Here is a 119,169-nt window from a genome sequence, read left to right on the forward strand (position 1 = left end):
TTAGGTGCTGCTGATATGTCGCGATACTGGTATAAACTACCATGACCAGCCCATGGGCATGAGCAACCAGCCAACCACCACAGTGTGAGCAGCCGCTCCGTGCATCCCACATGCAGCATTTCTTTGAGACAGGAGGACGCCTGGGGCACCTGTTTTGTTTGCGGCACTGCAGCAAGCCGCGCTGCTGCACGAATCCTCACCAGCGAAGCGCATGAAAGGCTGCTCGTCCTCCCGGGCAGACGTGAGAGCAGAGGGAGGAGTGCTTTCAGCACTCTGGCAATTTAATCTGTGTCCCCGTTGCAAAGTAGAGCATTGTCAGCCCAAATGTAAGCAAAACAAAGAATCACAGAATGGTTTGGGTTGGAAGGGACCTTTGAAGATCACCTAGTCCAATCCTCCTGCCACGGGCAGGGACTTCTTTCACTAGATCAGGTTGCTCCAAGCCCCATCCAGCCTGACCTTGAACACTTCCAGTGATGGGGCATCCACAACTTCTCTGGGCAACCTGTTTCAGTGTCTCACCACCCTCATCGTAAAACATTTCCTCCTTATGTGCGATCTAAACCTACCCTCTGTCAGTTTAAAACCATTGCCCCTTGTCCTGTCACTACAGGACATCTGCAGATGCATTCTAGTTGCTGACCAGCAAAATCTGAACTGGAGTCTAAAGTCTGCAGGAAGATGAGGGAATTCTGGCACTTTGCTTAAAACAACTCTACGATGGAGAGATGCGTCTCCAAATACCCCTGCAAGACCAAGAAGGTGTCATTCCTTTAGTTCTGCAGACAGAGGCCTGGCTGGAGAAGTCCTCTGGTGGGGGCAAGATGGCCTTGCAATAAGTCGTCCAGCTTGCACAAACCAAAACATTTCTTTAAAGGAGTTGCACTTTTATTCCTAGACCAAATCATTGGGAAACAGATGGGGACAGCTTGAAAGAAGCACCTCTCCTGGGTCTGACTAACAGGTTTTTCTTCAGAACTTCTGGTTTCGGGGATGCATCTTTGGGGCACCAGAAAGGAGAAAGCGGGCACGTATTTTGTAAAGGCTGGGGGTTGGTTATCTTCCATGGGAAGGGGCGTGCAGCCACCTACACTGACTCTGGCCTTCTGGGGGCAAAAGACCTAAGGACCCCCCACCATCTCCCTGCACAGCAAAGACCAAACCAGCCAGAGTCTCCTGCGGGTGGAAAACCAAACGTGCAGATGTTTTCCTGTCCTGGGTGCCGCCTGAGAGCGAACGAGGAGGCAGGAGCAGTCTGAAGGAACCAGGCAGAGTGCCCACGCTCTGCCCCAACCCGATGGACACGTGCTTGTAGGGAAGTACCCCAGGTCCACCCTGCAGCACTCAGACACAAAGTAAACCTAGCAACAAGGAGTTTCCCCACTTCTAATTTTGGCAGCTAGCACTGCCAGGCACAGAATACCAAACAGATGAGTTTTGCCTGCTTTCTGGTTATTACACAGCTGAGTTAACCTCACATTTCTGTTTGCCTCAACGCCAATGCCTGGGTTGCAAGTTTCAAGGTTGCACTGATGCCCTTGCAAAGCTAGCACTGGAACGGGCATAAAGCTGTCGTTTTATTTACTGCGTGGAGCAACGGAAGGGAGAACTGCCTGACACATCGCAGCTTGGCCCATGTGCTCCTTGTGGTCCCTGTGGCTGGGCTTAAGTCAGAGCCTGGCCCCGGCCCCGCCTTTCTCCTCTTTTTAAAGGTTTTACAAAGCAGCTGCTGTCAGTTTGCTGCTCCGCTGCTTCCTCTTTTGACTCTTTGCAAAAAGAGAAAGCACTTCATGTCTTGGCGTGAACTCCTTCCCCCCTGGCTGGTGATCATAGCGGGACTGACGGGCATCGTGCTCCTTTGCGTCTCCACCAAAGATGTGCCCATCACCCCTCTCAGGACGAAGGTAAGGGTGTCCGCCTGCCCAAGGGGTGGCCAAGCCGGGGGTCAAGCAGGGCAGTAAGCAGAGGACCTTCTCCTTGTCTGTGGGGCTGCTTCTTAAGGAGAACCCATCTGTTTCCTTGTGCAAGCCAGGCATTTAAACTAAAACCTGGTGTGTTTTGTTGCTTTTTACATTCATTGTACTACTGACTTAGTTACTAGCCCAAAACAACAAACTGAGGAGGGGACTAGAACAAGACTGCGAAGATGGGTTTGCATCCTTCAAAATGCTGTAACTTTTCAAATCAAAAACAAGCCAACTCCTTTGGCTGGTCAAGGAAATACAGGCTGGATACTGTCCAGCAGAGATGCTCACCACAGGCTGAGGAGAGACAGCCCATGTCAGGAGCTACCCCAGAGTGGCAAGGGACCAGTGGTGTCAGTGGAGGGAAAGACCTAGGTCCCTCTTGAAAATCGGTAGGAATTTGGCCCTAAATGGCTGCTTCTGGCTTCAAACAAACAAAAAGTCTTCCATGCCTTTTCCTCTTCTGTCCTCTCTTGATTTTAACCAAAGAGCCAACCCGCTCTATGCAGCAGGGTCAGATCTGCCCAGTGACCAGGGGGTTAATGCCCACCCACTCTGCCTCTTGATGCACCTCTGCTGAGGTGAGATCAGTGCACACTACGGTTTACTCAAACAGAAGTAGGTTAACCTGCGCGTTTAGACATACTACCCATCCTCCACGCTCCTCTCAGAAACAAAATTGGATTAAAAAACCCCTTATTTCCCCATGCTCTGCCCAGCGAGTGCTCTGCCCTTCCCTGGTGTTGAGCTGAGGCAGAAACATGGTGATCCCTTCTCCGCCCTTGCGCTGCCAGCGGCTGCCTCTCATTTTGTGAGGGAAGAAAAAAAATCCAGGTTTCTCCACCAATACCATTTGTTTCTTCCTCTTCTGTGGCAGCCAACGTGTCCCTGCGAGAAATACGAGCTGTCACTCATGTGGGAGGATGCCAGCAGGCTCAGGCAGGGAGCTCCATCCTCCTTCTACATTTCTGCTCCAGCTCCAGTCCCACCAGCTCCTGGCCTGGGTACTGCATCTGGTGCAGCTGGGAGCTCCCAGGAAGGCAGCAGGCAGCCACCTTCGCTCGGAGGCTGCAGCCAGGCTCTGTGTTGTGCTGAAACCCTTCTGATGGTGTTAACATCAACCTCTCAGGAGGTTTTTCCTCCCACTCAGTCACAGCTACGACTATTTCTGTGCAAGATACAGCTTAGACCATGCACTACCACGTACCTCCCAGATCTCACAAGTTTCTTTCCCGTCTGTGTAGGAGATGTCCCAGTTTGGGGTCATGTAACAGGGAGGAGAGGAGGAGACCCTAGGCTAGCACCAGGGCTATTTTGAGTGTGGGGACACCCACAAGAGCCACAGAGCTGTGCTGCAGGGTACCCCAGTAGCTTCTCCTCACATTTCCTAACCTCACATATGAGGTGCAGCTCATCAAGGCTCAGTCAGCAGCAAATAGACCAGACACTGGGCTGCAAAGAGACTAAGAAAGCCCTCAGCCTCCCTGCTAGGCAATAGGAGAACTGTCAGTGGACAAGGTGTTGAGAAATCCCACGTTCGCTGCTGCTGTTTCTGCCAAGACGTTATCTCGGTCTCCTCAGGGCTGCTGCGTTGGTCAGTGTATGTGCTGGTTGGTCCCAGCATGCTGCAGCTCCCACAGGTCTGGCACACATCGGGGCAAACCCAGCCCATGTCACACCATCTCTGCAGCGGGGCATCAAACAGCTGTGGGAATCTCGGGTTCCTCAGAAGCAGGAACAAGCCACAGCCTTCCGATTTCTGCATGAAACCCTTATCTCTTTAGCAAACCAATCCAGCAGCAGTTTGAGCCCCAGAATCAGTCAAGGGCCTGTATAGTGCCATTTCCCACTGCTTTAGGACCTGTTTGTCCTGAGCTCCAGGTGGCTCAGCTCTTGGTGGAAGCCCTCTACCTGATTGCAGGAACAGCTACAGGGCATGCCACTGTAGGTCTAACGTATTTCTGGGTGTTTCTCTGCTCCTGCTGCTCCTCATGTATATTCAGAAATGCAGATGGTTCCCTGCAAATCCACATCATCTTCTGGCTTCACCCTTTCTTTGAATGTAAAAAGCTAACTCAAATACTACAGTGCAGGCCCATGGGTTACCCAGAATACCTATATAATGCTGAGCAACCCTACAATAACAAAGCAGCATGTATTCAGTGGCATTTATCTAGAACGTTTTGGGGGTTTTCCAGTATGGCATTGTTCTGGATGCTGGCCCATCCCGCACCATCCTGCTCATCTACCAGTGGACCACCACCAAGGCAAACAAGACCGGGGTGATCAGGGAATGTAGCTCCTGTCCCGTACAAGGTAAGGTGCTCAGTGCTCTGTGGGACTGGCATAGGATGGATGGAAACCTAGAGATCTGTGCATGGACCATTGCTGCAATTTCCTCAGCTCCTTATCATCTAGCTGTACGCTGAAATAGTGGTGACAGTTAAGCACAGGCTGCTTATTTTCAGCATGGGTCTTCTTGACATGGGCAGATTTAGCCATAAACAGCTGGACATCAGAGCACTCAGCAGTAGCAGGTGACAGGTTTTTTGGCCTGCTGCAGGCAGGGAAGCACACAGAGGGGCTGTCCATGTGGATCAGTGGCAGAGCCAAGGTTGCTGAGCTTCTCACTCAGGTGAGACAGTGAACAGCAACAGAGACAAGTGGCTGCAGGGTGACTCCTGGTATCTTCTGCCTCCCCCTGACTGTACTCCAGGCAGTAAGTGGTGTAGCTCCAGGACAACAGAGGTGTGAGGACTCCAACGCCCTATGCAAGGTTTGACAGCACAAGCATGAGTTCAGCTTGGTTTTAGGTGTCATGTTTTGGAGAATATTGAGGTCTTCCTCACTAGTTTGAATCAGTTTGGCCCTGCCAAAGCCAGCTGAAAGGGTTTAATGCATGAATGCTTGGGGTTTTCCTTCCCTATCTCTCAATCTTGCTTTGATGTTGAAGCCCGATTATAGCAGGATGCTGGGAAACCGTGAACTCTCAGTAGCAGTGTGCTGTAGGAGGGCAGCTGCACAACAAACAGGGAAGAAGGTTTGTGCCCTTGCAGACTGTAAGCAATACAAACCACATACTGAAGATGCAATAATGCACTGAATATGCAAACCACATACTGAAGATGCACTCCCTGAAACTTTGTACATGTCCCTTGACTGCTGCCATGTTCACTGGCTGGGTTAAAAATAGCAACTGTAGCTCAGAGCTTGAAGACTTATTTGAACCTGCTGCCGCAACAGTGTGTCAGCACCAGCAAGAGGTCCAGGCAGGTCCCTCTCCCAGAGGAGAGTAGCCGTCCTTGCTCTGCATGGCAGCCTGGTCACAGCCTTTGGGTGGCTGTAGGCAAGCTGCAGGTCAGCCCTATACAGGGCCCAGGAGAGCAAAGCACATGGTGAGGGAGTCACACAGCCAGGAAGACAAGTGGGCCAGAGGATGGGGCAGTGAGGCTCCTTCTGGGTAGTAGTTCAAAACCAGCATTTAAGACCCCATTGAATCTTGCTGGAAAGATGAGTCAAGGCTTCCACGCAGCTTCTCTCCACGCAGCACCAGCTTCCTCTAGAGCAAGCATTTCTTGCTTGCAGGCACAGGACTCAGAAGCCACCTCCGCCAACACTAGAGGAAGTGGCTGGAGGAAAGAGCTGACACATCAGCCTCAGCTCTGTCTGCATGGCAGCATGTCCTTTTGCTTATCTTTTATAGCAGCTAAAGACACATTTCTTCTTCTTGTGGGCTGAGACAACCTCAGTTGTTGCAGTAGTCTTATGGCTGATACATGGTAATTTATGGGATTGCCTCAGCAGCAGAGCTAGGGTTCTTTTTGTGCGATTTGTGGTTTACATGCATGCGCTGTTTTGCTCCCTGTACCATATTTTAACAGGATGGCTACCTGGAAGAACTCCTTCATTCCGCCTGTGACAGGTTCCATCTTTAACCATGCCTTAGGACAGTGACCTCTTGGGTAACAGCTCTCACACTTCTCCCATATCTTTCTTTAGAAAATTTCATTCTGTCCCCTGGTCCTCAGGTCTAGGAGTCTCCAGCTACTCAGATTCTCCACAGAAGGTAGGGGAGAGCTTGGAGCCATGTTTGAACTGGGCCCAGAAAGAGATCCCGGAAGAGCAGCACAGCCAAACCCGCCTCTACTTGGGAGCAACCACCAGCATGAGGCACCTGAAGTGAGTGAATGTTGCAAACCCACACCCAGAGATCAGCACACGTCATGCGGATCATTCTGTAAATGCATCTCACCTTGTCTGCTCTGCAGTGTGTTTCATCCCTAATCTGCTAGTCAGGTAAACCTTCTTCAGGTCCCCACGCACTCAAGGGGAATACAGCATGGCTGTGTCTCCATACTGTCCCCCCAAGCAGCCACAAGGATGACACTCTTGCTACCACTACCAGTCTGTGTAAAGTCTCCTTCACAATTAGGGCTTCACAGTTAGTGCTTGGAAAAATATCTGTCAGTCTGGAAGCTGAAGTGTTTTCAGTTTATGTGACAACCCACATGGGCTTGCAGGGGTGCTTCTTGTCAGCAGGCTGGGAGCGGTGGTGGGAAGATCCACCTTATCATACACACTTTTGTGGACCCTGTTCTCAGGGTCCTTTTAGACACTGGGGAAAAGTAAGGTCTGGAGGGGGCCAGGTCAGTGGGGCAAGGCCACAAGATCCCTCAGTGGCAGAGGGTACTGAACTCCTAAACTCTTGAATGGTGGCACAACTGTTCAAATCATCCCTCTGCTGTTCTTGCCCGCAGTGCCATGTGAGGGGAGAGGGAAGTAGCAGCAGGCATGGGATTGTCATTGTGTCTCTGTGCTACTACCCAAAGTGGGGAGCACAGCAGAAGCCCTGCAGCTGTGCCCCCACTGCAGGCTGCTCCTGGCAGGGTCCTGTAACAACAAATGTGCCTTTTTTTCTTTTCTGTTTAGCCCCACCAATGCCACCCTCTCCGACGGTCTCCTTGCAGCCCTGACTGTGGCCCTGAAGTCATCCCCATTTGACTTTCAGGGGGCACAAATTCTGTCCAGTCCATACAAGGAAGCATTCAATTGGGTTGCTGTTAATTATGTCCTGGAGAACTTCTTCAAGGTAAAGGACAATCCTGCCTGGGGAGTGCAGAACTGAGCTGAGCAACTCCCATTAGCAAACAGCCAGAGACATGTGGAGGGGTCATTAAAGCCCTGTACTTTAAACAATGCTTAAGCACAACTTCCACTGTCTTTTAGAGAAGGCAGGTTATATCCAACGCCAGCTGGCTGGGGGACAGAATGCAAGATGGTTAAAACTAGGCTGCAGGACCAAACCTCTAATATAGCCTTTAATGGACACGTTCATGCAGTTGGCCTAACAGATGTGAGGCTTTCTGGACAGCACAGCCAGGGTGCTCACATAGATAACCTCACACAGGCTGGCCCTGGGGTGTCAACAAGAACCCACTGCCCTGAGTCCCTGCAGCTGTAGCTCAGCACCACTGTCAAACAGGCATTGCTGCTATGTCTGTGGGGTGCTGTGGGATTGCCGCTGGAGTCCAGCTGTCCCACGAGACATCCTGTGGATGGTGGACAGAGAAGCAGAGTCTTTTGCTGCCAAAGCAAAAGCCCATCAAATTTCGTCTCATTGAGATGCTAGCAAGAGTATAGCTGGGCGTTCCCAGCATAGGGGCCAGGTCTGTATTCAGACAGCACTCGCTAAACAAAAAGAATACATTTAAGTTTCTTTGCTCTACCCATGGCTTCTGAAGCCAAAGGGTCTCAAGAAGAACTCAAAGGGCAAGAGAAAGGTGGGTTAGACTGAGTTATTCCACTTCAGGGAAGTGAAAGGCAGTTCTGATAACCCGCAGCAAGCATGCACTGGTTAGGGAATTGCTAGCCCTGCTGGCAGCAACACAGCCTCCCCCAGCCAGGGAGAGAGCGCTTACACCCACATAAACTTTCCTGCCTGTACTGCTAACTTCAGCATTGCCAAAATCAGTTCTGCAAAACTGCAGGAGCTGAAACCACAGGGTTCTTCTGACAGGAGGATCACTTTAGCATCAAGGCAGCACTTGAAGCCCTTATCTGCCCACCTGGAAACCTCCCTCCCATTCCCCACCACCACCATCCTCTCCTCTCTCCCCTGCTCCTACCTGCTGAGACCAGTGCCTTGAACAGCCACCCAGGGTGGTGAGCCGTTTGCTCTTGTTGGCTGTGGGGAGCTCTCTGCACAGATGGCAGTGCTTGTACAATGGCTCCTCTGTTCCCACCAAAGCCACCAGTCCAGCATCCTTATGTCCTGTGGGGAAAAGAAAAAAAGTTGAGCTGCACTGCGCCAGAAAGCTGCTTTCTCTCTGTGCAATAATGCTTGTATCTGACCGTGACCCAGGTGTAGAAGTCTTAAGAACTGACTTCTGTGGTTCTTTTTGGGTCAGTATGATTGGCGAGGACAGTTGGTCCCCTCCCAGAAGGGGATGGCAGGAGTCCTGTCCATGGGAGGAACCTCAGCACAGCTCACTTCCAAGGTGGAAGAAGAGAACCAGGCACCAAAGGAGGGAGTGAGGCTGCAGCTGTATGGGCAGACGCACAACGTGTACACTTGTCACTGCCCCTGCCACGGCACAGACCAGCTCCGCAGCAGGCTGCTCTCTATGCTCATTCAAGTGAGTATCTGCCAGAAGGGCATTTGCAAGGTTCCTGGATACAATATCAACCCTCTGCACTGAATGATAGTCGCATAAGGCGTAGCTGCTAATGGGGAAAGTGTCAATCACTGTGTTTAATAGAAGGCATTTGCATATATCTAAAAAAAGCCCAGTGCTTTTGTCAAACAATCTCTATGCCCAAATCGATGCCCTCCAAGCAGACACATAAGCACCCATTCCAGAGTTTCCTACTTGCAGGCTCTATTTGGCTCCTTACTACATATGAGCACAAATTGCTCTCCAGAGGTGCTAAGACAACCTTCAGGGTAGAGAGAGGCAAAGGCTTCCCTTGTCTCCTCCAAACTACTCCTCCATCCTAGAAGGGGAGCCTAAACAACAGCACCCAGGAACCAACTGGGATCTTCCATTTGGGGTATTTCTGTCTTTTGCTGACTTTAATCCTGAAGCAGTCTTTAAAAGAGCAATATTTCATTTTGAAAACATGCAGGTGTTTTGGGTCTTCCAACCTTTGTTTCACTTGAGGGGGAGGTGGCAGGATCTGATGCAAACTCAGGAATCATTTTAGTCTCCACCAAAACTGATTTTTTCAGAAATAAACTACTCACTGCTCATCCACTTGCCTCCCTATAGACAACACCTCCCCTTATTTGAGGCCTGAATGAGCCACATGGAGACCCACTTCACCCCAGTTATATTGGGGAATTCCTAGAGATAAGAAACACTGATTCTTGAGGGGTCAAGCCATTTGGAAGGCAGACCAGAACAGCCTCTTTCTTGCAACTAGAAAGAGTACAAGATTCATTCAAATTGTATTTCTGGTCTAAGAGAGAGGAGGTAGGGCTGGGACTCCCCAGCCTCCCACAGCAGGTCCAGTCATTGCAGCTTGCCCCTGAACCCTGCAGGAGCTGGGAGCCTGCTGCACCAGTCTGTGCCTTGCAGTTGACTAGCTGAGATAAGGTTTAGCAAACCTTTTGCAGTCTGCCTGCTCGATTACAACATCGTGGTGCCAGAGGACAACTGTTCTTCACTATGTTACATTTTGTCTTCCTTTGTGAAGCCCTGGGATGCCAGCCTCCTCCCTTGCTGCCTCTGTCCTTGTTTTATTCTGCCCCTAGGACCAGAGAAGTGCTAAAACTGTGTCTAACCCCTGCTGGCCCCTCACCTACTCCCGGGAAGTGCAGTGGCAATCCGTGCATGCTGGGCCTTGTGCTGCCAGTGATGATACATCGGACATCCCCGGCCCTGAGGAGGTCTTCAACATCACTGGCTCCAGCAATCCCACCGCCTGCATGAGACTTGTGCAAAGCCTGCTCAACTCTTCCTCTTCCTGCAGCTTCTTCGAGCGTTCCCTCAGCGGTGTTTTCAAGCCCCTCCAGACCAGGTTTCTGGTAGGTTCTCATTTACACTGGGGTAGGCAACTGGTATGGAGAACGCATGAAATGGGACCAGTTTGGTCACTAATAAATACAGTGGGAACAGCCACACTGTGCCCTCTTCTAGCCAAGAGAGCTAGTGCTCTGGCTAATGCTGCATACACAGTGCTAATAATGTACATGTGCACTCCTGAGCCCCCTCATTTGCACACAGCTGTTCAAAAATGGTTGGACTCGATCTTAAAGGTCTTTTCCAACCTATACGATTCTGTGATTCTGTGAAATACAGACCCCAGGCTTCCCACCAATGTCTGTGGTAGGGCTTTCTTCATCCCTGTCTCAGCAATGTCTGCTTGTGAAACAAACTTTGGGGCTCCACAGAGCCATAAAGGACCTCACATGAGCCAGCAAGGATCGGGCAGTCAGGAGTTGTGTGCTGAGCAGGTACCACACCAAGTATGTGGTAAAGCTGAAGATCTTCTGCCACTCCCTCAGCAAACATCTGGGCATGCTCCACCACAAGCATGCTTATAACTGAGACCCTGAATCTAGTGTCCAAAGTCATTGGGTTGTTAAGCCAGGACCACCTCAAGATCCTAGGACAAACTGAGTGCATTTCAGAGGGAGGAATTACAGAAATCTCCTCAGCTCCCTGCTCCTGAGAGCCTCCCATGGACATGGTGCCAAGGAGCATAAGGCCCTGCCTACTTATTCAGGCAGGGCCAGAAAGGCTGCTGCATGCAAGCTAGAAGCAGTCCTATTTCCATCTCCAGACAGTAACAGATCCTGCTTGTCTTCCTTGCACCCATCGGAGGCCCTGTAACCACCAGCACAAGCACACAGAACGGGCACCCTGGCAATGCGCCCCACAGCTACTGCCACTTCCTTTCCCACAGGCACTGTATGCAGGGATGCAGAGTGCAGTCCAACCCAATGATTATTTCTGCTGCTGTTGCAGGTGATTTCTGAGGCCATGGACTTCATGAGAGAACCTGTATCCTCTCCTGACTTGGGTCAGGCAGTCAACAGGCTTTGTGGGATGTCCGTCAAAGAGGTAACTGTGGAACAACTTAGGGTGCAGGGAGAGTGGGAGTAAGGAACAGTCTGTTGTAAAAGCCCATGTGCCTCAGACTGACAGAGCCGTAAGTTACTGTCTCCCTCAGGGAAAAACTTGGATTTGCCTGGATTTTTTTGGTGGGTGTTTTTTTTTTTTACTTTGAGGAAACAAGCTCCACATATTTTTCTTCCTCTCAAATCCCAGCTGCTGCTGGTAACACCTGGACTTAATTAAATGAAAAGACACAAGTTCCTTTTACTGCATATTAAGGAGTAAACAGGAAGGAGTAAACAGGAAGGCTCCTGTACATCACCTTGGTCTTCCTGTTATCCTCCTCTCCTTAAGCACAAGGAACACATCCGCTCAGACTCCAGGGACTTTCCCATTTCACTGGGGCCCATGGAGACCAAGCCGGGGGGGGGGATTTGTACATTCCTTCCCTCAGTTGGTGGCTTTTTTGCACCTCATTTGCACCTACACTGACCAAGCACCCACAGTAACATTCAAACGGGACAATTTCTACAGGGTTTGCTAATGGGGTAGCAAAGCCCATAAGCAGTTCCCTAAAGTTTTCTCTTTGGATAGAAGAGAAAGATCTTATTAGTGCTCCTATTGAGAGAAAGGCTGCAGCATTAGCTCAACCTAATTAGAGAGCAGAGAATCATACCAAGCAGTTCACCTGCAAGGCAACTGTAGGAGACCTGGCTGCCAGTCCTGCTGCTCTTGGAACTGCCTGGTCTTTAATAAGATGGGAACAAAGGCACTAAGAGATGACACTGGTTCCCAGACCACAGCCCAGTGGGTGCAGGAAGCATGGTTTCAGTCTGCACAGGACACAAACCCCTCCTCCAGACCCACAGTCAGACCCAGAGCAGGAAAGGAGAGGTTATAGCAGGCCTGAAATTGAGCTACTGAGTATTTACTGCTTTTATTTTTTCCCCATCTTCTTTTGGAAATGACACCAGCTGGTCCACAAGTCCCAAACAAGCCTGGATACACTTGTTGATTACTGTGTTGTGTCTGCCTTCATCTTTCATCTCAGTACAAAGGGATACACGTTTGACTTTGACAGGTCTGTTTGGACTGCATTCCAGAAGAAGGTCAGTTACCTACAGCATGGTATTTCCAATTATAAGGGACGGTTGGTTTCAGTAAAGCTAGCCTGTCCCCACTCCTACAAGCCCTAACCAGCTAGGTTTCTCCAGCAAGATGTTTTTGCAAATTCACAATTGTGATAAGCAAGAAAACCAGCATCGGAGAGCTAGAGATTACACTTGTCCCCACTGAAAAACACATGGGTCAAAACCTCATCTGGACCAATACCATCGTTAAGAGTCTATGCCCAACAGGGAAGGAAGTACGGCTTGATCACCACTTAATGCTAAGGACAAACTGCTAGTATTATTTCCTGAGCCAAAAGATGCTGCCCTACCTCTATGCAATCACCTTTATGCTACTGAGGGTTTATAACTAGCTTATAATGTCTGAAATTGCTTCAGCATCTGGAACCCCTAAGGAAAGGATCTGATTCAGGTCCTCCCCTTCACAAAACAAAAGAAAGCCTATTCCCAGACCTCTTCTCAACTTACCAGCAAAGGCACGGCCCCACTGAGCAGGGCCACGTCAGTGATAGCGGTTCAGTCAGCCACGTGGTGATCATCAGACTAAGGCAAGGTAATGAGATAGGTCCAAGGTCCATCCAGGGAGCCCAGCCTGGAAAACCAGAGACAAGCTCCCTACAACACAGGTCAGGGGTTCAACCACGCAACAGGGCCAGAGACAGAACTACCCACAAGGCATGCCTGAGGTTCATCTGGGAAAACCAGTCAGTAAACAGAAGGAACAGCACACACCTACAGCATAGCTCAGGAAAGAGGTAGCTGCCTGGGCCAGAGCTTAAATGGAGCTCCCAGGCCCATGGGCAGAGGGGTGGGTGGAAGCCCCAGGTGAGGCTGGTCAGGGCAATTAAGGCCTATTTGTACTCAGGCCACTGAGGGTGGGAGAGCTCCTCATTTCAAGCCTAATCCTTGGATCAGTCTCAAATAAAGTATATGAAGCCTTGGGCCTGGGTGCAGAAACACAGCTGCGGTCCAGACTGTCTCCTTCTCTTCTGACCTCCCCTTTTTATTTCAATAGATGGGTGATATATCATCTGGCTGGACTCTTGGGTACCTGCTGAGTCGGACCAACACCATCCCACAGGACAGCCCAGCCTTCCTCAAGGGGATTGAACGAAGGGTCTGGTCTTTGCTCCTTATCCTCTTTGTCGTGCTGCTCACTGGCTCTTTCATGCGCATCTCATACCGAGTGATGGTCAAGGAAAACAGCTTCAGTAACAGGAACAGCAGTGTTTTTGATGACAACTGATGGTTATTCTGGGACTCGATACTCTTGCCAGAGGACAGTTAACAGGGTACATACAGAAATCACCCAGGTGTAAGTCACTGGAGGATGTGATTTTCCTGCAGGACTCCCAGAGCCTCAGTGCCTTATTTCAACTCGCTAGCACTTGCACTACTGTACAGTGAGACAACGGATCCTGCTCTGCAGGAAGCCCGTGATTCCCGGTGGATGGCAAGCTATTCGTTCTCCAAACGAGAGCAGCCTGCACAGATCTTGCTTGCTGAGATTACTAGTGTCAGCCTAATGAAACGATACCTCTGAGGAGGCAGGCCCTGAGCTATTGTAAAGTTAATATTGAAAAATCCTGTCTAATCAGGAGAGGTGGTGTCTGAAAAGGTGCTCTGTCCTCTTCTGTGCCCACAAGAGAGATGATGCCTGCAGTATCACCACTAGTGAAGACTAGAACAGCATTAAAATATAATCAGAATATAACAGCCAACTTGCTTCCATGTTCCAGGGAAAAAGCAGGTATTTTCTGCCTGCTACTACTGATCTGTCTGTTCTTCCACCTCAGTGACATTATCCGTGCATCCCAGCGAATGCTCCTGCTGACCGAGAATCCTTCAAAAGCAATGGGTTTTGGTCTTGGTCTCTACAAAATGTGCAGAGCATCAAAGGAGAAACAAAGGGCACAGACACGCAGCTGAGTTCCTATCTCTCAGCTGAGTCATGGCAACGCAGAGTTAACAGTGCCACTTTAAACTCTTTAACCAGGACTTAAATTAACACATTTAATTTCACATCTACTAAAATCGGGTGCATGCTATGCTGAAGTTCACCAGTTCATTCATTCACAGTGAACTGCTTGACTCACTGACTCTGAAAATGAAGTATCTCATCTAATATTGTCCTTTAGATAAGAGCAGACCCCCGAACAGAAGCTTTCCTAATAGTCAGTCCAATGACCTTCATATTAGACTGTGACCAGAGTTACTTTATAATCCAGTCCTCAGGATTCCTCTGGGCCTTGGCAGTCCTTCCAGCTCCTCTGGTCTGGTCTGTTCTGCTTGTCTAAAAGATGAGATGCTGTACAAATTCCTCATGTTATTGTAAAGAAAAGGGATGGATTCAGACTAACACTGTCCTTTGACATTTAGAGTTCACTTCTCGGATTGCTTTAGAGACTTAAACACACAGGCTGTTAAAAGCCTAAGGGATGAGTGTCTCCTACTCATTTCAGACCATTTTAAACAGAAATGTAAATGCTCAGAGATGCAGTGATGTGCCTTGCAGGATTTTTTAAAAAATGGCACCCAAATCCTTTCAAATCTGATGAATCCCTTGTGCTCCCAACTCATATATAGGACACCCCCCTCATATATAGGACAACCCCCTCCCCCATTACATTGGGTTATTCATAAATTTTCAGGCCAATTAATGAAGGTTTGAAACCTGTCAGTCAAGTTTGGAGGGGTGTGGAAACAGTTCTAAACAAGCTTCATATTCATTTCTTTGAGTTGCACCTTAGATTTTTTTAATTATATCATGTTATTAAAGATGTTTTAATAGACTGTCTGTGTCATTCTTGGCAAGAGATCAAAGCGGGGGTTTTGTTGTGAATACAAAGTGTTTCAGTGAGGAGGATGGGGGATGTGGATTTTGCCTCTGTTTACTCAAGAGCTGTGATGCTGTGTCCTTTCAGGGTACACAACGAGAACCCCTGAAGGCACTTTCTTCCCAGTGGCAGGCAGGCAGAAAATTACTTCAGATAACCTGGCTGCTGGTGTTTAGTTGATGAGAGACGTGTCTACATCTTTGATGTGTTCTTTGGTCAAACCATCTGAAGAAGGTAGGAGGGATTCAGGCAAGCCTGCATAAGAAAAAAAAAAAAAAGAGGTTATCAGGGAGTCAGTGATATCAGGGAAACTCCTGAGACTTCGTTCCTCCCACATCTGGAAATGCAATCATTAAACAGAGCTCTGGCTCTGTGACCTGTCAGCACACAGGAGAACTGTGGAATTCTGGCTGAGATTTGCAACCCGCCCAAGAAGAATCCTACCACTGTCAGAAATGGAAATAAGCCAGTGAGATGCCAGGAACCCCAGGACTCCAGGTGTTCTGGCCTGCGTTACACCTCGAGAAGGTCATTACACCTTCTCGATTTTGAATACTAGATCACAGGGTCCAAGAGAACAGGACACTGGCTGGAACTTCCCCAGGCTCTTGTTTAGAAGCTTCAGGACTTCCATGCAGACAATAAGCGAGCAATTAGGCAAGAAGCTCAGCATGTCCTCCTGACACTTCACTTTTGCCTCGCACATGCCACTGAGCTGTACTGAGTGATGGCACGTACAGATGGCCTAACTTGCCCCATTAAATCCATGACACTTGAGCCACCATTTGACATTGAGCCACAGCTCTGCAATGCGAAGACAACCCACAACCACTTCATTTAGAGCAGATCCTGAACTCTTGAGCTAAAAGCTGCTGTTCTCATCACAGGCACAGTGAGACATTTTGATGGCTGAAGTTCTTCCCCTGGTGGTCCATACACTGCGGGTGGCAGCTCCACTCCATCCTTTCCCATCACTCCTTCCAAATACTGCCACTGCTGTCTTCTGCAGGCAGGTCCTGGGGGCAGGCAGGGGCAGGCAGATGTGTTCTCATATAATGATTGTGCTGCCCACCCCACGCTGCAGCCCCCAGCAGCCAGGGTTACCAGGTGAACTGGAACAGGCAGTATTGATGGCGCCTATCGGTCTCTTTCCGTCTGGCAGAAAAAAACCCACTTAGAGATGTATTTACTAGATGATGAGCTAGATTGGTATTTTAAAAGCCCTGAAGTGTGTTTTTAGTCATAAAAAGGGCAAAAAAACCCCCCAAAATTGGGAACCTATAAGAAGAATGGAAACTAATAAAAGTACCACATTCCTTTCTCCCAGCTGTCTATAGAAGCAGCTCCTTCATGTCAGCACTACGTAAATTTGCAGAATTAATTCCCAGATTACCTGGACAGGAGAAATCTGCTTAAAAGGAGATTCTAGATTAACTCACTTACTTTGAAATGAAGATGCTTGCAGCCTGTTGGTTACAATGCAATTGTGGAAATTATTAATAACGAGGATCTTCTAATTGTCCATAAATTCTTTATGTTTGTGCATAGCTCCCTCACTTCTCACTCAGGCTGAACCACAGGAGAGCTCTTCTGGCAGATAATGTCTGCTCACATGTAATTGCAGTTCTGCTGCTGTCAGCAAGTATCAATAAGAAGGAAATCAAAAGTGTTAGATATAAAAATTGACACCAGAAAGCACTTTCTCTCTTTTAGCTCCAGAAACACAATAGGTTAGCTGCCCTGGAGTGGCCTAAATTTCATTTCAGCATGTTTGTAGGAGTATATTGGCTCCTGTCGTTCTTCCAGTTTATACCATTTCCAAAGCATCATGGATTCCCAAACAGTACATCCCATCTGGGTTGTACCAATGAATTCCCATGAAAATTGAGAGAAATAACAGTTTATTGCCTGCAGTCCTGTTCTGCAGTACGATGTTCACCAGCACAGGACCAGAGTTGTTTCTTTCTTCCCATTCTGACGCACCCAAGCTTCCTGCGGTTGTAGGAGAGAGACCTAAGCTGAGTCCTAGCCTCCCTCCAGTACGTGGCTGTTCCCGATGCAGGGCTGTAGATAAGTGCTGCTTTTTGAGACACAGGTATGTCACAGGATGCTTATGGATGAATTAGTTCACTGGGATTTCACAGAGCTGGACTCTCTACCAGGTGCTGTCACAAACTTCCTAGCTTATCTTGGTAAGTTGCAAGAAGGTCATGCATGCTTCAAGGACTTTGCAAAACTTGTCATAATGGCTGAGCTCCAGCTTCCCATTAGTAATGCAGTGACTGTAACTCCTCCTCTCCTTGAGATACTGTCCTGCCTGTGAAGATATCCAGTTCAGTGGTTAAGGGAAGGTCTCCAGAATAGCAAGTGCAGAAACAATGTACAGCACCAGGCACTGCAGTACTTGCACTCATTGCAGTTGTTTGGGGCTGTTATAATAAACAATAGTGAAATGACTTGAAATCCACAGCCATGAGTGGAGCAAATCCAGCAGAACAGGAGAGGAATGCCTTTTAGGATGGCTGGATTTAGAGATCGATCAGTACATTTTTATTTTGTTCTTATACCATGCATATGAGCATGTATCTGAACATCTTCCAGAGAAGTAGGAAGCCATATGATGTTTATATCCTACTTCATGGACTGTCACTCCTACTTCAAGAGCTAATTCAGAACACACTGAAGTAGATGGAAATGCTATCAGAAGAATGAGCCCAAATGAACACTGGGATCAGTAAAATGCCAATTTTTGCCACAGCTCTCTTAATATAAAAGTCCTTTCATAATGCCATCAAACCCCAGCAAGCCGAAGTGTTTTGATGTTTTGCAAGTAAACATCACTGTGTACTTGTACACAGTGGAGACCAGGCAGAAAAGGTGTCTTTGACCTGACTTCCACCATGCCCTCGATATGAGATATTCAGAGCCTTCTTGCAGTAGGGTGCTTTTAGGCCGCCTGTTCAAGGCAGATAAACAGAGAAGGTAAGCTGCTGGTCCCCTGAGTGTGTAATGACAGGGATTAGTCACAAGAGGGAGGCTGGCAGAACAGCGCTTTAAGCCTTAGGAAATCTCCAACACAGCTAGTAGCTGGTCCCACCACAAATCAAATAAATTAGCGAGCAGGCTTGCCTGGAAGCTTGTCAAGGAGACTCCTGATGCGGACACAGATGAAAAACACACTGCAGCATGGAAGCTCTTTACGTGTGGGATGTGAAAGCAGCTCTCATCAGTGATTTAAGAAGCCGTGGTGTTAGTCGGGGAAGAAGGCCTCTATGCAGGGAGATGGGCACTAGCATGGAATATGGATGAAGGCTTTTTTGGAAACAAGAGAGAGAAAGAACAATCCCTAATAGGAAGAGGACTGCACTGGGAATGAAGAAAAGGAGGTCTGAGAGAGACACAGGAATGACAAAATCAAGTTGTGTGTGAAGGAAAGCTTATTTTTGTTCATAGCAGGGGGTGTCACCATATGTGCACCTCATGATCGTATTAGTCACCACTTTTTGGTGGAAATTCTCCAGAGAAACAGATCTCCCAAGTGAAAGAAGGCGATACCTATAGGGCTTATCGCTGGATAAGGTACAGCAGTGGAGCTGTGGAACCGAATGAGGGAAACTTTATGGGAACAGTGTTCAAAGTTCACTGGTTTTAAACATGAAGGAGATGCAAACTGCCAATTAATGCTGAACCTTACATCAAGTAAAAGCTGGTTTAGCATTACCTTCCATTTCATGGTAATCACCGACAATGTTTAAGACTCTCAAGTGCAAGCTTTGAAGTGACAGGCTCACGGCCGCCTTCTGAACTGAGGAGTTCAGTGGAAATCATCAAACCAAATGGAAGGAGCTCTTCTTCCACACAGCTTGCGGTTAAACTGTGGGACTCATCATGACAGGAGGCTGTTTATGCCAAAAGTTTACATGGCTGCAAAAGGTGATTAGATAAATTATTAATAATCCATTGGGGCTATTAAACAAAAAGTTACTTGCTTGTGGCTAAAGAATTGCCTGAACCACCTGCCACATCCGTATATGTTTGCCCTGTTTTTCTTTGGCAACTGCTGCTGATCATTAGAGACAAGATACTGGTCTGGATGGACCTGTGGCTTGATCCCATTCAGCTGTTCCTATTTCTCTCAAGCAGGAATCCCACAACTGCACCTCTCACTCACCAGTCTCTGGAAGCAGCCCCTCACCTTCCAAATTTTCCATCTCTCAAGAACAGTAATTTCTAGAAAACAAAGTATTGTTTACCCTTAGAAGTAACAATCAGAAAGATGAGAATGACAAAAGGTCTGCACATACCCATGTCATACTTCAGTGTTACCATAAACCTGGAACGACCCCAAAAGCGAATGCTTTTCAGCTCCAGAGGCAGGCTTCCACCCACATTCGTTCTGCAGTGTCCCTCTCTTGAACTCAGGGCTTCAGATTTTTACCTATATAAACAGAATTATTTCTGCGATTTCTGTTTGGGCTCCTGCCAGCTCCAACATCATCCCAGCCCCAAGTACTAGGCTCAGTTTAGACTAGGATGCTATTGCAGACACACAGACTGCTTTCTTGTTGTTAAGCATCAAGAGAATTACAGCTGTTGTCTGCCTGCCTGCCAAGGGCAGGGATTGTCTCTATATACCCCATAGCACCCAAAGAACCCTGGCTCAGTAAAAGGGGAATGCAATACTCAAAAGTTAAAGAAAGCATCTCCCCACTCTGCTCAAACCAATTGTATTCACAGTAAAATGTTTCATGCCAAAAGCAGTACAGTTAAAAAAACCCCAAACCAATTACAATAAAAAGTTAAAAAATAACTAATATATAGTTCAACAAAACAGAAATGCAATTTCCAACTTAGTTTTAACTTCACTACCATGTCTTTCTTTGGATTATGCCCAGGGACTTTGGCCTGCTAATAGCAGTCCCAACTGTTTTCTGGTATCCCTGTTACAGCCATTAATTGATACAGCAAACTTACAGGGGGGAAATTTAGAAGCACCCAGATGAGGCAAAACCTCGCTTGTCACTTGCAGCAGGGTTTGAGGAGAGCTTTCAAAGAAATCAAGTACCAGATAAAACAGAAGTCTTCAATGAAAAGATGATGTGGGAGCCACGTACCTCCCCACCTTGGTCGAGCTGTTCCCTCCTCTGCTATCCCAATTGCTTTCCAACTGCCCCCTGCTCCCCTGCCCCGGGAATCTGCAGCAGTGTCTCTGTGCAGGCTGTCCACTAAACCAACAACAATTAGAAACACATTTAAGCATTTTGCTCAGGCAGGACCATGGAATGTGCAATTTTTTTCTCCCAGAATTTGCCCAGTTGTCAGTGTTTCCTACAGATGGTTTGTCTTCGAAGGAATGCTTCGTGTGAGACAAGGTTCTGGCAGAAACCTGCCTCGTTACTTGCCAGCTCACCTTCTGGTACGTGCTAATTAGGTTGCTGGGCTGCCACAGCGTTAGAAATTGCAGGGCTAAGATGGTCAGCAGCTCCAGCAGCTCTCCATAGAGATTCCTGGCAGCTTGGCTGTGTTCCTCCTCACAGAGAGCTTAGAAATACTGGCAATTTTACTTTAATTTAAAAAATGCAAAAATATTTAAAATAGAATTGTCATTTCCTGTGGATCTGCACGTAGCTAAGAACAGAAGTACTGGCTGACTGGGATAGAATTAGCAAAAATAAATGTTGCATGAATAATTTGAAATGCCTCCTAACCCGTAGATCTTCAGGTGGCTGAATCTCCCAGGGAAACCTCTGGAGGCTCAATCACAGGAGCAAAGTTTTGACTACCCCATAGGGTACCATCCCCTGCTCTGCTGGGTGCGATCCTGCTCACATTTTGGAGCTAGATATCGGAAGTCTTAACTGAGCAGAGTGTTTCCACTTTTTTGCTGCCACTGGGAACGCTGGGGGTGGCAACCATTTCTCACTCTACACATCACAGAACAGCTTCCCAAACATTAAAGGCAATGCGGGCTGAAGCAGAAGCTGTGAGAAGCACTGGCTACAAAGGCTCATGATTTCTAACAAAGTAAGGAAATCGATCTTCATCACTGATGCGCAGCCCTTCGCTTTCTGGCCCTGGCTGGAAAAAAAACCTGTATCTGCATTAAATACAGCAGCACTTGTACCAGGAAACCTCCTACTAGCCCTGCAGTGGCTCCCCCTGCTCCATTTTAGGTATGGTTTTCTAGGGCTTCATGAGCGCAGAAGCTTGCTAACGCTGTTCCGAGCACGCCTCGATGAGAATTTATGCTGAATGTACTTTCCTAGACAGCAGAACACAGGCAAGACATTCTGCATTCTCTCTTTTTAATCAGGAAGAAGACAGCATTCATTTTTTATGTTACTCTGATGAGATGGCATCACATCCTGGAAAAAAGGCTGTCTTTACTGATTATTACAGCCTTGTATGAAATCTTGAGCAAGTCTGATCTGGATTCATCCTGGCTGCCTTTGATACTTAAATGATACTGAGATTTTGGATTTGGTCACCTCAAGCACCTTTACAGAGATCAGAAAGGTGTCATCAGAGGGCTATTCAGAGCTGGAGTGGGCCGAGCCTCCCTTTCCACTGACTCTGGTGTGAACACAGCCCAGAGTTAGCTATTCAAATCAATGTCTATAATTAGGTGGGATAAATCCAGACCCTAATGCCTTTGCATTACTCAGCTGTCTCGAAGTAAACTGCATAAACCTCCTGCATTCTGGCTTCGAATGTGGGGGATAAGCCATATGTGTGTCTTCCTAGTCCTGTCTGGGCACCTCTGGGACTGATGAAGGTCTCTCCCAGGGCCTCCTGAAGCTCCCCAGGATCCTCTCAGGTCACTCCAGATGCTCTGGGGCTGCTCCCAGGGTCTCTGGGGCTGCTCCCAGTGCTCCTGGGCTCCTTCCAGCATCTCTGGGGGAATATGTTGTTTACGTGCCAGAAATATCAATCACCATAACCTTTGTATTAAGCCAACTACCAGAGGCTAGTCTATCTCCAGCCAAAGTCTTTACAGGGTTATTCTTCTCCTGCTCACCTCCTCACCTGACCCAGTCACAGAAACAGCGGGTTGTTGTTATCCAAGCATAAGATCATGATATGTATACAAGCCGTAACGTACCTCTGCCTTATACGAGTGCCTGCGTGACACAGCACCGGCCCAATGTGCTCTGTTTGTGTAGAAAGAATTGAGGTCACCTGCTGCTTTTGCCTCAGTCCACTGCCACATCAAGGCAACAGTCTGAGACTAGCTAGGTTTGGAGAACCCAATTAAGAGCCTCTTTCAAGTTTTAGCTGCATTATGAAACAAGAAGAGATGCTAGGACTTGTAGGCCTTGCTGGCATCCTAATGAATATGTACAATCATAAAAAGGCTCTGCTAAAACAACAATCAAAGTATGCTCAGTAAAAGCCATGACCAATAGATGAACTGTCTATGCAAGAGCGTGCTAAAAAAGTTGGATGGTAGAAGGGAACAGTACAGCAGAATAAGAGACAGAGAAAAGGTAAGCAAGGGAGACATTTATCCAGCTTGGGATGCTTGGCGGCCTCATGATAGGGCTGCAACGTGTACATCCAGTCCAGGACAGAGGCATCACCCAGTATAGTGCTGCTCTGCTCGCCCTAGGAAAGACTCGGTGAGCCAGCTGCCCACCTCGAGGCCTGTCAGAGGACGCCACCTCACACAGGCTCCCTCCCAGGCAGACACCACCTCACACAACCACTCCCCTCGCAGCACAGGCCCTTCCCGCAAAACAACCGCCGCCAAAGGGCTCTCCCCGGCCGCCAGCCGCCCCCAGAGCCCACGCAGGCTCCCCGCAGCCCGGAGCAGAGAGCGGGCCACCCGGTGCCGCTGCCGCAGGCCGTGCCCCGGCCTCACCCCTTCCCGCCGCGGAGCGCGGTTGCCATAGCAACGGCCGCCCGGCCCCCGCTGCCTCAGGCGGCTGCGCGCCAGAAAGTGCTAGAAAGGCGCCGCAGCCCGCGCCTGCGCAGACGGGCGCCCTGCTCCGGCGGTGCCGCTGCAGCGCCCCGGGGCCAACGGAGGGCGGGGGAAGGGGGTGGCGGCGGGGACGGGCGAGGGAGGCCCTCCCGGAGGAGCGGAGGCGAGAGGCAGGGGGGTGCTCGGGACCCGCGGGGGAAACGGCCCGGCCAGGTTTCCCCGGAAACCGCCCTCCCCCTCTCCCGCAGTAAGGAGGAGCTGCCGCCTACGCTGCGCAAAGTGCGCACACGGCTTCGAGAATAGGCGGCTGCGCGAGCCACCGCCCAGGGCCTGCTGCGGAGTCCTTGCGACGGTTACTAGGACACTTTGTTTTCATCCAATCAAATGACGTTAGCTCATCCCTGAGGCCGACAGCCAATCATGCTCGACATCAATCATTCAATTACGCCAATCGGAAGCGTTCTGAGCGAGTAGGGCGGGCATTCGTGGGCCCCGGTTGCCTAACAGTAAGATCAACAGACAAGACGGGCGGAGCAAATAGGAGCCAATGATTTGAATGACAGCGTTCCGTCCAACCAGATTTCCTCATTTGTAGAGCCTCGCTATGAGTAGCCAATAGCTGCTGTGAATGGCCACCTGGGCGGGGAAAAGAAGGCTGCGCGCGCATTCCGCTGCTATATAAGGCTTGGCGGTTGCCTCACGCAGTCAGAGTCGGTTGGGCGAAGAGTGGCTTGGGTTTAGAGTGAGCTGTGCCGCCGCCATCATGAGGGAGATCGTGCACCTGCAGGCCGGGCAGTGCGGAAACCAGATCGGGGCCAAGGTCCGGGCGGTGGGCAGGGGGCGGTGGGGGGGAGATGGGAGGGGTGGGGGCACGCCCGGCCCAGCCGCCCCTGACGCGATTTTCTCCGGCAGTTCTGGGAGGTGATCAGCGACGAACATGGCATCGACCCAACCGGTACCTACCATGGAGACAGCGACCTGCAGCTGGAGCGCATTAACGTCTACTACAACGAGGCCACAGGTAGGGCCCGGCGCACCGCCCGCCCCCTCCCCGGGCCGCCCCCGGCGCCGCAGTCACGGCTTCTCCCTGTTTTGCAGGTGGCAAGTACGTGCCCCGCGCCGTGCTGGTGGACCTGGAGCCCGGCACCATGGACTCGGTGCGCTCCGGGCCCTTCGGCCAGATATTCAGGCCAGACAACTTCGTGTTCGGTGAGTGCGCCGGGAGCGGGGGAGGGACCTGTCGTGTAACCGGCTCGGGGTGGGGTGGGCAGGGCAGGGACGCTGCACTGCGGGCTTCACCGCCGCACATGCTCCTGAGGCAAGCGCGGCCCCGGGAGGGGGGTTAATCCTGGCGCTTCATGACGGGCATGAAATACTGGGGATCTGCGGATGGTGCATGATGGCAGCTGCTGGGAGAGCAGGTCCGAGAAGGCGCAAGAGGTCGTTGCTATTCCAGTTCTCGTTACCTCCTCCATAACACCAGGAGAAATTAAATGGCTGCTGTGTCATTGATAATGAATGTTTTCCGTGTATCTACCGAGTCATTTCAAAGGTGCTTGTGTGAAAGCACAGCTCTACGCTCGATGAAGTGAAAGCTTTTGTGGGGTTTCTCTGTAGCCTGATGCTCCCAAGCTTTGCTTGCAAGCAATAAGCAGGAAGCAGTGACCGTAATCTAATATGAACATGGCTCTCTTCCAGGTCAGAGCGGAGCAGGAAACAACTGGGCAAAGGGCCATTATACGGAAGGTGCTGAATTAGTTGATTCCGTGTTAGATGTTGTGAGGAAGGAGGCAGAAAGCTGTGATTGTCTCCAGGGCTTTCAGCTTACTCACTCTCTCGGTGGTGGTACAGGCTCTGGCATGGGTACCCTCCTTATCAGCAAAATTCGTGAAGAGTACCCAGACCGAATTATGAATACTTTCAGTGTTGTACCCTCCCCTAAAGTATCAGATACTGTAGTAGAGCCCTATAATGCCACGCTCTCGGTCCACCAGCTTGTGGAGAACACAGATGAAACATACTGTATTGATAATGAAGCCCTCTACGACATATGCTTCAGAACACTGAAGTTAACTACTCCGACATACGGTGATCTGAACCATTTAGTGTCGGCAACCATGAGCGGTGTTACCACCTGCCTGCGATTCCCAGGCCAGCTTAATGCTGACCTGCGGAAGCTGGCAGTGAACATGGTTCCTTTCCCCCGTTTGCACTTTTTCATGCCTGGTTTTGCCCCGCTCACGAGCCGTGGGAGCCAGCAGTATCGTGCTTTAACTGTGCCAGAGCTAACGCAGCAGATGTTTGATGCAAAGAATATGATGGCTGCCTGTGACCCACGTCATGGCCGCTATCTGACTGTAGCTGCTGTTTTTAGAGGCCGTATGTCAATGAAAGAGGTTGATGAGCAAATGCTGAACGTTCAGAACAAAAATAGCAGCTATTTTGTTGAATGGATTCCTAATAATGTTAAAACAGCGGTCTGTGACATTCCACCTCGTGGCCTGAAAATGTCTGCCACCTTCATTGGTAACAGCACAGCCATCCAGGAGCTGTTCAAACGCATTTCTGAGCAGTTCACTGCCATGTTCCGCCGAAAGGCTTTCCTGCACTGGTACACTGGCGAGGGCATGGACGAGATGGAGTTCACAGAGGCTGAGAGCAACATGAACGACCTGGTGTCTGAGTATCAGCAGTACCAGGATGCTACAGCTGAGGAGGAGGGGGAGTTTGAGGAGGAGGCTGAGGAAGAGGCAGAGTAAAAGCTATGCAGATGAACACCTGTAAATTTTGTTTAAAGCTGTATGAACTCTTTCATTCAAAACTTCTCTGTCTGTGTTGTGTTCCTCTTCCTGTCTCAAAGTCACTTCAAATGCTGTACAGGCACCATTAAAGCATTTTTCACAGTGCACAAGCTCGTCTCCTTTGTTCCTTTTGGTAAGCTTTTCGGGTGCTGTTTCCAAAAGTAAGTGCGTAGGTGTGTCGGAGGTCTGGAAAAGAAAAATAATGGAGTTGGCGTGAGCCCTGCCACCTTGCCCATGGCAACCACGCTTCTCTCCCTGCCTCCTAAGGAGGTGGATGCCTGTTGCTTCTGTCACTGGATGTGGTGGCAGTCCTGGTGGTGTGGGAATTGGAATTCTGTGGTATTCCTTTATAATCTGTGCTGGTGGTGGAGGGGGATACATTTCACATGGAGCATGGAATTCAGCTCCAAGCTGTGTCTAAATTTAGGTACCTGCATGTGGACTCCTGTTACAGGCTTTGCTCTCGGCAGAAGCTGAGCAGCTCTTCTGACCATAATGGAAGTGTAGGTTCAGCTGTAGGTGTCCGTAAGCTGTAGCTCCCCCTGGCTGCCTGGGCAACCAAGTGGTGCAGGCAAGTTGCCTTTCTGATACAGGTGGGTGTTTCTGGCAGAAGATGAGCTGCCCTCACCCTGGCTGATCCACTGCAGCTGCCCAGCAGTGTAACCCCAGGAGGTGGCCGTGGCCTGTCACAAGAGCACTGGGGACAGCTGCTGAGGACAAATGACACTGAAGAGCTCCCATGCATGAGCCTTGCTGGAGTCACTTCTTTTAATCAGTATGTAGAGGTTTTAAAACTAAATCAGGTGTTACTGCAGCCTCCGCTTTTGAAGCGGGCTGAACACCTGATGCCAAGTTACACTGTTTTGTCTCATGAAAACCCTACAGTCGCAAAGCATGTTTTTACTGTGGAAACAGTTAATATGTTCAGTGTTACTTAAAGTGGCAAACCTGTCACTCGGAATAGGTAGACAGGAGATAGCAGTCTGCTTTCCTGCTGAAGAAATTCTGTTCAGCGTTCTTAATTGTAACTGGCTTTGTGTTAAGCTTTTCTGCCTTAAAAATAAGTTTCTCCTTCCAGAGTTGAACTGGTTGGAGTAGTTAAAGTTGCACTGACTGTGGTGGCTCTTGGGGCAGTGGAAATCAGTTTGTCCACAGAAACAGGTGGCTGGTTTCAAACCTCCACAGGAGAATACTTCTGTAGGTGAGGAGATGGCATCAGATTTTTAAAGCATGCAGTTGAGTTTTGTCCTTGATTTTAGGGTGGGTTTTTTCTTTTTTGTTACACTGAAGCTGCTGTGTTCCCTGGCCTGCCAGTTACCGAGGGCAGGACAGTGTTGTCTCCCCAACACCCTTTTGGGCAGAGCTCCATTAGTCACCCTCCCCTGAAGAGCTCCGGGTGCTCTCCCCGCTTTCTGCAGGCTTGTGGAGAGAGGACGAAACACGTGGGTAGGTATTAACACCGGAGTCCAGTTTACCCTTTGGTTCGTAACAGCCTTTTTCCAGGGGGCTTTAGCTTGCAGACTACGGCCATCTGGAGCGTGACCACAGCCCTCCCTGAGCAATCCAGCACCGAGGAATCGGGCACCCGGAACAGTCAGGGCTTTGCCGTGAGACAGCCCAGAGCTGCCGCACGAAGGAAGGGGACAGGCGAGTGTAATGCACCGGGGATGGCAGCTGCCGTGCTTGCCGTCTCCCCCAGAGCAGCCATGTGGTGACAGAGGCCAAAATGAACATATTTCTCTTCACCTTTGATCAGAAGGCCTGTCCAGCCTCACCTCTTGCCATCGGTGTGTAAGATGCTTCTGTCCCTTCCCTTAGACCATCCCTCAAGCTCCCGATGACTGGCCATGTGTTACACTTCGCCTTTTCTGCATGGCTTTCCCATGCCCCTGATAGAAGTCTTGCTAGAGCCACTTTCACTGCCTCAAGTCTCCTCTCTGGGCTCAACCTTGATATCAGCTACAGTCCAGCCCTGCCAGGATAGTTGTTTTCCCACTCTTTGCTTTCATTTCTAACACATTTTGTGTCTTTTACCATTTTCCTCCTCTGCATTGCATTAAGTACAAGCTATGAGTTTGGTTCTTTCTAGCTTATCTCCATGATTTCCCATCCCACATTATTGAGCTGTGGGCTTTTGACTTTGCTGTGGCCAAAGATAGCAATATTAGTTGCCAATTTGTTGAAATTTTAGCCTGATACTTTAATGCTTTCAGGTGCATGGGCAGACCTTCCCCTTAACACACAAAATGATGTTCTTCAGACCTCTCCTTTTAGGCAACACCAATAACTGACAAGGATCAGGCAGACGGTTCGGGGTAGCCACCACCTGTCTTGATGGCTAATACCATTTCACTGTGCTTTTTTTTGTGCTTTCTCATCCCCTTTATATCATCTGCCTTTTGCTTTTTATCAGACTGGAAGCTCTTTAGAACAGAATCACCTTCCTGACAAACTGTAACACACCCATGTAACGGGTGGGGTGTTACTGAGCCTCCTCTGCTTTAGCAGGGAGTTGGTGGCTGGAAACCAGAGGAACGTTCTGCACGCGTCCAGGCTGGCAGCAAGGACGATGGGCTCTCCTGTGGAAAGGCAGGGGATGGCACAGCCCCAGCACCTTGGCATTGGAAAAAAAATCTACTGGAAAAAATATCTACTACCCACATGGAACATTTCAGTAATTGTTCACTACTATGACACTCCAGCTAATAACAGCGCTACTTAATGACAGTAATTAGTATTGGTGACTTTCATTTTCATTGTCACTCAGCTGATACACTTACCTGGTACGAAGCCCGTGTAGGAAGGTATCAGTCCAGCACTGGTGTAAATTCTGTTGTTAGGCCAGTATGTTTGGGGAAATCTCTTGCCAAAGCTGCAAGCTGGGTTTCTCTGCAAAAACTGGAAAACAAACAAACAAACCCCCAACACCACAGTACAGTTCATTTGAAATCATATTGTTGGTACCCAAGTCACGTGCTTTGACTCCATACTAGAGAAAATATTTAAGCCAATGTACAGCAATCCTCTTTCCAGTTCTGTTTTCTTCTAATTAGGAGCTACATTGCACCTTCTCCTTTCTCCCCTTCATGAGTTTTTCTCCTGCAGCTGTGGGCAGCAGCCCTGCCAGGGCTGCCTCGGTACCTCCTGCCCCCAGGTGCACAGAGCAGCTCCTGGCCCAGGCGTAGGCATCAGTGTCAGGGTCCTACAGACAGGACTGCATTCATCACCTTGGGCTTTGTCCCAAACACCTTGTGCTCATACATTCGATACGCTGTGAGCCAGCAGTATCTGCTGGAGTTGGGTCCCTGCCTTGTCTGCTCCTGTGCTATGACTCTGCACATCTGTGTTTTGGTTTGAACCCTTCAGCTGGTTTTGTTTTTCCATGAGTCCCACCGACAGTGATTAGCCAGTAATTCCCAAGCTAGGAGGAAAAGGAAGGCTTAGGGAGTGTTAACCGCAGGGAGAGTGTAAATCATCTCCTGGATCTGTCCCTGCCCTCCGAGGTCAGACGCAGATAAGGGGCTGCGCTGGAGAATGGATATTGCAGCTCTGCACGTCTCTGCAGCGGCAAAACCCCTAAAGATGTTACTAAAGCTGCGCTGCCCTCCTCGGCACGCACCCTGCTCGGGGGTGAAGGGACCGGGTTCATGGAGCCAAGCAAACCGTGGGGCCATCGAACCATTTTGTGACTGATGATGGAGCGATTGCTGCAATTCCTCAAGCGCAGCACTGAAGCGAGAGGATTGCATTATTTTGCCTGATGCAGACAGTAACCAATGATCCATGGCACATCCCAGTATGTAACCTAGGGCAACAGAGATTTAGGGCAGAAGATTAGTGGCTTGAAGTCAGAAGCCATCTTAGATAGAAATGTGGTACAATGGGTTTTTTCTGGCATGCTTATATTCCTTCAGCGCCTGATGTGCTGCAGCTAGCCGCTGCGAGCCTGCATTCTGCTGAATCCTGCAATGGAGAAACACCTCCCTCACTGATTTACTACACAGCAGACGTTTCTTAAGAAATCAGGGGCAGAAGGGCTTTGCAAACAGCACATTTAGTTTTGATACAGCCTGTTTTTTTGTTCCGTTCGCTTCATTTCAATTCCTGTTAATGGCAGAAGGAAAGGATAAGGAAGCCAGCACAGGGAAAGCGTGAGGCTGCCATGAGCGCTGTCAGCCCTGCTGCTCTCCCTGCTGAGTCATTTCTTCCCAGCTGAGTTTCTCTGAGCTGGGGATCCTCAGTCTTGGACTTTTTTCTACATCGGACCCATGCGCTCTGGGATGAAGGCACTGCAGTGAATCCCGGTGAGCAGAAAGGGCTGGAAATGTTGTAACCTGCTTTTAATGAGCTGATTCACTGAGCTCATCAGCCCGCACTGGCGCTGGACCAGCAAGACGGCTGCATCCCGGGGATCTCATTCCATCCTGATAGCAGGACGAAATGTGTAGCTTTGAATGCAAACTATTAACTACTGTGGGAGGGCTCTCAATTTTCCTGTGTAGGAGGATTGTGTGGCATTATATGGGAGATCTTACAGCAAGGGGACAAAACAGTTTTTCAGTAGGGATATTTCTGCATCCTTCCCAAAAGGAGGAGAAAGATCTAGATCCCTTTAAGACAAATGATGGTAGTAAAGGGAAAAGCCTTACAGCCAACAAAAAGGGAGAAATCCAAGCAGCCCAGGAAGCCATCCAGCACTGCCATCCAGGTAGAGAAGATATATTGCGTAAGGGAAGCGCAGATAGTTGCATCCTGTGTTTCTGCACTCAGAGCAACGTTTTTAATAGCCACCCTTGACCCAACCCTCAATAGATTTGCTTAATCCTTTTATGAACTCATTTATCCTCCCTTAATGTCCCAAGGAAACAAGCTACAGAATTCAATTGCTCATGATTTTTTCAACATTACCTAAAAGCATTTTATTTTGCTTGTACTTATAACGCCAGTTCTAATACTACTACTGTAAATGAAACCACTTTTGGTGTTGCAGATGAATCAACACCAACATTATATTCTTGAAATAAGATTTGTGCATAGAATCTACCTGATGTCGGTCAAATTCGTTCATTGCTTCCTTCACACCCCGGATGTAGTTCACGCCATTAATCCAGGTGAGGTGGGGGATGAATCCAGTGTACCCTTCGGATGAAGACAAGAGAGAACGTTTTCTGCTTGAGAACATACATCTATAAGGATCAACCAGTCTGGAAGTGAAAGAGGCTGGGATAAATATAAAACCTTGGCAGAGTATAGGAAGGAAAAATTCATCTATTTAAATTGTAAAATGAAAATTGAAAATGTGAAGTATCTTTTCCAAAAGAGTATTTTTTTTATGGTTCCCAAGGAAAACTCAATGGGCTGAACTGATGTTTGTTGGTCTCCGTGAGGTATGGAAGAAACATTTCATTTTCTTACAGTCTTTTCTTTACACCAACAGCTCTGTCATGTTCTCTCCCAGTTTAATACACATTCAGGGACTAACAACCAGGTGTCCAACCTTTCTTCCTCATTTGCCCTGCCTATCCAACAAATTTTCACTTATTATAAGACAGAAGCTATATAAAGTCTAAAACTACATAAAACAGAGAGAGAGGTGCAACCTAAAAGCAGCCAGGACTCCCTCTTCCCAAAGGGATGCTTTGGAGAGAGCAAAATTTGTCTTCTGCATCTTGTAACATTGACGCTCTTTCACAGAGTCTGAAATATTTTGACATGCAACCCCTGTCTTCTCTGTGGTCCACGCAGAGCGAAGTATCCCTCTCACCGGTGTCGTATCCTTTAGCGGGGAGTCCAGTGCATTGCCCTTCGTAGTTCTCCTCCATGCAGAGGAACGCTCTTTCAGTGCAAGTGGAGAAGTTACAGAGTATAACTCCTTGTAAGACAGAGTTTTATACATTTATGGTGGTGCAATACACCACTGTTTGTTGATTTGATGATTCAGAAAAACATCTTATTTCTAGGAGAGAAATAACTACCTCAACAGTAACAGATACTCATCAAGCTGCTGGAGTTGGTGCAGAGCCCACGACTGATCGCTCCTTGCTTTCTGGAGCATTTTCTAGCCTGGCCCCACCGCTGAGGGGAACCGAGGTGGCTCCTGCCTCCCTTCCACCTGCCCCTGGGCACGCGTCCCTCAGCACAAGATCCACGGGGGTGACAGCGTCCCAAAGAAACACCCTTGCATGGAGAGGAGCAGGGGCATTTTCCATCCCAGTGTTCAAACGAGCTGGTGTGACTGGCCGATGTCTCTGAGATTTCCCCGGGGGAGAAGGGTGACACGATTTCTTCTGAGGTGGACTCGTGCTGCGCATGACCTCCCTCTTTTTTACCTGGAATGACTTTCTGTTGGATCGCATTCGGTACATCCAGTTTTGGTAACCAGTTATCTTGCTCCACATCTGCGGTTTCAGCCACTCCTGGCAGAGTCACACCTTCAATCTTTACAGGCTCAAAATAAAAGCAGAAATAAAATAAACACCAGTAAAACCCGCTTCCTCGTTTGGCTCCATTGCTTAAATCACTGCCAGAACCTGTGAGTGGCAAGTGCCATTTCTGTTTCTTCCCGGCTTTACACTGAGAGCTACCCCAAGAATTTCTGGTAAAGTCGAATTACTAGACGAGCTCTCTGTGCAGAGGTTTTGCAAAATCCCTAGGGAGAACAAGGGGAGCTTTGGGCCCTGAGCTCCTTCGCAAATCTGTTTCTCAGAGCAAGGAGCAGGAATGCCCCTTCTTGGGATTTATATCCAAGCCAGCTTTTGACTCGATACGTCAAATCTCTAATCTCTGCCTTCAGGGGATTTGCAGAGCCCGGCTGGCTGGAACGTGACAAATGCTGTCTCTGGCTCCAGAAGAAATAAGGGGCTCAATCACGTTGGTCCCGAGTGACACCGGCACCCAGCTCCATAGGCATATCCCAGTGCTTGTGTTTAAGCGAGGGATAATGATGGTGGGAAATTCAGGTGGGAGCAGTTAAGGGGGCAGAAACCCAGCACGTAACCAAAGGTGCCAGAAGCGCTCTCTTTTCGGGAGGAGGAGGAGGAAGAGGAGGAGGAGGAGGAGGAGGAGGAGGAGGAGGAGGAGGAGGAGGAGGAGGAGGAGGAGGAGGGGGGCAGTGGCAGGCCTCCCCGTCCACCCGAAGGAAACAGAAGCCTGGCTGCGTAGCACAGCGTAACGCAAGATCTAATGACTGGGATTTGAAGCTAAAACTCAACCAAATGAGAAGGTAAGCTTTTTTGATTAGGAAGAGTAATTAATGATTACAACAATTTTCTGAAGATGTGGTGGATTTGCTACTGCTAGAAACATTTGTGTATTTGACATTTCTCTACACGACATTCTAAACTTTCCGTCCTTGCCATCCACGCCCCCATATGAAATTCCCTCTTCACACCCCTGGACCCAGGAGATCCCTTCCACGCCCACCAGTCCCCAAACCCCCATCTCTCCGCAGCACTGTCCCTTACCACGCATCTTTTCCACCCAAGACTACTTACCAATTTGCTTCCTGCCAAGGCACCACCGAGCTGGCCAGGTCCACACCTTTTTCCCTGTCCACAGGCCGGGCTTAGCTCAGGCAACCGCCACTCTCGTCCCTCAGACACAGGATGAGGTGAAATCCTCCGTGGGTACCCCTGAGGCGGTCGTGTCCTTGGGACGTACTCACCAGGGTGGTGCTGGGGCACAGGGTCCACATGCATCATCATCAGCTCTTCCTCTGCCGGCCCTGGCCCCGGCAGGGGAGGTTTTGACCCACGAACTGGTTCAGGAAAGCTTGTTGCAGCCCCAGCTTTCTCATAGGGAAAGTACCCTGCGGGACAGACGCTGAGTTAAGGGAAGGAGCGGCCAAAGGAGGACGAGGGATTCCCATTGCACTGGACCTCAGCCCCCACATGCCCCTCTGTAGTGAAGGAAAGGAGCCTGGAGGTCAACAGCATCCCAAGGCTGCGAATGTATCCTGCGGGTGCCATCAGCCCCGTCCAATAAACCGGCTTGCACAGAACAACTGCACAAATAGAAGTTCGATAACTTAAAATTTATTCTAAGTGACACCTAAACTGTAAAATATCATCAGCCAAGCTATAAAGAAGTAAGGGGGGAAAAAACCCAACATATCCTTTTCTCCACATGGCTGCATCAGCACACCCCAAACACAGACACCCCCCTCCCCCCCCCCTGAAGGAATTGTTGCACTGGCATCATTGCTGCTCATCAAGAAAAGGGTCTGCTGTAATGCTGGCTGGAAAAAAAATTATCTTACATCCAGTGTATGCTAAATATCTCCACTGTGAACTAGGGACAGAGCCCTGTGGCTTGACACTCCGCAGGGACAGCCCAGCTTGGCAACTTTTGTCTGACTTTCCCTTAAAAATGTCCTGTGATGTGGCTCCCTGGGCTGCCCCGGCCCCATACGACACCTCCAGCCCGGGTGCTTCCTCGTGCTCTGTGCCAGGAGTGAAGCCAATTTCTCCCTCCTCAGCAGTTACGGAGGATGATCGCTCTGACGCCCCACAACCACCTTTTCCTTATTGGAAAACTGTTACTATGTCAGTCTTGTCTTTTTCAAACAAACCAAATTCCTTCCATTTTTGTTCCCATAGGTCATTTTTTTTCATCCCTCTGGTCATTACTGCCTTCCCCTGACCTCCTCGTGTTTGGTGGACGTCTGTATCACGGTGCAAAGCCCCACGATGAGACATCGCCTTCCAGCAAAGGCTTCATCTGCAGACAGTCCCGGGGAATTACAACCTGTCCCGGTTCAAACAGCGCAGAGAAAAATTTGCCCCTTTCTGCAAGTGTATAAAACTTCTGATGGGCATTTAGGTTTGCCATCTGCTTATAATTGTATTAGAAAGTATATATACTGTATATAACTTTGTACAGTATATATATTCCGTGTAACTGAATTATCAAGTGTTGTCCAGGCTAGCAACAAAATAAAGACGAATCCTCAATGAAAGTGATTTTTCAATCCAGTGTGCAAATTTTAAAGCAAGTTTATATCAATATTTCCTTCATTATTAATGAAAATATTGCATCTAGTCTTTTTATCCCACAAACCAAAGGAAAAGGAAAAATGAAGTTGTTTTGTACTTGAGAAATCCATATTAGCTCTTTTTTATGACCCTGGGTTGTCCAAACTTATTGATTCAGAAAGGTTGCACAGTAAGGCACTAAATTAAAAGCCAGGAGACCACCGTGCGTTTGATTTGAGTAAATATCCGTATATTTTCAGTCCAGGTTCCTGGGGAGTGGGTGCCTGCACGCTTGGCCTGTGCCATAACCCCTCAATGCCCACACGGCCACCCCTGGAGATGCAGCATAACCCTGGTTGATATCCCCAAGCAACTGAGCCTGACCTCACTTCCAGCAAGAAAACAACATGGGATTCAACTGATAGAAACCAGCAAAATACTTAGTGCCCATCAACAAGGTTTTATCAAAAATAGACCTTGAGAAAAAGTCTTCAGACTGATTTTGCTAAAGGCAACCATGCAGATCCAACACTGCCGTGAGCTCTTTGATCTCCATCATGTAAAATACCCAGAAGGATGCCTGGCAGTACTAATAAAGTTTGCAGTGAAGGGTTTTAGGGATTGGTCACTGACAACTCGACAGCAGGAGCTGTCGATGAAGAGTTACCAGCATGGCAAGGTGCTCCCTGTGGCCACGTTCTTCAGCATTTCACCAACGAGCAGCAAACATGAGTTCCCAGCTGCAAACGTTGGCAGGTGATGTAAAGGTTGGTGAGGAGAGGACAGGATAATGAGAGAGAGCAACTAGGTCAACTGGTTGGTTGGATCCGTCCAAACTAGAGTTTAGTCCAAGGAAATGCAAATTTAAATGTCCAGGAATGAAGCCTGTAAACACTACCTGCATAGTGGAGACCTGGATCCTAGAAAATGTGGCTAGGAAGAACAGAAATGCCAAAAATTTGCAAGAAGCTACGCGGCACAAATTCCCAGAGAGAAATGGGAAAGCATCACTTTGGTGTGGCCATCCCCAGGGAAATGAAGATCCAAGTCGCACCCGGGCATGTTACCCCTGTGTTCAGCCAGGAGAGGACTTGCTCCCACTGAACAGGGCATCCACAACAGCTACGGCTGGTGGACGTGATATGGTACATGGCAAATGTATCGCCAAAGGATGGCACGTCCCCGAGAGGGGCTGATCGGGATCCAGGTGCGGCTGCTGCTGTGGCCTGATTTGGATCTGCTCAACAGGGACCAGGCTCTTTGCCTAGAAGGGCTGGCACTTGGTAGGAGATTCCTGCAAATTCCCAGCGTTGGGAATCTACGTGAGCATGTCTCAGTGCCTGATGGAGGAGATGGGGCCCGTTAGCAGAAGTGGGGAAGGTGGGAAGGGAAGGGCACACGAGCCCTTCTGCTGAACTGAGGTAGGAGCAGCAAGATGCACAATGAAGCACAAGCTGTGAGTAAGAGCTCCGAGCAGAACGAGCTGTGCGTCAGGCAGGTCAGCCGGGAAAGGGTTGGAGACAGCAGAGCCGACCTTCCCTGGAGAGATAGACTTTAGCCTGTGGAATTGTGCTGGTTTTGGCTGGGACAGAGTTAATTTTCTTCATAGTCGCTAGTACGGGGCTGTGTTTTGGATTTGTGCTGGAAACAGTGTTGATAACCCAGGGATGTTTTCGTTCCTGCTGAGCAGTGCTGACACAGAGTCAAGGCCTGTTCTGCTCCTCACCCCACCCCACCAGCGAGTGGGCTGGGGGGCACAAGGGGCTGGGAGGGGACACGGCCGGGACAGCTGACCCCAATGACCAAAGGGATATCCCACACCCTATGGCGTCAGGCTTGGCAATAAAACTGGGGGTGGAGGTTGGTGGGGGGGCCATTGCTCAGGGACTGGCTGGGCATCGGTCGGTTGGTGGTGAGCAATTGTTTTCATTTGCATCGCTTGTCTTTCTTGGGTTTTATTTCTCTCTCTATTTTCCTTTTCATTACAATTTCTTCTTATTATTTTATTTCAATTATTAAACTATTTTTATCTCAACCCACAGGTTTTCTTACTTTTACCCTTCCGATTCTCTCCCCCCATTGCGCTGAGGGGCACTAAGCAAGTGGCTGGGGGGGGCTTAGTTGCCAGCTGGGGTTAAACCACAACAGGAATATGGAAGAATTGGGGAGTGAGTTCGTAATATACCATAAAATCATTTATCTTCATCTAACTGAAGATAACCTGGGAACTAAAATTCTCCTCTCCGCTCCACCAGATGCCAATGTGAGAAGCCCCGTGCTCATCAGCTGAGGCTGAGTGCTCCAGCTCCGCACGGGTGCTGCTCTCCGGGTGCCTGTGCTCCTACACCAGAGCTACGATTGCTCCATGGAAAATATCCCATTTCACCCTGGGAGCCTATCGAGGACAGGCACAGACCCCACTGCTCGTGATCGACCCTGCGCTCGCTAGCAGAGCCCGTTCTGGCGAAGGGACAAGACCCGGAGTCTGCTCACCTGGACGCCCAGGGAGATAACCCTGGACACCGTGCTTTGTCCCACTGAAGTCCTCGACAAACTTCTGCTTGTGCAGCGGTGCCAGCAAGGGGCGAGGGCTCTTCCTAACACCAGGATCCGTCAGCAGGCGGTAAGTGGTTTTGCCAAAGGTTTCTCCAAACTGATAGTTGTACTGAGGGACGAAGCCCTCGTAGCTGAGGAGGAACCCAAAAAAGAGCAGTCACTGAGATGGCATTGGAAGGTGCCCCCAGGCAGGATAACCTGCTTTAGAGCTTTTGCACACTGGAGAGGCCGCAGCCAGGAGCACGCGTGGCTGGGAGTACACGAGCCCAGGGAAGGTGATTGCACGGGGATGTGCCTGCGAGCGTGAATGCGTTTGTGCCCCATGGAGCAGCAGCACGAGGGGAGCACCAAGACGACGTGTGGTTACGCATGAAGCCAGGCAGGCGTGTCTCTGTGTGTGTGCACACGCATGTTTTTACATGTGAGCATGAAAACTGGCTCATAGGTCTACATGCACGTATGGGCACAGGCTTGTGCTTCGGTTCACAGAGGAATAAAAGGACGAGGTCAGGGAGTGTGGCCGAAGCAGCACCTGCAGATGGGAAAACTTACAGCAGAGGCACAGCGTGGGCTGCAGTCGCTTTGACAGTGCTGACATCGACAGCCCCCCGATCAAAATATTATTTCCAGTTAAACATGCCTCAGTTTTAAATTTTGCAATCCCTCTCTCTGTTCTAAAACACAGAGAGTTACTGGGAATTTCCCAGTGTCCCTTGTTCAATATTGAAACTCAAAAATGAGAAAAATTGCTTGCTTGTACCCTCCAAACCTCTCTGCTCCGTAGCCTTGTAGCGTGGAGCGGGACTGGGCTCACAAACCCACCCAGGCACTGCATTGCATGGGAGAGGCGCGGGTGGGCAGGTGGCTGCTCAGCCCCAGGAACAAACATCGCTTGATTTTTTGGGGACCTTTGTGCGGGGTGTGCAGTGACACGCTGCGTCTCTGCTCCCCATGGCCTGGGACGGGCAGTTTGACTTTTTGGTGGCTCAGGGTAGGGCAGGTGCTGGAGCTCTGGCTCCGCTCCCAAGTCCACCAGTACAGATCAGAAACTTTAGCTATTCCCAGTATCAAATTTCCTAATGGTGATGTTATTCCACCACTGAAGAAGAAAGGTAGAGCTGCCAGTTACAATGTACAGACAGAAATATTCAATCAATGATCCCACCGCATATCTGGGGATAAAGCCAGATGATGCATGAGGATCATAAGATGATGAGTAAGTACTTTCCCTTCCAAATACTTTAAACAACAGCGAGCAGAGCCGTGCATTTGCACTTGGCAAGTTTTCCTACTTTGCATGCAGGATCTCTCACCAGCAGCTGCCAGAGGAGCTCGGTGGCTCGTCCCCATTGATTTTCAATGAGTCTTGCAACACGGGGAAGCTACGCCGGGACAATAAAGCTGAGCAAGAGCACAAATGACATAGCCTGAATAATTGCAGGATGGCCAGAGGGATTTTGGTCATGAACAAAATAATGGTAGGGCTGAGAAAGGATTCAATTCATGAGCAATTAAAAGCGAGGTAATCTGAGGAGCTCAGGCAAGTCAGTCTGGGTTTACAGCAAAGGGATCTGCCACAGAGTGAATTACAAGTGCTGCTGATAAAAGCCGTGGTGCTTGGGGAAGAGACCAGTCTCAACAGGGCTGTTTGACCTTCTCCTGCTTGGTATTTTGATTAAGAAGCCAGAGAGATCCCCTGTTTCTGTAGTTCATGCTGAGCCACTGCAGCCGCTGATCTCTAACCTCGTTGGCAAGCAGCGAGTAACCTGCTTTCCCAAGGCTAAGCCCCATTTCACTTTTCTCTTACTCAGCCATATCTCTTCCATCGCCACTCCCCAGACTGCGTCACCTAAACCCGCTCAGCCTTCCTGATCACCAGGGCCCGATCCTTGGCCCTGGGCCTGTCCTCGCTCAGCTCCGTGCCCTTCCCAGCTCCACCAAGCCGCAATGGGTGGGCAGGGCTGTGCCCGGGATTCATGGATTTACCCCTTCTCTGTGCACCAAGTCCTTCCCAAACCATCCCACACGTTGGGTTTGGCTTCCCAATGCTCTTGAGCACTGCGGTGGCATTTTCAAAGCCCTGGCTGTGACCATTGCCTGACCCAAGTGACAGCAACGAGTTTTGATGCCCTCGTGTTTGCAGGTTCACCGGCACGGCCGGGTATGGCATGTCTTCCTCTTCCTCCTCCTGCCGGCACCCCAGCTCAGGGTGCACCGTCTGCTGGCAGCCAAGCCTGGGCTCTGGTGACGCCCTTCAGGCAGCTCCTCCTTGTGCTCAGCCACCCAAACCAGATGCAAAGCAGCACCCTCACCACCCACAGGGTCTTCCTCTGGGGCTTGGGGTAACACTACGAGCCTGCACGGCATCGCAAAATGCAGCGGCAGAATTTGGTTCCTCCTCCTCCTGCCTTCAGTGGCTGAAGCACCAGCCCGGAGAGGAGCAGCCCCAGCTGCTGTGTCAGTATTAGGGCTCGAAGCTGCTTCCGGGGGCCCTGTCTGCAGGCAGGAGCGAGCAAGGGAAGGTTTTGATGCTTTTGGAGGTGCAAGCCCAGCTGCAGCTCCCTCCTTGCTGTTACTTGTCTTTCCCAAGCCGCTGTCAGCACACAGCTTTGACAGGGTGACAGCACACACGGAGTAACACATCACATCATTCAGACAAGCGCAGCAATGCAAGAACGTGTTAAAATCTCCCAACCCCAGAGCTTATGTAAGTTTGGAAGATATGGAAATCAGTAGTGGAAAAATCCTGCACGTTGCTGTAATGGGAAGGGCTGATCCGATCACCACAACAGGAGCATTGTTAAGGAAGGAAACGTGCTCTGCCCCGTATCTGCAGCTTGGGATCTGCCTGCCTCCTGCCCGTACCTGGGCTGCACCCGTGGCCGTGTAGGACGCAGCTGCTTTTCTCTGCGCTGAGGTTTGCAGCCTGGGCTGTCACCAGCCCCTCCGCCCTGGAGGTCGTCCTGACGCCCTTCGGAGTTACCCTCAGGCTGGACTAATCCGACTGATTTTGTACCAACAGAAGCTCGTTTTCTCTCGGTGGCTGTTCCAACCCTTCCCAGCCCATGTCGGGGACCACGTCTCCCAGCACAAGTCACCCCACGCACTACTTCTCTACTTCACCACAAAGCCTGTCCGCTTATTTCTGCCGTTTGTGTCTTACCTTTTAACCAATAACTCATTACCTCTTACCCATGACAGCTTGGTTTCTTCTTTCCAAGCCTTTAGAGGAGGATGTTGCAAAAAGCTTTGAAAAAACAATCTAACTATGTATCAACTAGATCACCAGCATCCACAGAGTCCCTGGCTTCTTCAAAGAGCTCAGATCCAGCAGCAGGACTGCGCTCTAACCGATTTGACAAGAGCGTATCATGTCTATGCAAATATTTATTCAAAGGAGATCTTCAAACATCCTCAATGCAAAAGTTATGACAGTTTGGAAGCCAAACCCTGCACAGCAGCCCTGGTAACATTTGGCAGCTTAAAAAAAAAAATTTAAAAAAGGGGGGGGGGCAAAGAACAATTTTGACCATACTCTCCATGTGCTATGGCATGGTCTTTAATTATACCCTGTCATAAGGTGGTGCTTCTTATCCTGGAGCCCTATCTCCTTCGGAGCACTGTTACATGGAATATTTAATAGTGTCTGTAAAAAAACCCCAAAATATCATGAACTGTAAATACTACGTGATCCCAGCCGGAGCTCTCTGCATTGGCAATGAACAGACATTTTGGATGAACTTCAGAACTTACCCGGGGATATAGTAGGGATTGGGAGGGAAGAGGCTATTTTCCTTCGGGGCTGCCATGGCAATGCGGCAGCTCTCGGTGGCGGCCGTGGGAGGAAGGAGATGCAGCACCATGCGGTCGCCCAGGAAACCTCTGTGATGCTGCCAGGAGCGATGTCGGTACCCGACAGCGCTTCCAGCTGCAGCACACAGCTTGTCAGGTTTTTCTGGATGCATCTTTTTTTGCCCCACCTGGAAACTTTGGATGAGCACAGATTTTCTAGCATTTGTCAGGTTTCCTGAAGGCTTGTAAGCCCTTGGGACAGTAGCACCAGATGTTCCCCATAAGCAGCCCCAGCACAAATACGTGTTCACGGCACGGTTCACATCCAACACGCAGAACTCAAGAAAGCCTGGCTGTGCGTGCCCTCGTGACTGGTGCAGCACGTGCACGGCCAGGCCAGCGCTGTCTGCACACACCGGGCCACGTGCACACCCTTCTGTTGAGGAAACCCCAAGGCAGAGGTTTGGGGATTTGCCATGCTGCGGTGGAAGCCTCAACCCTCCTCTCCCTGCTCCTCGTTGCCCTCCTGCTCTGGCTGTTTGAGGATGCAATCCTTCGCTGCCTTGCTTCACGCAGGATAAAGGTTGTTCCCATTCCCAACACCGTATGGTCACGTTGTCTTGTGTGCAGTGGGTGTCACCCCCCTCCAGCTGAAGGCAGGCCCAGGACACGGGTCTCCTGTTTACTGAACAGCCACCGTGGCCAGTATGTTCTCAAGTCAAAGACCACTACGCCTGTTAGCACCAGCATCGTTTCCAACAACTGCAATACCAGCAGCAAGCCTGCTTCACTGCCAAAGTCTCTCTATGGCCTGGAAGAGCTTGGCCACGTGGCTGGCAGAATAATTTTAAGGTTTTCAAAGCTACTACCAGAAATCATAGAGTATCTGAGGGTTGTTCTCATGTTTAGGTGCCTATACTCCAACCAAAATTGTATCTGAGGAGATAAAAATGCTGCTTTGACTCTTGCCCCTTGGTGCCTAAACACTGGGAGATCTGGAATTTCCAGCCTTTATAAATATATTTGAGTTTGCCCAAATACCTGAGCTCTAACCAGGGGCAGACCCCTCCAGCACCCCAGCTCTGCAGGGTGGCTGGGTCTGAGAGGTGTACGATGGCTCTTCTCAGAGGTGCGCAGTGGAAGACCAAGAGGCAACAGACAAGACACAACGAGGAGAAGGCCCACTGGATGCAAGGAGAAAATTCTCCCCCACAGGAGGCACAGCCCTGGCACATGGTGGCATCTCCATTCTTGGAGATCTTCAAAGCTCAGCTGGGGAACACCCAGAGCACCCCGATGCAACTTTGAACTTAGTTCAGCTTTTAGTGGACAATTGGATTAGAGACCTACAAAGGTCCCTCCCAGCCTAGATCTTCCTCTGAGTTTAATATGAACATGAAAAAAAATTGCTTACTGAAACGCAGCACTGTATTCATGGCACTGAATAACGATCCCAGGCTGTTCCAGATCCCATCATCATCCTCGGCTCCTGAGGAGGCTCAGGCCAGAATCTTCCCAGCATTTTCAGAAACTCCCTTCAAAGCTCACTCCTTTAAATGGGCAGTGGCTGCTCCTTCCAAACCCGAGGGTCACAGACTTACCAAAGAGCTACTGAATAATCAGACTAAAATATCGGTCCTCAGTGCAGACACCTGGGTAAAAAAGTAGAAATTCACTTTTGTCAAGGTTATCATTAGAATTTATTGATATGAGAGAAACTTCGTATGTCAACATGTCAATGGAGGAACAGCGCGTCCTGATGTAACAGAAGTACAAAGCCCATGCGGGTGACGTTACAGCGCTCTGGTATCTCTAAAGTCTGAAGTACAGGAGATCACGCACACGGCTGTGTATTACTTGGGTACATTTTCTGGGACAGGATAGAAATACTCCAGAAATACAATCGATGCATGGTTTGCCAGCTGCCAGTGCCCGACAGGCTGTGGCAGGGACCACGCTGGCTCTGACTCCCACCAGCCAGCTCGAGACAGACAGTACACACGTGTAACGGCAGCTCACCCTGGGGCCCTCTAGTCAAAGGAGAAAAAAGATACCTATTTGGGGGTGAGATTCACCCGAGCCCGTGTGGCCCTCGCAGGGAGATGAGGTGACTTGTACCCTCTGGCTCCCTATCGCGTAAAGGGGGCTCGGGGGGCCAGCTCCGACGGAGACGCCCACACGCAGCCAGGGGAACCCCACGCCAGGTCTGCAGCAGGACAACCTGGGCATGGTCCTATCAGGTGAGCTGCAACTGGGAAACTTCACGACAAGAGTTTGCTCTGCCTGCGGAGCAGACACAGCCGTGCCACGCTCCATCCTGGCACCTGCCAATTCAGAAGCAGGTTTTTTCTTTCAACATAACAGTCATAATTATCCTTGTATTATAACTGTTTTGACAATCCCTCTCTCAGCAGTGCCCTCTTACAGAGCTCGTAGCACAGACAGCCGTTCACACTATGCTTGTGGCCAAGATAAAAGTTATAATCTTTACTGGAAATATATGCTATGCTGAATGCTGTTTAAAAAAAGTCAAGTGCTGAGCTTGCATCTTCTCCCAGCTTATGAAATATTTGGTTTGGTCCTAAGTATCTTGCTAAACGATTAGAGAGGGAATAGCAGAGTATTCCCCAGGCACCTAGTAAATCCACAATGGATTTATTGTAGAAACAAGCTGAATTCTCTAACTCACTCCAAATGGATTTCAGAGCCCTCTAAAACCCTCCACAGAATGAGCCGTTTGTGACACGACAAACAAAAGACAACCCCAAGTTCAATGAATAAATTGTCTTACGTTGTGCAGGGAGCATCCAAAATAAAATGCAGACCCAAACTAAGGGGATGTGTCTGTCCCATCTCCCAGTGCCAGATTTGATCACGGCAATAAAGGAGCCTGGGAAAGTGCATCTGCCTGGCCGATAGCACTAACCCTGCTGCAGACCTGAAGAGGAACCGCTGATGCTAGAAATACGTATCTGAGCGCGTGTGCGCACGCGTGTGCCGGGGGACGACCCGTACTGTGCTCCTTTTCCTCTCGCATGAGCTATGACAAGTGACATAGCAGGTTCTGCTCTCAGCCATTCGGTTTCACCAAATCTAAGTTCCCTCTGCACATGTAACAGCATTGACTTAGAGATCTCATATTAATGGGTACTTATACAGGATTAATTGCACATCAGTCCATTGTGGCTACAAGTTCATTAGGCTAATAAATCTACATAGTGACAGTAGTACAGTATCAGCTACTTTTCAATACAAACTCCCTACCCTAGCCTTAATTTGTAGGTCAAAAGAAGATTTTTCTACCGTAGTGACCTTCCTATGACCTTTAACATTCATTTTCAAAATTTTTTTTCTAGAAAAAAATCCAGTGTGGGGAAAATGCACATATATAACAAAAGCAGTGCTTAACAACCACAGGAAAAAAGAACATGATCTTGGATTCTTGTATCAGCATCCTCCGTAGACCCTGGTAGCATTACTTCCAAAAGGGTTGCTAAATCCAGCTCCGTCAGTTCTCAAGTCTGTTAAACCATTCCCTAGCTCTAGACATTTCTAGTCTCTCACTATACATATCGTCTGTAGCAAGAGCATACAGAAACACTTGCTAATGTGCACAAGACTTCCATTTGATTTAATGGAATAGTTTTAGAAGACTGAAGTCTTTACTTCTAGAAATCTGTTCTTGAGTGGTAGCGCTCTCACCGCCTGGTAGCTTTCTATTCCACCCAGGAGAGAGCTCCAAGTCCCTCAAAGTTTTACTCATTCGTTTAGCCCAAAGGTGTACGGGTATCTAATAAAACCCCTCTCACAGTATTCCCAGGAAATGATTCAGAAGAGGAGATGATTTTTCAACCAAATGAGATCCTCTGGTCCTGTGTGTCAGACCATGGCCAATAGAATGAGCAGCTGCCATGGACATCTCAACTTAAATACGGAACAGTCAAGGGAGGAGAGCAAGGTGGCCTGACCATCTTCCCGTGAGGTACAGGCAGAGGCACCAAAGTCACTCTGTTCTCAACAGTTTGTCTCTTTTTCTGGAGTCAAATGTTTGATTCCATTTGTTCTAGCAGGAAGTGGTGAATCACGTCAAAAGTGGGACGATCTTTTATATCCCTGCTCCAACATTTCAGCATCAGGTCAAACACAGGGTTAGGACACAGAGGAGTCTGGGAGAGATAGATCTGAAAGGAAGAAAAATACACCTATTTCAGTGGGCTTTTCATAAAAGAATTGAACCCCTACTAAATTAAAACCAAAAGGACAGTTTCATTCTAGGTTTACAAGACACGGACATCATGCAATGTTTGAAATCCATTAAACGTGAAGTCTGGATGGAACTTTGACGCCATCTCAAATGGCACTGCGGACACTTTGCCAACTTGTTTGATGAGCTGGTCACAAAACAATCCTTTGTCCCCCAGGAAACATGAATGCTTCAGAGAGATTCGTTTTCCAAGTGACAGCAAAACACAAACCAAAAGCAAATTTACCACAATAAAATCCAAATACTTTCACTCACCGTAAACAACCCATGAGGCTTTCTAAGCATCGTGACAGCTTGTTAGCAGAGACAGAAAAAACACCTTTTAGAGCTTATCTAAAGCACAGCTTGGCAGAACTTTTTTTTTCCCCTCTCATTTCAATACACATCTTTTAGGCTCTTCACTAGATCATTAGTATTGGGGAGACAGTGAATAAAACCTCCCATTATTTTATTCCCTTTAATCCTTGAACTTGTTTGGTGCTAAAGGTGACTTTTGGGAGAACAGCAAACAACTGGCACTCCACTTTTTGGGGTACAGTGATCCTCAGTACTGAGGTGCTGGATCATCCTGCTCTATTTAGCATCATCACTGGTATCTATTGAAGGCAGCAGCAGTGGAGTGCACAGTCCTGCCTGGCAGTTAGTAAGAGAGGACAATGACACAGAAAAGCCCTTCAGCAACTAGAGATGGCCAAAGGCTTCTCAGCATGTGTGGAGATACTACGGGGAGTACCTAATCCCTGGGCACTAACAACTCCTCCTTCCCCACCTCAGTAAGTGCTTCCTCGTCTTTCAGAGAAAACGCTAGTGGGAGAGAGATCTGACACAGGAAAAGAGCAAAAAGATTGTGTAGGAGAGCCCAGAAAAGCTAAGTGGAACAGTGCATCATGGGCAGCTTGAAATAGAAATGGATATAGGAAGAAGCACCGGACCGAGCCAAGAGATTCTTCCAGTGGGACTCCAAAAGAGGAAAGCCAGTGCAATGAGCCTGGAAGAAGGGGAAGAGGCACGGGACATGCTTGAAAAGATGAGTAATAGAAGCAGAGACTTCTGCAGGTGATGTAAGGACAGCAGAAAGGCGCTGGGGAGATCCACTTGGATGTAACGAGGTCAAGTGAAGGAAGGTGAGGTCACATTTGCTTTCTTACCTGCCTGCCCTGGCTCCGGAAGAACTCTCCTGTGTTCTCGATGACTTGCTCATCTGAGAGGAGGCTGTACGGTTGCTCCTTACACAGTACGAACATCTCCCAGAGGGTGACCCCAAATGCCCAGACATCACTGGCTGTGGTGAACTTGCCCTGTGAACAGAAAGGATGTTGTAAACCCAGGTTGCTCACAGCGCACATTCAGCAAAAACCATTTCAGGCTACGCTCCCTGCAGCTAAACACAAGGATGCAGAATTCGTACCTGGGAAAATGCTTTAAAAAAGAGACAGCAGAGCAGGTGACCTGCTCTCGGCAATGCACAAAGGGACTGAGGTAGGAGGGGTAGGAGCAGCATGTCTGCGGGACCCCCGGGACAGCTCTAAGAAAGGGCAGCTTTCACTGGGGCAAACCTCTTGAAACAGGGAGCAAGTCTCAGAGAAAGCCAGAGACTATTGTCCCCCCTGAGAAAGTCCATATTTGTCTGCAGCAGTAGGAAAATGGACTGCAGCAGGGGGCGGATAGCTGCTGCCTACCTCCACCCGAAACACAGCAGTACAGCACAGCAAAGCTTTTGAACAGGAAGCAAAGCCCTCGGGGTGAAAGCAGAGCCAAAGCAGACGCCAGACTCTTAGAGAAAGGCCAAGATAATTTTGATCTTTGCACATGTAAGAAGTCAGTTACAGTCTCGCTGTAACCGACTGTCCCTGTTTTCTGTCTTCGAAAAATGTGCCCAAACTGGCCGTGTTTGGAACAATGTGTTTCTGAAGAAGTAAAAAGAAGCTACAGATTGCTCAGAAAATAACAGACAACAATCGGGGGCTGGAGGGCCTGCTTGGGCAGAAAACACCCAAGACCTGGATTGCCCAGGCTTATCTGGCAACCCTAGCAGTCTGTCAATGTTTGGAAGATGTTCACACAAGGCAGGTGGGAGTGACTTATGGTTTAGATGCAGCTGTAACCAGAAAAATAGGGTGAATTTATAAAAGCTTAGGCCTATGAGCCTTTATAGCAGTGGTAATTACAGTTTTTCTGGGTAGTCGGAGGGGGTGTTGTAAGAAAGTATAACCAGGCGATCTCACTGACTAGTCCGAGAAAGAAATACGGGGCTGAATATTAAGGAACTGCCTCCAGACTGGATATGTTTGGGCTGTTGAACAGTCTCCTAATGGGAGACAGCAGGACCCTTAAACACAAAACAAAACCCCAACCTCAAAACCAGACTTGGCACTTGAAACTCATGAAGTTCCGTCCTTGTCCCTCTCAGCTTCACAGCTGGGGAAATAAGCACAGAAGGGCAATTTCCTTATGATTCCAGCAGGAATCCTGAATGGATCAGAATCCTGAATCCTGAATGGCACAGAACAGAAATTATGCCCCAGATGATCTGGGCTGTACTTGCAAGGTCACGGTCCTTTTCCAGGATCCAAGTTATGTCCAACGCGACCTAATGGACATCTCACCCAGGGTCATCTGTAGCATACGTTTTGATCCTATAAGGACCATTACATGTACACGTGTTACCATTTCAAGGGGCACAGTGAAAAATCAGAGGAGGGGAGAGGGAATGGTTTTGTGCAGTCCCTACCAGGAGGATGCTTTCCCAGGCCATCCAACGTATGGGCAGTACGGCTCTTCCCTGGATACGGTAGTAATCCCCACTGTAAAGATTCCTGCTCATGCCAAAGTCCGCAATCTTGATGGTGTAGTTGTTCCCCACCAGGCAGTTGCGAGTTGCCAGATCTCTGTGCACAAAATTCAGAGATGCTAAATACTTCATTCCAGAGGCAATCTGGGTGGCCATGTACAGCAGGTTGGAGTAGCTGCATTAAAAGAAAACAAAACAAAGAAAAATCAGTAGAGTTCCCCACACTCAACTCTTCCTTGCATTTGATGTGTTACAGTGACCTGTCATTTTCTTTTTTGCCACAACAGTGAAACTAAACTGTCTAGTTTCAGGGCACTAACACCGTCACCTGCCAGGCTAAGCCAAGTTCCTGAGCTGACTAAGCAAGAACAGACAACAATTCAGGGCCCTTAGAATTTGACATCCCTTAGATTTTTTTTAATATCAAGCATCAATCTCAAGATTTTTCAATGAGTTTATGCATCAAAGCAGCAACTTTTTGCAGAGAGACATGGAAAATTAAGCTGTACAATCTCAGAATCTCATATATAAAAAACTGCTTAGCTTGGTATTTCAAACACTGTCACTATTGCATGCTTACATTAATGTAAGTATGTCACTTAACATTAAAGAGAGCTTACTTTTTTTTTAAAATATGTTTAATATTACTGACAATATAAACAGATGCATTTTCCATCTAATATAATTTTAATTCCCCCATTAGCAAAATGAAGATAATATTAATAAAGTTGCATGACACACAGCCAAAGTTTGGACCATCTGACTTTCAGCATTCTTCACACACTATTATTCTGTGATGCTCGGCTTGTTTCCCACTGTGCGTGCTCAAATGCTTCACACAAGCATTTGTCACAACAAATCCAATAAACCGTTCACAGTATTTCTCTGACAAAGCTCAGAAAAATAAAGTCTTGGTCTCCTTCTCTTTGGTGGCAATGAGAAAAGCACTACCATGTTATCTAAATTACAATAATGTAATGCATCTAATGATGATAGATCCAGTCTGTCTGTTCTAATCAATAGCTAAGCTATCGCTACGGGGATTCAGAGGCAGCCCCTTGCCCCGGCAGAGCGCTGGCAGGAGGGTCTGGGCACCACTTCCCTCCCAGCCTTTCAGCATGGTGAACACAACTCAGCTAGGTGACACTTAGCCCAGTCCCACGGTCAGCTCAATGTTTCTCCTGATCTGAGCGGACCTGTTGTGCCCCCAGAGAAGGAACCGGGCCACCCACTCGTACCTTGTTAACCTGGTTGTTGGCTTTTCTCATAGGAGCGGGCACAGCCTCCAGACCCAGCCTTCTCCCTGCTCAGCTCCAGTTGTCTCCCTGCCTGGGGCTCTTGCTCTTCCCATTCAAGAAGCCCCATCTCCCCTGTCCCACCTGCACCCTGGCAGGGTCCCATCAGCAGCTACGGGTTGGCTCCCTGCCCCTCTGCTCAGCAAGCTCTGCAGGGCTTGATATGAGTGGCTCTGCATACAGAGGGGCAGGACGGGAGACACCTCTCAGCAGACTCATCTTCATGATTTGCTAGATAGCCAGAGAGACAGTAGGAACATGCATTTCAAATACCAAAGAGCCATAAGGACTTACAAATGTGTGACCTCTGCAGCGAAGGGCTGGTCACCACATTTGGTGCACCAAGTATCGAGCCTGAGAGATGGGTGAGACGGTTGGACCTTGCCCTGTCAATCAGACACCCACAGGCACCGGCAGAGACAAGCTGCACTCTTTGGCAAGGGAATTCATTTCACTCTCAGTAAACAACTCCTATATAGACAGATATCTGAGCTAGTCCTACCGGCTTCCTTTAACGTGAAACTGTATCTGGCTGGAAGGGACAAAAGGAGAGGCTGAAGGATCAGCTGGAGAGAAAGAAAAACTAGGGGTAGAGCCAAGTAATGGAAACCAAGGAAGCCTGTGAGTGACAGTGCTGAAGTCAGATGAGAGGTGAGGAGGAGATAGAGAAGAAAGGACGGTTTGAGGCTTTGGCCAGGAAAAAGCGCCACAAGTCTAAAGGCGAAAGCTGTTTCAGAGGTGCAGAAAGGGCAGGAGACTGGAGAGGGCTGGAATATATTTCCACTCAGATGCAAACCCTCTCCCATCCTACAGTTCCTGGTGTGTCATGACTGCAGGATGCAAGCGTAACTCTCCCCAACAGGATGACCGATCACTGCCAGCTACTGGCAGAAACACTGGTGTTGTCTCAACATGGTAAGACCCAGCCATCTCCTGTCCAGTCCATCAACAGAACTGGGTCTGCCTAACTGCCTAATTCTGGAACTATAAATAAATCTAATCCTTTGGGGAGGTACATGCCAAAGGCTAAGCAATGCAGCAACTTCTGAGCAGTGACGGTTTCTTTATCGAGCAGAGGATGTCAGTCCTATACACAACTCTCCTCTGAGGAAAGGATTTCTGCAATAGTAGAGATGCTTTTACGTTAGACTTAATCCTTCCATAGAGGAGGGAGATAAGTGCCACCACTGACAGGAAATGGTTTTCTTTGCCAAATATTCTCCTTCTGTTGGCAGATGAAATCTTTCCTTAGTGAAGCTCCTCACTCAATTCCCCTCATGTAATAATTTTTAGATATCCAGAGAACATATGAACCTTCTTAAAAGCCTAAGAGACTTTCTTGATTTTCATCCCAGAATTCTTGCTATAATGCAACTGGCTTCCCATATTAATGAAATATTTGATGCAAGCCCATTAACGTAAACAGATGGTCACATCAGTAAACAATACATCTAAGATGGTCACCGTGACCAGAACAGCCCACAGTCAGGGACACTTCATGGGAACACAGACCTCCAGAGGCCTCAAGAACAACCTCCCACACAAAGCGGGACTAGTGTCCACAGTATGTGCTGTGGCAATGGCCAGGCTGGAGGGAGGTCACTGCCTGGAAGGCACGGCAGATGACACTGGTAGCTCTGTATTGTTGACTCGTCCCAAAGACGGGCAGCTCCTCTTACCTGACGCAGGGAATATTGTTTGAAATGGCAAATTTGCTGTAGATCTCCCTCTGCGACAGGAACTGATTGAGGTCTCCATTTTCCATGTACTCTGTTATCATGCACAGTGGGTCATCACGCACACACACCCCCAGAAGCCGGATGATATTTGGGTTCTTCAGCCGTGACATGATCTTGATCTCCTTCAGGAAATCATTTCTTGTAAAACAGAAAACACAGGTTCGAATCCTAAACTATTCCTTTGTCTAAGGAAAGCAGAAGTGGCACGTAAGAAAATCTCAGTTCAGAGACATTTACACTTCTTCACACAGTAAGTTTGAAAGCTGGTTCTGCACTTGTGTTCAACATTGACCCCTTCCCCAGCAAACAGGCTTAACACAGCATTTCAGTTTGACATTACGTCTATTCCTATCCCCAACTCCCTGCTTGTGTCCTGTTTCTTACATGAACAGACAGAACATACACCAGAGACACACGACACTCTTTTACAGAAGTCACCAGGGTTAACCTATGTGAAACTGTTGCTTGGAGAGTATTTGCTTTCCTTCTCAGATGGTTGGCATTGCGAATGTGCTTACCTGGCCGTTTTGTTGACATCTGATCTCAGCATTTTCACTGCTACGAGAACTGGCTGGTGAGTGAATTCTGTAGGTGAGACTCCCAGGAATTCCAGCAGGCCATCGGCTTCACAAAGGTGCACCTGCAGGACAGAAGGTAGAGGCAACTATGACAGCACGCACGGTCAGAAAAACAGAGGAAAACAATGTCATATTGATGTCACCAGTTTGGTCACTGCTGGCAGAATGGCCAAGTGAATGATCTAATGAAGGTGACACTGTTCTGATCAGAAATAGCCCATAGGTTGGCCCTAGATCCTGGACAAAATGTGTACATACACTATATAGCCCATGATGTAGGAATGCACGTGGATTGCAGCCTGTTATGTCCCCAGCACACTGAATTTACTGCACATGTGCAGACTGGTGCAGTAGACTACTGGGGCTGTCCAATTTGCCCAGCAAGTACTGGAGATGTTCAGGAAGGCCACTGTGCCGGGAGTTGTCTGCTGCACTCTGCATGTGCATGCAAACAGCATGGCTGCAGCAGGTTTGGCATGTACAGCACATCACACCAGCTATACAAGTCCAGAACTGTCCTGCAGCCTGGCTTGAGTCACCGCTCAAACTTAACTGAGGAGCACCCAGGAATTACAGACAGCTATCCAAAGTCCTCTAATTCCAGAAAAAAAAAAAGGTAGAAGTGTGTGCGTGCATGTGTCCGTGTGCGCATGATGTGAGCACCTCACTTGTGAATATACCTAGAGATGAATACTCTGATGAGTCCACAGAATTCCAAGTTTCTTCAGATAAATAAATGAATAAAGACATAAAATTACTGCCAAGCTTGTATAAGAAGGGGTGACAAGACACTTGCTTAAGAAGTTATCAGAATGCATATTCAAATGGAGGACTGGGGAAGAGATGCTGGGGTGGGGAAAGTAGACAGACCCAAGTGTGTGGGATAGGAAAAAGGACTGGAGAAGGGGAGCAGACTGGATGTGTCAGTCCAACACTTGCAGCAGTGAGGGGAATGTAATGGGAGCTTAATGAATTTTATATGAAGAAAGCACCAAGAACTTATGTGACAAGCATGGTGACGAAAAAAGGAGACAGCATAGAAAATGGGACAAACAGAACAGAAATGAGTACAAAGATGCTGCTGCAGTTACATGGAGAATGAAATCTGCTGTGGTGAAAGTACAGTCTTGAGACTAGGAATAGGAAAGAGAGCCACGGTACTACACGCATGTATTACAAGCGCAGGTAATGCGTCACTGAGTCCTGGGAGTGGATGGTTAGGAGCAAGGAAGAAAAAAGATTGAAAGGGAAGAAAGCTCTGAGTGGAGAGGTAAAAAAAGCAATGAGCCATGTTGCCAGAAGCAAGACTGCACGCTAAGCCAGAGCAGTGGAGCAGAGCATATGATGATGATGACCAGTTTGGTAAAGACTAAGGAGGTGAGAAGGAGAGACGGGAGAATGCGATGCAGCACATTTGCAAAAGTGAGGGAGAGCCTGTGATGTGAGGAAAGGAACAGCCTCTGAATCAATCTCCAAAGAAAATGGAGATGGGAGAGCCTGGCTGCTGCTGTTTGACAACACAAAGGAGGAGGAGGAGGAGGAGGAGCAGGAGAAAGCTTTGACAGTTATTAGAAGGACAGGAATGAGAGGGAAGGAGAAACCAGAAGCAAAACAATGAGGAAAAAAAGCCTCTCTGTTTTACTTTTGGAGCACAGCCCAAGACGTCAGGATCCAGGCAACAGCAGAAGGGGCTACACTGACAATCCGGTGAAGAGGCTGAGGATCTCAGCACCCTCCCAATACACGGAGTGATCCAGAAAGAAGTGAGGGGGACAGGGAAGGGGCTGGCGTAGGGAAGGTGTGCTGTCAGAAGGGAGGAACTGTAAAGGTGGGCACATCACAAGGAGGAAGCAGTCAGTAAAGGGCTGTGCTTTGCCAAAATGTAGTACACAGGTAGACTTTAAGGCTGCGAGTGAGCAAGAGCTGTGAAGAATAAGAGAGACAGTGGAAGAGTAGGAGCAGGAGAGGGGAAGACCTGCTCAGTATGGAACTAGGGATAGTGTAGAAATGAAGCAGGGAGAGAAGAAAAGGTGAGGTGAAAACATGCACAGCTTGAAAGGAGCTCAAGGAGTAAAGAGAAAGCTTGGCAGATGACAGATGCATGTATCATGCTGCCTGAGGTTTCTGACACAAACTGGGGCGTGAGCAAGCAGCAATGCTAGAGAATATGCGAGGGCACCACAGTGCTTGGGAAATGCCTGGCTTTGCTTGGGTCAGCGCGCAGAGCTCCACCAGAACCTCCACCTGTTAATATGAAAGCTGTTTTTACAGCTAGGATCAATATGTCTTGGCTGGAGCCACTGCTAGAGTTTTCAAACTCACAAGCCTAAAGGGGGGTGACAGCCATCACATGTTTGAGATGTCCATGGAAGATTAAGAAACAGTCTGAACTCGCATCCCCAGGCCTTTTGTATAGGGTCATAAATGGGGATACAGGCAGCAAACGAAGAAAGTTCGCAAAGCTTATCTGTTGAGAAAGACTCATGTGGTACCAAGCAGCAGCCTCACAGCTGCAGAATGAGGCTCTCTGAAGCCTATCATCAGCGATCCCCAACAGCTGTATTAAATAAAATACTGGTATCCAGGTCCCTCAGCCCCCAAATATGAAGCAGTGCCAGAGAGGCAGCTCAGGAGTTTCATTGGGCCAGGCATCCCCTTTCTGTTGGAGGAAGTGTGGAAGAGAATGGCTGTACCTCTCCAAACTGCCCTTCTCCCAGCTTCTCTTTGAGTCGTAGCTGCTGCCGAGGGAATTCACCCACTGAGATGTCTTTCTTGGTAAGTGAATCCACAGTGAGGGCTGGGACTGCATACATGTTGTTGCCGGTCACACCTTGCAGGTGGACGATATCTGTTTCAGCATAGTGAGGAACATTGTTCTGAAAGCCTTGGTGAGGAGTGGACTTGGTCAGGTCGGGCTCAGCATAGTCCCCACTGCACACTAAGGGGAAACCAAAGACAGGTGGAGTCAGACACACTCACTCCCTTAAAACCAGTACGGCCTGGCTTCCACTCCTCTCGACCCTGCAGACCTCTGGGAATTCAGCCTAGCTGCACGCCTACCACCTTGTACCAAGGTACACCCAGATGGAAGACTCTCCTTTGCTTTAACTAAGGCTTAAACCAGAGAAAGCCGCGCTTCTCCAGACACCAGAATACCTGTGAGGTGCCAGTGAATTTGTATTAAATAGCTGCCTCTTTATTCAGTTATGAGAGCTAAAATTCTTGCCCAGACATGGAGGCATGAGTCTAAAGTGATTTCCTGTTTCTGATTCATCCTAAATATGATCTGTTCCCCTTACCTGCCACAGGGATGTTGCTTGCAACGTCAAACTTGCTCTGAATTTGCTTCTGCAACACCAACTGATGGGGCTCTCCATTTTCCATGTACTCTGTTAGCATGCTATGCTACCTCTTACAGCTTATTCACATAAATATCACGGCATAACTCTTTACAGTTTAACTCCCTGTATGGTCAGTATCACACAGAACTTTTGTTCTGCTTCAAATCCACATCCTGACTCAATCCAAATCAGTCTCCCTGTGTAGTATAGTGCTGGATCTTAGCAACTTATCTGTGCTTCAGGAATGCAGCACTGCCCTTCCATTCACTCATCAGTACTGCCATCACTGAGTACAAAACACTGTTGGAAATGTTCCCTTCTGCGTGCATCCAAAAGCTCCCCAGGGGCTGGAAGCCAGGGCACCACTGACAATTCTCTGCTGCATTTCCCTCTGCTTTTCCTAAGGGAATTTCAAAGAGCCCTTTCTGCAGGAAAAGGTGCTAAAGGTTTTCTCCACCAGCCAGTCTGGCCAGCCTGGGAGTGCTGCAGGTAGCGACTCCACTGCCAAGGGGCTGATGAGACAAACAACGTGTGAGTGCTGTGACCACCAAAACCAGCTCCTAAAAGATGACCTGGCTGACGTATAAACACAGTCATCAAAGAGAACAATAAAAGGCCATCACCCTCTAGTGGGGCTGGTGCTCCATCTGCCAAAGTTACATGCTAAAAAGTTTCAGAGCTCTTATGTCCCTGGGTTAGTACCGTATTGCATAGGAGTCAGAGAAGATTACTTAGACACTGAGAAGTGGCACATTTTAAAATCTGAGAGAAATAATAAAAGAATAAACGCATAACTTCTGGAGGCTGACAATTACATTACCTGAATCCTCTGCACTTTGGGAGAGCTCTGGAAGCTTTTGGAGCAGCGTAGCTGGCTGGTGATATTCCAAATCCAGTGGGAAAGCACGTTCATAGGTGGGATTTGACTGGTGGATCTGGGTCTGGTTGTTGGCAATGGTGTAGCTGTAGAAGGAGAGGCGAACTGTGGCATCCTCCTCCAGGATTCGACGTGGGGCCTGCAAAAGAGAGAAAAAAAAAATGCTGAGGCGATGCTCGGTTGTTAAGTAATGTATTGGCTGCAACCACAGCAATTTCCAGTAACATCTTGGACAGGGCTGGCATCCACCCCTGCTGTGAGAACAGTTTTAGCTACTCTAGGGAGCTGGGGAAACCCTGTGATTTCTGAGCTCATTAGGGTTAATGCTTAGTATTGAACTTGTGTCTGCAAAATAGCCCCATTGTATTACCTTTTCCAACCTTTTTTGAACATATTGCTTCCAAAGAATAATGATTATAATCATCAGGAGCAGAAGAATAATAGCCACAAGGCAGCCCACAAGGATGGAGGTATTGGAGTCATCTGCTTTCTCTCCTATCCAGGTGCTGGTTACAGAAGATGTGGTTTCTGCAATCATAGAGGAATGAAGAAGAATCTGGAGTTAACAAAGCACAGGTTATCATCTGTGCTGGCTAATTTCCTACACATCCCTTCCTACAGTCTGGTACAGAAAAGATCTTAGGCAGCTTCCTGAGCATTAACATTAGCTGTGTTCATGTTTTATCTTATCAGATATTCTCATTTTGGAGGCTCGCAGCTAAGAATTGTGCAGAGGACTTCTGCAATCAAAGACTGCTCTTAGCATTGGAACAGATTCCTGTGATGGATCCATGTTAGAGCAGACAGTTTTCAGAGTTTCACTCGCTGCACATATGCCTTCAGCCTACTTGCTCTGAGGCAGCCTCTGCCAGCTGAGGGAAGAAGAAATAGCTGAGGCTCTGAGGACTGCAAGATGCAGCCCTCTACTTGAGGGCAATTACCAGGCCATACCCGGATCTCCAGAAATGGAGGGAGAGACCACGTTAACTAGGATGTTACTGTGAAATCCCCCGACACTTGAGCCCTTGGCATGGCTAAGTGACAGGAGTCCTTACCCCAGGTCCCCTCAGTAACGTTGCACTCTGTTTCCAGGAGATCTGTCGTGCTTGTGGCTACCGTAACAAAATTAGGATTCACGCTCTCCATGTCTGTGGAAGGGAAGGGAAGGTGTCAGTCCAACAACCGCCCTGCTCCTGCCAGCGGCCAGTGCAATCCCAACCACCGCTCCTGTCTTCCCAAGCAGGGCTGGGCTGAGACCCATGCAGCAGGTAACGAACAGTATGAGCAGAGATACCTGCTCACTCAGCACTTCCCAGCACACCTGCAGGAATGAGCCTCTGCATGTACATCCCGACCACAGCAAACCACCAGCATGTGCAGGATGCTTCCCTGTTTGGCCAGACACAGGGGACTGGAGCAAGAACTTCCCCCCCCCTCCATTTTAGCATGATTATAAGAATCACCATCCCAGGCTAGACCAAGAGTCTGCCTAGTCCCACACATGACAGAGGGTAGCCAGGAGGGGCTGCTATCAGCAAGATAAGCAGCAAGCTGCAATCAGAGCACTCTTTCCCCAGGAATGTCCTTTCACTATAGCAGATTAGGGACCTTCGAGTAGGAAGCTATAGCCAGATCATTTCACTGTCAGTGCTGGTGGTTTTCTCCAAGACTCTTGTCCATTCCCTTCTAGACCCTTCTAAAGCACCTCATGGCACTGACTTCTGCGTCATAGATAAGACTTGAGGGGGAAAAAAAAAAAAAAGTCAGTACTCTTATTTTTCATAATCTGCTGACTTCATCATCATCTCTGTAGATATACTTAAATTATTCATAACAAAATACTTGGTAAAGAGAAGTAAAAATCAACCCCATAAGCAGCAGACAACTGTCTCAAAAAGAAGAAATGCTCTATAGGCCAATTTTTGGTTGCCCTGGTTGTGCTTCTGCACACATGCATCAGTATCAGCCTGAAAAGAATCCACTGTAGACTTGACCTTTCTGCCCCTGCATTGCCCTTCCAACCCTCTCAGTGCTTCCACTACCTTCTCCTTCCTATCGTGTAGCCCCACAGTGCCCTACGCTCCCGTCAGCCTCACATGTCCTGCACCTCCACACCATCTCTTTTGCTCTCTGTGCTTCGCCAGATCTGCTTGACTGGAGGAATACGCACCTGACTGGAAGGAAATCTCGCTCATCATCATCCAGGTGTCAGCAAAGTAGAAGCGGCAAAGTATGGCTTTACCTACGCGCTGATTGAGGGGGACAGTCACAAACCTAGCGCTGGGGTTTTTGTCATCTAAGACCGTTGCCACCCCAACAGGTTCAGACTCCCAGTCTGCAATCAGGCGTGGTTTGAACAGACACTCCACCTTCTGGAAGATCTTCACCCCCTTGGAAAACATGTTGTTACAATGCACCTAGGAAGAAGAGAACAGATCAATCAGACAGGGGGAAGATCTACTGAAACCTAAATCAAGCCTCAGGGGTTTTCTGTTCATTAAGATTTTCTATTTCTAATATCTCCCTGTATTAATACTCTCAACCTAGAATGAGTGACTCGTTCCAGTATAGCTTCATCCACTTGTAGTGTGCAATGAGAACATTTGTGCAAAAAGTGATTCTGAAAGAGCTCTTAACTTTACATGCAAAAGCTACATTAATGGTCCAATTTTGGCAGGTTCTTCAAAAGGCCCATATAAAAATCCATCAAACAAACCCTGTACTAATCTAAAGCCTCACAGACCAATTCTCCTTGAACATATATCCTGAGGGGAAAGAAAAACCACATTGGGGCCCTAGCCTCTTTTAGAAAGCCTTCAGCATCTGCGGTCTAAGCTAATTTATTAAATAAAAAAAAAAAAAAAAAAAGTACAAGCTCAAGATATTCCCCTGACATACAGCAGCAGCTCTTCTGCTGTGGTTGCACCCTGAAGACAGCTGAGGATCTAGGTTTTAAGAAAACCATCATGTGCTGCAATGGCACCGCTGGTTTAGCTAATGACACTGGAATTTAAACTGCAATCACTACGCTGCCAAGCTAACATCTCACTAAAACAAAGGCATCCTCTCTCATCTCCAAGTTACAGCTCCACGTAGTCTGCTTTCAGACTAAGTGGTTCACAAACTGCTTTCAGGCTGACTTCACACCTCTGTATTTGGGAGGTTTGTTTTACCCTCCCAAGAGCTGGTAGCAACTTTCCCCCTTCCTGCTCTTGGGCTGCACCCAAACCAAGAGGCTTCAGCATAAAAGCGACTTCATCTTCCTGGGTAGCGGCACTGCAGACCCATCAACACCAAACACCTGGCACTCTCCCAGGCCTCCAGCACTGCCAAGGAAGCAGGCTTTGCAAAGGGGGACAAGGCTTGTAAGGATCCTTTATGCTGTTCAACTGTCTTTCTTCAATGCAAATCTCACCCTGCAGCTTTTTAAACAAACAAACATGACAGTTTAAGTTCTGCCATGCAGTCCTGAAGATCTGGACCACATTATCTTGGCACTGTGGCCAGTGACCAGGAACCAGACGGAATACTTAAGGTGACCCTTAAAGTCTTTGGTATCCCTCAGTCTAATCCTTTTTCACAGCCCCGGTGGTCCGACCTTCCCTAGTGACTCTAGAAATTATTTCCTAATGACTGTGGAGTATTAGCAACTGTGACAACAACAGTTTCCAAGCTAAGTGCAGCTTTGAACCTTATTAATTGCTTGGCCTCTGCAAGGTCTTACAGTGAATAGCAGTGAAGCAGTAATGAGGACGACAGGCCTGATGAGCAGTAAAAAGACAAAAGAAGGGTATTTGCATATAATTAGGAACAGATGAAGCTTAGACAACATTCTTCAATAAGGAGATATAGTCATCCATAACAAGGCAGGAAAGCCTGATGCCTGCACTATACAATTTGTGCCATATTTGGACAGGAGTTGGATACCTTCGCATCTTGGACTGATACAGAGACACGTTCTATTCCAAACACTGCCTACTAATGTCCAATTTTATAATATGCAAGCAATGCAGTTGCAATATTTGCTAATGTTTATTTTTAATACTTTCTGGGATACTGGGGAAACTCAGAAAACTGGAATAAAGCTAACAGGTATGAAGATACAAAAAAGTATTTACAGATCACCTAGCCTGTACAAAATAAACACAAAGCTGAAACAGGCAACATTCAATAAAGAATGAAGAATAATTTATGCTAATCAATACAGCTTTATAATGAAATACTAGATAAAGTAGCTATCTTTATGAGCTTATGTGTTTGGTTGATCAGGATGGCTGTGTTTACCTGACAGATTTTTATAAGGCATTTGATTTACTCATTATAACATCTGACTCCAATTAGCATAGTATGAACTCATGAATTATATTAATTTGATTAAAAAATTTCAACTAGAAAGTCTTACAAATTTTAAGGCACAACTCATTCTTCTGTAGGTGTTTTTCTAGCAGGAATGTATTCCTAGCTCAAGGTTATTTGCTACCTTTTTCAGTGATCTGAAAAAGACAGCAGAATCACTAGCAATGAAATAAACTAAATGGGGAAAAAAATAAATCAAAGTTTCCTCAAATAATCTGAACGGAACACGTTTTCGGGACTGACTCATTTCAGGGTAGTGAACTCTGGAACAAAATGTAAGCGATGGTTTCTACACTGGACTTTTATCCTGGACACTAATAACTTTGAACTGACTCTTAGCATGATACCAAAGTCTTAATGAACACTGGCTCCCTATCTGTTGGCTAGGACGACTAATATGATCACAAGATTAATAAACGAAGAAGAATTGTCCAAAAGCAGGAAATCAGTACCGTTCTTTTATGCAGTTTGATGGAAAGCCTGCATCCAGTTCCAGTTTCTATACCCCCAAAGAGTACTGGCAAAGAAAGAAAGGATTGGAAGATAGCTACAAAAATGACCCTGGATCTCACAGGGAAGGCATAGAGAAGTTCAGCCAACTTAGTTTACTGAAGCAAAGATTAAGAGAGTGGTTTAATCACAGTGTAGAAGCAGGAAAATTTGTGAGAAGGCAGGACTCTTATTTTTGCCAGTGAAAGCAGGCTAAGAGCCAATGGTTGCAAGTTAAAAATAGACAAAATAAAACTAGGCTAAGTAACCACCAAAACAATTTACTTAAGGATGTGGTGGGTTCTCCTTCATTTGAAACCTCTACAAGAAAAGCCACCAATCCTTTTTAAAAGATTCTGCTGTTTACTACGGACTCAAAAAGTTCAGCTCATCCTTTTCCTGTGTGTTTAAGTAATTTCCCACAGCACAAGCACAGATTGAGGCGTCCAAAGAAATTTTTGGTCAAAATGGAAGCCCAACCACATTCCTTTAACTCAAGGGTCAGGCGAGCCCTAGACAGTAAGTAGCCTACATCCTAAATCCATCTCAGTTGCCAACAGGGGCTGCCTAACCACTGCTTCAGGTGTCTGCTTTTTATTCCTTTAAACCAAATACTGAAAGGAGTGTGTCTGAGCTCTGGAAAGACAAGTGCTCCCCTGCTTCACCTTTCTACATTGGCGACCTTGGGACATCTCCTGCTAAAATCCTGCCTCTGGTGGGCACCTTATATCCTCCTGCTTTGGGAAGAGAACCCAAAGGGGTAACCTGGAAGCACCCAGACCCAAAGCCTGTCCCAGGCTGCTGGAGAGGGACAATGCGGACTACCTTCATGGAGGTGAAGTTCCGCGGTCGGTCAAACTGGAACTCCATTTCAACAGAGCCCGTGCTGAAGCTCTCGTTCTTCCAGCCGACATAGTCATAGCCTGGCCACACACGGTACTGGTGGCTCTGCGTGAAATCATCCAGTCCTAGCACACCGTCCGTCAGCTGGCCCAGACCGCCGTACAAGTGCCTAGCAAGAAAGAGCCAACAGTTAGGTAGAATACCAGCCAGGAGAGCTCAAATGTGAAAGCACATGGGTCCTTCAACTGGTACCAGGAAAACATTAGTTTATTTACTCTTAACCCATCCTGGACAAGAACTCATTCCCTGTTCTTATGCAACATCACCTTTATTTTGTTCAGGCTGGGCTTTAAAACCTTTCCCTGCTTGGGAAAACGCAGAAGTTTTTGCATTGATATCAAGCACTGACAGCAAAGCCAAGCTACGAGCAGAGTCTCTTGAGGATGAAAACTGAGACTATGGAAAAATGACACTGTATGCTCTCCAAATAGAGAGCTTTAATTGCAGCGTTTCACCATGGAGCTGCATGGGAGGAACACTGCTCCATCCTGCCCTGGGGGAACCAGTGGGGAAAGTTTTGCAGGCAGGCACAGAAAAGCAGGAAAGAGAGCAGTGAGACCATGGGCAGCTCACCCAGCCACAGCCAGTTCTAACTGGGATTGTTTCTGGCATTGCTCCTTGTGCAAGAGAGCATTAATCGGCTCTGTTTCCAAGGCTGATCAGACTCTTTGCCCAGGACCCTGCCTCATCCCACTATCCAAGAGTGCAGAGCCCACTATACAGTTTTCCAGCGCTGTCCCAGAGTAGAAGATGCCAGATGTGGTACACTCCTGACCCGCCTGCCTTCTGGGAGCCATCCCTGCCATGTCCCCTGTCCCACAGCAGGGAAAGTGCAAACAGTTCAGCTGTATTAGTGCCTGATCTTGCTCCCTGGACCTGTTTCATTCAGCTACCTCTACACAGTCTTTGTCACCCAGGCTGGGCTGCTGCTACATACACAGAAGGTCCTCAAGTCCATTCAAGGTGAGCCCTCCTGTCACTAGGATTTGCACAGGTATGCATGCCTTTGAGCTCCAGAACAGGATTAGCAGCTGGAAGAGGCAGACTCCTGCTTCCAGGCCAGTCAGGCACATGGCCTAGAGGTTAAGTAGTTTGAAAGACTCCTTGCTTAGCACGTTGGGTCTTGTAGCTCCCTACGCTCCCCAGCAAACCCAGCTTCCTAAGTTAGTGCTGGACAGCTAAGTGCAACACCTACATCTTTCTGCACATATGCCCCTCCCCCCCTTTTTTTAAATATCCAATCCCTACTATATCAATGCAGCTTGAAAACATCAGATATTAATATATAAAGACATTGTTACCCGATATCTTGCAACATCCTACAAGCATGAAGAATGTACTTTCCGACCCCTTATTTTAACCTCCAGCATAACACAAATACATTTACAAACATGACCTCTAAGCATAAAAAAAAAATTATAGGCAACAGTAAAAATTTTCAGGAAGTTAATGACAACTGAAACGGGACATATAATAAAAGCGCCTTAAGTCAATGGATGACACCAGGTCACTGAAAAGACACTGTCAGATCACTTATTAGGCACATTCCTGTACAGGCAGGGATATGCTACCTCAAGAGACAACCCATGCCCAAGTTTCAAGCTGTTGAAACACACTCAAATCTGTATTTATAGCAAAGAAAGTGGTCACACTAAATGTCTGACAGTTCAGCCAGTTATTTAACGTTTCAGATAAAGACTCTTAATGAACTCTCCTTCCATGAGAGTCAATTAGTAGGTAAACCAGAGACACCTCAAAATGTCAATACCATGCCACCCTACCTAACTAATCTCAGTGATGTGAAAAATTAACAGACCTTGTAATGAGCTATCAAAATCCAGTTACTTTAGGCTTTTTGACTCCAAATTGGAAAAGCATCATACCCAAGGAATCTTTACAGTGAGTAATCAGCCACCTTCCTCTCATACCACATTGGCAGTGGTGCCTCTGCTGACCTGGAGCTTCTCACTGGGAGTGATGCAGTTTTCCAAGTTGTTTCAAGTCCATCAGAGCTTTGTTTTCAAAAACAGTATCTCAAATCTGTCCAGAAGCTCACAGGTATCAAGTGCAGGCCTAGAGTTCAGGTGTTGCGCACTTTCCCGGATGCCCAGTTTACCCTGGAGACCTCCTGCAACAGTTTAAGATGCAGTCTGCTAGAGAATGCATTTCAGATATCAAACTCCAGAAGCAACAAAGGCAATGAAGAGGGGAAGGACCTTCATCTGCTCCAGGGACACTGGGACAGAGCAGGTAGAAGGTCCAGCCAGCTCTCCCATTCCAATCTGGGGCAACAGAAGAGTAGCAGCACCTTATGATCTGCAGTATCAACAACAGCTTAGGGCTATACCTGAACCAACAAAGAAATCAGTGCAATGAATATGGTCACAATCAGACACCACGAGCAACGAGGGCTTTAAGGCAATCGGACACATCAGGACTGTGTCATCACGTCATGTAAAGACGGAAGCCATGAACAAAGACAGCACTTAGCTGTATAAGGACACACTCTTCTCTTTAAAGAGAAGCAACAGCTTCCAATAACAAAAAAATTGTTTCTTTCCTGCCAGCCTTTGTCAGCTGGAGGAAACGAATCTGATGCATCCTGAGCCCATGCCCTCCTTTAAAAAAGCAACTAACAACATGTCAAAGGGCCTGGAACAATGAAGCCACAGTGCTTTGGAGAACTAGTTGGCTAGCCTGCAGCGCTGGAGGTCTCAAAGAAGTGTTTGGGATACAAGATACTAGCGACAGGGTTAAGTAGGAAAGAAGAGGTAATTTGCACAGTGACCGAGAGAGAACAGGACGACTTCTCCCACCTGCGCTCCTGGTAGCCATCATAGGTCGAGTCATTCAGATAAACGATGGGGAAGCCAGGAGCCGCTATTGTCCCTCCTTCAGGGATGCTATAGGATGCCAAACCATCTAAAAAAGAAGGCCATATACCTCAGAAATACAGCAGCAGCAGCCTTCCATCATCTCTGTCCATATGATCCTTTTATTTATGATGTGGACCAACAGAAGCAGTTCCATGGGCCTGGGATTCCCTCTGCATACGTGGGGACGCAGGTGAGTCCCAGTCAGTGTTGTGCAAGGACTACTTTCCAGTGACAGGCATGGAAATTGCTACTTACCATACCAGACACAGCCATAGAGCTCCACCCTCATACAGACAGTCATTGGCATCTCCGTCACAGGAATCACCCGGATAAAACGTGCAATGATGGGAGGCCGAAGATCTTTCAAGACCACGTCGTAAGTATCGATGTTGCCTTGGATCACCTGGAGAAGAGAGCTCCTTATCAGTAACATCTCCCTATTGTGCAGTTAATATGAACAGTGGTGTGCTTGTACCCTATCATTTGAGACTGGGGAGCTTTCCCAGGCAGTATCTGCAGAGGATTAGCTGCTGCTGCTCCCCTCCTCCAACCTGGTACATAGCTTACAGGGTGAAGGGTGCTGCCATTTCACCTCCTGTCCACTGCAGACCCACAGCAAGCAGTACTCTGAGGGAGAGGAGAAGGGCAAGCGGGAGATGAATGTACACGTGGACTATACGTTGCAGAGAGCTCCAGTTACTAGTACGTCAACTCTCTTCAAGTGAGTCTCCATCAACACTCTAACAGCAGGTAACTGAGCACTTGCCCTCATCACTAGTTACCTGGTGGAGGGTCCTGATATCCTTTTTCTATGAGCCAACAAAACTCCAGAGGTGCTGCAGTGTTTGGGGGATGAAGGTACAAGCAGCTGCATGGCAGATGCCTTGAACTGAAGCGTTCAGCATTGCCACAGTCACTCCATCCTGCTGAAGTGCAGTCTGATATGGCAAGGACTTTCACCCGCCCCTTCCCCTCAGTTTCAGTTCGGTTCTGGGAACAGTCCACTATTTATTTTGACAGTCAGCATGTGGAAACAGCTGAAGCTGTCAATCCCCCAGCAGTGGACAAAAGTGCCTAAGAGACTTTTTTGAAAGGATACGGACCTATGGAAACAGAGTAAGAACACTTTTGATATCAAAAGTCTGAATAATAAGTGTGACAGCTCCTGTTCAAAGATGTTACCGGTGAGGATGAATCAGAGACTGAGGTTACTCAAACAATTGCAATTGTTGATGTACAGGCAATTTAAAAGGTGGAGGTGGCCAATGAGGGAGCAGAAAGGTGGCTTCCTCTTCATGGCAGCAGGGAAGATCCCCAGAGAGGGAATATGGCCAGAGAAGTGAAAGACCTTATTGTACCACAAAAGAAAGCCACTCAGAAGACTGCATCTCCCTGAAGAAGAGCCAGTCACATCTGGTGGTCTTCCGGACTGCACCAGGATAGCTGTGAAACAGTTTCCTGCACCTGGCTGGACAGCTCTACAAAGGTGCACAGTCCCAGGAGTTGACAAAAAAAAAACCAGAAGGAAAGCCAAAAAGTAAGCTCATTCTCTCATCCTCTTCAGCTTCTCAACAGGCTTTTAACTTGCAGCCTCTTAAGATCCCACTTCCTAGGAGAAAGACCCATGACTTCTTCCAATGAAGTAGGGACACATAAATAATCCTTGACTTCAGGAGCCAAGTGACAGCAATTAGCCCTTTCAGCTGTCAGATGGCCTAAGATAGGAGACTTGGAAGTCATCTAAGCTGGCTCTACAAGACCTTGCTGATAGGAGATAAAACCCAAGAGGAGACAACACATGGTAGAATACCCCACATCTTCATACAGGAGTTGAACAGATCCTCTGGAGTTGACCATTTGTTGGGGAATCTTGGGAGTGGCAGATATGTCAACCCAAAAAGTCCTACAGGGACAGAGTGCTGGGCAGAGTAAGAGGAAAAAACCTTCAGAAAAAGGTACCTTTGCACCAGCTCTGTATTGGAAGAGCTGATATTTTTGCCTGTCCTATACGGACATCTTCTGAGAAGCAAAAGAGAAGATGCACTTTGCATAGCACCTCCACAAGGTGGGGTTGCTGCTATTGAGCTCACTCGGTTTCTCAGGGCCAAAAACCCAAAGTGATCAGCTGTGTGTGGAATAAACTCAGCACCAGTTTCCAGTCTTGGCCACTACTGATGCCAATCAATGTTCCCAAAAATATCAGGAATGAAGTGGTGCTGCTAGCAAACAACTGTAGATGGCTGATCCCAGAAGCTGATGAGAGACCAGGACTTAACAGTGCTCCACCATGCAACATTAGTGCCAATGGAGAGCACCATCCTTAACTGGTGGCAGAGACAAGGGGACAGCAACCTGACCCCTTGCCCTTACTGAGCACATTAGAGCTGGAGGTGACTTTCCTGGTGAGGAGCAGCATGTGCTACACATCTGATGACAGAACATTCTGTGAGATCCAAAACTTAACAGCACAGTGAAGGGGTTGGTTTTGGGTTTGGTGTTCTTTATTTGTTTTTTGGGGGTTTTGTTTGTTTGGTTTGGTTTTTAATGAAACCATTCATGTGATCTCCTCGGACAGAGACATGCCAAGATGGGCTCACACAGTCACACTCTGAAATCTCAGTGACTGGGAATCTATCAACTGCAGGACTGGAAGAGGCCTTCCTAATGCACACAAATAAGTAGATTAGGATCTTGCATCTCCATCTGCACCTCATTCCAAGGCTTGAATGATTTTACAGGACATTTTTACCAAATTATTTGACCAGACAGCAGTGCTTTTGAAATATGGATTCACTAATGGATACTGGTGACACATTTTGAAAAATATGTTTTATGGAAGGTCATTTTGCAGAGGAGCTGAGAGGGCAGGAATTGCACCCCATTGTGTATGTCATGTCCAGAACAGCAGGAGCAGAGGAGCAGAACCATCTTCTCTAAGGATACCAGGAGGGAAAACTTTTTGGTCTCATGTGATGGGGGACAGGTACACACACTGACAGAATATATGTGGACTTCCACATATACAGAATAGAATAGAGGATGGCTCAGATTATAGCATCACACACAGCTAAAGACATGCTCATTTCCTTATTATGGCCTAAGAGGGAGATCTTGCAAAAATTGACCCATACTAAATCGTAACACCTGACCCTAACACAGTCCTGAGTGCCCGAGAACACTGCTCTGCACCGGACTGGGGTGGGAGACAAAAAACATTTAGCTGCTTGCGAATGTGTAACCAGTTGAATTCTGATATAACTTGAGATGCAGACAGACTTCACCTAAGAAAGTACTGATGAAGAAGAGTCAGCCCCATGGAGTTTAAATTTCCCCTCCCATCCTGCAAAGACAGCGTTTGTAGCACACACCAAAACGTGAGGGATGAGCAAGATAATGGTAACGGCCAAACAGCAGATCAAAGGTCCGAGCGAGCAAATTATTCATTAACAAGCTAGAAGCTGTTACCTAACACTGCAATACAGACCCCACTGTGACTTCCAAAGCACCCCCAGTGCTAGAAAACATCACCACACCCAGTACCTTTTCTAGTCTGGCTTAGGTCTTCAGACTCCACAAGCCAGCCTGAGGCAGGGTGATCAGGTCAGACGAGCTGCAAATGAGAGAAGGGGATTCCTTCCCAGGGGAAGTTTAATAAAGGCTTATGAACATGACCAGAGCACAGCCAGCACTGAGCTGTGTGCTCAAGTCTGGAGAGAGCAGGAGACAACTGTGGTGAGCGGGGAAGCCTCTGAGTGTGTGTGTTCAGCACGTTTCCTACCCTCTAAACTCCTTCCTCCTCATTGCTCCCTACATTAAACACTGCTATCAGACATCCAGAAACTCATCTCCATTCCCTGCCATGCCCTCCCCCTTTTTTTTAAATCACAAAGCAGGCATCTGCTTTGCAGCTTCTAATTTAGAAGCAAGTGTCTGGCTGGTAAAGGGACATTCACATGATGTTTTGAACATGGACAGAAAGGTAGTGAAGAGCCAGTTTTCAGTCACAGCAATGGCTGGGATTTGGGGGATCAGGTCAGGGGAACAACAGTGCAACATCACAGCAAACACAGGACCAAGGCACAGGACACTGAATGCCTGACAGAGAAGAGTCAGGATAAAGTACCATGCAGCAGGCAGTACATAGAGGACGTGCCTTCTAGTGTAGTTCTCCATGACTTGACTTCTGCGTGCTCCACGATTCAGTTCCTACTACACTCACCTTCCTGCCCTGACGATCTTTCCAGGAGATCCAGCGCTCTCCATTGCGGCTGTAGTCAATTCGGTAAGCACGGGCAAATTCTTTGCCTGTGGCACGGGCATGCCGTCCCTGAGTCCCAATCAAGGTGATGAAAAAGAGCTTGTGCAGGTCAATCTGAAGGAACTGTACATCTTCTGGTTGCAACAAGCCAGCTGGGCACCAGGCTCCATCCCCCTCTTCTCTTTGTAACCTGAGGGGAAAACCACACATATTAAAAAATCTCACTTCCAAGGATCCAGCCTTCCCAGTAACTAAGGAAACACCTTGAAACTTTGAGAGTTGGGAGAAAGAAACCAAATCAGAAGTGAGACCTGACAGCTGGCTACCAAACACCTCTCCCCTTTGGGGTGATGGTTGATTGAGACTTATCAGAGTTCTGTAGCCAGCTTTGCCCTGTTCAGAACAACTCCCTCAGTTTCAGGCATCTTTCATTAGCTGTTAGAAGTAATTTCTTTCCCAGACACATACTTTCATGTTGATGGGAAACAACTATGCTACTCGGTAGGGAATTGCATACTGCATGCTTTTTAGCACCTTGCTGGTGAAGTGCATGCTCACTTCTCCTAACCCCATACAGTAAGGCCTGAACCTCTGCTTGAGCCACTCCTACAGCTGTAACAAGCACAAAGAGGAGCTATCTTAAAAATACATTTTTAGAAAGAAAAGCTCTGCCTATCTACAAATTATTCTGGGTCATCTCAACACATCTTTCGCCTTTCCTTCACTGAGGAGAGTTGCTTGTGCAGGACACTGCTAGGTGTACGATGTGAAGCTCTCTGCTTCAACGTTGAACACTGTGGTACCAGCTCCGAAGATGAAGGCTTTTATCCTTGGAGATAGCATGCCGAGCAGAGTGCTGTACCAATCAGCAGGTGGAGCCACTAAAGGAAACATTGCCTTACCTAGGCTTCGGTAGGCTCAGCTCTGCCTCAGACCTCAGCTGTGGTCAGCCAGGCTCACCACTCTCACGGTGGTGAGAGTTTTAAATGTGAAAAATTTATCCAGACACAAAAAGGCCATGTGGGCTTTTTAGGAACAGGGATTTCTTAGCAAACAGCAAGCCCTTGAAGTGCCCTTGTCTTTCGGACAGCTATCCCATCTCTAACTGATGGGATCGGTGAGTGCCAACCCCTGTGCATCAAGGAAGGCAGTACCCAGAAGGAGACACTGAAGGCCAAGGCACAGGCTAGAGAAGATTTTTGTCTCAGGTTGGTCAGCTGTTTGTGCAAGACTTTCTTAGGGTGAAGTGGCAAGTAAAAGAAGTTATAAGAAAGGCAGGAAGGGTGACTGTGAAATGACAGGGACAGACATCTGCATAGGACAGCTATGACCTCTAACAAAATGAAGTCAGCTAGAGAGTGCCTTCATGTCTTCACCCTGTGGACATCCAGCTGCCCCGGCAAAGAGATGATGGTAACAGATGGTAACTGATGCCTGAAGTATTTGCAGAACTGGAGATAAGCCATACCTTGGAGAACAAGTAAGTCTCCCAGCTTTCAGACCCACAGGCTTGTTCAAACTCCATTAAAAACACACGACACTTAGCATCTTTGCTCTACTACAGACTAAGACAAAAAAAAAATCAAGCACTAGGAGCATTTTATGATTTTGGACTGCCCAAATTCATCATAAAAATATAAGTATCATAGTTAACCTGAAATTCATATCTGACTTGCACAGAAACTGTGGGAATGTTTAATATCATAATTACAAACAATTCTAAGGAAACTTGCATATGTAAGTATTTTGCGAATCATCAGTTAGTAGCTTTAAGAGAAATTAAATTACAAAAAAAATGAAAAGCCAAGCTTATGAGAAAGACTGTAGTACTGTTTGACACTGAAAGAAAATCCTTTAGCTGCTTTTTAACAATTCCTTAACTCTGCAGTTTCCAGGTTTCTGAGTCAAAGTGGACACAGCCCATTTCCTCAATATAATGCTGTTGAAAAGTTCATCCTCATAAATGATTTCCTATGGTTTAGTTTAAAGTGCTCTACAAGAATCCCAGGGGCACTCTCCCTAGCTGACTTGTAAGTCATAAATCCATTAGAGATTTATTCACAGAACTACAGGAAGACCAGGGTCGGAAGCAACCTCTGGAAGGCTCTAGGCCAATCTCCTGCTCACAGCAGGGCTAACTCCAAAGCTACAGTGTGTTGCTCAAGGACTTGTACAGCCACGTCCTGAAAATCTCCAAACACTGAGACATCACCACATCTCTGGGTACCTGAGAGGTCCATCATTCTCATGGGGAAGGATTCTTTTTTCTTAATATTGATTCAGAATTTCCTGTATTACAGCTTGTGACCATGACCACTACCTCTTGGTCTTTGACTACACACTAATTAGATTTAATATGGAAGCAGTGAACAAGCTAAGCAAACTTCAAAGTTGCTTTAAGAGTGAGGGAACTTCTTCCTCAATCACATACTTGGTATCTAGGGGGGAAAAAAAAAAAAAAAAAAAAAAAGGATTACATTTTTTTGCCAGAGATGAACCTACCGTGCGTACTGGGGTCCTGTGGAATCATACCACTGGCTGGAAGCAGTGATGTCTTCATCCCGTATTGTCCCTTCATGCATACCCAAAGGGTAACGGCATATAGCTGAAAATGGGAACAAAAGCAAGTAAAAAATCAGTACCAATTCTTTCTAAATCACCTGACGAGTTTAATTAATAGGCTATCAATGCCTAGGGAATAAACATGGTAATGATAAAATAGAGAATGCAAATAAAGAGGACGAAATAATTACCATAAACTGAAATAAGTAATGAAATACACTCAGAGTTAGTATCATTCAGCAGACTCCTGGCAAGGCAAAAAACTTTACAAAGAAACATTTGAAGAACATGAAAGCCAAAACCATACTAGCATTAATGGTTGCATGGACCTATTTTACAATGAAAAATGATTTATCAATAATGATGCAATATAAAAAGGAAGAGTTTGTTAAAGATTTTTCTTCTTTTTCTCAAATAAACTGGACGCTTGATGTGCATTCAAATAAGAACAATTACTATTATTTTCACCAGTCCAGTAACAAGTGAGAAGTTAAACGGCTTCTATTACAGATGACTAGACCAGCTTATGGAAACATCTGCTCTGTTGTGTCTCTGCAGGTTAGAGCTTACGTTTGAGCCCAAGCCCCTGACCATCCACACTGCCCCATCCTGGTCTGTTCCCTGCCTCTAGCCTCAAGTGGAGCAAGCATTTCTCTCCAGGCATGAGAAGACTCTCAAACTTGGTGCCTCCAGGGAGTACAGACACAACTGGCTCAAGCCATCGAGATCTACAAGCTCAACACAGCTCAATACACCAAAGACAGTGCAGATGCAGCTTACAAATCCAAGCTGGCCAAGCTCTCTCCCCTGACACAAGTTTGAAACACGTCTTGGAATATTAGAGATGTTTCAGAAAACTCAAAGTCTTAATGTATTCATTAAGGCTCAGTATTCAAAACAGGCAAGCAAGATATTTTTGTCAGACTGACATCAACAGCAGATTAAAAAAAGTTATACGGGATTAAATCATGAAACAATTAAAAGACAAAAACATAGTCAATGGCAAGTCCCAGAAAAAAAGGAAATGGACCTTCCTATAGATTTTTGGTCTTTGTCGTCTGAGCTCACAGCAGCCCCAGTTCCCCCCCGTCTGCAGTGACGCAGGCAAGTGCCAGCACATGCTCCAGTCACTCCAGAGCGGCATGCGTGTTGGTTGGCACCCTCACTGCTACGCTGCCTGCTGCCGTATCAGCAGTTCTGCCTGCCCTTCCCTCAGCGAGGGCACTGCCTTGGGTGTCCTCCTCATTTCTGTATCTCAGCACTGCTGCCCTTGTACCAAACCTGGATAAAGCTGTTCACAGGTTCAGAAGCTACAAGAAAAGACAGAGGCATGAAACCCACCTTGTTGTTACCACCATACAGAATAAACAACCGCAGGCCAAATAACTACCTGACAGATTTCAATGCGGAAATGTTTGCAAACAGAGGTTGTTTCAATAGGGTTTGGCTGCAGCTGTTGTCAGGCACAGTACCAATGAATGTGTGATGTTCTATATATTCTTAAATAACCTGGTAAAGGAGATGGGTGGTGAGGTGACAAGGTTTGCTGACAATACCAGATTATTTAATATCGAAAAAAGCAAATTATGGGAATACATACAAAACAAACTAGAAAACACCATTAAACCACTGTATGTATTCATGGTCAGATGCCGGTCAGATTTGGAATAGAGCTCTTGCTCCTTTCTTCTCCCATCAAAACGCAGAGAAGGCAACACAGATGATACAAAAGAAAAGATCAGCAGCCTCACCATTACAAAAGAGATCATTGAAGTGAAATATGACAAAGATCATTTATATCCTAAACAGTTACTCACTATCTCTCAAAATAGCAGAACCAGGAGGCATCAAAAGATCAGAGAGCAGAGTTCAAGACCAACATATGCATCCTTAATCTATTAAACTCTCCGAATGCCAAAGGTTCACACGGGTTCAAAAATCAGCTAGACCAACTCACAGCTACGCAGGCAAATACACAAGTGTTAGCTCAGAAAGCTCCTAAGCAGCAGACTGCAGCGAGCCGACCGCATACCTGAGGTAAAGCACTGCTGTGTGCTTGCCCGTCTGTGCACTTCCAGAACCAGCAGGGATGGGGCCCTGCTGGAGTCAGGACACCAAGCTGGATGGGCCTCTGGTCTCACCCGGAATATTCATTCATATGTCTGAGGGTTCTTAAGAGGCCTGTTTACAGAAGAATTCACTGGGAGGCAGCTGGTGTCTGGCTGGGATCAGGCACGATGATTGTGGCTGCTGAAAGCCAACCAAGGGCTCTAACCCCACTCTGATACTGAAGAGGAAGTTCAGTAAACCAAACTGGCCTCGCCTGTCTTCACTCTTATGTGTCCCACCACAGACCAGTACAATCTGATCTACTGCTGGAAAGCTAGTATGTTGCTCGACTATGGCTAAATACCTGAAGATTTTCCAAAAGGGCAGAGTTGTCATCTGAAAGCAGAAAGTGTTTTTTGTGTTTCTGCAGTGGGAGTCCTGTCTGGTCACACTTTACTTAAAGGTCAAGTGCACACCCTGAAGCAATGCCAGACAGAGAGATAGCTAGTTGGGAAGGACTCTGGGGGACCGGGACTTACTGCAATCCTGAACAAAACTCATTAGTTCACAAACAGAGGGCTGGCAGATGGAAGCCAGAGTGGCCCTGGTATCAAGGGATGCACTCTGTGGGTGGCTGTGGCTCCCACTGAAACAAGCAGCATGAGGCTCTCATCAAAATGCACATCCTCTTGAGTAAAACCATCCTTGGGTTCTGTTTAGGTGTCACTGGTATTCCTGCTCAGACATCCCTGACCCTTTACTATGCACTCAGGGACATATTCACCTGCTATACAGACAGGATACATGGAGGCTCACAAAAATGTCACAGCTCCCCTCTGTTAGTGAGGTCAAACAACTGATGTTGGGCAAAAGGACTGCACAGGATCCTTCCTACACAGGTCCGAAATCATCCACAAAGCAGCCCCTTTGGTTTAGAAGGCAATGCAGGAGGTGCTCCAGACCACTCCTGGAGCAGATCAGGAGGTCAAGATAATCAATGGAGCCTGTGGGCATCACAACCGAGGAGCATCAGCTGGGCTATGGGTGTGCTGGAGTCTGGGTGGGAACAACAGGGCATGGCCCATTGGGACAGAGAGGCAGCTGAGCAGCTGTGGGAGCTGAGAACGCAAAGCTGCCTGAGGAACTCAGAGGCAGAACTGAGAAGTGTGAGCAACGCTACGTGCTTATTTCTTGGTGGGAAAGATTACTGCAGGAGGGTGGCACCACAGCCCTGTGCTCAGAGCCCACCTCACCTCCCAGGATTCTGTGGTGGGAGAAGCTATTCCTGCACCTTAGGGTGTGCTAACTTTTGTACTTACCACCACCAAAAGGGATCTGCATGTGACTGACCCTCTAGCTGCTGTCTTCCCTCTTCTTCTGCTAGTTTTAACCATTAGAACCAGAAGGCAACCCCAGTTCACAGTTGGACATGTGGCACAGGAGTGCCTGCTGAGCTCCCCCACAGGCTTCACTTCACTTCTTGCTGGTTGCAGCACAACCTCAAACCTCCGCAGAGATCTACAGGCCAGAGCAGGGTCAGAGCCAGACACAGTCAAAGGGTTCCAGCAAACAGAGCCAGACCCAGCAGAGCAAAGGCCCTCAGGGTAGCACTGCTGCCTCACCACACCTTCGGCCAAGCTGAAAAAGGATTAGACTCGTTTATTTCACAGACTGTCTCCAGCTCAAACCACCTCATTATGGGAATTTTTGCAATATATTGCAGACCATTATCTTACTCGTCGCCGTCATGATTATAACTTGCCAAATGCTGTAGGATAAGAGGTCATGCCCTCCACAGGGACTCATAAGCTCATATCCCTACCTCCACCCTAGCTTTGTGCCAGGTAGGGTTTTCTACCTTTCCTTCCACAGCTCTCTCTCCAGAACCTCTCTTGCTGGCTGGAGACCTGTAGCTTATGCTTTGCTAACTGGTAATTTACTTTCCACAGTGAGCACAGTATCTCTGAGCCAGTCTAGAGACAGATTTGTTCTGCAGGCCACATGGTCAAATTGATGAAGAGATAATCAGAGCTCAAAACAGGCCTGCTGAGAGCATGGACCCTCTGGGTGGGCAGAGAAAGGAGTATACCCATGTGCCTGAGCCCTCCTGGGACTGTCAGGAGAGGTGTTTCACTCCAGTACAGCTGTCAAGTAAGACTGGCCAACTCAGTCCAGAGGAGGACATTCAGGGACTACATCAGTGATTACATTTACATGCATTCGTTACATTTATACGCATTCACCATGAAAGGGCAAAGAAAGGCTGAGAATGAACATATGAAAGGCGGGAGATTAGAGTGCTCTCCCAGCCTGGCAGCTCCCTACCAGGGTTGACTTCGGTGCCAGATGGCTCAGGCAGTGAGGCCAACAGCAGCATGCAGAAGATCATGGTAGCAATCGGAGGTGCTGTGCAGGGTCAGACGGGCGCGAGTCCTTCAAAGACAGCAGCTGCCACCTACATTTCTGAAAGACAAAGCAAAGAAAGAAGATGAGAGTCCTCCAAAGACAGGACTTCTCTGTGCTGCAGACTTGCTATATTGTCATTGCTTCGTGACGGGCTGGGCAATCTTCCATGCCTTCAAGAGTGTCTTAACCTCAGCCCTACTCTGACCCATCACCTGATCAGAGGCTTAGGGAAGAACTAATGATTGCCTGACTACATATACCATCTCTAAAGCTATTAATGTAATTCAGTTTTTAGGAGCTCAGCTGCCATGACCACTGTGCAGACATACTCTCCTAACTGCTCTTAAGCAAGTCCAATGCAAAGTAATCTCTCCCCCATTGATTCTTCACTTTCCTTACTATATTAACAAGTACTGAAGCTGCATCTACAAGGAACCTGGATAGTCCAACCAGGCTCCCCAAGTGGGGCTTATCCACCCAATGCACACCTCTATCTGCACCAGCTGACTACTCCAAGTAGCCAAGCGGGCACTCTGGAACTTGTCACACAACCTTAAGATAAATGTCTAAAACAGGGCGAAAATAATCTCTCCCTACATGTCCACATTGCTGCCAAAAGAGCATGTGCACTCACACATGCGAGCACACTTAATTTCCTGTTTGGAAACAAGGAAAATAGCAAAGGGCTTAAACGCTGGCAATTTGAGTGGAAAGCCATGATAACACCTAAAGGAAAACAAGGTCATATCTGCAAAGTTATGTGAATTCTTTGTGTCCACATTCACTACAAAGAGCCTCGGGAGGTTCCCATCCTGGAAGATAGCTTTACAGAAGGCAGGTTAGAAGCTCTGTCTTACAGCGAAATGTCAGGCAAAAAGAAAAAAGAACAAATCAATAAATGAAAAGTTGCCAGGACCAGAGGGTGTTTGCTCAAGAATCCTCAGAGTGGTAGTAAAAAAGCAAAATTGAATGTTAGGATTTGTTAGTAAAGGAAGAGAGGATAAAAAAGGGACCATCACTATGCCAGTGCATACATGCGTATAAGAACGACAGAGCATCAGATGCCATTAGCTTAGAGATTTGTAACAAAAGGCTGTATTTTTTCCACCCAACATAATTAAACTGTACAAGTTACAGCCGTTGAGTTGCTGTGGATACCAAAACAATTGGATATATTCACAACAGAAAGATATACCACAGCTTCTTAAATCTGAAGGTAAAACCTTTGGCTCAGGAAATCCCCCAGCTGCAGATTGCTAGACGCCCAGAAGCTAAATCAGGGTTAGAATCACTGAGGCTTGCCCTGTTTTCATTCTCTTTCCTAAGGATTTGCTACTGGCCATTGTCCCTGCTGGATTCCGTCAGAAAAGATGGCTCTGAGCCTGAAAAACAACTAAGGGCCTTCTTGGGAAAAGAGCCAAATGCTCATGCAGGAGGGGAAGCTAATGATCGGTGGATGCTGCCTGGCGGTGCTGTGCCCAGCCATGCGACAATGCAAGCAAACCCAAAAAAGACCTTAAAATTGCCAGGACCACTCCTGCTTCAGCCACCTCTTGTGCTCCACGTGAGCACCCTGGCCAAGGCTGGGAGGAGGGTGACCACAAGGTTCTGTGATTTTGTGGCATCTTGGGTGGCAAGTGTGCAAAAGCAAAGCAGTGGAGAGAAAAGGCAGCCCATTTCTCAGCAGGAGGGTCTGGCAATCAGAAAAGAGGTTTTGACCAAGTACTCTCCAGCTATGTGTGCATCCAAGGTCGTCTTTCCCCCTGAAATGGAGGGGGGTGATCTCCGATGCAAACACGCCAATTCCCACCATCCCATGAAAAGTACCATGGAGCAGAGACTTCTTGTAGCCGTGTGGAGGGAGATTTTGTAAATACATTTTTGCAGCAGTTTGAATACAGACCTGGTGGATGTTAATCTGTGCAGGGGATTTGCTAGGGTGCCCCAGAGGCTCCCAAAGCAGGACTCGCAAAGGGAACTGCGGAGCGTTCAGCACTAGAGAAGACTGTTGTCCCACAGGACGTGAGAAAGGAAAGTGTCATGAACATTAAGGCTTTAACTTTAACCACATTCTTGGAGGAGGTGATGGGAAACACAGCAGAGCGCTGTTTGGAGGTATATAGGGTGCCTTGGCCATGGCCCAAGTGTCTGCCTAGATCAGCCACACTATGTGGGTGTAGCCTGGGCTAGAGAAGATCCTTCCGCGGGGTCTCCATGCAGGACCAGCCACTGAACAGAGCTGCAAGTTGCTGAGGAGACCTGGCAGGAGAACAGCAGCTTTGAAATATCTCCCAGGTGACTGCTCAGCTGGAGGTTTAAAAGCTGCCAGCTGTACTGGAGCCCTCAGATGGCAGAGGACAACAAGCACACATATGTTCCACGCCCTCATCACCCCCTTCAGAGCCTAGAAACAGAGCCTGGCAAACAGGCAGCTGTAAAGACACAGGCTAGCACCCACCAAAACACCCTGGGATTTCCCTCTGTAACATGGCCAGGGTTAAGGGAAAGGGTGGCCAGAGAGCACTGAAATAGCAGTCGTACATGGCTAGGTGAGGACCAGAACCTGCCGTTGAAGCAAAAAAGAAATGAGAGCAACCCTAGACATCACTGTAAGTGTTCAGCTGCTTTGGCTTCCCATTTGATCCAACAGCCCAGCAAAGAAGGACCAGCAGCAGGGAGGCAGATGCCCAGCAGTGGAGCACAGGGAGGAAGGAGCACCCATCCCCTGCCATCAGGACAGAGCCCACAGCCCAGCTGGGATCGGCTACCACCCCAAGTGAAAGGTACTAAAGCTGAAACTTAGCATAAGGATTTTGGCTTTTGACAGTAGAGTAGTTGTGCTAAGTTTCTCTCATCCTCTCAAAATGACATGCGAGCAAGTCGTGACAACAGCCGCCAATGTCACAGCAATACAATAATGTGCCGTGTAACACAAACAGTAACATTATCTCATTTGACCAGGTACAGACCAAGCACCATAATTTAAGTGCCCATTTGCTTTATGCAAAGCTCACGCCATGTTCTAAATCACACCTATTGTATCGCCACATAGCCAGTCACATCATTTAACTGCTTGAATGCAGCGATCAGGATGTAAAAGATAACAGGAGGGAAGAAGGAATGGGGTGGAGGGTGGACAAGGAAAGTCACGTAGAAATGCCCAAGCACCACGTCAGCTCCTGCCACTGAGCCAGCAACCAGCGCTGGAGGAAAGGTATGGGTTGGGGTGGCTCAGACAGTTGTCTGTCCCACCCTGTCCTGCGAGCTGCAGGCAATACCCTGTGAACTGGGGGCTTCCCAGGACTTGAGGGGTATGTGGAGCTCAGCGGGTCACACAAAAACAGTGTAGCTTGGAGGAACTGCAAGCCAAAACTGGAACATGTGGCCACAGAGGCCAGCCTGGCTTCCAGGAGAGAAAAGGAAACCTTCAGAGTTTCAGCTGTCTGTAGCTCTGTGTCTACAAAAGCTGTCTTTGAATTTGTCCCTTGCCTAAAGGGTGTCCAAGATGAGTAGGATGAAGCCTCTCGGGATGTGCCTGTCTCCACTGATGACAAAGGGAACCTAAACAGCTGGCCTGGACTAGCCTCATCATTCTCAGGTGGCCACAGTTTGGTGAGACAAATTCTCACCTTTGTATGTGGCAGTGACGAACTATTTCCAGCAGTTCAGCCCTACGCAGGGACCCCAGCAGCTGGGTTCAGGCTGTGCTGGGTTTGCTCTTCCCACCACACTTGGTTCCCAGTCATGGACCACCAAAGTACATGTTTGGGAGTCCCGGGAGAGGTGCTGCACACAGGGAGCAAAGAGCATCATTTGTCACCTTCTAATGCTCTACGGCAGCTGCTGATCTCTTGAGCAAGGACTCCAAGAGTGTTTTTCACTCCTGCCTCTAAATTTAGAGGAGCCTCAGCTCCACTCAGGAGCTTGTACTGCTGGAAATCGCTGTTTGAAGAACTACTGATGCTGATTTCTGCTGAGTCTGAATCTCAGCTAGTAGTACATTGGATTCCCAAACTGCACACTTCCAAGTGCTAGAGCGCACTGGAATATAGTACTAAATACAAGCCTCTGTACAAACTGCTTGCAAATCATCTTCCTAATGATTTTTTCTGGGTAGACGACTCGATACTTTTCTTTATAGCTCTTTCAGCTGCATTAGAGTCCCTTGCTGTACTCATGCCTTTCTTCCTGACCTGGCCACACATACGCAAAAAGTGCCAAAACTACAGCACAAGCCTGAAAGCAGCAAAAACAGGATTAGCAACATCCTCACCGAGGCAAGAAAGTGTTAAACTCTGTTCTGGGGACTGAATGGATCAAGTTGCTAATTGCTAACAGCTGGCTGCAGGAGAATAAAATCCTGTTACAATCATTGTGAGAGTGGAAAAAAAAAAATCTACTTGCTGAAAAACTCACTAAGAAATGCAAAAGAGGGCAGTTTTTCCCAATATACCCAGCAGATACCATGTCAAAAAGCCAATCCATCTCCCTGCAGAGAAGCAGCTCGCTGTGACCCAGCGCTGCATGGGGCCTGCAAGCAAAAGCACTGGGCACAGTGGGCGCAGGAGGGAGCTATTCTTTAGTGATGTGCATGAAGGTGGGACTTGGAGCCCCTCCAGGTACTGTTCTCCCTCCAGAGATCCATTATGGAGGTCTGGCATGTTTGCAAGCCTCTCTAGATCCCAACTGAAACAGGCATTTGTTTTAACTGGTTCCTTTGCAGATCATTACCGCGGAGTGGGACCTTAGGGTTTGCTGCAGGAATCCCATCACAGATGCCCAGCACCGTGCCAAGAAACTCCACGGTCACGATCAAGACTCATAGCTGTGTGTATGATGCACTCTGTATGTATTACAGGAGGATCTATCCTAAATCAAAAGTATCCTCAGAAGAGGTTCAGGAACAGTCAGGAGGACTGGATGGTATCTCCCAGCATTCCTAAAGCAATTCAAGGAGGAAACAGCAAAGCTACTAATTGGGACAATATCTGAAGCCTGAAGAAATAGAGGCTGGAAAGTGTGATTTTCATTTTTCTGGCTCCAGAATGATGGCGGAACATTTCTCTCTGCCTCAGAATTGATATGAGATACCCCAAACCCAGCAGTCTTCCTCTGGTGCACATGCTTACAGCCTATGCAGCTCCAGTTTGGACCAAACAGAATTTGTTGATGAAAATGCCTAGCAGAAAGGATTCTGATCACTTCTTAAAACGTTTTGCTTAGTTTACAATTCAAATACTTCTCACTGCTGGCATCAGTTTTGTTTTTTGAAGAGGGATTTTAAGCCCCAGTCATCTCCTCCCTAAACATTCCTATTTACCATTAGCAAAGATTCCACCTTTGCAACTCAACTAGCATCATGCTGAGTGCGCGGGGACAACAATCTTAAGGAAAGGCAATATCTTCTAATGAAACTAACTGCCATAAGAGCAGGGCTGCTGGCCTGAGAAGATGGCCACCCACTCCAGCAGAGCTGCTGGAGTGTGAATGGATGGGACCAGCATCAGGACAGCCATGCTGCATGTGCAGGTGCCCTGCAAGGCGGCGGCGACAAGTTTTCCCTTAGGTGAACTCAGAGCGCGGTCTCTATGGCCATCCCTAGATTCAGTCAACCAGGTAGCATGGGGAGAGGTCTCTGCATGGTAACAGGTGGCACCTGGACAAACCAAGTGCAAACAATGACACCAAAAATCAACACATTAGATAGTAACAGGGGAGCTGGGCAGGCCCAGCAAGATCCTGGCATAAAGCACAAGGCCGCAGCAGGAGTTCTTTGATATGGGCACCAACAGAGATGGCCAGAAAGAACATAAACCTGTGGCAATGTTAGGAATGTGGTGGGGGACATAGGGCAGGAACAGTGACACCACAAAGTGATGTCCAGAGCAGCAACATGTCTGGACAGATAAAAGCAACCAGATTTTAGGTGAAAGAATTGGATCAATCAAGATGCATGAGAGCACTAAGGCACAGCAATAGGAAAACTGAGACAGGAATAGGTTCCAGTGTGATCTCTGAGGTGGCCTGGAGACCTGTCACCACAAGATACACAAAAGAACACATGGGGCTAAGAAGGGGACCACAACATGTGGGAGTGGCACATGAGGTGGGGACAGGGACACTACAGAGCTGGGTCTGAGGCAGTGGCAGAAGAATGGGAACATCGAGGTCTGGGTGTACTTCGTGGTTGCTCTCTTGAGGGGTGGGTGACAGGACTGCCCCGAGGCTGAGGAGGGTTTGAACCTTGTTTTCCACGTTGTAGCCAAACATCTAATGGGGCTATTATGAAACAAGTGACACCTCACTCTTGCTAGATTTTAGGAGAAAAACAGCATTCCAGTCACCCATAACATAGCCATTTAACACTGGGAGAAGGTTCAGCCCATGGACCCAAGCATGAAGGAGTGCCTTACCTACAGCCTGGAGAGAGGTGCAGGTATTTTTGCAATGGAGCTGGAGACCCATAAATCCTCCAGTATTTTCCCATTGCCTGTTGGCCAGTCCCACAGGAGTGGGGTGTCCTTGGTTTGTGAAACTGCACAGAGGGCTTTTGTCACAAAACCAGACTTAGGGATAAATGAACAAATGTAATTTAATCCATCAAAGTAACCAGGCCAAAATTAGAAACCATTAGAAAGGCAAAGCCAAAGATAAGGAAATGCAATTCTAACAAGGGGTGCTTCTTAGTTCAGCTAATCCAAAAACATAGCTACCCTTCCCCACCGGCCCTAGGGCGAGGGTACTCTGTGCTCCTCTCAACTGAGGAACCTGGAGGTACTTCCCATGACCCAGGCAGACCTGCCAGGCATGTCGCAACTCTACACGGAACATGAGCGCACGCCGTCCCCCAGGAACCCTAAACCTACACCCAGCAGCAGGGGCAGGGGGAGCCTTGCTGCACTCCAGCAAGCCCTCCAAAATACAGGTCCCCTCAACTGAAGAGCAGCCTCCAGGCTCCAGCCCTACTGTTTCTGTATGACAGATGATGCAGGGAGGCAGGGGCAGAACAGAAGATGTGCACAAACAAAAGCTCTGATTACCTCCTTTCTCCTTGCCCAAGCAGCAGTGATCGCTGCCCCTTACCAGAGCTTCCTTCCCACGCAGAACGGGCACCAGAGAGCACCTGGCACATTGACATTGTCACTCTATTCCTTACACTGGCATCTCTCTCCAGCTCTTTTTTTTTTTTTTTGAGGAGGTTGCTTACTTTTTTTTTAAACTATCCTTAAAACATATCAACTACAAGTTAGCAATAGTCCTCTCAAGACCTACAATCTTCCACTGCGAGAGTCTCACATAGCAACCATATAGATGACATGTTAACCACACAGATGACAGATGGAGTATTAAGAGCACTCAATCTAAACCACCTTCCTTCCTCCCCGTTCTCAAGGGGCTCCACCATAACCTTTTACTTAACTGTACTCAAACTTGCGTTCAGAAGGAGATCAGGTTACTGAGTTGCAGAATTATTCGGGCTGGAGGAGATCCTCAGGAGAGCATCTAATCCCACCTCCTGCTCAAAGCAGGGTTAGCACCAATTTCAGAGCAGCCTGCACAGGACTTTGTCCAGCTGGGTCTTAAAAAACCTCCAAGGATGGAGGCTCCCCCACCTCTCTGGACAACCTCTTCCACTGCTTGACTGTCCACAGAGGGAAAACTTCACCCCTCCTTATGCCAAGGCAGAAGCTCCTGTTATTTCAGTCGATGATCATGGTCAACCCTCCTGCCACACACCTCAGTAAAGAGCCTGTTTCTTTCTTCTTGATAATCTGCTCTTAGGTATCCCAAAGCCTTCTCTTGTCCCAACTAAACACCCTGGCTCTGTCAACCTCCTCAGCAAAGCCAGATTTCAGTATTAAGTTACTTAATAAGTTCTCCCAAGTCACCACTCGTGAGACCGAGGCTCCATCCAAGCCGTGGGACAGCTCTGGTCAGATTTTGCTATGACTCCCACCAGCTTCTTCATGGGCAAACTAGGGAATAACTTGAGTTTGTCCCATACTGACGCTGGAGCATGGCTGGAGCACTACTCCATGGCCCTCTGCTTAGGGACTGCATGGATCACATTCCCACTGCTAACTATTTTTGAGAGGTATCAGGTGGCACTTTCTAAATCAACCTATTCAACATAGTACTGATCGGCGAAATAGAAACTGAGATACTGTCACCTTAGCACAGCAAGAGGGCAGGGACTGGTTACATTAACAGCAAATAAAGACCAGATACCACCAAAACTGCTCAGGAGGGTGTTTCTCAGCTCAGAGCCCACCAGCTACCAGCAGTGGTGAGGCAGCCTAGCAGAGCATGAAGGATATGCCAGAGATCAGACCTTGCCCAGGGCAAGGGGGACCTGCCTTCCCTCTGCCCAGGACCTGCCCCGGAAACCTGACACGCTCCTGCTCCCAAAGCAGAGCCTCCTGCCTCCCGGGAGCAGCAGCATTTGGTCAACAGCAGGGAACTTAGTCAGGATCCAGGTATATGATGTCAACAGTTACTTCTGGCAACTGGTACAGGAATCTCATTAAAAACCACAATGTGAAGACTTTTCGGACGTGATCTGCTTTCCATCAGAGCACATGGATCACTGAGCATGTTCTTTCTTTAATTTGACATTGACTTACTAACGCACCAGCTTCCCCAGATCTCGCTCTGGATGGAGGTTAGTCTCAACTGCCTGTTGGTTACCTGCTCCCACTCTATTTTAAAACATTGCGACAACATTTATGTTTTCCCAAACCTCTGGAACTCCTTTGGTCTTCCCAGATTTATTACACATCAGCAGCCAGGATTCAGAAAGCTGCTTTGCCAATTTGTTTTAAACAAACAGGTTCCAATCTTGCTCAAGTTTCAAAGACTTAAAAATGTTATCTTGCATTTAACACCCTCCCTCGTTACCAGTGCAATGGAAGGCATTCGATATCCTCATAAAGGAGAGTACATCATCCAGCTTCTCCCCAAACACAGGAAACACTTTCCTTCTCGGTGTTGTTATTAGCAATCAGGTGGCTTTTTTAACCTTTCCCAACAATATAAACACCATTGATGAAATTTATTTTTATATAGATACTAAAATATTTCTCACTGCCCTGAAATATATTTGCTATGCTTTTTCAGTCATCTTTAGCTTTCCTTATTAATTGCCTACATTCCAGAATACCTCGTTTATTTATCTACAACTTTTCTTTGCAAAATGTTCCTAGGGGATTCTTTTCAAAAGATAAAACATGATTACTAGGACAGACTCTGCAAAACCAGGAGGGAATCAAACAAAGTCACGTACAGCACCGAGTACCCAGCACCAAGCTGAGAAGCTGCTGGTTTTTGTAAGGGTGGAAGCTAAACTCTAAAGAGATGGTTCAGTGAAAATCAAGCCAGAAACACTATTTTGGAACATCTACTAATTTAGCTGGCAACCAACTTTCCATCAAACCACTGCAGAGATGCTGATACTACCAAAGCTATGTTTTATGAGTTTTGTAAAATGTCTCTTCATATTCATAAAACAAAAATTCAGTGCACCTGTCACTGGAACACGGACCTTACCCTTAGCTTGAGGAGCACTACTGGCTCTGCTGTAACCTTACCAAAAAAATGTTTAAAAGTGTGAAAAGCCATGCCATGCATCTACAAAAAGATACCAAACTGGAGGAAGCTTTTCCAATATCAGAAAGAAGCAAAAATTATTATCACTTACTGCATTCCACAGAACGAAATAACTCCAAATACCAAAATGCAGCAAGTGGAAAGTGTTACTGCCCTCCCACAGCAGACCAGCCTGAACCAGAGGGGACAAGGCAGGTTGTGTCCTCAGTGGGTATCATCTCTTCAGAGGCTGAGCAGAACGTGCATCAGTGCACACAACTGAGAAAGCAAAATCTGGGTACACACGACCGTTACATTCTGCTTGAGCAAACTTTGTTTACTACACAAAGTGTTTTTAAAGTTTAATTTATGACGTGCCTGGCAAAGATGGGAGCAGTAAGTGGCAACACTTAGGGATCAGCTGAAATTGCTGCATCAAGCCTGGAGACTCCAGTGAGGATTTCCAGGCAGGTCTAACCATGTTCTGCTGGGTTTACTATTTACTAGTACAACTCTACAAGATAAAATTGAACTTCTCATGTACAGACACGAAATTTCAATTAACTAAATGTTCCAGAAAAATACCTAGCATGACTATAGACAGTTCAGAGAAGATCTTTGCTTACCACAATATATTTCAAGCAATCAAACCAAATGTTTTGCTTATAAACAAAGGAAAAGACAAGAACACTACAAAATTCTAGCAGCATTTCACAGCTATGGAAAGCCAGAATGGCTGATTCTGATCAAATTTTCCCAAGACAGACCAGAAAACAGGACCCACAGAGAAGTAATACGATTTAGCAATTACACAGAAGGCAGGTAGCGGTAGGAAAATCCTGGGATTGTTTGAGGCAAATAGAATAGAAACAGGAGAGATGAGGGGGAAAAAAGAAATATGTAAAATAATGACGCCTAGGCCAAAAAAAGGATCCCATTTACCTCTTTTCCATATTGAAAATGAACTGAAATTAAAAAACAACAAATTAAAACTGAGGAAATGAAATTCCACGGCATACCATGCGCATTAAGCCTCTGGGACATATTGCCACAGAGCAATGTGGGAGTAATTCAATAAAATATTGGAAGGGGATCTACATAATAAGAACATCTGCAATTCCATTAGCAGAGTAAAAGAAAGAGTACACTGGATATAAATTTTCATCCAGCCAGGCATAAGCAAAGCAGTAATTAACGTGACCAGAAAGTTATCTCCTACACAGACAGGTTATTCCACATGTCTGCATTCAAGCTCTTGGGCTTTCATGTGCAATGTGCCAAGCAGCCGCTGCCTGAGATAAGATGGGTGCCTGAGTAGGTGGGCTGTGATCTAATCCAGTTTGGCAAGCTTTGCGTCTGTGTATAGAGATCGCATTTCAGTTTTCCACGGCTTATTGTGCAGCTTCTCAGAAAGAGAAACAACACTACCCACCTTTTTTTTTTTTTTTTTTTAGCAGAGATTATCCTCTGTGACACAAAAAGGGCAGATGAAATTTCAGCCAAACCTATTAAATAAATACCTGCAGAGAAGTGAGCGACCCTGGAACGCTCTGGTGGAAACACGGCTATTTTGGAAAGTTCTCAGCACCTGAAAAAAATGGGTTTACTGGGGAAATAAGCAGATTTTATCTGGAAGGGCTGCTACTGGAGAGCCCCATGGTTAATCCTAACAATAAGGATTCTCAGGAGCAGCTTCCTGCATATTCATACTCCTGTGTTTCAGGCTAAATGTGAGTCTGAGAAAGTTTGACAGTGACAAAAATTGCAGTAGGTGCATCAGGAGGGGACAGGGACGCCTGCATCTCCTCCGGAGAAGAGGTGAGCGAACGCAGGCGACGCGCAGCCACAAAACTTGCGCGGGGCAGGAGCCGCTGGGACTTGGAGGCTGGGAGCGTGTCCCCCCCGCTCTCCCACAGTCCACAAGCGACTCGCTGCCAGCCCCAGTTTTTGCATATCTGACTCAGCCCTAGCCCTGAAACATTTCAGTCAAGTATGTCGGATTGAGAGCTCAAACACCATGGGCTGTCCCGGAGAGCCACAGCCCAGGAAACAACTTCTGTCTGGGAGAACGACCCCATCCAGCTCCACATTTCTACCCAACAAAAGATCCCGCGGGTCCCAGAGGGCCCTGGGCGTGCAACGCTGTGGGAATACCCGTGATCTGTGAACCCTCCCGCAGCTGTGGGAGGAAAAACAGGGCGCAAAGAGCCACCATCTCCCTACCAGCCCCGGGAGGAAAGCTTCACCTCCCAGTGCTGCCACCTCCACAAACCCCCCTCCATTTCCAGCAAGTCTCCAAAGGAGTTTGTGCTTTCGCCAACGACAGAAACACGCGGGGGGGAGAGCTGATCGCAAGCTGAGAGCCAATTTAAGCTGGAAGGACCCTACCTGCCTTGCCCAGGGCCTGCTGAGCACAGGGAACAACTGCCATGTCTCTTTTGAACTCCATAGGTTGAGCCAGGCTGTAGTTTCGACATTCCTTGCAACTTTCCACCAGCACACATGATATGTTCAAACTTGAGTAACTCCTCCCTCCTCCCTCCCTCCGCACACACAGACAGGCCCAGGAGATGGCCCTGCCTCTATCATCCCAGTTCCTATAGCAACTCCTGACCGAGCAGATGGAAACAGAGCTGTTTTCTAGGCAAATCTGCCTTCTTGGATTCCTCCGCTCTTCCCTGCTGTTGGCCCCTCCTTGCTCCAGTGCTCTCCCCAGGGGCTGCTCTGCTGGCACTTGGCCCAGACTTCGCCTGGAGGAAGGCCAAGCTTTGAATTCATTTAGTAAAACCACAACATAAAGCAGCTCTCCTGCTCAGGAAGCAGGGCCCGTGTAGTCCCAGGGGCAAGCCAGGCCCCGGCACGGCACCGCAGAGCCAGCTTGCACCTTCTTGTTTAACACGGCTGCCTGCGCCCACAGGAAAAATCCCAGCAAGAGCATCGTCACCGTGCTCCTCGCATTCATTCTTCACCAGCCTGTGTCGTCCATGAGGGAAAGGTAAAAAGCAAAGACAGAACTAGTCATTTATTAAGCAATTCCAGCCGACGGGATTATTGCAACCAAAGAGCAGAGCGGGGCACTTCTCAGTCATTTGGAATTCCAAAGTCTTTCCCGGATGAGGGAGAGACCAGCAGTGACACCAGGGCTCAAGGCATGTTCATCGCAACAGCTCACCCCGTTTGCCTTCCTTGGGTTGGGGTCCCCCAGGAGTGACGTTCACTACTGCAGCTGTCGGACAGCTGTGCGACATCACATTCATTTCCTTTTCACTTAAAAATATAGAAATAGAGGGAAAATACAAAACTCAATACCAGAAGGTGGCACTTGGGGGGAGATAATTACCAAGGGTGACAGTGGGAACCTCATGGGCAGGTGACATTACTAAGGCTCCATGGTGGCAGGACAAGCAGGACCACAGCAGATGGAGCCACAGGAGCCACTGACACGGCCACAGGGGCCAGCAGGCTGCGGGCACCCTGGGGAGACCACCCACATATGCCGGTAAGGCACCACCACAGGGCACAGCCACGGGGCTGCAAAACCGCTCTTCAACTGCACAGCCCTGCAAAGCCCTTCCACCTCCAGCACCGGCTGCCGCCCCTGCCCACGGCCGGCCTCTGCTGCAAAGCTACTGCTGTGGCCATTGGAGAGCCCTGGGGTGTGACAGCCTGCAGCAGGCACCTGGGCGACAAGGCCACTGGGATTTGAGAGGAACATCACCTGCTGTCACTGGTATAAGGCCCTAGTTAGGGGACCAGCAGCAGGGACCACAACAGCAGAGGGAGACCAAAGAGCAGAAGTACTTTGCTGACTTGCCCGTTGGGAAACGCAGGTGCTGGCCTGCCTCCTGCGAGGAAGCTGCTCAACAAGGGAAGAGCTGCAATGCCCCGTTCAGACACCCCGGCAAGGGTAAGCGTCCTCCTGGGGCCAGCGGTGCAGGGCTGCGACAGCCGTCCCAGGGTGGGAAGTGGATGCCGGTGTTGTACAGGAGTGACACTCACGGGGACTCCAAAGCAGGAGGCTGAGAAGCAGAGACGGCAGCAATTCAGCCCATTCTTCAGAATCCCATATGCTATACCAGGCCTCAAGCAGGAATCACAGCAAAGCATGAACAGAAGCAGCAGGTATTTTGGGTATTCAAAAGAAAAAAAGGAAGCAGAGATGAACCACTCTGTACCCACACAAAACCCCAACTGGAAAACACAACTGTGAGCTGTAAGACATGGTCATAGGTGCAGTCAGATGCCACCTTGCTCCCATCTTCCTCCCCTACCTCCTTACCCCAACTGAGCCACACAATCCACCTCTGTACCAAGAACAGAAAACTATTTACTTCTTTCCCCCCTTTGGGTAATTTTTCTATGTTTGAGTGTGTTAATCAGCTCAGAGGGATGGGACAATCCCTATGGCTCATATATGGTTTGGGACAGAAACACATGACCAGCAGTAGGGTGGAGGTGGAAAGACATGAGACCTCTCCCTGCTTGGGAAGCCCTACTCCAAGAGGGTGTTACTGATTCCGATAACACACTTACAAAGCACTCTCCTGCCAAAATAAGGATGCCTGCCCTGTCAACATAATGATGCATGGGGACCAAGCTGGATCACAGGCCTCTGGGGTAAGCTGGGATCAAAAGGATTCCCTTTGGAGGACACAGGGTAGTTTGTGGCAGAAGGTACCTCTGGACATCCAGGAACAGGGAGTCCAGGAGGGACATCAATAAAAGCAAAGCAGATGCACATCACAGAAGCAACATCAAGGGTCTAGAGAAAGCTTCCCATTCCCCCGCGGCACCGGGGAGAGCAACGGCCCAACTTGCAAATGGATTTGAGGAGCTCCTTTCCCCGGGGAAGGATGGTGCCGTGGAGGCACAAAGCACTGCTAGAAAACTGCTGATCTTGCAGTTAGACTCACTGTTGCCTTCAGCACTTCAACACAGAAATAGGCTCTCTGCTGGATGCCCTCTGAAATGTAACTTGATCCCGCGGTACACATTCACTAATCAATCTAGGGATAAAGCAAAGCAGAAAACAGTCCTTTTTTCACTGGAATAAGCCCAAATATGCACAATAACAGATCCCACTCAGAGCTATTGCATACTAAAGTACTTCAGAGCATTTTGCATCTCACATCGCAGAGGGAGCATACTTCTGCAATAGCATCATCGGTTCTCAAATTGTGTATTTGAGAGACTTCCTAATGACCTCATAGCAGCACATGTGACCAGTAAGTCATCTTCTCAAAGGACTAGAAATAACATCAACAGACCCTGTTTTGGTTTTGCACAGAACAGCTTTCTGCAGCATGAGCAGGTTTCCAAACGGCGAGGGAGCAGAACCAGCTCAGGCCAGGGCTGGCATTTTTATAGTTTCTCCAACAGATTGTGTTTGGCTTCGGAAAAGATCAGACCAATTAATAGATGAAGGCCCATTAGCAGATACTAAATTCCATATACAAATTTAGACACACAAGCTTGTTTATCCTGATGCAGGACAATTTGGTTGTTTTTAAGGCATCTATATGATATCATGAATCCCAGAAGTATTTCAAAAGCATTCTAAGAAGAGATAAGAGGTGGTCTCACAAAATAGAAAATAATGCCTTGAAAGTGTTTCAGTGGGCCTAAAAACAGTTTTTTTCTTCCAGTGCTTAAAAATAACCTGCTATGCTAAGCAGCAAAGCAGAAACTTGAAATTCGTGAGTGATGAACTGGTGAGCTGTTTGCACTGAAATCAGGAAGCTGCCTTTTGCTGTCCCAGAGCCTCTGCGGGATCAAGTGGCACTGGGAGAAATAAATGAACAAACACCTATGAACATGTTGATGCTAAGGTGAAGACAACTAGACAAACAGCTAAAGACAAACTGACGGCCTTGAACATCTGAGCAGATCCCTCCTCTGTCCTGAGCACAAAGGTCTTGCAGAAGAAGAGCTACATAATCACATTGTAGAAATAAAAGTCAAGAGACATGCACCAGACCTATGACTTGTGGCCAGAGAGCTGCTGCAGTTACCAACACTGAGATAGGAATATATATCCAAGTAAGAATAAGGAAAACACTAATTAGAATACCACCTAAAGCTTTTTCTGACAGGCCTCTCCTGTAGCAGCAGCACAACAGGCTGCTCCAGCTATACTGCCAGACCACCCATCCTTCTACAGTGGCCCTGCTCCATGGTCCTTACACCCCTTGCCTTCCAGTCGCCCGCCTAGCCCAGCTACAGCAGGACCTCTACGTGCCTTTATCCGGGAAGGCCACAGCAGGGACCGGTGACCGCAGTAAGCACCAATGCCTCAAACAGCACCAGGACCTCACCTGAGCAGTCTCCAGCTAAGCAGGGACAAAGGAGTTGAAGAGCATGGGACAGTCCCAGTAAGGAGGCTGGACCTGTACACATTCAAGTTTTTTTATTCTTTCAGTGAGAGGTTGTGAAAGCCAGCTCCCGCCTTCACCTTTCCAGGAACTTTTGATGCAATGCAGAAGCCTGCTGTAAAGTGCTTTGTTTACACCCTACAGCCCACTTCTGTCCTTACCCGTACTGTGAGAGCACGTTCACTCCCACCCTGCCCCAGCCGAAACATCTGCTCCGCCTCGCTCTGCTACTATCGTCCTTCCACTGCAAAGAAATCCACTTCTAGCCATAAACCTGGGAAAAGAGGGAAGCAGGGCAGAGCTTGACACAGCAGAGAGGGCAAGTTTGGGATGCGTGTGTGACATCCTCCAAGAAGTACTGACAAACCACCCTTACATACAAGGTGCTGACTAGAGCTGCTCTGCAGGATAACAGAAGAAGGCTCAGAGATGACACAGTAGCGCATGCGGTGACATATACGGACACCTGATGTGGGACAGACCCTCCCCAAGCAGTGTGAGACAACGGGGCGCAAGGGGAGCACTCGCCCTCCCACCCCATGCCGAAGAAGCCTCTCCTGCTCTGAAGAGAGATGAAAAGAGTCCTCAGGAGGGCAAACATCACAGCAGGACGGTGTCTCCTTTGCCCCTCAGTGACTTCCTAAATCACTAAAACAAGCACAACCTCTGGTCCAGCCATGGGATAGATACATCCTCATGCCCCCAACAGATAAAGTTCTGCAGCTGAGCCAAGCTGCTTGGTTCTGGCCATACAGGCCAGTGAAGTCCTGTCCTGCTGGGACATGGGAGCAGAGGAGGCCTCAGCACCACTTTGCCACCATGGCTCCCTCACCCAGGGCTGAGAAAGGCTGGGGAGGTGGCAATGGAGGAACGATGACTCCTCCCCAGGCCCCAAAATCTCACTCAGAGCTTTAATACTACCAGGAAATACCCAAACAGCAGCAGCCTCCCATTTGCCCTGTCTTTTAAACAACACAGTCCCCAGCTGCTACATCATGGGCTGCCTCAAAGATGGGGATGAGAGTAGAGAGAAGGAAAGCAGCACTTCTGACCCCCAGGTCAGAAGTGGAGCGAGATCCATTTAGCTTTAGTTGTTGTAATGACAAAGCCCCAGTGAACACGTCATCCAGATAAGTCAACTCCTGGCACAGAGCAGCGCTCAGCAAGGACATGCTGGTAAACACTCTCCCTGGCCATCTTAGCTGACGCAACTGTGAGAAAGGGGCAGGGAAAACCATTATCTGCAAACAGACATCCCTCCCTGTCCCTGGGCACTACGACCAGCCCAAGAAGGACATCTCCAGCCTCTCTACCTTGCTCTCATCTGCACAATGAGCCAAGTACCCTCTGGTGTCCTGCAACAGCGAGTGCTGCAGATGAGAATCACTCCCACTCCAAGGAAGGGCTCAACTCCCATGAGCTAGTAAGGCTCTGCTCTGGGCTTTTGACATCTAATCCCTAGAAGCAGTAGATATATTCAGCAGGCACAAGGCCTCTTTCAAAGCTGGCCTCTCTTGAAGCACTAGATAATATCTAATGTCCTGAGCATTGTCCTGCACGTGTTCCTCCCCCACCACTGCAGCAGGCCAGCTCTTTCTGCCCTCCATCCCTGTAACAAGTTTAGAGCAAGGAAGGCGGCGTAAGGAGAGTTCTGACAAGCAGAGCTGCCCAGGACTGCTGGGGACAAAGCCCTGCTATCTCACCTGTGGTGATACTTCCCCAAGTCTGTTCCTCTCTCCCAGAAGTTTCCCAGGTGAATCTGTGTTGGCATATTTCACCTCAAAAACTACAAGCTGTGGGGACCTGAGAAGATCAATGTCTGAGTATTAATTCCAAATCCAGCTCAGAGAAAAGCTTCCTTCACTGGAGATTTTATTGCAGAGACATGGAGAATATGAGCAGAAAGCCAAAGCAAACCATAAGCACTGGCTATAAGCTTCAGCAAGGAGGAACAGCATGCAGGAAGGGAGACTCGCACCAGCCATTTGCTTTTCCCAGCAAGGGACACCGAACCAACTGAACCACCGAATGGGCAGAGCTCAGCCTGCGGCAGTGATGCCGCTACAGCTCCTCCGCCTGCAACGCACAAAGACAGACCCCTGCAAAAATAAGCAGTGCATGGAGGAACTGGTGGGAAAACAAGACCTGTCAGCCAAAGTCAGGCTCCAGCTGACATCCCTGAAGTCCTGTACAGCTGCTGCTCCAGGACCCTCTGGCCATACGACCCCAAACCTGACCTCTGCACTTTCGTCCGAAGCTAGCATGCAGAGAGCAGCTGACAACAGTAGTCACCACATTTCTGCGATTCCTCGGCAAGGACTATCATCTTCAAATAACCAGAAGACTGCAGAAGCCCATGCTCCCAGCCCTTTTTGCTGGCTCTGGTACAGAAACAAAAGGCAGGAGCGTGCGCTCAGGTGTGCAGTTCAGATGGGCAGGATACCAAAGGGCCCCTCGGCACGGTGCGAGTGAGAACTCCTAACCCACCCAAGGACACTGCTGCTTGCTCCACACCACCAGTCATCTGACACAACGGTTGGTTTGCACTCCAGCAGAAATACAACATCGATGTCCAGAGCAGAAGGCAGTGCAAACAAGATCATGACCAGCCCACAGGAGCTCATTTTCAGTGCCAGTGGAGCATGCACATCATTTCTGAATCTCCCCGTTACACCAGGGGATGCAGAGTCCAGGGATGCAGCCAGATTTGAGTCTAGCAACGAGGTCTTGGCTAGGGAAGCTTCCACCTCCACAGCAGCTCCTTGCATCTCAGCCATTTCCCTTCCAAGCAAGGCCCCCTGGCCTAAGTAAGTATAAGGGTGTTGCAATCTGCAGTTTTGTCTGAAGAAATCCAGCCCAGCCCAGACACAGCAGCAGGCCTCTGGTCTGGCCTGACTACGTGCCATTCATGGACACCCACTGCGTCCAGAAGCTTGTGGCATTTCTGAAGGCAAGTTTACTTTTCAGATGTAGAGAGCTGTTCTGCTCCCCTTAATACTCAGGACCACAATGGGCAACTTAGATGTACACTCCAACAGGCACACTCATCTCATGACGTGATATTTTTTCTGAAATAAATGCAGCAGACTCTGGGGAAAACCCTCTCCTCCCATTGCGAGGGGCTGAGGAGGGTAGATAAAAGGCAACTGCATGCCTTGTGTATGTGTGGCCTCAGCCTGGGCGCACAGCTGGCCAGCACCGATCCCACACTCAGCCTCAGGGCGAGGGATGCTCGCAGTGCTCATCCTGTGCCTCCTGACAAGCCAAGCTCGTATCTGGGCAAACAAACACCACGGCTAATACTGAGGGGAAAATACCCGTGTGCTCATTCCAACAATGGGACACATCCTACAAGCGCTGCTTCACCTGTAATACCCCGTGCAAACATGAGAAAACCACCTAACAGGATCCCTGCCTTTTCCTGCAGAAACAGCACTAGGGTCTGCTCATGTTTCCCACACTACCACGGAAAAGACAGAAGGATTCAGATACATTACACATTACACTACTAGCCCTACTGGGACATTTCCTAACAGTTCACTTAAATGTTTTTAAACCTGCAGGATGAGGTAATTCAAACCTAAATGCATAATCCCCACTATAAGGTGGTTCACTAAGTACAACTCTCAAGCAAAAGCAAACAAAAGCTGATCCGGCATGGTACAGTGCTCCATCCCTGGATGTTTTCAAGACTTGGCCAGACAAAGCCATGGCTGAGTCAATCACATGCTGGAGACAGTCCCACTTCAAGCAGGAGGTCAGGCTGAAGACCTCCAGATGTCCTTTCCAAGCAGTATTTCCATCACTCTGTGATAGCGAATGAGAACAGGCAGAATCATTATTGCCAACAGCTCTATGAAAGATTTGCATCAAGTTTCTCTGAAGAGATCTTTCTAGATTATATTAAAAGCTTGGTTAACAAAGACGTTGGCACTGACACAATCAGGGCTAATTCTGTACTGGCAGGGATACTGGAGTACCAGTATCCATGCCTCGATGTATTGCACGGGTCTCAAACAGGGTCAGTACACTGCGTCAGACTATCCTTGCACAAATTAACACCCGCCATAAGAGACTTCTTTTTGGCATTTAACTTCAGCTATGTATTCAAATACAAAAGCTTGCAATAATTCCAAGAATACAGGTTAAAACCAAGACAGCCAATAGCTCTCAAGACGTTAGAAGCAACTAGAAAAACCATTTCCCACTATAAGTCTTTACTCTAGGGAGGCCTCAGAAGCACTGCTGCTATTTGGTGTCCTTCCAGTGCTGGGATGAGGCCAAAAAATGCTGTAGCAGAGACTGAACCACATCTAATTACTGGTGGGTTCAGCCCTCGGGAAGAAGGCAGCACGTCTACACGAGGTGCTCTGTCTGGAGGGTGATGGGGAAGCAGCAGCAGGCACTGAGATGAGAGAGGGTCATTGGCCACCAGAGAAACTGCCATCGGTGCCGTTCCTCTCAGCTCTCTGCCCGTGGTGCTGCCAGGATTGACCCATGGTATCTGCACACGGCACTGGCCAGCAAAGCTCATTTTCTAGGTTAGCAAATGTGACGCCCATCTACAAGAAGGGCCAGGAGGATCCAGGGAACTACAGGCCTGTCAGTCTGACCTCAGTGCCAGGGAAGGTTATGGAGCAGATCATCTTGAGTGCCATCACATGGCACGTACAGGACAACCAGGTGATCAGGCCCAGTCAGCATGGGTTTATGAAAGGCAGGTCCTGCTTGACTAACCTGATCTCCTTCTATGACAAGGTGACCCACTTAGTGGATGAGGGAAAGGCTGTGGATGTTGTCTACCTAGACTTTAGTAAAGCCTTTGACACCATTTCCCACAGCCTTCTCCCGGAGAAACTGGCTGCTCATGGCTTGGATGGGCATACTCTTCACCAGGTAAAAAACTGGCTGGATGGCCGGGCCCAAATAGTGATGGTGAATGGAGTTAAATCCAGTTGGCAGCCAGTCACAAGTGGTGTTCCCCAGGGCTCAGTACTGGGGGTGGTTCTGTTTAGTATCTTTATCAATGATCGGGGATCAAGTGCATGCCCACTAATTTTGCAGATGACACCAAGTTGTGCAGGAGTGTTGATCCGCTTGAGGGTAGGAAGGCTCTGCAGAGGGACCTGGACAGGCTGGATCGATGGGCTGAGGCCAATTGTATAGGGTTCAACAAGGCCAAGTGCCCGGTCCTGCACTTGGGTCACACAACCCCATGCAATGCTACAGGCTTGGGGAAGAGTGGCTGGAAAGCTGCCTGGCAGAAATGGACCTGGGGGTGTTGGACAACAGATGGCTGAATATGAGCCAGCCCTGTGCCCAGGTGGCCAAGAAGGCCAATAGCATCCTGGCTTGTATCAGAAATAGTGTGGCCAGGAGGACTAGGGAAGTGATTGTCCCCCCGTACTTGGCCTGGGTGAGGCCGCACCTCAAATGCTGTGTTCAGTTTTGGGCCCCTCACTACAACAGAGACATTGAGGGGCTGGGGCGTGTCCAGAGAAGGGTAACAAAGCTGGTGAGGGGTCTGGAGCACAAGGCTGATGCGGAGTGGCTGAGGGAACTGGGGTTATTGAGAAAAGGAGGCTGAGGGGAGACCTTATCGCTCTCTACAACGACCTAAAAGGAGGTTGCAGCAGGGTGGGGGTCTGTCTCTTCCTCCAAGTAAGAAGTGATAGGACAAGAGGAAACGGCCTCAAGTTGCACCAGGGGAGGTTTAGATTGGATATTAGGAAAAATTTATTGACTGAAAGATTATCTAGCACTGGAACAGGCTGCCCAGGGAAGTGGCTGAGTCACCATCCCTGGAGGTATTTAAAAGACATGTAGATGTGGTGCTTCAGGACATGGTGTAGTGGTGGACTTGGCAGTGCTAGGTTAACAGTTGGACTTGATGATCTTAAAGGTCTTTTCCAACCTAAACAATTCTATGGTTCTGAGGATAAAGCCCCCTCAAGGTTGTCCCAAAGCATGAGCAAAAATATAAGACTGCTGCTAGCTAAGTATGTAGATGGATGGCATCAAACTGACAGAAAGAGGAAGGACACTTTGGGAAGTTGGGTTATTTGAATAATATCCATCACAATCCAGACAAATGCAAAACACATGCGCTTAAAAACAAAGTCCATGAGATTAATTTACAGCATCGGGACCCTTGTCCAGGGAAACAGCGAGGGAACTCACTGCAGGGCTAGCTCTGCTAGTCTGATTTGTTCTCTTCAGCAGCTGAATCACAGCGCACATGGCCAACACCTCATCCCAAACAATAACATGGCGTTGGAGGCTCACGCTGCACATGTTCTCACAAGCACCCCCAGCTCAGCTCCACTATAAATGCAAAAATGAAAGATAAACATTCCTGGAAGATCACATTACCCAGCATGAAGACATGACAGCTTGTCAGGAACAGTAGAAACAGCCCCGAGCTTCGTGAAAAGCACTCATTTAGGCTGACATTTTCATATTGGAGAATACTATTACTCCAGCTATTTCTGCTACAGGTTTGGGGTTTTTTGGTTGTTGGTTTTTTTGGTTGTCTTTTTTGATTTTGGGTGGGGTTTTTTTTGTTTGTTTGGTTGGGTTTTTTTACTTTTTGACAGGCAGAAACAAATGAGCACAAGTGAAATAACATCACAGTAATACAGATGGACGACAAAACCTGACACTTGTCTAGTTTAGCTCTCCATAAGAAGGCAACACAAATGACTGATACCACTACCAAATGATACCTGCAACAAAACCATGCCCAGATTCTCATCGTTCAAGGAATAAGAGCTGCAAACGCAGTGTGCTCTGCAGGCTCTGTCTCTGTATTTGCTCGTTCTTCAGCAGCTCTTCATTATTGATGGGTGGGACTTTTTTACACCTTAAATGCTATTCCCAGAGAAACTGAAGTAACTTCTCATTTCCACTGCATAAATTCATCTGGTTGGAAGAAAATACCCCGCCCTATTCTTCTGGCCTCCTCACTGCAGCTGGCAGACTCAGGATGTACAACAGTCCTGGGGAAGAAACACAACTGTTTACTTTGTTTGTTTGTCTGTCCCTCTTCTTGTCCTCTTGCCCTCTCCTCCATCCCCCCCAGCACACAGGAGCCGATCATCCCCCTACCACCTCTTGACAGGAGCTGACTTGTTTCAGGTTCCTCAGGCACCGGAGCTCTGCACTGCAGAGCTCTGCAGACAGATTTGGGCACAGTACCCAAGCATCAAGAAAGGAAGGTCAAATCAGGTCAGGAGAGCATCATCCATGCCGGGAGCCCTTCCAAGCAAATACCCAGAGAGCTGCTGCATTAGGAGTGGACAGGCCCCAAATCCAAATTTTGGAATAACTCCACCCAGTTTAATTCCTTGCTCATGCATTCTGCAAGCATTAGTTCTGAGTGGGCTGGTGTTTTAACAGCTCCACACTTGAAGCTTCATGGACAAAACAAGGTTTAAGCAACACTCTTCAGGGTACAGGTCATCACCTCCCATGTGTACGCACCGCTTGACCCAGCCGGTGGCCCCAGCACGATCATCAGGCAGCCTCCAGGTGGACGACAGCCTGTGAACAGACCCAGCAGGACCCCATCCAGGAGCAGCGTGAAGAATGAAATGGTTGAGCTGCTATGAAAAATATACAACCTCACGGCAATCCATCAGAGCAACAAGTGTTTTACCAGTCCTTTCCATTAAAAGAAGGATCCTGGGATTATTAACCAGTGAGCAAGGCCATGGAACCAAAGCAACTTATGTTCACAACTATTTTATCTGGGAATAAAATAATATGACATAGAAGGTAGATATTTTAACTTGCATTGTACTACACACTCACAAGGATGCCAAACAAAGTTTGAGCCTGCGTATAGGTGTTTTCCAGTTTTGTGTGCTTGACTTTCCACCTCTATAAAACACCTGTGTGAAGTTATGGATTGGAAAGAGCTTCTGATAAACTCCCATGGAGCAAACATGCATAAGTGACAGGAAAAAAAAAATACCACCAAGTCTGTGCTCACCTGTAAGATTTACTTTCAACTATTTGTTTCAGAAAGCTCACAGGAGTGACCCACACAATGAGACTCCCCTACACGCAGAAGAACATTGATGTGGAGTGGTAGGAGATTTTAACACATCTTGCTTTATACATTCCTGTTTTCAAGTTGCATAAAATGTTGGCAGATTTCATGTTTGGGATTTGAAATTTTCCCTGCCCAGTCCGACTCCAACTTTTATTTTGGGAACAAATGGCTCCTATTTCCATAATCAATATTAGTAAAACTTCCCCCAGTTTATTTTTGCATAACTAATGCCACCTTGATTTGGAAGAAGAAATCATTTTAGGCACAAAGAGGCCCTGGCATCAGTAAGGTGCCTTTCCACCTTGCCTGTGAGAACGGGTTGTAGTTCAAAGCTACTGTCAACAAAACTTTCAGCTTGCTCCCCTATGCTGGTCACACCACCCAACATCACCTTAGAACAGCTTTGCTTAATTTTCAACATTCTTAAACGATGGCTGTGGTTATTTTGGAAGAAGAGGCCTTTCTATTAAGGACACCTTAACCCAGTTGCCATCGAGAGAAATGGAGAACAGCGTCCCTTTTGCAAGGACCCAGACATTGGTGGGACCCTTCCTCTGCAGCAGAACATTAACATCAAGTCTTCCCTGCTCAGTATGTTCTCATGCATTAACAGCAAAAATATCATCAATTCTACATAAATTCCTTTGCTGAAGCCAGCAGAAAAACGTCTGTGGAATTAAGGCAGATGAGAGCCTTCCCTTGCTTGGGCTTATCCCAACACCACACAGACTAAAGAGAGAAACAGAGCTAAGAAAGATTAAATACTTCCTTGCTATCTCCTGTTGCTGTCCAAGCAACAGGACCCAGCACTTGAGAGCATCCCTTGGTATTCTTTATATTCAGAAAGCTCTTGTTGGAGCACAAAGCCGCCCTGAAGAGGGATGCTTTCGCAGTCTCTAGTGTTTTGTATGTGCCATGAGGACACTGGGCATGTGACTTGTGTGTTAAAACTTTCTGGCTCACCAGTCTAAGTTCAGATTCTTTCCCTGCAAAACACACTGCATGATCTCATCTGCAAGCAATCAGCCTGAGAAATCAGCTTGTTAAAGGAAGCTTCTAGGAAAGGAGAGATGTGTCTGGAGAATTTGGGGGCCTATATCATTTTAACCAGTTTGTTAAATCCCAGCTGCTCTTCTCCCCATTGGGGTCACACAACCAAGAAACCATTTCTCCTCCCACACAACTCCAGACAGCAGGACAGTTTGCCAACACCTAACTTGAGCATCACATTTTCATCCTCCACAGCCTGAAAGCACTCACATTTTCATGCAAACTCGTTTTAAGCAGGCGCTGGAAGAATGCAAGAACAAACTCAGAGCTGCAAGTTGAGTAGCACCCAGAAGAGCAATCCATTAAACATGCAACAGTGGTGACCTGAATGCATAAAACAGAATATTTTCTTCATTTCTGGATACGTATTTCAGCATTTCCCCACAATTATCACTTGGACCCTAGACATGCACCCAAAGAGAATAATAACCTAGAGTGGGAGCTCTGAAGAGGAGTAAGGGAACAAACAATAAGCCCTCTGGAAAGCCAGCTTTACCCTGAGACTGCTTAAAGTCATGTAATGGAATTTTACCTAAATTCCTGGTGATGCTGCAGGAACATCCAGAAGCCCCACACGCCTCCCTGTACTACATCCCCACAAGGCAACATCTTTTCCTTCCCAGTGAAAACCTTGCGGAAGCACAAAGACTGTAGGAAATGAAGTGCAGCGTTCGATTCCCAGACTACACTATCAGTTTGTCCTTGCAGGGCCAGCTGCACCTTGTTCCTTTAGAAGGAACACTGCGGTAAGTAGAACGAGCAGCACGACTCTTGTGCCCACAAACTCAGTCACATCTGCATCCCCTGAGCTTTCAGAAGAAGGACCACCACTCTTGTACCCCAAAGGGGAGGCAGGGACGATCCTGCCTTTCTTCACTTTCTTCCATGAAGGCTGCCACACCATGCATCAGCTGCTCTCAACAGCATCTCCCAGGCAACCCTTTCTTAGCTGCTCCTAGTTGGTCATTCAAGTCCTTTGAAAGACTCTCCTTAAAATTCTTGCATAGCAATCGCTGTTCAGTGTTCAACACAGCATACAGAACGGAGAAAGGAAAAAGAAAAAAATAAAAGCTAGCCTGTCTCTAACAAAAGAGATCAGGAGGACTGAACCTTTGGCTGTTCCCAGCCATGGATTATTCCCAGCAAAGTGATTACTCACCACTTCAGCACCTATTTTCAGTTCAACTTGCAAAAGTAACTGCTACGAAACAAAAAGAAGGAAGCAGAGATCAGAGTGGAAAGGCAACACACATTTATTACCATGAGAGCAGAGGATCAAATTAACCACACTGGGTTCTCCCTCAATTTGTCTCTACTAAAGCTACTTATTACTTTTTAAAAAGATTACCTACACCTCAACCCATTGTTCTTAACACCACTACGAGAATCACCATGAGGGACTTTGCCCTGTACAATGCAGGATGATAGAGTCATGGTGAAACTGTTTTGGTCAAGTGGCACCTTCTAGCTCCAAATGCGACTCTGAACCTCATAGCAATTTGAAATATTGCCCTAAAGAAGCTTTTTGCTCTCTGTGTCTTTAAGAAAAAGAAACACATAGCTCTGTTTGACTGCAAACATTCAGGCTAAACAAAATGTTATGAGAAAAAAAGTCTCCTTCAAGCTTTTTACTCCCTAGCCAAGTTCCTAATTTTACAAGATTAAGAGCAGGCACCCCCCCAAACATATGTCAGCTACTAAAATCAAGGTACAGGACAACTGCCCCCGAATCCCTGGGAAACCACATCTCAGAAAATTCAAAGCATAAAGCGGGGGTAATACTTAAGGGCTCAGCTGCTACCTCCTATGGTGCAGCTTCTCAACCAAATCATGAAGGGGAAAAAGAAAAAGGAGACTTTCCGGCTCAAGTTCCAACTCCTTTTTAAAAATCGGTTTATAACCACTAAAATAAACACAGTAAGAACAACTGTGCAGTAACTGGGAACCTGCAAAAACAGCTGCAGTTTAAGAGCAGCTCAGGCAACGTCTGGCAAATACCAGCAGATAAAAACAGCCCAAGGGGATGTCAGGACATTTGGGGAATGAAACAGTGAATTTCACCCATGGGCTCACAGACAAACTGCCTGAAGTTGATCCAGCCAGGGCGTGCCAGGCAGAAGCAGCTATTCTGTCTGTGCTGTTTACCACTGCGGTGGGCATTTGCTCCCTGTTAGATCTGCCTCTTTCCCGAATTATTCTCTCCTCCCAGATGCCCAGGCCTCTCCCATGCCCCTAACTGCGCTGTGCTGTCCCAGCCCAGCCGAGAGCGTCCCTGTGGGCCTGGCTTGCCAGAGGGAGAGTTTCAGAGCACGGCTGCACTGTTTCCAGAGTGCATCACCTGGGTGGGCATGCTGCTCCCCGCGCTGGTCTCCCATCAGCAGGGGCTCTAGGCTGTCACTCTGTTACCCAAAAGCCTTCTCACGCAACACAGCTGGTCCTGCCAGGACACAGACCCCCACTGCAGCCAAACTCCCAGGAAACAGCCACCTCAAAGGGAAGGGCAAGAAACCCAGAAGAAGCAGAGCACTCCAAGACACCGGTTCTTGAACATTTCCACCATTTTGAAGTCCCTCTAGGACATCTTCAGGACAACAGCGACCACATCAGATGGTGCAGAACCGCAGCAGCAAGTAGCATCTCTAGAGGAAAAAAGTCACCTGGTCCTGCTGCCACTTCACCTTCAGACTTCAGCCGGAATAACTCCCCAGCATTTGGACACTCAGGAGACTTTCTGACACTTTCTCCTCAATGACTATTTAGAACTGGAAGATCCAAATCTCCACTCAGTGTTATCCAAGGAGCTACCTCAAGCCTCGGTACACAGCCACATGCTTTGAACATCCTCCTTCGCTGCAAAGTTGACAGTTTTCAATTATACCCAGTTCTAGTTGTTCTTGGCTCTCCCTCCCTCACCACAGACCTGTGCTCTTCATGGCCAGGCTTGTCACTGTCCACAAAAACCAAATTCAAGAAAGATGTAACAAATAAAGTCATCCTGGACAGTGAATTTAATGAAAAATATGAAAGCTCCTGGGACAGGCAAGGAGCCAGCTCGGGGAGAGGAGGGAGGTCACCTGGGCAATTCCGAGGGGAGGAAAAGGACAGAGAGCCTCGGGTCTCGCAGGGACGGCTCCTGAAAGCTTAAGATCTGCAACTTTCAAACTGTAGCCTACAACCATCAGGTCACAGATCACCTGCTAGCAGCAAAAGAAAGCTCACACACCCTGACATCTGCCCAGGGGACAAGCACACACCTGGGTAATAGATTTAAGTCTTCTTAAAATACAATTACTTTCCTCAATTATACACCAGAGGCCAGAACCCGCAGGCAGAACAAGCCACAAGCAGCATGGCGGCTAATTCACAAAGAGCTTCTCTTGATTTCGACAGCCCACGTTACCCAGACAATCAGACTAAATGGACAGCGGAGCCTTTCTAATTTTACGGTCCACAGAGAGAAGGCAGGAACGGCTGATGGAAGAGCAGCAAGGCCTCTCTGCCCACACACGCCACTACTTCTGGCTCCACAACTAGAGAATCGCTGCTACAGTTTTTAAGAGAACTTTTTTTTTTTCCAGTGGAGTCAGTCAAAGAGAAAAAGAGCTTTGCATTTTAAACCAAAGTGTTTCAAAATGTTGGTTTATCTTTTAACCTCAAAAGAAGTGAAACAAAATCTCAGTCACTCCCTCATAACATTTTTCCCTTTCTGCCTCCAACAAAGCAAAGCACCCCGAGCTCCACTTGATCATTTTTTCTTTTCTTTCCTCTTCCCCTTTGGCTTACAAGATTCCACTAGAGAAGCTGACACAAAATAGCCCAAGATTCTCATATTTTATCTTTTCCCAATTCCCCCCCCATTAAAAAACATTTAGAAGCCAGACCAGCCAAAGAAACAGAAAGCCAGTGCATCCAGCACAAAAAGGAAGAAAAGGAAAAGCACCAATGAACAAGAAAGTGAAATACTCAGCATCAACCAGAAAAGGCCAAAAAAAAAGTTTAAAAGCAAAGTTTTCCCACAGAGGTCTGCTTAAGAACAAAAAATGGAAAGCTCTTTCTTTCATAATAAGGGAGAAAAAAACCCCAAGCAAACGAAACCATCAGCCAGCACGAGTTTCTAACTCTCAAGCTTGCAAGTAAAAACCAGATCTCAGGACCCGAGCATAACTAACGCGGTCGTTCCGCACCAAGCAGCGCAGTTTACTCCCTCCTGCCCGCTTACTCCTACCTTGCCCAGCCCCAACAGCAGCTGGTAGGGCCACAAAGAACCTACCCGAAAGCTGATCCAGCTGCAGGAAATAAAAAGAACAACAAAAAGGCCCGGTGCCTTCGCAGCTGGCCACGGTCCCGGCTCTGGGTCGGTGCTTGGCCACAAGGGCCGCGGTGGCAGCAGACCAGAGGAGCCGGGCAGCGGGCAGGGCGGGCAGCGCGGCACGGAGAGGCAAAACCCAGCGTCACCTTCCAGCTGTGGAGAAACCCGAGGCTGGAGCGGGAGCGGTGCTGGAGCCTGCTCCTGACGATGGCAGGCAAAAAGGCCTAACAAAGAAAGCAAACCCCGAAGTACTGCTGGCAGCGTTAATTAAAAAGGTCTCTGGGTGCACGTTACTGCCTTAAAACACCGAACTGTCCAGAGCAGCATTTCAACAAGCTTACGGGCTCTTGCACACACAAGGGAGTAAGCCCAAGTGCTGCGACTCGCAGCGGTAAGTGCGGCCAAGCACAAAACAGGGTGCCCAGGCTCTGCGGGGACTCGGCAGCGCTGTCCCGCCCCGCCGAGCGGCCCCTGCCCACCGTGGGCTGCCCCGGGCCGCAGGAGCCGGGGGCCGGCCCGGCGCCAGGGGCGAGCGACGCCTGGGCCCCGGGGACCCCGCTGAGCCCTCCTCGCTCGGGCGCTGGTCCCCAACACCCACGGGAGGCCGAAAGCCCCGCGGGGTTTACCGAAAGGCGCCCGGGAGCGGCCCCGAGCTCCTCCCGCACCTGCGCCCGCCCGCGGCGGCCGAGCACAGGGCACAACCGCGGCGGCCCCGCCGCCCCCAGCCCCGCCGCGCCGCCGGCCGGGCCCGCGGGCACCCGGCGGGGCGGGGCGGGGCCGCCGCCCCGGGCAGCGCCTCCCCCGGTGGTGGCAGCGGCGGAGGGCGGGGTGGGGCCGGGCGAGCCGCCGCGCTTACCTGAGAGACCGAGCGGCGGCAGCGGGCGCGGGCGGGCGCGCTGCATCACGGCCCCCTTCCGGCCGCCGGGCGGGCGAGGGCGAGGGCGGGGGCGGCCGCGGCCTCGCCGCTCTTAAAGCGACAGCTCTCCGGGGCGGCGGGGGGCCGGGGCCGGCGGGGCGCGGCGCTCTGGGCCGCGCTGCGGGGAGGCCGCCGCTGCGGGGCCCGCCGGGCGGCGTCGCTATGGCAACGCGGCGCGGAGGGCGGGAGCCGCGGCCCGCCCGGCGCTGGGGCCCGGCGCTGGGCCGGGGCCGCCCGCGGGAGCGGCGGCGCGGGCGGGGCGGCCTGTGGCCGGTGCCGCGTCCCCCGTGTGCCTCAGGGCTGTCTTCCCGTCTCCCCGTGTGCCTCAGGGCCCTGCCGCGTCCCCGTGTCCCCTGTGTGCCTCGGGGCCCCACCGTGTCCTCGTGTGCCTCAGGGCCCCGCTGCGGCCACATGCGCCTCAGGGCTGAGCCCTGTCCCCGTGTGCCACGGGGCCCCACCATATTCCCAGGTGACCCCGCATCCTTCGGGGCCATGCTGTGTCCCCATGTCCCCTGCTGTACCTCATGGCCCTGCCACGTTCCCAGGTTACCTCGTGTCTCAGGCCCTGCCACGTTCCCCCGTGTACCTTGGGCTGCCGCCATGTTCCCAGGCCACCACTGTGCACTCCATGCTCCCCAGTCACTGCCGCCTACCCCAGGCCCCCGCTGTGTCCCCTAGGGTCCCATCACCGCCGTGCTGCCAGCGGGTCCCTCCCCGCCACCCCCAGCACTCTCCCAGTGCTGTGTGGCTGTGATGGCACCGGTGTTGTTGGGCCGCCGGCTGCTGTGTGCTGGTGGTGGCCTCTGAGGACACACAGAGGCTCAGTTACAATGGCCTCTCCCACGTGTGCCTCTTTTTAACAAACTTGACATCATTTCAGCTACTTTTTATGACAATGTCAATGAAGATGGGCCCTTCCCTGGGGCTCTCCAGACACATGGCCACCAACAAGCCAAAGAAAGCGAAGGCGAGTGGAAAACTCTCCTGAGCAGGAGAAAGGAAAGGAAGGAAAACACTGGTTACCAGGGAAAGGGTCTCAATCTCAGAGGAGATTGTCAATACACCGGGTGAAAACGTAGCCAAAACATTAGACTAGCGACCAGCTGGATGGAGCTACACAGTCTCTGGGTGTAAAGTAGATGGACTTTTTAAAGATACTGTTTAAGAGCAAATAATGGTGAAGAGCATTGCTTTGCTCCAGGAAGCAGAGATGCTGGGTGTTAGGGTAATCCCGTGGTCCTTATAATCAAACTTTCTGTCTCCCATAAAGAATTTTCACTCCTTTTTTGCTGTGTGAGTGAACACAAACCAGTTTTCAATTTCATGGCTTTTGGCTCTGTTGAGTGGCTAGTGAGCCACTCTGCGAGGCAATGCTGTGAGGCAAGGAGAGGTACAGACCCTGCGATGTCTTCACTAGATTGCTCATTGATTTATTGATTTCTTATCATTTCCCCTGACTTCTGTCTCCTTTCTAAGTCTTATTTACAGTAATCTTTTCAGGCTGCCCTTTTTCAGGCATCCAGTTGTGCAATGGAGTAGTGCAGCACCTAACATCTAGGTGAGGCAGTGCAAGGAAAAACCATTTTAATATTTTCTCCATTACGCTCCTGAGACACCATCAGTCCAACTTAGAGTGAGCCAGAGGGTGAACAATGCGCCCAGTGAAAGCAGCTGTGTTTACAATTCCCATGGCACGCCTCCGCAGGGAGCAGCGTCGGTGCCCCTCGTGTCACAGTGAGGGGAAGCAGTGCCGGCTCCTACGTTTGGTGGAGGGTCAAAAAGCTGCCGCAGAGCTTTCTCTGCTAGTGAGGTTATGAACAGCCTTCTGACAGCTTCCTTGGAAAAACTACTGAGCAGCTCTCTGTCCTCTCTGGATGGGCGTGGGGACAGGGGGTCAAGTGTTCATGTTGTAGGGTCAGGGAAATGGAGCAAGAGGTTCCCCTTTAGGAGCATCTTTGGAGTGCTGCATCTCGCAGTGCGCCTGGTCCCGTAGGACACGCCCGTCCTACTAAATTAAGCAGCTCCTGGCAACGACGCTGCTGGGTACAGAAATGTGATCGTGTGTAACGACAAACCGCCAGAACAGTCCCTGGCCTGGGTTCGGGGTAGTGCAGCCGTCACAGTCCCCAGGGACCATTCCCAGGCAGTAAACATGGTGGGAAAGTGCCAGGGCTGCTCCCAGTACACATCTGGATGCGTTTGCCAAGAGATTTTACCGGCAGGGATGTGTCCTGGAGCAAAGGACTCGGTGCCCAGCAGCAGGGCTGGGGGTCTCTGGGGCAGCAGGAAGGGTGGGCTGAGATGGCCCAAGGAGACTTGGACAAGGAAAGAGGTTGGAGGGATGGGTGGTATGAGGAAAGAAGGGGCTGGGGCTGTAGCATGGATCTGGAAGGCTCTGGAGTGGGCAGAGCAAGAAACTGGGAGCTCTGGGAGAGGAAGGAATGAGAAGCAGGCTCTGGCCCAGGGACTTCAGGTGAGGGTGGAGGCCTCTGGGGCAATAGAGCTGGGGTGTGAGGGGCTCCTCCCGCAGAAAAGGCAGCTGCTAGCACGAGTCACAAGCCCTGTGCAGGACTGGAAATGCAAGTGCAGGACTGGGTCCTGGCATGTCCCAGCTACAGAGCCTGTCTGGATACGCTGCTCTGCCGACTGCGGTGTAGCGCAGACATATTATCCCTCCGGGGCATCTCAGGGCTCCCAAAGCCGTCCTGCCAGGCTGCCTCATCCCCTGTGAGCTCAGATGGAGTTGGTGCACGTACCTCGAAACCGTGCTGGTGATGCACAGCCCTGGGAGTAGCTGCAACGGGGCTGGGCGAGGGACGGCTGTGCGACAGCACTGACAGCACCATGCTGTGGAGCAGAGACGTGCGCTCCTGGCAGTGTCCTTCGCTCCTGCCCTCGGCCGGAGCTGGTCCTGTCCATGTTACATCCTGCCAAAAACAAGTGTTGCAGCGAACAGGAACGTAACAGATAGGAGTAGGGGCTGACCACAATGTGAAATGCTAGACTTCGTGCAACAGATTGATTGTAAATAAATCCTTTTTGTATTTAGCTCATTCAAGCCACCAGGTCTGAAAGGAATTTTCAGTGGTTGCATTGGCTTAAGCTGTCACTGTCTGGCTTGGATGTTGGTTGATGGCAGCCTCTGTTACATCTGCATTACCATATGTCTCAGCTCACTGTCCCACGCCGTATGGAACAATAAAACTTCTCACCTGTAAGACTTGGTGATGGTTTTTTTTTTAATATATTGAAGGCATCTCTGTATACATTTTGATGGGTTATGCCCCAGCACGCTGATTTGTTTTGATAGATTCTCTTTTCCCACCACATCAGCTCCCTGCAAGGTACTGACAGCATCCTCAGCAATTTGTCATATATGCGCCATTGCGGTTTCATATTTGGGTGTCTGAAACAGTGCAGGCCACGGCCTTCTGGGTCCTGCTCAGATTCTGTCTCTGCTGCCCTCTTGTGATGCCTTTGGGGTACGCTGGGCTTTGGAGAAGTCCTTGCTCACCAAGTTCACAGTCAACTGAAAGAATTCGACACCAACACCGTTATGAAAGATCTTTTTATTTTCAACACTCTTTACAATTCTAGAACTTTACAAAACTCCACATTCCATTATTCCTTGTGATTGCATGTCTTCCCCTGCCTACACAAGGGATGTAGAGCCCCTCTGAGGGGCTCATCCTGGACCACCACTCACAGAAGTCGTGTCCCAGCTGCTCCTTACTCCAGACAGTTCTCTGGCTGCATATGGACAGATTGCTCATTTTTTTTTCAGTACAAATTAAGTAGCTAAATTCTGTTAGTGATTCAGCTTTTTCAGCTACATTTTTTTTAGATAAGCAGGTCTCTTTGTAATTGCCGTGGGCTGCAGCTCCCTGCTCTTCTCTGTTTTGGCCTGCACTGCTGCGCTTGGCTTTTCCACACCTCTTCTGCAATCACCGCATGTGCGATCCAGCTTCCTTCCATCCCTGGGTCACGTGCGGCTGCTTTAGGTCATTACAAAACATTTGAGTTCTGCTCTTATCAGGGCCTGAGGAACTAATTGCTGTTGCCATGAAAAGACCTGCTTTCTGAGACACGTTGCTCAGTGAACAGCTATGTGAGGCACACCAGCTGTCTGTCATCAGGTGGCATGGAAAAGATCTGAATTAAGTCCCAGGCAAGTGTAAGAGGTTGGCCAAGGAGGTGGTGAAATCTCCATGCTTGGAGATCTTAAAAGTTGGGCTGGACACAGCCCTGAGCAACCAGGCAAAAGTTTGAAGTTGTTCTGCAGAGTGGAAGGTTGGACTGGAGACCTGAAGGGCAAAGCTGGGGGCTGCAAAGGCATAGCGTGGCCTTTTGGGACTCACCTTCATGGCGGGGAGCCCTGATACATGAGTTCAGAGCATGGGCATGGCTTGGAGAAGGTTCTCCAGGTGGCCCTTCCCCAGGCAAGCTCTTCCCAGGGTGCTGGGCTGGGGAAATCCCAGGCAGACTTACTCAGACTTTCCTCAGGATGTCTAGGGCACCTGAATCCCTGCCTCAGGGGCTGGCTGATAAAACAGCCCAGGAAATCGAATAAGCTCAAAATATCATCCACTGAAAATCCTGGACTCTGCGTTTCCAGCAAGGAGCCATGAGTGGCTCTTTGCAATAAGCCCCTTGGCTGGACAAGGAGCAGAAGCATGTCCTGAGCCAGATTTCTTTATTCCTAACTCATGCACTGTGCTCGTGCCTGGGAGTGGCAGCCCTGCTCCAAGCTGCACCTTGCTATGTAGCCCCCAGACACCATCACATTCACTCTCTTCAAAAAACCTACAAGCACATTGCCCTGGACCAGGGGCCAACCCCGTGTTTCATTCACAGAACCACAAAGCGCTGCTAAACTCCCAGTAACCCCCTGCTAAACATAGAAATGGTAGAAGTGTTGGTTAGAAGGGACCACTGGTGACCTCCAGTTCAGCCTCCCCCTTGACCAACCCTCTTTCCCAGCATGTCCCATGGTTTCCTTTAGGGGCCTCACAGCTTCTTCCCAAGGAGATCTCTTATCCCGGTCGTGTGGTTCATGTTGTGCCCCATCTCCCCAGCCGCAGCCACAGTGCCTGACCCCGGTCTGTGAACCCTCTCGCCATGCTGGGCACCAGCGTGTCGGTGTCTGTGTCCTGCTGTGGCTCTGACCCCTCTATTCTTGCTGGTTGGACAGTTTTATTTCCCCAGGATGGTCAGCACTTTTCAGAATGTGGCAGAGTGGCAAACCTTAATTTTAAAGCCTCAGATGAAACACGTTGTGAAAGTCTGATCTTAGCAGTTTTATTCTTACAGTGTTACAGAGGGAGAAAAGCGCACAGGATCTTTGCACTCTCATCACTTCGAGAGCTGAGCTACTTTCTTCTAATTTGTGAGAACTGACAGTAAATTACAACATGCAAATGGAGGCACTGAAAAAAGTTATGCAACAGCGACAGGTAGGTTAGCACAGTACAAACCCGACCCAGGAGTGTAAATCTAACTCCTGCAGCCTTTTGTTACAGCTCTTGGAAACCCCGATCTCTAATCACAGTCACAAACGAATCAGCAGTAAAAACTGCTCAGCTCTTGCTGCAGCTCTGGGCTTTCGTCAGTGCTTCTTCTGGCCACCGCTGGCCCCGTGTCACCATCCAGAGTCCTCGTGTCCCCTCGGAGGGGTGCAGGAGTTCACAGGCCACCTCTGCTGCCAACGCTGCTCCAGCAGCTGATGTCCAAGAGCAGGAATAGGAAGACAGCTTCTCACACACAGTTTAGTGCTCTGCACGGGAGAAACTGGTCAAGCATTGCCTGCAGAAGGCGCGCGGATGTCTCCTTGCTTGCTGTGGCACATCTGCTGTGGCTTGCCTGAGAGGCTGGTGCCCATATGCTGATGAGAAACTGATTGCCGGGGCTTCTGAAATAGCTCTGTCTTCTCTGGAGCCGTTCCCTGCAGCCCCGAGCATTGCTGCCGTCAGTGATGCTGGTGCACAGAGTGGCTGCTCTCTAAGGCTTTTTCCCCCAGCCAGTCTCTCTTGCTCAGGATCCTCAGTTAAGACCTGCATGAGAATGATGCCAGCAAAGAAGAGCAGCCACCGCTTGACTAGGTCTTTCTTCTGACGTGGCAAATATTTTCTCACCTGGGCTGGGTACAGCACCTTCCTGGCTTTCCTGCTTCGCTTTGTTGGAAAGCCTGGAGGTCTCCTGACAGTTCGGACAGCAAACATCGGCCTGGACAGACTTTCTGAATTGTTTTTCAGTAGATCTGTGCTGGAGAAAATATTTTCTCCGGTGTAAGACAGCATGTCCTTAGCAGCCTGCTGGGGTAGCTCTGAAAGCTGGGAGAACTCTATGGAAATATCTCTTTGCTCAAAGATGGTTTTAATTCAAAAAGCAGACCAATGAAATAATATTAAGAAATATTACTAATAACAACAGCGCTTTTATTCATTCTCGTTAAAGCAAAAAATGCAGAACCCCAGAGCTGAACTCTCGGAGTGATTTATGCGTCTTTCTGGGAAGCTCTTCTTTGATTTCTCTCCCTACTCCTACCTGTGCTATAAATACTTGCTTTGATGAGTGAAGTTGTGATGGGAGGAGCTCAGCTGACTCAGAAACCGCTCTGGAATGTCTCTACCCCCAGCACCACGTATCTGCCCACGGGCACTCACTGCTAACAGGAGTGTAAGAGCATGCTCCAAATTTTCTCCTCCCCAGTTCTGTTCGCCTTTATTACAGCTGTCTATCACAAGACTTTGCCTCGAGACATTTCAGTGCATTTGAGAGTGTATCCTTCATTAAAATTCACCTATCTGCTATAAAGAACAGAAACGGAGTCTGAGGACAGGCATGCTCTCACCTTCCTCCCCTGCCTTCCCAGCCCATCTGCCAGTATCTCTGGCCTTGAGCTGGAGGGATGGAGGTGGGAGACTCCAGTTTCTGTTATGACCCTGTGCAATCTATCTCAGCACTATGCCCCAGAAAATGAGCAACCTCAGCACTTGCTCTGGCAAGCTCCATCTCAGATATGCCCAGAAAAGGAAAAAAACCAATGCTCACATTCAAGTTCTTTGTGCCTTATGATGACTAAACAGAGCCTGAAAGGGCTGAATGCCCACAAACCTGCTGGAGAGGTCTCCAGCTCTCCCTGGGATCTTTGTCATGAAGTTAGAAGAGTTAGCTGCAAACTTCACATACATTTGTCAGTGTGGGACACCGAGCACCGAGTAGGTGGAAATGAGAGATGAATTCCCGCAAAATGTCTTTGGCAACCAGCTCTGGATGGCTAATGTAAAATCAAATATAATTTGATCTCTCCAAGGTCTTATCAGGCAGCCTTTAGCCACCACAAAGCAGCAGCAAAAGGCAAAAAATCAAATTTTAAAACTATTCTTTGACATCTCCTCTTGCCCTTTGGGCCTCCTAACATTGCTTGCTTTCTGCTTCTTGGAAGAACAAAGTGGTATTGGCTTTAAGTCACAAGGCGTCAAACTTCTGTGCTTTGCGCATTGTAAATCACCATCACGTCACTGCTGTCCTGATGTGAACACTCCCAGGCATCAGGCTTATTCCACTGGAAACTAAGTCTTGGGCAGAACCAAAATGTAGCTACTAACACGGTGACTACAATACATGGAGTCCCATTTCTAGGTCTGTGCCACCCAGCACCTCCAAGGTGATGGGTCGTTAATTCTATGTGGTAACACTGCTTGTGGCTTTTGCGATCATCCCTCATCCCCATTTAAACCAAGTGCTGGAGCCAGTGGCTCACCTCAAGACACTTGCTGCTCAAAAACACCTTCCTCAGGGCAGTCCCTCATGCTGCCCAGGTGAGTACTTAAACCTGAGACACGGATGGGGCATAAAGACAGAACTTGGTGGTCTTTGGTCATCTTTCCCCCCCCCCCACAAGGCAAAGTCCAGAGGGCTGGGAGACAAATTGCTGTTTCCAAAAATCACCTAATCATTGTCAACTCATGGCAAGGCAACTCCTAAGATGTAAGGAACTGGCTCAAGCACCTCTTTAGACACCATCGCTCATGGAAGCTGGTCAGAGTGGGGTAAAACGGCTTGTCCCTTAACTCTGATGGCTACAACTGTGCTCAGCGGCAGCGTCCTAGTTGCACTCCCTGCCAGGCATCTGCCTCTCACAACTGGTGCAATATCATCAGGCAGCACCAAAATCACATAAGTGGCTTAGAAGAAGCATGCAATAAGAAAATAATTCATGTGGATTGCTGCTGCTTCGCCCTGTGGTGCCTAAGCCCTCGGACCCACCCTGGTCACAACACGCGAATGAGTCAGGCTGGGGATTAGTAACAAATCCTCCCACTCCCAGGCCATGGGTTTCAGGCCAGCTCAGCTTAGTTTGGAGTGGAAAGTGCCACCGGCAGCTGCCCAAACCGGACACAAAATACACCTGGATGTTGAGTGAACAGTGGATGTTGAAGGCCAAAAATCAAACATTCAGTATTACATTCAACTATCCCCTTTATTTCAGCCAGGATCATATCCAAGGAAGGACACAGATCCATTTAGTCTCTTCCAGCTGTCTCATCATATGAGCTGATGAGTTTTCCTCAGTGCAGTTAATGGGCAGCTCCCGATGGACATGAACGCAGCCTGTCCGGAAGTTGACTCCAGCTCTGGCACCAATGGCATCACCTTGTGTTAATCATGTAGAGGTTTCTCAGTGAAGTTCCACAGCTTGCACCTCTCACGCACCTAATCCATCTCACTAGCATTGTCCAGCACCCAAGCTGTAGGGAGGCAAGTAATAACCCAACCTCAAAACGAGTCCCAGGGAGAGGGGGCTCTACCTGTAGGGACATATCCTGTTCTTATTGGCAATCATCATTACCCATTAGCTTATTGTCATGTGAGTATTACACAGGGATGTATTTATAACTCCCAGGTGAACTTGTCCAAGCAGGTCACTGGATCCTCCTCAAGTGAGAAGAACTAAGCTGAATCAGCACTGCAAGAAGCAGATCTTCTGCCCACCAGGTGCAAGGAGAAGAAAAACAATTTCTGTTGAGCTGGATCCAAAGAATTGACTTTCATCAACCCCCTCTAACCCAGAGACATCAGTGAGTTTCACCAATGGATCACCAAAGCCAAAAACTGAGGCTTGGATGCACCAGGAGCAGCATTCACAGGTGGAGGTGCTGGATCTTTGGCGTAAAGGTGCAACCTGAAAGGCCTTGACATGGGTCAGGGGAGTAACAGAACCAGCATGGAGTGGCTTTTGCAGCTGAAGATGACAGAGGCCATAGATGATAGAGCTGAGGACACTGGGTCGCATCAGGCCAAGGTGCTCTGCAACATTCAGTACCATGTTCTGACCTCGAGCCATCCAAGAATCGCAGTGCTGTTTGCGCTAAAGAAGTCTGCAGGGAGTGGCAGAAATACTCATTACATCATCTGAAATAGTTGGAGCAAACCCAAGGCACACAAGCCCTTTTTCACACTGGAGAGAGAAGCAACAACCTTGAAGCCAAGGACCAGCTTATGCTCAAAGCAAAAGCTCAGAACTGACTTTCCAAGGCCCCCGCAGCACCCAGAGAGATGGCAAGACCTCATCAAAGGCAAAGTAAGCCTGTGACTCAGAAGCCTTCATTCCCACGGGGGGGAATATATGAAGTCATCTCAGGAAGAACTGGGCGGTTTGCTGCGATATATCAGAAACAGCATGCGATAGTAATACCAAGTTGTGCCAGCTAGAAGAGCACGTACCTCTTCGGTTGCAGCCTTGGAAAAGCTACTGGGAAACCGAGAGCCGTGTTGTGAAAAAGTGGAAGCTGGGGAGGGCTGGGTGGGAACACAGCACCAGATTCCCTGGTTTTGGAGAGTCGTGCCTGCAACTCCTTTTGTACCTGCACACAGCTTTTGTGTCAAGTGGTTCAGAGAGTTTAAGAAGAAACCATAAGTTCTGGGAACATCTTTCTCCAGGATTTTGAAATTTGGGGGTTTTTTTTTGCTTGGAATAACAGGCGAGATAGATACCACATGGGTCTGGTTTGAGAGAGAGTATTTGGATAGCGCAGCATGTTATAGGAGCAGGGGAGGGGCAAAGGTACAGGTGAAAACAGAGGTTTTGGCTGCAGTTAATGCTTTACCTTTTCTTTCACATATCACTTGCTGGCCACAAAAATGTACACACATCTCATGGGGTCAGGTGCTGGGATCTGGTGAAGGATGGGCTCCTTAGGACTGGATCCTTTATGCCTCTCTGGGGAAGCTGGAGCTGATGCCAGAAGTTAACAAAAACTAAAGCCATGGGGATCTGGTGAGGTGCCGCAGGCTGGAACAGCAAGGCTGGGAGCTGGGCATAACATGGTGGTCCCTCCAGGCACATCTCCAGGGTAAAGCCCCAGCAGGGAGATGCACCATCAGCAATCAGAGCCAAATGCAAGACAAGATGTGCCCACAAAGATGTCCTGTAGCTCAGGGCAGCAGAGTGATTGCTTCCATGGCTGTAGTAGCAGACTAAGCAGGGCTTGGCCCACAGCTGCTGCTTAGCACGAGTTTGACCTGAAGAAACTCACCCTGTCCTAGGCAGGAGATGTCAGGTGAGGATGGCTGGGTACCATGGCAGGGTGGCCAGGGGAGGGATGCAGTGGTGGTGGCTTCCATCAGCAGCACGCTGACAGCTGAAGCTGTTGCATCAGGGAGTACAGAGCTGCAATGGGCTGGAATAACCTGGGGGCTGCATGGGCACCACACGTCCCCAGGGGTCCAGCCCTGCCCGGGGACCCACAGCAGGAGCTGTGGCTCAGGGAAGGTTTTCCAAGTGGCCTTTTCCCAGGCCTAGGTTCCTGGGCAGGCTCTTTCCAGGAGGCAGGGATGGGGAAACCCCAGGCAGACTTACTCAGACTTCCTGAAGGTGCTGAAATTAGGGCAGCTGAATCCCAGCCCGAGGGATCAGTTGATAAAACAGCACAGGAAGCGCAGTGTCAATAAACTCAAACATCCAACAATCAAACTCAAACAATCAACTCTAGCATCCACTAGAATAGCATCCATCCAGAAGATCCTGGACTGTGTGTACCCTGCACGGAGCCCTGAGCGGCTCTTTGCAGCGATCCCCACAGCTGGAGGAGGAGGGAAAGCTGATGCTGAGCACGCTGCAGAGCTCTGCTCCTGCACAGTGACACAGCGAGCCACCAGCCAGCTCAACATCTGTAACCGGAGAACATCGAACCATGCTGGGGCCGTCTGCCCCTTCTGCAGGTGCTTCCTGGAGATGGCTACAAGTCCTTTGAGGTAGTTCTAGATGATGTAGACCCTAAAATCTGTTTATATTAGGGTTAGGGTTAAAAAACACTAAAATCTATGTATAGATTTTAGTTAAAAACCTTAACCCTATTAATCAACTCAATCGATAAGGGAAAAGTGTCAAGGGAAAGTAAATGGGGTCCTAGATTAGTTTAGTTATACAATTAACTCTTCTGCATACTCTAGTTTCAATGCTGGCTGATTCCGTTGTCCAACTCATCCCACCTGGGAAATGAGCCCATTTGGGGAGTTACCCACTGATCTCACCACACTTCCCCAGGCTGACAGTTTTCAGATGCAGGTGCCTGAAACTTTGCACCTAAATCCAGGTATTTTAGTAACTGAAACAAACCCATTACAGAGGAGTAATGTTAAATTGGTGTGATCTCTGTGAAGACTAAGCACTGCAAGTAAGACCAGCTGTGTGCTGGGCAGGAGAAGGTTACAGCTGAACCCTTGACAGGCACCAAGGGGTGGCAGAAGACAGGCAAAGTGAGACTTTGTGAGACCACTGAGACCTTGTGAAACCACTGAGGCAGAGTCCTGCGGCTCTGGCTAAACCATCCTCCTCTGTCCTCACCATCCTCCTCTGTCCTCAGGTTCAGTGGCAGCAATTCTGCAGCAACTCTCATCAATCCATTTTGGTGCTTCACTGCTGCAGCTACAGCAATTTTCCTAAAGTTTAACCTAAATCTCACTCTCTGGAGCCAATTCCATGCCCTGCCCAAGGAGGACCGGGCGAACCGAGCACCGCCGTCTCCCTTCTGCCAGTCCTTTGCATATTTGAAACCTCTTATCATGCTTCACCTGAAACTTTCCCCAGGCTGCACAAACACCCCTTGCTCGCTCCCCTCCCGGAGCTCACTTTTTTAGGCGAGATGGCTGGTGCGGCGCAGCGCCGAGGGCTCCCTCCCCAGGAGGGTGCCCAAATATGGCCACAGCGCTCCAGCGAGGCACTGTGCATGGCCCTGCATTACTTCATGCCTTGTATATGCAACACACCTATTTATACATTTTAATGGGATGTTTGCCTTTCTCACAACCCCGTGGTATTGTTCCTTGTGCGGAGCATCAGCGCTGCAATCCCCCCCAGGCTTGTTTTCCTTCCAGCCCTTTGCCTTCCCCGTGCTGGAACGTGCGGTTGCTCACTCCTACCCTCCTCTGCAGCACCTTCTTTCAGACCTTTCCTCCAATTTATGCTTTTCATCCCAAGCCTGTCTTTTGCAATGCTTGCACGCCTCCCAGCTCCCCATCCCCTCCAAATTCAATGGGCAGGCAAGCTCCCACCTCTCTCCTCCCCACTGGGGAATGTTGAATTTCTCCAGCTCTTCCAGTTCATCCCAGTAACTATTAACAGCTATTCCTTGAATAGCCTGTCAGAGGAGGAAATTAGACTCTATGGTCACAACCTAACTTGGAAAATGTTGGAGTGCTTGTCCTCCCTCCACCTTTCAGAGGCTCACCCCATCTCTGTGTAGCCTGAAAAGCTGTTGTAGACAGTTCCCTCTGCACCCTCAGATGACTTGCATCATTCACAGCTATTGGGAAACCTCTAACCTGAGCTGTCCTTGCTCTTTTCTCCCTTACTGCAGCCCATGATCTTCCCCTGCTGTCACTGATGTTAAAATTTGCTTTCCTGGTTGCAGTTCATCTGTTTAGTGAAGAGTAGAGGACTTGGAAAAAAAGAACAAAGCACTTAACCTTCTGGGGATCATGAGCAGCTTTTCCTTGCCTTGTGCGTAAGGGCATATTATTAGTGTATGTGGAGATGGGCTTATGGTCGCTCTCGCACCCCCTG

The 119,169-nt window shown here is 48.5% G+C and overlaps 4 protein-coding genes and 2 long non-coding RNA genes across 8 annotated transcripts; 2 read left to right on the top strand and 4 right to left on the bottom strand.

Annotated features, from left to right (window-relative positions):
* The first annotated feature begins 1,790 nt into the window (after positions 1-1,790).
* On the top strand, positions 1,791-14,208 carry LOC140661256 (ectonucleoside triphosphate diphosphohydrolase 2-like). The gene is made up of 9 exons (XM_072883117.1): positions 1,791-1,904; positions 4,163-4,280; positions 5,993-6,143; positions 6,894-7,053; positions 8,372-8,599; positions 9,718-9,990; positions 10,934-11,029; positions 11,998-12,132; positions 13,169-14,208. Exons 1-9 carry the CDS (start codon positions 1,791-1,793, stop codon positions 13,397-13,399), a joined length of 1,506 nt encoding a protein of 501 aa, XP_072739218.1. The 3' UTR covers positions 13,400-14,208.
* Positions 14,209-14,941: 733 nt separating this feature from the next.
* LOC140661234 (uncharacterized) lies at positions 14,942-18,893 on the bottom strand. The gene is made up of 3 exons (XR_012045677.1): positions 18,712-18,893; positions 16,434-17,307; positions 14,942-15,245 (listed from the first exon to the last, which is right to left on the bottom strand). It is a non-coding gene; the product is annotated as an uncharacterized lncRNA (long non-coding RNA).
* An 87-nt stretch (positions 18,894-18,980) lies between these two features.
* Positions 18,981-22,252, bottom strand: LOC140661233 (uncharacterized). Its single transcript, XR_012045676.1, has 3 exons — positions 20,105-22,252; positions 19,317-19,428; positions 18,981-19,220 (listed from the first exon to the last, which is right to left on the bottom strand). It is a non-coding gene; the product is annotated as an uncharacterized lncRNA (long non-coding RNA).
* A 1,324-nt stretch (positions 22,253-23,576) lies between these two features.
* Positions 23,577-25,817, top strand: TUBB4B (tubulin beta 4B class IVb). The gene is made up of 4 exons (XM_072882751.1): positions 23,577-23,731; positions 23,824-23,932; positions 24,010-24,120; positions 24,610-25,817. Exons 1-4 carry the CDS (start codon positions 23,675-23,677, stop codon positions 25,668-25,670), a joined length of 1,338 nt encoding a protein of 445 aa, XP_072738852.1. The 5' UTR covers positions 23,577-23,674; the 3' UTR covers positions 25,671-25,817.
* CIMIP2A (ciliary microtubule inner protein 2A) lies at positions 25,772-42,574 on the bottom strand. Its single transcript, XM_072882752.1, has 8 exons — positions 42,447-42,574; positions 38,554-38,641; positions 37,178-37,371; positions 33,206-33,519; positions 32,042-32,159; positions 30,757-30,851; positions 28,493-28,610; positions 25,772-25,898 (listed from the first exon to the last, which is right to left on the bottom strand). The coding sequence occupies exons 1-8, from the start codon at positions 42,466-42,468 to the stop codon at positions 25,810-25,812; spliced, it is 1,038 nt and encodes a 345-aa protein (XP_072738853.1). The 5' UTR covers positions 42,469-42,574; the 3' UTR covers positions 25,772-25,809.
* Positions 42,575-42,744: 170 nt separating this feature from the next.
* On the bottom strand, positions 42,745-106,224 carry LOC140661118 (discoidin domain-containing receptor 2-like). Of its 3 annotated transcripts, XM_072882747.1 has the most exons (18): positions 87,790-87,904; positions 86,922-86,989; positions 75,736-75,873; positions 71,302-71,404; positions 68,761-68,989; positions 64,797-64,944; positions 64,482-64,587; positions 61,588-61,774; positions 58,088-58,334; positions 56,973-57,065; positions 56,288-56,445; positions 55,861-56,056; positions 54,393-54,637; positions 51,640-51,761; positions 51,062-51,259; positions 48,028-48,262; positions 46,445-46,594; positions 42,745-45,213 (listed from the first exon to the last, which is right to left on the bottom strand). In XM_072882747.1, the coding sequence occupies exons 3-18, from the start codon at positions 75,797-75,799 to the stop codon at positions 45,073-45,075; spliced, it is 2,622 nt and encodes an 873-aa protein (XP_072738848.1). In that variant the 5' UTR covers positions 75,800-75,873; positions 86,922-86,989; positions 87,790-87,904; the 3' UTR covers positions 42,745-45,072. The 3 variants fall into 3 exon arrangements, with proteins under 3 accessions (XP_072738848.1, XP_072738850.1, XP_072738849.1); XM_072882749.1 differs by lacking the exons at positions 86,922-86,989; positions 87,790-87,904 and adding an exon at positions 106,044-106,224; XM_072882748.1 differs by lacking the exon at positions 86,922-86,989 and having other exon boundaries at positions 87,790-87,924.
* Between the last annotated feature and the right edge of the window lie 12,945 nt (positions 106,225-119,169).

This window comes from Ciconia boyciana, chromosome 18 (genome assembly GCF_034638445.1).
Source record: "Ciconia boyciana chromosome 18, ASM3463844v1, whole genome shotgun sequence".
Classification (NCBI taxonomy): domain Eukaryota; kingdom Metazoa; phylum Chordata; class Aves; order Ciconiiformes; family Ciconiidae; genus Ciconia; species Ciconia boyciana.

Coding starts and splice junctions, on each gene's coding strand:
- TUBB4B (XM_072882751.1), top strand. CDS start 23,675: ATGAGGGAGATCGTGCACCTGCAGGCCGGGCAGTGCGGAAACCAGATC. Junction 23,732..23,823: donor GAAACCAGATCGGGGCCAAG/GTCCGGGCGGTG, acceptor TTTCTCCGGCAG/TTCTGGGAGGTGATCAGCGA. Junction 23,933..24,009: donor CTACTACAACGAGGCCACAG/GTAGGGCCCGGC, acceptor CCTGTTTTGCAG/GTGGCAAGTACGTGCCCCGC.
- LOC140661256 (XM_072883117.1), top strand. CDS start 1,791: ATGTCTTGGCGTGAACTCCTTCCCCCCTGGCTGGTGATCATAGCGGGA. Junction 1,905..4,162: donor TCACCCCTCTCAGGACGAAG/GTAAGGGTGTCC, acceptor GGGGTTTTCCAG/TATGGCATTGTTCTGGATGC. Junction 4,281..5,992: donor TAGCTCCTGTCCCGTACAAG/GTAAGGTGCTCA, acceptor CCTGGTCCTCAG/GTCTAGGAGTCTCCAGCTAC.
- LOC140661118 (XM_072882749.1), bottom strand. CDS start 75,799: ATGATCTTCTGCATGCTGCTGTTGGCCTCACTGCCTGAGCCATCTGGC. Junction 71,405..75,735: donor TGGCACCGAAGTCAACCCTG/GTAGGGAGCTGC, acceptor TCCCATTTTCAG/CTATATGCCGTTACCCTTTG. Junction 56,057..56,287: donor TTCAAAAAAGGTTGGAAAAG/GTAATACAATGG, acceptor TCTCTTTTGCAG/GCCCCACGTCGAATCCTGGA.
- CIMIP2A (XM_072882752.1), bottom strand. CDS start 42,468: ATGAATACAGTGCTGCGTTTCA. Junction 28,611..30,756: donor ACGAATTTGACCGACATCAG/GTAGATTCTATG, acceptor TTTGTTTTCCAG/TTTTTGCAGAGAAACCCAGC. Junction 25,899..28,492: donor CTACACGGGCTTCGTACCAG/GTAAGTGTATCA, acceptor TTTCTTTTCCAG/ACCTCCGACACACCTACGCA.